A 144,179-nucleotide genomic window follows, 5' to 3' on the forward strand; every position below is an offset into this window, starting at 1 on the left:
TCTGAGCATGTAACACACTTGGGTGTCTTGTATCCTATTCCTAGAGCAACTAGAAGTCATCATATTTCAAGTGCCTGACAAATACATTTTTAACTTTTGGTCTTGTACTTCATCCTATCATCCAAGCTTGTACAGTAAATGAGTTAATGTTAAATTCATTACACATTTTTCATACTAAAATGAGTTCTAAAACTTGTATTTAAATATGGATGGTGAGTATCCAATGGGAGGTGAAATGTTTCTGGTTGCATGTCTTATATCTCAGCATTTTCCACACATTTTTGTTTTGTTGCATTCATTCAATGTTTCATATGCTGATGTAGACAGTTTCTGAATAGGGAATGAGCTCTCTCCTGCTGGATTTTAGCCCATAGTCTGCTCTGCACCAAACAGAACTTTAAATTACATATAGTATTAAATTACATATAGTATTAAATATTAAAAATACTAAATTTGGATGAAAGTGCTAAATGTGTTTTGCTTTTCTCTTCATCAAACTACACAAACACTCAAAACAAGTAATTTTTATCTTGTTCTTAAAATATCAACTGTTGTCTAAACTCCAGTTGAGTTACCCTTTGCTTACATCATGATTCATTGAAAAGACTGCTAAAAACATGTGCGAACATCTGTGGCAAAAATCTTGGCCTACTTTTCCAAGTATGCCTAACAAAAGAGAACTGTTCATATCGATATACCTTCCTCCCAGATACTAACATCCAGTGTAAATGTCACTGAATCATAGAAAGGTTTTGGTTGGAATGGACCTTAGAGATTATCTAGTTCCAACCCTGTGCCATGGGCAGGGACACCTTCAACTAGCCCAGGTTGCTTAAAGCTCTGTCCAACCTGGCCTTGAACACTGCCAGTGATGGGGCAGCCACAGGTTCTCTGTGCAACCTCTTCCAGTGCTCCAGCACCCTCAGAGAGGAGTATTTTCCTAATGGCTAATCTAAATCTCCCCTCTGTCATCTTAAGCAGTTCACCCTTGTCCTGTCACTACACACCCTTGTAAAAACTTCATTGTAATCTCCTATAGCATTTTTCCAGAACAGACAGGTTCTGCTAGGCCTAACTAGTTTCAGAAACTGTTTCTGTTAAGTATCAACCACTTTAATGCTCTCACTCTCTTCTGTGCTCCATATACTTCAGAAGATCCAGGTACAGTTGGGTTCAAAAGAACAAATATGGTTTACAACCAAAAAGTGCTGTGAATACTGTTTTGCAAAATTACAATTCTGACAATCTTTTTATGTCTTCTTCATAACAGATAGGGACTATGCTCATCATGGAATGGAATTACATAGTTTTATCAGTGTAGTTCAATTATTCCACACATAAGCAAAACAATGCGGTATCTGTAGAAGCACTGTTTTGCTGGTATAAACTTGGTGTCTATCAGAACCAGCTGGTATAGTTAGGCCATGCATGGCAGGAATCCCTTCACAAACAAAATTCACATTCCAGCAGGCTTGCAAATTAATTCGTTTAAGCAAATGCTTGCATGCTAATAATGTCTTGTTGACTTTGATGGAACTGCTTAAGTGCTTGTGACATGTAAACTAAAGTGTGTTACAAGAAAGCTCTTGATTTTAATTCAGTGTGAGGTTTGCCACTGATCTTAGTAAGCCAAGCACATCACCTCAGCTATCTGCTGAATCAAACTCTTGCTTTTCATGAAGTGGAAATGGCAGTATACCTTCTTTTATGAAACAATTAGAGATAAAAATCAAACCTGTTTCCCATTACTACTTTAAAGTAATTACCCCAATGACTATCACAGCTTTTCCTGTGGTTACTAAAATTGGTTAGTAACCAAGTAAAATTGGTTAGATGTGGTTATTGTCAACAGAAAGAAATAGAAGGACCTTGCATGAAGCAACACAAACAAAACTCATTAGGAGGACTGATGTTAAATTGACAATCTACTGCTACTTACTGTGTTTCTCTTTTGATACCCATGGTATATAATAGACTGCAAAGCCAGAAAATGCTTAAAATACCTGAGCAATGTGAATTGAAAGGTCATTTCAGATCATTAATACAGCCTTAAATGTATGTTGTCAAGGTGGCGTGGAGATGCTTTATTGACTCTTTGTTTTCATGTTGCTTCAGGTTCACCTCTCACCTTGTTTTCCTAGAAACCATTGCCCATCCTATTTTGTGATTATACATGTTGCCTTGGGATTTGTATATGACCTGTTTGTTCAAGCTTTCTTGGTATTACATACACCTGAATCACACAGCGTAAAGCATTGTGGAGCCCTGAGATGTTTTTGGTAGCATTTCCTGATTGAACAAATACTTTAGCTTCTAGCTACTACTTCAGCACACATCTGATATGGGTTCTAAATTACTATTTTGAAAGATATTTTAATAATGAAACCTGAAAGTGTGGGAACTTTGGCACTGTGGTCCTGGTGACTGTATATGGACGCATCAGACTTGGCTCCTTGGCAATACTGTGATGGGAACCTACAAGAACACTGCTGCTGTTAGGAACTGGAACTGGGGTTGACTACTCAAAGAGTTGGGCTTATGGCAAATGTGACAACAGCAGCTTCAGAGCTTCTGACAGCTTTTTAAAGATTAAACTCGTGCATTTTCTACTTTTTTTTGTTTTTGGTAATTTTTATAGTAAACGTTGCTTTCTTGTAATTTTATCAGCTACAAAAGTGGGTTATTTTTACAGCATATATATATATATGCCCATTAAATGCATTAAAAATGCCTTTAAAAAATCCATGCTCAAATGCAGGCTCTAGAAACACTTTCCAGTACCCTTTCTAATGATGCTTAAGCACGATTTCATGTATTTTTCTTCTGATTGCAAAATAACCTGTCCCGCATTGGAAACGGGATTTAAAAATCGAAAACGCCCAAAACGTGAATTCACTTATTTCCCAGTCGGCAGAACTCCATCCTATTTCTTCCAAAAAAAGGAGCGCGCCAGAACACTGCACGCTCGGTTCAGCGCTTTCCCCTTTTACGCTTGCAAACCGAAGCCATTCTTTCTGGCTGCGTGAAGATGCCCGCTTTCTGTCCTTCGATCTAACTGCGCTTTCTGACGTTCTCCCCCCCGTCCCCGCTACGCCTCCCAGTCGCGCTCGGCTCGGTCGAGGCTCGGGAGGACGTGGAACCCGGCTCCGTCCGCCGCCTCCGGCACAGCGGGACTGCCGCCAACACCTCGCCTCAGTCGGGTGCGCAGCTACATGGTTAATTACGGCGGCGGCAGCGCCGGGGACTCCCGCGGGCGGGGCGCGCTTGGGGGATTCCCAGCCTCCTGCGGAACGTTCGGGATCGTTCCGTGACGTCACGGCGGGGGGCTCCCGGCGGCGGGGCGGGGTCGCGGCCAGCAGGCCCCGCCCCAGGGTCGTGCGGAGGCTCTCGCGAGGGCTGCGCGCGCGGAGCACTGCGGCTCGGAGCGGCGCCATTTTAAGAGCGAGGCGAGCGGTGTGTGTGCGAGTGTGCAGGAGTGTGTATGGGTGTGCGCGCCCCTCTGTTCTCCCCCTCCCCCGGTTCTCCGGGTGCGACCGCCGCTAGGCCCGGGGCACCTCCGCCCTCCCCGGGGGGACCCTGGTGGCGCCGAGCAGAGGGCGGCTGGGCGGGCACTGGCAGTGCCGTGCGGCGCGCCCGTCCCATCCCGTCCCTTGCCCTGCCGCGCGGACAGGCCCGCCCCCGGGGCCCTGGTGGGGCAGGGTCAGCGGCAGCTCGGCCCGGGGAGCCCTGCTCACCCCTGCCCCATGCCCGTCGCGGCCCCGCCGCGGGGAGGCCGGGGTAGCGGCGGAGCAGAGGGTCTGCCCGCGCACTGAGGAGGCGGGCCCTCCCGGGGCTTCCCCAACGGCTCCCGCCGCTCCCCGGGCGAGTTGGGTGCTTCTGCTCAGTGTCCCTGGCCCAGGTCAGCGCCTCGCTCTCGGCTGCGATGTGTGGAGATGTTCATCCTTCCAATAAAATGAGAAATGCCCTTTCCCCCGCGTCCCCTCTTGTCGTTCCTGTTTCCTCCCCTTCTCTAGGGAGTTGGAGGCGGCGTTCCCCATAATCATGATTGTTCCGTTCTCCGGGATGAATGAAGGTTTTAACCGAGGCAGCTGTACCCTCGTTCGGCCCCCTGGTTGCGTGTGTTTGCTTTGCTAGACTCGGGAGTCTGCGTGTGTAACACCAGGTTTCAGAAGGAAAAGCTGATTGTTCTGGTTCTTTTTACCGTAGGCAGTTCGGATTACAGCTAGAGTCCTGGATTTTCGCAGCCTTTTGCTTCAGCTGCTAGGGAGGAAAAGCGGTGGAAACTGATTTGCTGCAGTTGCGTCCTGTGAAAGGGGAGGAATACCGAACACTGCCCTGGGATAATTTGTCCAAGTGCTTCGTCCTGCAAAGGCTTCTGAAACAATCACCAGGCATCTGGGAAGCGAATTGGAAGTTGTCTTTGAGGTTTTTCTTTCTGGCAGTGCTGAGCACTTCACCCATGGACACTGTTGTCCACATGGCATGGATATATACCTAACCTCACTACGTTCTCAGTATTCCAGCTGCCAAAATAAAGTGCTTGCTTTCTTTTAAATACTTACTTCCTCTGGGCAGTATTCTGTCTGAGTCACAGGTATAACCAGTTTTGGTAACTCGTTCCATATTAAATGCAGCCTGAGCCACCGTGCTGAGAAGTTTCATGGCAGATACTTTTCTCCCTACCTTATTTTTCAGATTTTCTGACATAGCTTTCTGTCGTTTTATAATGAGACCTGTTTTCTAAATGAAGACTCTAATAGACGCTTGTTTATCATTTTTTCTTTTATATTTTATTTAGTATTTTTGTTGAAAAATGTTGTTGCCAATAAGCAATATGGAGGTATCCAGATAGCTCTTGCTTACAAATGCCTGTTATGTGAAGCTAGGGAGTGTTCCACAGTTCAGATGTGAAATCTGGATTTTCAGCTTCACAGGCTGTGATGTAAAAAGTGTATTTATTTCACCTGGAGCTGATGCTTCTTATAGTGATATGTACCTGGAATAGATGAGAGAAGAAGCTGCCAGAGGAGAAAAAAAAGCTTTTTAAAACAGAATTGGCAAATTTTGGAAATAGCCTTACAGAATCTGTAAACGAGAAGGATGGGTAGCTGATTTCTGTGAGGTCAAATATATGTCAAACAGCTACGAATGTAGTATCAACAAGAACTGGGGATATTATCTGAAGGAAAACAAACTGGAAAAATACAAATCACGCAGTGCTAACACCTTGTGTGGTCCTCTTGGATTAGGTAAGTGGTGTGGTGGTCATAAATGAGTTTACACTTGAATAAACATCAGTAGGATGGTTAAACCCGTAACTTTTACTGCCTCCAGCTTGTTGGATTTTTTTAGAATGTTGAAGTGAACTTCCAGAATCTAAGTTTTACTTGCTGGTTTTAATAATTGACAGAGTAATTATGTAATAATTTCATAAACACAGGTACAGGGAGAAATGTGTGGGTAGGAGTGTGACTTTTCTGGGAGATTGAAAAATCAGGTACATCAAGACTGTATCCATAGGTAACAACCTTCATGTTAATATTGTGATCTCAGAAATGAGCTATTACACTTATTGAACAAGTCTGCTGGATGCTTGTGCATCTCAGACTTTCCATTTGTATTAGACATTTTTACAGCATGACGGTAGTAATGTACGTTTCGTTTCTCCCCTTTTCTGTACTTTGTCACCTATGGAAGCCAGGTATTGTTTGCTAAAAATTAGTTTACTGCCTATGCAAACTATTTTTTTAATGTGTTGATACTTTAAGATTAGATCCAGAGTAATTTCGTATTCTGTAATGGGAGTAAATGAGTCTGGTCTGCAGGTATAATACTACGAAAAATCTCTACCTTTTTGGAAGGATTCAAAACAAAATCTAATGAAATAACTAATCTTGCATGCTATTTTTATATGTATTGCTGTTCCCTTCCTCCCATAGTGGTTAAATGTTTCTGAAGATAGATACAGTTTAAATGTTGAAATTAATATGTTCACTTTTTTTTTCCTTGTAGATTTGTATTCAGCTGAACTGCTGCCTCAAAGAAAATTAAGATGGACAGAACAACGTAATTCAAAAGTTAGTGTTGATTTCATGCAAGTTCTTTTCAGCTTACCCCACCTTGGTTATTCATAAAGCTTTAAATAATTTAAGCATTATTGGATAAACTTTTAAACTATCTGGTGAAGGTGACAGTTTTCTATAGTTTCCACCTCTTTAAATTTTTTTTCAAAGCTTCTGCAATACTGAAGTATTAGTAGTAGTGAGCTGACATAAACAAAAATGTTCTTCTCTAAGGACAGTGCAGAGGTACTTGGAAAGATGGCACATGTCCAGGCCTCATAGAAAAAGTAAAGTTTTAGGTGCTTGTGTGTAGCTGTATCTAAAGATTACTGAAATGTTTCATCCCCTGTAATTTGTTATTTTGACCACAGATGAAAGATTTTCATATAAGCTAGTTTTACAAATTTTGAGGCTCACTGGAGTATTGCTGTCTGTGTGATGTCTTGTCAGCATCAAAAAGTTGATGCAGCTTCAGTATTTTGCTTTCTTTGGGTGGCTTTACTGTTAGTTAACTTCTATTTCAGTTTTGTTGTTTTGAAAACATGGAAAGTGTGGAATGTGAAGAGGAGGTGGTTTCTGTACTCTCTTCTGTCTGTGGCTTGTGGCTCTTCTGTATTGAGTTCAGTGTGGCTGGGGGTTGACAGAATGAACTGAGCTACATGTGAAGGAAGGAAACCAACAGAGAAGAATGTTAGCTGGGTTAATCTGTGCTTTGTTTGGAAGCATTTGGTAAATGGAAAGAGTTCAGTAAGTGGCCCTTTCTCTTTTTTTTGTCTATTGTATAGTCACAAATGATAGTAATACAAGTACTTGCTTCTTAACTCGCAAAGTGATGTCTCATTTTTCAAGCTATTGACTTTCAGTGTGTGAGATTCTTTTACTTCTTCAGGAGAGGCTCTCACTAAAATTAAGGAGCTGCATCCTCCACTTTCAAGTTTGAGTGACATCTCTATCTGGACTCTTTCCTTTCTGGATATTGGGAAGAGTTTGCACTTTTAGCTTCATAAATTTGTCTTTACATCTGTGTTTGCTGGTAGGATAATTTTTTTCTTTTCACCATGTTTGCATCTTGGGAAGTCCAGTTGTTCTTGCGTGCCTATTCATTCATGTTTTTCAGCTGTGTCCTTGTACCCTAAGCAAAATTCATACTTGGGTGAGTCCCTCTGAGGAGAAGATGCCTTACATGCTGGGCCATTTTAATTCTTTCTTTAGGTTTTTATTTGTATAGTGATGACAGTTTGTTAAGTGGTTTGCAGACAACTATGAAGATAAGGTCCTTGTCCCCAAGAGCTTATGCTTTAAGCCTTGTTGTAAACATAGCTTTTGTACTGGAATAACTGTCAGCAGCTTCACTCTTTACTGATGAGTTTATTTTGATAGAAGCCTAAAAAGGGTACATTTGTATTGAGAAGTTCTTTTGAGTGCTGTAGGCTGCTCTGCTGCATGAAAAATCTGTTGGTGGAAGCTTTTAAGAGTAAGCAGAGTTTACACTTACAGCAAAGCTAAAGTGGAATTACATGGGTAAAATGATACATGGAGATCATGTAGATATTTAGGTTTGTTAGTGCTTCACAAGTTAATATATTTTAGGCTCCTTTTTTTTTTCTCTGTTCTAGTGAGATTCTTCTGATTAAAATATGTGGATAAAGCAATGTGACAGTGGGAGTTCATCAGTAAGTTTTGAGGAAGTAGCTTTTATTTATTTTTTAGTAGTAGGAGTAGCTTGTCACTTGCAAGGAGAACTACTCGCAGACCTTGTTATAAATGAGCTTGAACGAGACTTTGCATGCTTTTTTGTTTGGGTTTTTGTTACTGTGTATATTTCAGCAGTGGTATTACACAGAAACTGATGATGATGTCCTGTGTGGTGCTAACAGCTCTTCCACAATTACCTCCTTTCCTGTTTTACATAAACATAGTCAGGGAAACAGCTGAAATAGAGTTTTTCTGGTTTCTGCATTCAGGATATGTCAAACCTGCTACTTTTTTCCACTACTTTTTCTTCAGATCCTTGTGAAGACTCCAAAGTGCAGAAGAAGAATTCCTGGTGAATTTGTTATGTGATGTATGCTGAATGGGGTGGTGGTGGTATTGCACCAACACATCAGGTTTTTTGGACTTTGAACCTTGTGAGCAGTAAGCTATTAGCCTTTACCTAGTTTTCTGCTAAATGGTGCTGCAAGTGTGTAGGATTTCAAGCAGAAGGAACCTGGTTGTAGTTTACCTTCAGTATGAAGTCTCTGTGTTACGAAATACATTTTATATTTAAATTTGCATTTTGGTATAGTGCAAGAAGAGGGGAAAAAAAAGCAACTTGTAGAAGTGATGATTAAGTTATTTGAAGCACTCTCATTTTTGGCTGTTTCTAAAACATTTCATAAAAGGTGTTTTGATTGTTGTTGTCATTGTCCTGAACTTGGTATACATCACTGTGATATTAATACATGCTTCACAAAGTGATGTAAACCCTGTTGCTTGTGAACCATATCTGTATACAGAAAGGAGATTATATGGTAAAGAACAGTGCTTGGGATTTTTAGAACAGTGTCTCCCTAGGTCCATTGGCATTCTAGATTCTTATGCAAAACAAAGCATGGTTCTGTTTATTTGTCTTGCATAAGGAGCTTGATCACTAAGTAGAAAGGACGGTGTGTTTTTTTTTGTTTGTTTTTTGCTAAGGCACTGTAAAGCTAGGTTTTAGGGCTGTGGCTGTACTGGATGTCCTGGGCTCAGCAGTAGCAATCATTTTTTCTCCTTCTTGGTAGCTGGTGCAGTGCTGTGTTTTGACTTTCGGGCTGAGAACGGTTGCTGGTAGCAAGTATGTTTTGAGTTACTGCCCAAATGTTTGGTTTGTTCAAGGCCTTTTCTGAGCCTCATGCTCTGCCAGGGAGGAGGGGAGGCCGGGAGGAAGGAGAGACAGGACACCTGACCCAGGCTAGCCAAAGAGGTATTCCGTACCATAGCACGTCATGCCCAGGATGTAACCGGGAGAGACCCGGAAGGGCTGGAGCTCTGGAGGGATGGAAGAGGTATGAGTTGGTCCTCGGTCAGGCAGGGTGGGGTGAGTTATGGGTTGGTGGCTGGTGGGATGTTGTATTCTCTTCACTTGTTATTTGCTTTATCATCATTATTTGTAGTAGTAGTAGCAGAAGTGATTGATGTTATGCCTTAGTTATTAAGCCGTTCTTATCTCAACCCGTGGGGGCTACATTCTTAGGATTCTCCTTCCTAACTCTCCGGGAGTTAGGGGAGCAAGGGGGGGAGTGAGTGAATGAGCTCTGCGGACTTGGTTTAAACCACGACACTGGAGAACGTGTTTGCTTTAAGTGGTTAAAAAATGGACTGTTACAGTCTGACTCCATACAGTCCTCATACCTGGATGTTTCATAAGACTGTTGGAAGTGTTCAGGTTTGGGAGAGGACTTTGCTCCTTCCTCAGTGTTCTGCAGGAAGCCCTGGCTCTCATATTTCATTTTAAAAGATGGGGCAAGAGGGTAAATTAAACAAAAAAAAATCTGTGGATATTTTATTTTGTTTTTCCGTATTGTCCAGTGCTAGAATACTTATGAGAACAGTTCTGTATTGGATGGTGAGGACAGTGAGATTAAAACTGGAGATTTTACTTCCTCTGCAGTAGCAGTGTTGAAAAAGAAGAGGCTTTGCTGAATTGTCAAGAACTGTTTAGTATTTGTTGAATCAGTGGGAGAAAAGACCTTTAAAGGTTCAGCTCCCTTTCTTTCTATTGGAGATGTAAGTCTGACAATAAATTTCAGAGAATCAAGGAACTTGAGAGAGTTACTGTAACTGGACTTTGTGTATAAATTATGTGTCTATAAACAGTCTTCTGCACTGAAATGTTGTGGTGAGTGTGGCATGCACACTTTCCCTTCGAAGTGTTAAAAGATTGGTTGTAAATATTGATGCTTATTCTGTTGTTGTGGCTATACATTTACATAGAAAAGAAAGGAAATAATCAGTTGAAGTAGTTGTCATTCTTTTGCATTGATACATGATCAGTGGCAATGCTTCCATTTTTACAAGCTTAGTAAAGCTTGTGTTAGGTTTTGAATATTAATTCCTGTTTTATCAACATGAAAAGTTTGGATAGCAGGAAAACTTGGACTTAGCTTATTTTGCTTTGTTCAAATTCAATGAATCTCAGTTAAGGGTTAGGGTTAGTTAAGGAAAATCTCTAATCTTTAAAAGGGTAATGAAAATTGAGATTTATAGGGTTTAAACAGAAATAGTTTAAAGCTTACATTTAACAACTTCAGATTAGTGCTGCTCTTGACTATGGGTAACAGAGAAGGATCTGTTATCACAACTTTTTTTCTTTTTTTTTTCTCTTGAAGTGATTAGTGGCAGAAAGAAAAATTTTTGATGGACTGGATTATTTTAAAGGCCTGTTAAGTTTGAGAAAAGCCCTCAACATTTCTGTTTATGAAGAAGAGAGACTGTGAAGTCTAGTGGTTTTAGTTCTGGTGACTTGCAATCTTCTTTTATAGAATCATAGAACGGTTTGGGTTAGAAAGCACTTTAAATTAATGTAGTTCCAACCTCCTGCCATAGGTGGCGACACCTCACACTAAGCCATGTGCCCAAGGCTCTGTCCAGCCTGGCCTTGAACACTGCCAGGGATGGAGTATTTACCATTTCTTTGGACAACCTGTTGCAGTGTCTCACCACCCATAGTAAAGAACTTCCTTATACCTAACATGAACTTCCCGTTTAAGTTTAAACTCATTACCGCTTGTCCTATCACTACAATCCCTGATGAAGAGTCCCTCTCCAGTGTCCTTGTAGGCCCCCTTTCTGATGTTGGAAGGCAGCTCTGAGGACTCCACTCAGCCTTTGCCCCATTTATAAATATTACACTAAAACTTACGTGACAAGGAGAAGGTAGGTTGTCAAATAAGTGTGTAACTGGAGTCAAGGTTCCCACGAGTATTTTGTGGTGTGCTGCACTTATGACAGTAATAATCTGTGAGACATTAGGTAAAAGATCGTGGGTATGTGCCGCTTAGATACGCACACATGCTAATAGACTTTCCTGAAAATTATGAATGTGCATATATCCATGTGCTTTTAACATCCGGTTTGTGGGTTTCTCTATGCAAATCAATAGACTGAATTTCTAAACTGGTCTTCAGGGAGCATCAAGAAGTTTGAATCTGTATCTTACTTCTAACTTTAGGAATTTGTGGCTTGAAGCTTTTTTTCCCTGTTAATAATTCTGCAGTTCCACTCTCAAGCTTCAGGTATTCCTAGCTGTTGCATATTACCTTTTATTTTAATCGCTTTCTGACAACCTCTTAATTACCCAGAGGCACAGAAACTACTTCCTGAAAAATAATGTAGGCTATCGGGAGAGCATGAGAAGTACAGACATTGAAAATGCAGAGCTATTTTTCCTTGTCTGGTGTAATGGGTTCAGCTGTTCTTGTTCCTCCCCGTCTTCCCCCAGTTTTAGCATTTATTTTTTTTCTCCCCCCCTCTATAAAATTTTGGTCAGCTCCACTTAAATTTGATATATTTCTTAGTTTGTTAAATTCATAAGGTAGCCAAAAGCATATAATCTGTTAATAAATTAAGTTTTTAGATTGTAGGTGTTTTGCCTATTTTACTGTTATACTGACCAGCTTTTTTCTTACTGTAGTGATGTCACCATTTTTATCTGTTTCTTCATGCTAGGACGTTATGAAAAAGCAAAATTATTTTTATTATTCTGGTACTTCAGACAAATAGTGCTACCGAAGGTATCTTGCCAACAGTAGTGAAACCTGTCTTCAATATTGAAGACATCTTTCTAGGCTAGGGAAGTACTTTAATTTTGTACACTTGGAAGAAACCTCGGAAGTTGGATCTCTTCAATACCAGTGGGACTGTCTTTCCCCTGGCAGCTAAATACTGGTTAGACGAGTTAAGCAACATGCCCTTAAAATTGGGTGGGGATGATCTCTGATCTCACGTCCTTGTCATCTTAAAGTTCTGCTGTGCTTTTTTCTCCACCCTCAGTGCAGAAAGGATCAGGTTAGGGAACACTTAAATAAGGTATACATAAATCAGGGGGCTTGACAGGGTGTTCCCATGAGTGCAAAGGGAGCCAGCTGGTGTCATTGCAAGGCTATTCCATATGATCTCTGAGAGGTCTTACGGTCACCCCACTGTGAGAGGTACTAGAAGACAGTAGATGTCAATCCTATCATCAGGAAGGGTAAGAAGGAAGATCCAGGGAACTACAAAGCTGATCAGCCTCACTTCAGTTCGTGGGAAGGTGGTACAGCAATTTATCCTGGAAACACAAACACATGAAGGACAGGAAGGTGAGTGGAAGAGAAAATCATGCTAAACCAAGCTGGCAGTCCTCTACAATGAGGTGTCTAATTTGGGAGAGCAATGGATGGTGGTTGTCTTGACTTCAGTAAGGCTTTTGACATTGTCTCACATGACATTGTCATGGAAAAGCTGACAAAGTATGTGAAGAAAAGTGAATGATGAGATTTAGCAAAAACTGTCTTAATGGCTAGGCCCAGGTGTGCAGGGTTGTGATCAGTGCCACAAAAGTCATTTGGAGGAGGCCATTATTGTATCCTGGGCTTCAATACTAGAGGCTGAACTATGTAACATCTTCATAAAAGTCCTGAACAGTGACAGAATTTACCCTCAGCAAGTTTACAAATGATACAAAGTGGGGAGGAGTGGCTAATAGACTTGATGTTTGTGCTGCTATAAAGAGGAACCTGGAAAGGCTTTAAGAACTTGAGAGAGGATCCTCACGAAGCTCGGCAAAGGGAAAACGAAATCCTACCTCTGAGTAGTAGTAGCTGCATGTGCAAGTACATGCTGGGGGCTGACTAGCTGCTAAGCAGCTCTGCAGAGAAGGACCTGGCAGTCCAGTTGGACAGCAAGCCAACCGTGAGCCAGCAGTGCATCTTCATAATAAATACGCCTATCATAATAAATATGTATCCCTGGTCTACATGAGGAAGACTGTTGCCAGGAGGTCAACGGGAGTTAATCTTTTGCCTATCCTCAGCCCTGTTGAGCTCACATTTGGAGTCCTGTCTCCCATTATAGGCTCCTGGTACAGGAAAGTTGTGGACTTGGTGGAGTGAGTTCTGCACAGGACCACAGAGACGATTAAGGGACTAGAGCATCTTTCCCATGGGGAGAAGCTGATACTTTATGCGATCCTTAAAGGAAGTGGTCCTCGGTCTTTTAGAACATGCTTTGGACATTATATTTTATTTTTTCAGAAGATCGTTTCCAGATTTTAAGTTAGTAATCTGTTAAACCAGTTTTTCTCATGTAAGGTTATGTGAAGATGAAAATGGTGAGGGAGACTGTCTTTGTTAATGCTGTTGATGGGACTACAAACAGTTGGGACAGGAGCAGACAGTATGCCCTCAGAAGAATGTTGCAAGTGTCGTGGTTCAACCCGAGATGGCATCTAAGTGCCATGCAGCTTCTTGCTCTTTTCCCCCCTTAGTGGGATGGGGGGGAAGAGTCAGAAAAAATACAGACCCCCAGGGGTTAAGATAACGGTTTAATAATGAAATAAAAATAATAATGGAAAATGGAGAGGGGAAGGAATAAACCCTGCTCCCACCCCCCAAAAAAAAACCCCACAAGTGATGCACAATACAACTACTCGCCAACCTATGTCTAGCTTGTCCCAGAGCAGTGAGCTGGCCCTCCCAGACAGCTCATCCCAGTTTATATACTGAGCATGATGTTCCATGGTATGGAATATCCTTTTGGGTAGCTGGGCTCAGCTCTCCTGGCTGTGATCTCTCTGGGCTTCATGTGTGGCAGAACTTCCTCTCTGGCAGAACACGAGAGACTTAAAAGTGCTCACCAGAGTTAGCACATTTGAGCAGCTTTTGAGCAAGCTTTTTGTGAGCAGCCACTAATATATCAGTGTATATCAACATTATTCTCGGACGAAAGCCAAAACACAGTACTGCACCAGACGAAACAAACACAAGGTAATGCTGCCAATGTTGCAGTATCATACAAAGTTCATAAATTCTGTCATAAATTGAAGAGTTGAATTGAGACATTCCTGCTATAATCTGCAATGGGTACAGACCTGTGAAAAGATAGGTTACATGTTTTTACACTTAGTTCTTATGAGTAGCAGAATTGTTCCAGAATTTATAGTTAAATACATTAAAAATGTGATACTGAGCGCATTTGCTCTTATTGGAACTACCTAAACCAAGTAATGAAAATAGCCTTCCAATATCACAGCAGTTAAATGTGAATGCATATTACCTTGTATGCCATAGTCCTTTCAGGATTCTGTACTTTAATAATAAGGCTATTTTTTTTTCTTATTTGACCTGTTTATGGAAAGCAAAACATGGGACTGATACTCAGAATGCTTTGATTATATCTGCTTTCTCTGTTGTTTGTGCTTGCAATATCCCAGGAGATACTTTGTCCCCCTGTCTGTGGGCTGTTTTGTCCACCTTTGTACCCAGTGCAGAGATACTCTTGAGATGCGCTTTCATGGGAGTCACTTTCCCAGCTCTAAGAATATTTGCAGTTCCAGAGATGCTATATTTTCTTATTGCATAAATAGACAAGTAGAGAGAGGGTTTCTGTTGCTGGAAAGATTTGATGAATGGAAGTGAAGCTAGAATAATTCTTGATAAAGGATCAATCATCTTTATAAAGGAGTAGGAATGACCACTTACATTATATTTTTTGTGTAACCAGTTTATTCCAGTGCTCAGTAGCCTTTGCTTTCTTGATACATTTAAGGCTAGACTGAAGACATTTGTAAAAGAAATGACTGTTGTTCCATTGTGTTAGCAGGAGTAGTGCAGAAAATATGATTTTCTAGTATATGAAGTAAGTCAGGTTAGATTATAAGTGTTTGAGGTGGAGACTTTTGAAGTTTATTTTAAAGCTTTGTCAGGTGTAATTGTTTCCAGCATTTTACATATGCCTGGCATGGGGAAGGAAAAAAAATGTGTAAATCTGTTTCCTTGCTGTACACTTTTGCTCCATAACTTTTGACAGCACAACTGCTTCCTGGCTTACCACTGCAGCCAAGTTGAGTTAATAAATCCACCCTATTCTGTCTGTAGTAACTCTACAATTACTCTGTAATGAGTCTGCTATGTGACTGCACTGTATTACTGTATTCCCATTTTTTGATGTGCTGGACTAGCAGATGGTAGGGATCTGCGCTATGCTTAGCTTGTAATGCTCTCACACGTCACTACCTGTTAGAAGCTGCTGTCATGTATTGCCAGTCTGCCTGTCTTTGAGCAGTGAAGGAGGGTGAAATCTGTAACTCCTGGTAGTGGTGGCAGAAGTCCCTCGTTTAGGTTAGACAGCTTAAGAATGAGAGCTACCTGGTAAATAGAGGGGGGGAAAGAGTTTGGTGTTTGTGTTTTCTTAATTAGTTTCACTGGAAGAAATTACACAAATTTTATTAAAATTTGAGAAAAAAATGCTACTTGCCTTTCTAGAATTGTGCAGCCTTGTTTTGGTAATAGGTAAGCTGATAGTTAGCTTTTATAACACTTTTGTTAAATAATGGTGGGTCTGTTTTGCATTTGTGCTGCTAGGGAATGATGACTTAAACATTCAGTGTTAAATTTTGGGTCTACTCTTTTGTTACCAAGAGTTTCTGAAAGCAGCGGAATCCTGTTTGGATCTGTGGTGTTTATCTTAATAAGCTTACTTCTGATAACATTATTAATGCAGGGAGTATATAGCTAGTTTGTCAGTGTTAGTGAACAGCAGTTGATCCTTTGTGTGGTGTGTACCTAAGAGAAGATTTGCTAGCAGACAAATGGGTTCTTCACATCTGTTATAATTAAAGCAGCTCCTTGTAAATGCTTGTGTGTGTACTGACTGCAGTTCTATTAAAATACTTCAAATGTTTTTGCTTTTAATTTAGAAGTAGTTCTATGTTTCTGAAAGGCAGAAATGTTCTTCCAAAGTAAATTGCTGATCAGTGTTACCTCTTTGCCTTAGTAGGTCCTCAGTCTCTGTAAAGGCAGCTCTTGTTTGATCTAGCTCTTGTCAAGCTAGAAGGATGTATCAGTAAATTCCTAGAGAAGTCTCTCCAGTATTTTTATTGAAAACTTCAGTTATGAAATAGAATGGTTGCTTATTATATTTGTAGATAGTGCAAATCTGTATAGGTTGCAAGTGCTTTGGTGGACACAGAATGCAGAAAGTCTCTTACCTCTGCTGAGAACAGCTTAGGTAATGGACCTAAATAGCAGAAAAAAAGACCTGGTAGAAGGAACTTCCTAGTGGGGTGACGTGTTGCAGAATAATGTGGTAGTTTCAGTTGTTGGTCTAACTTAGGTTGGAAAGCAAGCAAGGAAAGAAGGAAGAAACTGGTATTTGGCAACCAAGCTGATAATGAAGTGTTCAAGCATAGTAAATTCTGCCTGTGGCAGTGGAGCAGTCTTGCTGACATCCTGTTCTCACTTTCTGTGATCTGTTTTCAATTTACCAAAAATATCTTCCAGAGAATGAAGAGTATCTTAGAGCTGTCAATCTTCAAAACAGAGCTCATGCTTGTAATGAAAATGTTTTTATGTTAAAATACATTCTAGGACAAACCAGTTGGCAACATGAGAAAGCTAGCATCTGTAAGCATTCGTATAAAGCGTGGTAAAACATCGAATTGGCAACTTAAAGCTGGGTAGGCTATGTACTCTAAGATAAGAGTTAAAAAAAAGATTATATTATTTGTCCTTTCCTGATTTGCTGTTTGTTTTCCAATTTAATTATGGCTAGGGTGTTTCTCCCTATTATTAAGGTTGAATAGTGAAAATAGTTAATTTTCCCATGTCTAATTGCCAGACCAATAATATGTATAATCAGACGAGAGGAGATGTTTTTTTTTTACTTCTGTGGTGTGGAGATCAGTATCCTCAATGGTTGTTTTTTTGCTAGTCTTTAACTGTAAACCTGTGAAATTGGTCAGATAGATTTCTAAAAATACATCTGTGCTTTTATTACCATTGCTCTTTTATCATAATCTGTTGGAAGAATTAGGCCTAAAAGACTTTTTGTTTTATGCCCTTACTGAAATTTACAGATATTTGGCTACTGACTTTATGCTCTTGAGTATTGTGCAGTTTTTGCCTAGACTTCTGTCTTTACCACTTCATTATATGGCATTTTAGGAAACGGATTGACTCATCTGATAGAACAGCACCATCAAAAACCTTTTCTAGAGTTTTTAACTGAAGAATTGAGAACATGACAAAGACTTGATTCTGCTTCTAGAATAATTTTTGTAGGAGTAAATAAACACCCAGTATCAGTGAGCTGTGGACAAAGCTCAGTTGAAAACAACTTTCCAGTCCTCAGATGTTTGGTGATCACCAAATCTTGCCCTGAGCCCATGATTTGTGAGGAAAAGGTAAAAGGTAGGAGTGTTAATGAGTAAGAATAAACTCTTTTCAGGGCAGTTGGATATATAGTGGAAGCTTGAATAGTTTTCTAAAAACAGTAATAACTGTAATGACTAGTGGATATATTTGGAAGCTTGACTAGTTTTCTAAAAATAGTAAGTTGAGTTTATCAAGAAATCACATTGTTGGTGCCTTTTTTGTCTTGTATATAATAGCCAATTCACCAATAACTTGGTGAACTTATATCCTTTGTTTTCTTATTTGGTATAAACCAAATCTCTCCCCTTGTTTTTCAGACTGTAAGTGCTTTGGAATGAAGATTTTGTTCTTGTTATGCTTATCTTCCAGTGTTGATACCTGTCTTGATCCTTTCTAAAAATTCCATGATTCTCCTGCTTAGATAGGAGAACTGTATCTGAAGGAAGGAGAAAAAAATTATGAACTGCATCTGCTCACATTTAATTTGCTGTTTCTTAATGCAGCATCTCTTGTGTTCGTTCATCTGTAAACACACACCCATTTCTGCTTATGTACTACTGTTGAAGATGAAAGTGAACTGGGCTTCCCTTAGAAAGAGAAGCCATTTTATATGTTGGTTCTGTGACTCTAGAACTTTTCTTCATTTGTGTTTTAGTAGTCTTGACATAGTTGCACTCTTTAGAAAATATCTCTGAAATTTTTGTTGAGGTTGATTTAGAAGAGAGTGTTGGATGATTTCAGAAGAGTAATTGGAAATGTTATTTGGGTGAGATATCTTTACACTTGAGTCTGTTTTGTACATCTCACCTTACAGTTTAACTCTGATATTGGAGATACCTAAAAACCTATGTGTGAGCTCACAGCATAAAAAAGAACCGGCAGCTCAACTAAGTGCAGTTTAATGCTTACAAATCTGTTAGGCTTCTGTTTAGGAGGTGGAACATTCTCATCTGTCACTGGAAATCTGCATTAGCCTGATTCAGGCCAGAATACAGCAGTAATTATGAGTTATCAAGTTCAGATTACACAGCTCATACTAATACATTACAGCAGCCTTAAAGTGAACTATGTTGATTCTCCCTTAACAGATACATACTCTGTTGAGCAAAGATGTGGAATACGTGTTTATTTGGGTTTCTCTAAGAAATGCATGTGGGTGTTCATTATGTTTTCATTAGCTGTATTTCAAATAGTATGTGTATCATACTTAAAATATTTTTGCATCATTGGCAATATTTCAGTGTCCAGCAGGCAGTGTTTCATCCATTTCTTTCCTTTCTGTGCTATAGCTCAACTTCAGGTAATATAGTTCATATTATCTTGCATTCTCTTGTTTAGTGAGAGATGTTTTCTTACCTGTAGGGAAAGCGTGGGATAGAAAAAGTATTTGTATGTTTTAATCTTAAGCCATTGCTTTCTCTTGCCCATTTTCAAAGTAGAGAATTTTATTGGATTTGACAGTGGTTTTGGACACATAGACTCTGTTTCTGTTGATTCCAGAGATAATATGGGATTTGTGGTGGGCCTGAGCATCTTTTTTTTCTCATAAGGAAACTTAATATAGCCTTTAAGACTAACCTTTAGGGGCTAATTAAATCAGCTTCTTCTAGTAAACTAATGAAAATACCTCCTGAAATCCATTCTAGATAGTATCAGAAAGACAAGGTAGTTTTGTCACAGGTTTCTGGATCAGACCTTACACAACGTGTTTCATTCCATTTATAAGAAGAAATAAAGGATTAAATATTACAGTTGTATTTTCATGATACCTATGATATATTTCATTAGTGTGACACTTTGGTAATAAAAGCACAAACGTGATGCTGTAAATGAGATGAGGATACTTAGATTCTAAACCAGATCTGTGTGAGAAAATCGTAACTGAAAGCAGAAGGGAAATAATAATTGAAACACCACAAGTGTAATCCTTTTGTAACATAACCATCTGAAGAGTATTTATTTCCTGTTTTTCCAACTACAGGAACTTGCCATGAGGTGTTGAAGCCTTGTTTCATTGATTCGGAGAGATTGGACCTAAATGGCGCAGCATGACTTTGCTCCAGCCTGGCTTAATTTTCCTACTCCACCATCATCAACAAAGGTATGTTCTTCGTTGCTCTTTTCAAGAGGTACTCTCATTATTAGAGAGATCTAAATGTCATAACCTGGATCATAGTAAAAAATGCAAATTTCCTTGTGAATAGGGTGATAACAGATGTTACTTAGCAAGTCTTGTTGGGTGCTAAGTAGTTGTGCTGTGATTGTAAAGCTCACACTCAGTAGAGTTTTTTGCTTGAGCAGGTGAACGGCATTCATGGAAAGAAGCGTGTGCCTGACCATATTATCAGAACTGTTACTGAATTAAGATTGTCTTCATTAGGACTTTAAAATGAATGATTTTGTACTAGAAGTACCAAGGCAGAGACATGTGTTTGATGTTCTTGCTTCTCATTTTGCTCTGTGTCCTACAAGTTTTACAGACATGTTATTCTATCATCCAAGTGACTAAAAAACAGCTTTTGAAATAGACCGTGATCTTCTGAAATGGCTTCTCATTTGCTGGTGGGATGCTTCTTACTACTGGTAGAGTGTAGTGCTTAAAACTAGTTGTGCATCTTCACTCTGATTGTTTCATGTAGAATACTGTTACTTTATGCAATGGGACAGTTAGTTTGGAAACAGGAAATAGCAACCTCTGAATCTTAAGGATTTGTAAATATTCTAGGATGTCATCAGTATGTCTTATCTTATAAATGGTTTGGTTTTTTTTTCCTGGCCTATCCTAATCTTAAACTGTGTGAATGCAGAAGGAGAAGGCAGCACTGGATATTCAAACTTCTGCCATCTATTTCCCTGTTTGTAGACTTTTTTTCTTTGTAATCTTTTGAATCCAATATCCATACCTGCAGGTATGAAGGTGGCGTTGCCTTACTTTAATATATTTATACAAGTTTCTTCCTGTCTTTCATGTCCATGGGAAAAGTTCAGTCTTTATACATTTACAGAAATAGGCTTGTTGTGCAGTTAGCTGTGTTACTTCAGTTAGTTATCAGTATTAGTTATGATTCCATTGCTTTGCTTACATATGTCTACACGCATGTGCATACGTGCGTGCATTTTCTTTAGTCAGCTCGTTGAATGTCCTTATTCATATTGCTCTACTTACGTTTCTTCTACACTGACTGAGTTAGCTTCTTTCAGCTTTCCTGTAGTTTATCAGCAACTCAGGTGGAGTTCTGGGAACATCGAGCCCATCTCATTACAAATTGGCTCCTGTGATCTGTTTCTGTTGTACTTGATTTCTGATATATTCAGCTCTTGTGGTTGGCTTTTTACAACTTAATACATTTTCAACTGGAAAAGTAATCAGAGCTTAGTTAAAGATGGTGTCACAGTTACAAAGCAATCTTCACCATATATCTCAAGAGTATGCTGGAAAAGCTTTACCTGAATACTTGAAGTGTAAATACAGCAGGATAAAAGTTCCAGAGCTGCTCCAGTACCTCTCAACTGTATCTGAGTTACGAGTTGTATTTGTCACCTCATTCCTGAATTCTGTGAAATACCATTGAAAGCATATGTTGTGCATCCTTTTCTCTTCTATGACACCTCTCCTCAAGAAGTTCAAATAGTTTTTCTTTTAACCTCTTCCAAAGTCTCGACAGTTGTATGCTTTCTCCATTATAGTCTTTGTATTTCACCTGTTGGAAATGCAGCTTATTTGCCTGTGTTATTGCCTTACTCAGTGACCAGCATTCTATGATACGCAGCATGTCTGGATATTAAACACTTGCAGTCTTTTGGTCCTACCCACTGTGTAGCCATTCTTAGTTTACAGAATAAAGCATTTCCTGTTATTCCTCCACGAGAAAGGTCTTAAATATTGTGGCCTCCTCTCCATTTCCTAAAACAGATGTTTATTTCTGTTTCCCATATATATCAAAAAAGCATCTGAAGAGCAGATAATAGGGATGGAGATGAAGAGGAAAGATGGGGTGAGGAAGGCAAGATGTTTCATGTTTCATGCAGAATGAAGCTGGGATGAGGCTGTGGTATCAGTGACATTCAGACTTGAGGAGAAATGAAACTGCCCTGTCAGTTTTTATTTCTCTGAAGAGGCACTTAGAGAAACTGCATCTTCAGGAGTTTGGTTTCCCCCTCGATCCTGGATAGCTGGGGCTTTTCCTTACATAGGTAAAAGCTAGCATTAGAAAAATGTGATGCCAGGAAGCTGGGATTGTGAATGAGCTTTCTTTATGTGACAGGTACAGATTACAGTTTGACTGAAATCCATCTCACCTATTGCTTTTAAGGATAAGCTTTTATAATATCATCTCTCTGACACTTAGCAAAGTCCACTTACAGCTGGGTATCCGTTGCTAAGTAGCTTTTGTTAGGTCTGGAACTACTATGTTTGTGTCAGTGCAGTATTGCAGTTGGGCAGATGTAAATGGGAAGGCGCTGTGAATAGTGAAGCCATCTTGGGAAATGGACAAAACTTCAGAGAGGATTGCCGTAAGATATGTATGGGAAGATTGCAGACGGACTGGTAAACTCAGTTTTTGCAAACTTTTACTGTATGTTCATAATAAAACTGCTTCTTAAATTTCAGAAATGTGTGTTGCTTGCTTGCTTCCTTGGCTGACTGAAATTAGATACTTTCTCAACTTCTAGAAACTGCCAATAGATTTCCTGTCGATGACAAAGTGTATGGTCATCTCTGCCACAAGAGGCTTGATAGGCTAATACCTCCACCATGTGGGGAAAGTGCAAACTGCACTGTTTTTGCGCAAAATGCAGACTTCTGATTTGTTATGTTTTGTACAACACAAATACTATGTGTAAAATGCTGTCAGTTATACTTCGGGAAAATTTGATCGTTCTTCAGAGTTCAGACAAAAAAAAAACAGCCGGCTGAACTACAGAGGCAGTGTTAGAAGATTGTTGCATGTAAACAAACACGTGAAGTTATCTTCAAAAATGCCATCATGATCAACAGATATGGAGCTTTCTGAAACTTTGGGAAAGCTTATTAAAAACATATTATAAGGATTTTCTTTTTCTTTTTTTTTTGCATAAATATGTGAGATTCGTTGTCCTAATTTTTGAACTACTTAGATCTTTTGATAGTTTCTTGCGGTTTTCTGGTTTTTGTCTCTCTCAAAGTTTGTCAAGGAAATAATCTGCTTCCCAGGTCTCAAATTGAGAGGGCATCCCCTCATTTGAGCAGTGAATTTTGAATAGTACCTTGAGCTCTGCTAGGGCATTGTCAATAGAACCTGGGTGCCTTTTTTAATTCAACTAAACATGTTTTCCAAAGTAGTTAAGCTTGCTACTGTGATTTCCTTCCCCGCTCCCCTCTTCCCGTCACTGTGATCAGTGCAGTACTTCAACTATTAATAAAGTTCAGTTAGGTGTTAATGGCTAATAACTGTTGGAATAAAGTTGGGGCTTTCATTCTCAAACATATACCATTACTGCTATACTTTTTGTCCTGAATGTTACTTAGTCTGGAAAGGGAGTGAGCTTCAGACAGTGAAGTTGATACTTTGGGTGCAGTGAAGTTCATACTTCTTCATTAAGCTTAATTTGCTGATACAGTAGATTTCCACATACCTGTGTGTTTATGCATTTGTAGCTCTTATGGCCCTGGATTGTGTTGATCCCGTGTGCATGTTGACATACGTGTGCACGGTAAGTCTGCTTGGAAGGAAGGGGGCTTGGCTTCATGTGCACCGAAGGCTGGCTGCGTGGCAGGGAGATGCTGGGTAACACAGCCCTCCGCTGTCACTCACTGGGAGATGTGTGGTGTGAACAGCAGTAAGACTAAGCACTGCTTTTACAGAATGAAAATATTTTCTTGAATTTTTAAGATGGAACAGGGAAAGACATGTTATGGTATTAAAGTAATAAAGCCAGCTAGAAGTATCAGGGAAGACAGCTGCCATAAGACATGATCTTTTTTGGTTTAATCCTCTCAGATATGAGTTTGAATCAGGATGTATTTTCATCTCAATGCTATTCTCAGTATAAGATTTTTTAAGTTTCCAAAGTACTTCCTACTGATACATTAAATATTTTCTCTTTAAATTTATACCATGCCTACTTATAAGCTGATAATTTGAAGTATACTTGTATACTATAATTTGATCAGCATGCTTCTGACTCTAGGTTTTATTTGTATTTCATAGCTAGTTGCATGTGCCTTATTAAGTTACAATGACAAAATAAATAAATTGGGCCATTTTGGGTGGAAGTAACTTCTTGCTTTCTATGGAACACATATGTGTAGCCTCTGATGACCCAAATTAAGATCTCAGACTTCTTTTCTGCTTTCCAAGCTGTGATGTGCTCTCCTTTCTAACCTTTATTTTTCATTTTTTTTTTCTCTGCTGCAACACATGTCAGTAGTGCTCTGTCCTGCTACCAAAACAAAACAGATACTTAGATTTTTTACCTTGTGTCAGAAGTGGGATCCTTGGCACTGTGTCAGTGTTCTGGGGCAGAAGATACCGCTTCCACTTTCTGGTGTTAATGTAGCTCTGAACATAGGTATCCCTTATGGCTGCTGCATTGCATGTCATTAGAGGTCGTTTTAAAAATTAATTGCATGTATACCATGCGTAATGTGCATGTTATGGTTCTGATAGTTCAGTTTTGTTATTAATCAGATGTCTCAGGTCTACTGCTTGTGCTCCTTTACAGTCATCACTGAATTTTGAGAAACATTCTGAAAATTTTTCGTGTACAGAGAATCGTTATGAAGCAAATCGCAGAAGACACAACTCTTCAGATGGATTCGATCCTAACATTGGACGGACTAGTGGAGGTACAATTTAGTTTTCATGGAGCATTTTGAATACTTAATATTATTGCTTTGTAGCAATTTTAGCCAGAAAAAAAATCTGATGATGAAGTTGTGGAAGGACAAATCTAAGATCTTGCACCTCTGTAAACACAATCCAGGGGTGCAGCACAGGCTGGCATCTACCTGTCTGGAGAGCAGCTCTGTGGAGAGGGACCTGGGGTTCTTCATGGACAGTTAAGGGCAATGTAAGTGAACAGTGTGCTGCCATGGCAAAGAAAACTAACCGGATGCTGGTTTATATCAACAAGGTGATCACCAGCAGAGGTAGATATCACTATCCTACTCCACTCTGCACTTGTCAGGTCACACCTGGAATGCTGTGTTCAGTTTTGGTCCCTGCTATACAAAATAGATGTGGACAGGCTGGAGAGGATACAGAGAAGGGCCACAGAGATGATCCAAGGACTGAGAAGCCTGCCCTATGAGGACAGGCTGAGAGAAGTGGGTTTGTTCAGCCTTGAGAAAAGAAACCTCAGGGGAGACCTTATCACCATGATCCAGTATTTAAAGGGTGTTGGCAAAAAAGATGGGGACTCCCTTTTTACAAGGAGTCACATGGCAAAGACAAGGGATAATGGGTACAAGATACTCTTGGGAAGATTCTGACTGGGCACAAGGAAACTTCTTCATGGTGAGGACAATCAGCCACTGGAATAATCTTCTTAGGGAGGTGGTGGGTTCCCCAGCATTGGACACTGTTAAGATTCAACTGGACAGGGTGCTGGGCTGTCTTATCTAGACAGTGCTTTTGCCAAGAAAGGTTGGACCAGATGATCCTTGGGATGGATTCCAACCTGGTATTTTGTGAATTGGTGATCCTATGCTAAATTATTATTCTGTAGTATAATAGAGGTAATGGAAAGACTGATCTTCTGGTGGAGGGTGTGGGGACTAGGGCTGGTTAAAAGTAGTGTGCTTCCAGGTGTATTTCTCTCTTAAGAAGAAAAGTATCAAGTTAATATTCTAGCCACCAGTACAGGAACAAGCAGCTATCAGTCATCAAGGAGATTGACTTGTTTTATGATTGGATTACTGTTTTCTTTCTCTGACACTATTTTGGAAGATTTTTCCCTGCTGCTCATACGAATATCTCATCCCAGAGTACAGAGGTGCTGACTTAGCTTCTTTAATAATTTCGGAAGAGTAGAATATTATTCTAAATTGTTTGTAATTACATTTCTTTAAAATCTAAGGTTATTTTGGAAGAAAAGAGAAGACTGGTTGGCGTTCACAAGGCAGAAATTTTACAGAAAATTTAAACCATCATGGGGGGTACTATGGTGGAAGTTCCCGTGCTTATACCAATGCTTTCCACTGTGGAAAAGTCCAAGGACTGCATGAAAACAATGTACCTGATAAAAAAACTGGAAAAAAGGCAGACAGAGGAGTACCCAAGCAGTTTGAGGCTGAGGATTTTGTAAGTTAATTGTAATTTTAATTTTAATAAACAAGGTTTTATTGTTCCTGCAAGTGCCATTTTGTCCATTACAAGCTGTTTCTTGAGATGTAACCAGTTTCAGATCGTGATACAAAGGATCACTCTAACCTTAGGTAGGAGGGTGCTAGTCATTTTCCCATTAACGTGTTCGTCCTTTTATATCCAGCTTTTATTGTATGCTTTTTACTGTCACTTAAGTGTTCAAGTGAAACTACAGTAGGGTTCCGCTTTAGCGTGGTATGTGTATGTATTAAATGCTACACAGTTACCTTACGGAAGTCCGAAGTACTAAAAAAGTGATCTTTCTGCCAGGGGCTATTTGAGATGCCATGCTTCAATGTAGAGTTGTAAAATGTAAGAGGAATGTGAACCTCCTCTTTGAAGTACACCACTGTTTTATGCTTTCTCTGGGCAGTTCATGTAATGGTATTGACGGCTGCCTGAGATGTTTTGTTGGGGAAGAGAAATAAATGAGCACTGACCTGTTTGGGTCACAGAGAGAAGTGCCTAGTCTGTCTCCATTTAAAAATCTTTGACAGCAGAGGTCATACTGCCATTATCATTGTGATTCTTTATTTCATTGGTCCCAGAATTCAGTACTTATTTAATAATGATGAAACTTTCTTTCAGCCATCTTTGAACCCTGAATATGAGAGGGAACTAAACCAGAATAAATCCTTTGCAGGAGGTGTGTGGGGTGAGTGTTTTTGTTGTTTTTAAATGTAAAAATGTAGTGGAAATGTGAAGTAGTTTTATTTGCAACAGGATTTTTTTTTCTTAAAATTATAAAGTTGCAGTTTTAAATTACAAAGCTGGAGGTTAAAATTGAGGAAACTTCAATATTACTACAGTGTAAGTATCTTTTAGTATGTTAGAGGTAACAGTTCTCTTTGGATGTCAATCTGTTGGTCTGTAGATGCAGCCACAGCTAGGATTCTTTCCCAGGACAAGTGTACATCTTATTTTGTAAAGCTGTCAAGAGTTTTATCTTCACTTTGTTTTCAAGAGGAAATGCAGTGAAGGTGGGTTACCTGAACTAGTGATGTGATTGTAGCTGAAGACTGTGAAAGAATGCTTCATGAGTGATTAGAGCTGTTGAAAGAGTTTGGAAAGGAGCCTAGGAGGGTTGGGAAAGGCATGTTAGCTTGCAGAGATTTAAAGTCACTTCCTGGAAGTAGACATCTTAAGCTGTTGGTTGTGCTTATGAATTACTTGTGCAAATCTAGTCCTGAGGACTGAAGTGTAGTCTGGATTTGTCTTCTCATTTCACTTGGTTAAGTTTGCTACCACTTTACAGTTCTGTGGGCTCTATGTAGTTAAGTGTTCATTCTTAAGAAGGTGGCAGCTTAAACTGCACAGGTTTTAAAGTAATAAACCTATGGAAAATAAGAAGCTTTTTCTCTATGAAGAAATAACTTTAATTAAACCAAAAAAGCTACTACGTAAGCTGTTGCCAATGCTAAGATCTTAAATGATACTTTAGTTTGCTGATTCTTTTTCTCATACTTCTCCAATATGTTTTGCACTCTTAGATAATACTAGGTGTAGATCAGCCTCTCAATATAAATACCTAATTGTTAAGAACTTTTGCAGAAGGCTGAAAATTGGACTGATTTACAGTTTTGTGTGTTTAGCAGTTTTGTTGTGAAAATTGGGGAAGACAGTTATCTCTTTAAAAAAGAGCAACAATGACTGAATTGTTTCCTAACCAAGTTGGGAATAATTACAGACCAATTTAAGTGGTTTGCAACCTTTGCAGCTCTCTGGCTGTGCTGCTGCATAATGTGACATAACTTGACCTGCAGGAGGGCAAGCTTTCCAAGCTTTTTGGATCTCGCTCTTCACAAGCAGAGGAAGGAACATTTCTGTTAGCTACATCAAATCAAGAGGATGGTGTACTTCGGAAGGCACCTCTAAGAACCGTGTAGTTGAACCTGTAAGCTACAGTGCAGTACTTTGTTATGTCTTAGAGCTTGGTATCTTGCTATATTACGGCTCTGTGATTGCAAATCTTGTTTTGTAGTTGAAAAACTTAAGGGTATTATTTGCTTTTAAAGGCAACAGTATTGAGGACAGAAGAAATGTTAACGTCCCCTTCTAATGCCTGTTAAAAATGTGTGCTTCTATTAGAGTTTATTTTACCTTGTATATGTGTGATGGCAGCATGCAAATATGGAAAGTATTTTCATAAAGTTTAATGAGACCTAACTATACAATTATCATGAATGTTTTATAAATAAAGCTAAAGTAGGATATAGGACTCTGTGAAGCAGATGTGCTTGAAGGGAAAGGAGATAATCTTGGAAAGGGCTGTTAATGCTCTTTTTAAAAATTTTAGAATGGTTTTTAATAGGTATTCTATAGCTCTTAATTAGTGCTCCATTGAACATGGAAGTGTAAGCTTCACATGTTCTGTTTATCTGAGGTGTGGAGATAGAGAAACTGGTCATTACCATAGCTTACCATATTTATCTCTCATGTATGGAGCCTCAGAGGGGAGCATTTGGCTCTAAACTGACCTGTTAATAAATATATAAGTAATTATTCTTGTAGTAACCTTAAAGAGTAATATGAAAACCATAATCTCTTTTAAATATAACTATCAACAAATAGTAGTATTTGGATTTTAGATTTGCAAACAAAAATTGTGTAGCTGGCTACTGTGAAGAATATCTTTACTTTCCAAAAGTCAAATTGCAGCCTTGCCAAGTGAAATATTTTACAAATGTTGGTTGTAGAAAATAGAACAGAACCTGTGTCTATCCTGGTTTGTACAGGGTGTCATTTGTGGAACCAATACTGGACTATGTTCTTGATATAAGTCTGTTTCCTTTGGACCATATGGCTACAGTCCCTTATGAAGTAGAAATTTAAAACCATATACAGAAGTGCACACACACATATATATAAATATATATATATATATATATATTTTTTTTCCCAGAATACCCTTTGAATCCTAAATCTAGATGTCAGAGAATGCTGGTCATTAAAAAGGGCAGTACAAAAGAAGTGCAGATATCTGGATTCCCAGTAGTAGGAAATCTTCATTCACAACCAGTAAAGAACGGAACTGGCACAAGTGTATACAAAGGATTAGTCCCTAAGCCTGTCACTCCAACTGTAAAGGTGAGTCTTGGATATATGGATACATTCATGGATACATGAACAACATACTGAAAAAAAAAAAAAAGATTCTTTAGTTCTGAATGTGCTTATTTCACCCTGAGAGTACTGTTCCAGAGTACTATCGTTCTGGCTCTTGGTAAGTTCAGCACACCCTAAAAGTGAATGGAAACAACTTTTTGTCACTTTTTTTAAACTTTACTGTACTTTGCTCTTTCTTTGTTTTTCATTTACCTTTTTTGAGAAGAGCAACAGCTGTACAAATGAAAATGAAAAGGTTGTTTTTAACTTATGGAATAGCAATGTCTTTTGTATATACATTTTTTAACAGAATAGACACTTAGTGGAAAGAGACAGCATAAAAATATCTTCAGAATTCATCCCAATTATTGATAGATATGATATTGCAACCTGTTAGTATCATTCTGGTCCCTAGCCAAATGCAACTTTCCATGTTCATCTCTAGATTGTTTCAGGAATTCTTCTGTGCTCCTGAGAGCATATGACGGAGTAGTTCCTAGCTCTCTAACATTCTACATTAAAAACAGGTCTTTCTTCTGTTGAAGACATACGTTCATTCTTAATAGCTCAGATATGAGGGTCTTAATTGTTTTTAAATTTTAATCTTTATATAAGAAATTTAAACAGTATTTGTGCATGTGAAGTTGCTCATAAAGAGTCTCTTTTGCACAAGAAGACTGTTGTTTGCACTAAATTACAGTTGTAGTTAACGATTTGCTTTTGTGTAATCATTTCCCTGAAGATTTCAGAAAGTAATCTTATTGTAGTTAATGAATCTCTAAATTCTTGTTTAAATTTTTGTTTAGCCTACACAGTGGAAAAGCCAAGCAAAAGAAAATAAACTTGGGAATCTATTTCCTCATGAATCTGCATACGGTGTTTGCAGTTCCAGTCCTATCAAATCGACTGCCAAGGTGTTTACTGTATCACAAAATTCAGTGAAAGAGGTAAAGCAATGCCTGTAGTTTTTATGAAATCTATAAAATGTTTAATTTGGTTAGATAAGGAGATCAATAAGTTTTTTACGCAGAATTATATTTCATAACTTTTTTTCATAACTGGCCTTTAAGTACTGCACAATTTGTTTTGTAAGTTTGATTTGGAGTAAAAATGGTGCATTAGGAAGTATGTCCTGGGTTCAGCAGTAGCAGTCATTTTTCTCCTGCTTAGTAGCTGGTGCAGTGCTGCGTTTTTGCCTTTCAGTGTGGGAACAGCACTGATAACACTGATGTTTTTAGTTGTTGGTCAGTTATGCTTACTCCAACTAAGGACTTTCTGAGTCTCATGCTCTGCCAGGGAGGAGGGGAAGCCAGAAGGAAGCAGACAGGACATCTGACCCAAACTAGCCAGAGGGGTATTCCATACCACAGCACATCATGCCCAGCACATAAACTGGGGGCAGTTACCCAGAAGTGCTGGATCCCTGCTCGGGTGGGGCTTCGTGTTGGTCCACTGGTGGTGAGCGGCTGTATTCTCTTCCCATGTTATTTCCCTTATTGTTATATTATTGGTGGTAACAGTAGTGGTTTTGTGTTATACCTTAGTTACTGGACTGTTCTTATCTCCACCCGTGGGAGTTACATTCTTCTGGTTCTCCTCCCCATCCCTTCGTGAGCTGGGGGAGGAAGAAGGGGGGTGTGAGTGGGCAGCTGTGTTGTTCTGAATTACCAGCTGGGATTAAACTGTGACAAACCTGACGATTTTAAACTTCAAAACTGCTAGTAGTATGAAACACTTCAGTTTGTTATCAGCGCTCCATAAATCCGCATTTCTAGGTTTACATGTAAGAATTACGTATCCTGAAATATAAGTATCTTCCCTCTGCTTTTGGCTATGGATATATGTAAAATCTGAAACTACAGGGACCAGGGAGTCTTTTTGTCTTTCATTCAAAATTTTCTAACTGAACCTAAATTTTCTAATATTCTTTCTTTTTCTGACTCCCTACATTAGTCCAATCGGTCAAATTCTTCATCTCCTGTTGACAAAGTGGGTCAGCCTCGTTTAACAAAATTGACAAGAATGCAGACCGATAAGAAGAGTGAATTTTTGAAAACATTGAAACATGATAGAGTGGAAGAGGAACATGAAAACACAAATGATGCTGCACAAAATAAGGTAGTTTTGTTTTCATACCTGTTGTATGTATATATCTTACTACAGCAGTAGTTTTCATATGGACCATAAACTAGTTTTTATTTCACTGTAAACAGCTGTTCAGTCATGTTCTAGGATCTCTAAACGAAGGAAAAGAGTTACATTTTGATGAATTTGAAGTTGTTTGAAGTACTGTTCTTCCTCCAGTGCCTGTTCATAGTTTCTTTTTTTTTATCTTCTGCAGTATTTGTTTATACATATTAATAGCTCAGGTACATCTGCATCTATAGCAACAATAAAAAAATAGATTAAGCTTATTACACTAACATAAAATCATTTAGGTTGTTAAGATTGAGTCCAACCATTAACCTGGAACTGCCAAGTCCATCAGCAAAACATGTCTCTAAATGCCACATCTGCACATCTTTTAAATACCTCCAGGAATGGTGACTCTACCGCTTCCCTGGGCAGTGTGGTCCAATGACTTCTCATTTCAGAGAAGAAGTTTTTCCTAATATCCAATTTAAACCTCCACTAGCACAACTTGAGGCCGTTTCCTCTCCTATCACTTGTTACTTGGGGAAGAGACTGACCTGCACCTCACTACAGTCTCTTTTCAGGTAGTTGTAGAAAGTGATCAGGTCCCCCCTGAGCCTTCTCCTCTCCAGACGAAACAACCCCAGGTTCCTCAGATGTTCCTTGTGCTCCACACCCTTCATCAGCTCCGTTGCCCTTCTCTGGAGCTGCTCCAGCACCTCAATGTTTCTCTTGTAGTGAGGGGCCCAGAACTGAACACAGAATTTGAGGTGCATCCTCAAGTGCCCAGTACAGGGTATGGTTACTTCCTTGGTCCTGCTGGCTGCCCTGTTTCTCGTACAGGCCAGGTTGCTGCTGGTTGCCTTGGGTAGTGGATCCCATCTGCGCCCCTCACAAAGGGCAGTATCCTTGTATATTGGCTATTAGTTGTCCTACAAAACATTCAATTGAAAAACGTGGTTCTACTTCTTGAACCGTTTCCATTTTAGTTAAGAGTGTTTAGGTAGCCAGAAATTCTCCTATCTTGGTCTAATCATAGGAGCAATTGTTCAATTTCTGCATGTATAAATAACCTGGTTTTACTTCCTATTTGAGAACTCGGGAGGCCTGTTCTGTCAGTATGTAATATTTGTCAGGTTTCTTTCAATCTGGATCTGTTTATTGGGTACTCAGCTATCAGCAGAGAATATTTGTATCAGTGCTACCAGCCACTAACAAGCCATAAGCGTAGTTATCAGACTAGCAGGTGTGAAAAGATGTTAAATCAGTAATCTGACAGTTGTCCTGCTTTCATCATGATCGTCAGTAGAAGACATGGTGTGCAACTGAGTAGATGGGGAGATAACTGCATAGCAGTTTTACATCATCTTGTTGATAGAATTTTAAGGCCTGCAGTAACAGATTTCACCTCTGAAATAAGGCAAATCATAATCAGTAGCTGAATCATGATTGGAAGAAGCTATTTTGCCCTATGTGTATTGAAATAGTTTAATATTTTTTGTCAGTTTTGTTTAATAATCTGAGATCCATTCTTCAGGCCTGTGATTTAACAGCTGAATATATGTCTGTCATGATACTTAAGAAGTTCTTACTGAGAATTCGAAATTTTCTGGAGTGGGAAAGAAATGATAGTGATGGTGTTGATCCTGAACTCTGAAGTATGCTTTCTTGCAAGTGTGGAACTGGCTGACTGATTGCCATCTGCTGTGGATAGTGCTGTCATATGCCCACTTTAGGGATTTTGTTGTCAAAAGGGTGTTATGTAGGTAATCATTGTACTGTTCTCTCTGTTTTTGTAGTTGGTAAGACTTAAGAGGCTGGCTCATTACATTAAAAAAGAATTACAGGTTGCTGAATGAGTAGAATAAGAAGAATCGTCACTGGTTTGTAGGATTAAAGAGCTTTTAGTATTTGAGTGAACCTGAACAATCTGTTTTCTAAATAAACCTTCTTAATAATTCTTATTTTGTGGCTACTAAGTTACAGTTGCTGTAACTGAAAAGCTGTGGTGAATACATGTGTGTAGGGGAAGTTACCTGAATTTAAGGAGCAGTACCCTGTCTTTCTGAATGTGTGGCAGGTGAATTTACTGGTTGAGGTGGCTGTCACCTGTTCTATACACTAAGTAAATTTCAGAACTTTAATGCACCACATGAGGTAGTACAGAGTGTCTTCATTTAAACTGAATTTAAATTGAGTGACTGAATTGCAGCACTTGCAGATGTTTACTTGTGAACAGAATTTTCTTTAAAATTTTGCAATATATAAATATTTTTTGACAGAATGAAGAGTCCTTTGACTTGCATAACAGCAACAGTCCTTCTCATGAGAGAGATATAAACAGAAACTTCGAAAATGAAATTCCACAGGAGAATGCCAGCACTTCAGTTACATCTCAACAGATCATTCAGTCGTCAGCTTTCCCTCAGGCAGATGTTCTTTCAAGCTCACTTGAGGCAGAGCATAGGTATGTACCTTATATAATATGGAGAGCATAGGTATGTACTTTATATAAGCTGGAGAGTTCCTTCATGGTAAGTGAGCATGTCATAAATTGTTACTTATTAAGAAGTCAGAATCTGAAAACTGAGAACACATAAAATATTTAATGACCACTGCCAAAGTTAATTTTTAGGCATGTACTAATGTAATGTGGAATATACTTCATTCAATATACTCGTTAGACTTGAGTGCAGATTTAAACTTGCTTTACTAAAAATTTTATATATTTCCTTATAAGAGAAATAAACTGCATAGTGAGTTCATCCCTCTGATTTTGGTCTGCATGTCTATGAGGAGCAATGCATGTAGCTGCTATTTGTATTAATAACCTTTTAATGGCTGCATCTGATATAAAAAAAACTTCAGTGAGTTTTTCCTTATTAATTATTTCTGTAGCTGACTAGTTGGCAGGGATACACAAGAAAATGTACTGGAAAAGGAGAAAGTAACTTCAAAAAGGGATCAAAATAGTTCTAGTAGCAACTGGTGGAGATGAGCATCTTGGAAATCACAGCTCAGTCTGGAGATAATGCTTGTCATGAGCTTTGTCAGATTCTTACTCTTTCTGGAAACTATGGAATTGCAGGTATTTTGTATGTTTATAGTGGTAGATTATAGGTCTACATTGGACTAGAGAACTTTCATATTTGTAGTGCCTGCAGAGGAACTTTTCATGACCCCTCATGAGTCTGGAAAATGAAGCACACCTTGCTTTGTGCCTGTTTTGGCTGTGGGAACAGAAATCTTTGACCACTAGAGGCTGCTGCTGCTGACTTTTTTACTAGAAGATAGGAATCCAGTCTTAACTCTCATTTTTTCAATCAAGTTATTTGAATGGCCTTAATAGGGTTTCTGTGCATGTCTGTCTTTTGTGGCATTCCAGAAAGGCTGAAGGCTGTGTCTCTATAGTGTCCCAGCCCTTTGGCTGTGACTTCTGCATGCATGTAGACAGATGTTATGTGGTAAACCTTTTTGTAGTAAATTTAACTTGAAGTGACCAGGTTAACTCAACAGGATACTTGTGCATACCTAGTAATAGTATTGGCATATCTTGCACAAAATATGTCTTGGGCTTTCCTTCTGCAGGGGAAGTTGCCAAAATGCAGCCATCCTGTTGGTGTCAAGTTTGCTAATCTGAAGTTTAATTTTTTCATGTAGTTCACCCTTTTAACCATTCTAGAAGTCTTGTCTTGGTTTAAAAGAACAGTGGTCCTGCTAACTTCAGACAGCATTGCTTAAATGTTAATTAGCCATTGCCTTAAATTTTTTTTACATTAACAGCAGCTCTGTGGCTGTTCACTTTATTGCGCATAATATTTTTAACATTTTACCTTGCTCCAGTAAGATTTTCTAACTCAAATTGCTATTTCCAAAAAGTAAGTATTATTGAGCTGAATTTGGCATTTTGAGTATTTCTTTGTATGTCTATACGAATGCATGCATTCTCTTGAAAGAGAGTTTTGTATGACTTGCATTTTATTTCTGCTGCTTCTTGAGGATTTAGTTGTTCATGGCTGTCATATTGTCCAATTTGGCCCAAATACTACAGAGAATATAATTTCTATTTCTGTACTTTTTTGTTTGTGGTTTTTTTTTTGTTTGTTTTGTTTTTTTTTTAACAGAGTGATGGTTTTTCTTTCTGTTTCTCCCTTCTACAGTTCCAGACTTTTGCAATGAAACATCTTTATTTTCTATGAAATAGCTTTAATTTCCCTTACGATATAAGGTCAAGGTGCATGGTTTGCCTGAAAAATGTGCTGATACTTCTTCCAAAAATTTTGCAGGAAGAGAACTTACTGTCTTTGTTGTTAAATGTCATGGTCTCTTCATTCTCAGATAACCCTCATTTTTACAGCAGCTTCACATGTAAAACCACTGTCTTCCTGCTCAGATACTACTGTTGCACTTTGGCACTAGCTAAACCATGTTGATTATTGTATCTTTGGATATCTTAAAACTTAGTCATAAGAAGAATCTGCCTCTTCTTTCTTTTCATCCTGTCATGGTTTAAACCCATCTGGTAACTATCATGTAGTCACTTGCTCCACCAGAGCAGTTATGCAAAGCGAATGCATTCTTAATTTTCCACCTGACACAGGTCTCTGCTTGGGAATAAAGGTACAGTTTTTACCACTTGTAGTGGTAAAGCAGGGTGATCTGTGAAAGACCTGAGAATTTCTCAACTTCTATGCTTTATTTATCTTTTGTAAACTTTTTAACCTATCTTTAAGTATGTGTTTGTTCAAAAAATGCTATGGACTGATTAATCCATTTATTACAGATCTTCACACAAATACATAGGCACAGCTTGAAATGTCCAAGTGTGTATAGCAGATTCTTTAATCTCGTCCTTTTTAATTTAAAGGTTATTAAAGGAGATGGGCTGGCAGGAAGACAGTGAAAATGATGAAGCATATGCTCCGCTAACAGAGGATGAGATGAGGGAGTTCCATGTCATTAGTGAACAGGTAACTAATGCTCCCTTATAAACTTGTAATTGGCTACCCTAAATTCCTGTCTTTGGGGAGGATCTGCAGTAATTTTGATGATTGGGGATGTTGCTGTTTCAGTATCATTTTAGTATTGTGCTTTTGGAAGAGTAATTGCTTTAAAAAGGTAGGGGACCAGTGCTTATTGTTGGTAAGGCCTATTCTCTGAGTGTCAGGGAAAGGGTAAAGGAGCATTGCTTCTGAGTAGTTTCAGCATTGCTGCTACTAGAATAGCACAGGCTTTCTAGCTCCTCGGCTTAGCCTGAGGAAAGGGAATTTTCTTTCAAGGTTTTTATGCCATTTCCTTGGGTCTCCAAATCTGAATTGTCTCTGGAAATCAAGAGACATTTAATTCACTAGTAACAAAGTCTGAAAAGGCAGTCTAGACTTGATTTTTGTTTCATTTTAGTTAGGAGTGTTGTATATACCTGAATGAGTAAGTCAGGAGGAGCTGGAAGAGGGAACCTTACCTGGTATTAAATATGAATAGTTGATATTTCTGTAAGTCTATCCACAGACTTGTTAATTAGAGCATTTGGAATGTTGAAATGCAACAGGTTGTTGTGTTTAGCTTTTTCTTTATACGCAACTTGTTTTCTCATTTCAGTTACGAAAAAGTGGTCTTCGGAAAACTGGCATTTTGAAAAATAGTCTCATCCATGATTTTAAATTTGGCCCCTGGAAAACCAGCACTTTCAAGCCTGCTCTGGAGAATGAGGATTCTGAGACGAGCAGCAGTGATACATCAGATGATGATGATATGTGAAGACTTCTGTAACATCTGCAGAAGCTGGTTTTTTGTTCTCATGAAAGTTTGGGGATATGTTGTCCACAAAAATTTTTTAATTTATATAGTAATGTACACACTAGAGAAAAATTGTAACTTTTCTCTGAAGAAAGCAGGAAATGTTGGGTTGGGAGTCTTGAACATTACTGTAATTTCTTTGTAAGCAAATGCTGTAGAATGAGGGCTGGGATTGACCCAGTATTGACCTTCATCACTGAAGCATTTCTGACTAGCTGTGTGACAGTGTAACAATGCAGACTTTTAATAATAAAACTGAAGAGCTGTGCAATGTCTTGCAAAGCTTTTTTATTCAGATATCCAAGTCTGTAAGAAAAAAAGGGCAGCTTGATGCAGCGTTTTGCTTGCCAGGTCATTTCTTTGTTACAGTGGAAATCCTTCCGTCCACTTTGTATGCAAAAAAGCAATGTAGTGTGTTGACTAAAGATGAGCAAAGTGCACTAAATCTCTTTTTCTTAATTGAGCTGTTGTACTGTACTTCTTCTTCCACCCACTCTTCCACCCATAACTGCTCTTTAGCCGTTTGTAGTGTAGTAGTTATTAATGGCAAAACCCTATGTTGCAGTTCAAAGTTTCTAGAACAAACCTTTAAACTGAAGGCTTTATGGGGGTATTGTAAGACCCAGCATTCTCACACCAAACACACTTCTTAATGGGAAAATAAACCCTTTGATTCTACTATGCACATACAGGAAAATAATTGCACTGGCTGGATTTGTCCACTACATGGAAAACAAACTGTTTTATGGAGTATTGCCTCAGTGCATAGCAACAGGGGTATTGTTTTTAAATCTGGTAAGTTTTGTTTGCATTTATATTAAATGTACTCTGGCAGCATTGACTGCATTTCAGAATGAGGTAAAAATATTTTCATCTCCAGATCTTGCTTTTATAGCAGCAGAAGTGTATCTATGCAATAAGCACCTGTTTTGCTTATTTGGTGTCAGATTTTTTCTTCGTAATCACACATTTGAAAAACAATATTGTATAATTCATAGGTTTATTTGGTTCGTTTTAGTTCTTTAAATATTTTCCACAAGGTTGAACAGACTGTTGCATTAATTCATAAGAACAGCTGCTCATGGGGATGTCACATACACTTACAGCGAATGCATACATATAGACATTCCCCCTTCAAGATATTTTTGAATTGTAGTATTTCTTATAGTAAGTAAAACTCTAAAGCAAAAATATTTGAAGCTTTTGGTTTTGTCCATATTTGACTTTTTTAGGAAAAGAAAATTTTATAAGGTAGTACCTATCAATTTTTTGGCCAGAGGTGGTATGGTTCTTTTGTAAATTATTAGTTTAAATAGAGATTTCTATTCAAGAGGTCAGTTTTTGTCCTGGAACAGGCATGCAAATGTTGATACAGGTAATTGTGGCACAATGTGTTGAAATCACCATTTTCTTGTCCAAATAAGATTTTTTTTTTTTAAGAGAATGCTGCTATATCGGTAATGAAGTCTTTCCTACTGGTTTGCTTCACCTTTTTCTTCTCTCCTGCATTTTTTTTGTTTGTTTATTTAACCAACATAGACACCTTGCTGTGGTCTGTTCACATCCTAACAACAGGATCTTTTGCCTATCCAAATGGCTTAGTGGTATGTGAATTGCTATTTTTATTACAAAGTGAAAACTTTTTTGTTTTGGTATTTCTCAAAGTGACATGTATACATTTTCCCCTCTTTATTTGGTTTAGTAACAAATGTCACCTCTATAATTAACCCTTTAGGAAGTACTATAATTGTAGAAGAATTGTGTTACAGTAAGTGTATAAACTCAGGTAATTTATGAGTTGTAATTCAAAAAATTCTCTTCAGAGAAAGTATAAAAAATAGTTAAATGTGGTACATCTGTTTCACTACTTTATAGCCTGAAACTGGTAATGGAAGCAGTGGTTACAATGAACTGTGAGCAAAAGAGGTAACAGGAATTGAGCTTTGTAGAGTGAAACACCTTTATGGCCTTTGTGAGTTCTTTTCTGTAAGCGTGCAGCTTTTCTTGTGTCTGCTGTGTTGTCCATCCTGACTCTCTGCACATGACAGAATTGCTCTATACTCCTTCTACACCATATTTGTGTTTCTGAAATCTGACATGTTTGGCTCATGATTCTACGATATGTGATTTGGTGTTGTCCAGAACTTACTGATTGTGGATTCAGTTGTAGTCCTATAAAGTGGTTCATTCTGCCAGGTCAGAGACATGCCAGAACTCTGCATTGCCTTTGTCATAAATGTTATCTGCGTCCTTTTACTTCTTGCCCTTCACCACAGTATGAAAGTGGGGAAACTTTGATGTTTCAAGTGAGGAACTGGATTGCGTTATGTTATACTTACTTATGGCAAAGAAAGTAGGAAATTAATCCTCCTTTTTGCCACCTTAAGAAACACATCTTTTAGTTACTTACTGAAGAACTCTGTTTTTCACTTCTGCTTTCCTGGGAAATGTCACTTGAAAAAAAGTTTAGTTCTTACATTTTGCTTCTGTCAAATGAAAACTTTCTTTTATGCTGTCCCCCTCCCTTTTGTTCAGTGCATGAGGATGTAAAGCAGAAGGAAATCTTATCTGTAGTATGTAACAATGGAGCTTTTTACATCTTTGACTTCGTTCTTAACCCAGGACAATTTTGGTTGTTCATTGGCCTTTCTCTTCTATTGCTTGTAATCCATGCCCAGGACACATCTGTTGTTTTTCTGCTTGAGCAGGTTAAGTATGAGCAAGGAAATCTACCTTAAAGGCTCAAGAAGTTGCTGGACTAAACTTGCACATTCCCTTAGTAGATTCTTGTGAGCTTTGGATATTAAAGAATGTCTGTCGAAGGTAGTTTGTGAATGCTGAATGATGAAAGACCCACCACAGTAGGAGAGACACTAGAGGTAAGTATGGCAGCCAAGCCTGCACCAAAGATAGCAGCAGTGAAACTAGGAAAAAGGGTAGTAGTGGTAGGTGACTAAGAGAACTGTGGTCAGTGGATCAATATCCAAGTGAAGACTGGTGATGACTGCACCCCCACCAAGTTTGCTGATAACTCCAAGCTCTGTTGTGCCGTTGACAAGATGGAGGGAAGGGATAGGTTCCAGAGGGACCTGGAGAAATGGGCCAATGCCAATCTTACGAAATGCAACAAGGCCAAATGTAAGGTCCTACACTGGGTTGGGGCAATCCCAGGCATAAACAGAGGCTGGGCAGAGACTGGATTGAGAGCAGCCTTGAGGAGATGAGTCAGCTGTGTGGGTTGATGAGAAGCTCAATGTGATGCGGCAGTGTATGCCTTCAGCCCAGAAACCAACCATATCCTGTGCTGCATCAAAAGGAACATGACCAGCAGGTTGAAGGAGGTGATTCTTCCCCTCTACTCTTTGTTCAGCTTTGGGGTCCCCAACATAAGGACATGGACCTGTTCGAGTAAGTCCATATGAGGCCACAAAGATGATCAGAGGGCTGGAGCATCTCTCCTATGGAGACAGGCTGAGAGAGCTAGGCTTGTTCAGCTTGGAGAAGAGAAGGCTTAGGGGACATCTTAGAGCATCTTCCAGTACCTAAAGGGGTGAACCAGAAATCTTGAGAGGGACCTTACAAGGGCAGTTAGGGATACGACAAGAGGGAATGGCTTTAAACTGGGAGAGGGGAGATATAGCTGAGGTATTAGGAGAAAACTGTGAGGGTGGTGGTGCCCTGGCATGGGTTTCCCAGAGAAGCTGTGTCTGCTCCATCCCTGGCATTGTTCAAGGCCAGGCTGGATGGGGCTTGGAGAAACCTGGTATAAGTGAAGGTTTCCCTGCCCATGGCAGGGGAGTTGGAACTGGATGACATTTAAGGTTCCTTCCAACTCAAACCATTTTTTTATGATATCATTCTATGGCCTCAAGTTATGCAGTTGCACTGTAAAAAAAGCAAAAATTCTAGATGTTTCATGTAGAGGTTTGATGTGGTTGTCTTATTTCTTGTCTCCCTTTTTTACATTTTTTTTCCTTTGTGTTGTGAGAACATAAAGCTTGTCAGGACATACCAGATTTAACAATAAGCCAGCAAGATGTTGATTTTAGTGGGGATTTCTGAAAAATTTTATCTTGGTAATTTATTTACTTGGAGAAAATGAATACTGTGGGCTAACCACAAGGATACAAAAGCAAGTTAACATTAGTGAAGGGCTTATTGTGAAAGTACCAGAGGCATGCTTATGAGGAGGGGAGTAGTTCTCTATTTCATGCACAAAATGTGTGTGTGGATGATGTGTGAAGCAGGTAAAAACAAAATATTAAGTAAGGCAGGTGTCCTGCCAGGTGAATGGTGTGTGTTTGTGCAATTAAAAGCTAACGAGTAATGTATGCCTGCAAGGGCTGACAGGTTGCACAGGCAGGCTTGTGCTTCCTGGCCTTCAGTCAGGTTCTGTATTTCTCACCTCCCAAGTGCCTGACCTTGATTTTCTTTAAATATCTGTCTTTTGCTGCTTAACGGAGGGGATCTTGATGTTGGAACAGTTTTTGATTTTAAGAATGGAAAAATTAAGATTGAAAAAGGGATTAGGAAAAAAGTAGAGCTTCTGTAAAATCCTGGAGGGCTTTTTAGAAGCAGGCACAGTCCTGTGGGTAAGAATGAGAGCATCCTCTGACTAACCTGGAGTGTAGAATTGCCCTTACATAAAGAGTGCATTGCTGCTTGAGTAGGGCAGGAACGGGGAAAGGCCAGAGCTCTGCAAGGAGATGAGGCTGGTACTAGACTGAAATGAAATCAAAAGAAGTATGTGCAACCTGGCTTAACTCATGCATTTATCAAAAGTGACAGATACAACTTAGGTTAAATCTGCAATTTTCTTCAGCTGATTTTCTTTTGCCTGGATGCTATTAAGCCGTCAGAACGGCAGATGGCATCACCTTTGCATTTTTAACAGGCAGCAATTACAGCTGGAGTGGGTTTCAAGAAGCAAGGTGGAAAGATAAGGCTGGAGCAGAAACTGCTCTAATGAAGAGTGGAAAGTGATTTGTAAAGAAATAGTAAGAGCAAAGAGTGAAGAGGACTATACAGAGGCATGGCTTGTGGGGATGGGTGGTGGAAGAGCAGCAGAAAGCGTATGAGCAGCACTGTACAGCAGAGACATCTGAGTACAATGAAAGATGGGCACCTTGGCTCTGCTGAATACGGGGGCTTTAGCAGTGCTGCAGCTGTGGAGCAGGAGCTGCTTGTTACCTAGCTGGTGGGTTCTGGTGACTGCAGAGAGAAAAGACCTTGGTGTGGCCAGACAGAACAGAGAGGAGCTGCTGCTGATTGGTTTTGAAATATCTGATCCCCAAGAGAAAGAAACTGCTCAATGTTGTGTGGTGCAGACCTCAGAGCTATTGACACCAGCAACCTAAAATACCGGTGTGAGAGGAAGTGAATGGCTCCATGTGGTGCAGAAGCAGTATGACTTAGCCAAGAGAACAAATCAGTAACTTGTTTTATATTTTCTTACTTTTAAATGGTATTTTCTGACCATTCTATTCTTCACTTCCATTCCTAATTATTAATTTGTTAGCTTGTGTCTCTTTCCATCTTTGACAATTTGTGAGTTCTCATATCCACCTCTGGCTGTTGCAGATTTTCACTGTATAACATCTCTAAGGTATAACTTAACTCTGCCTCTGTACCACAAGATTCTTCACTGGGGCTCTTCTTATCTGCCCAGCTCTTGAGTCAGCAGTGTCATCTCTTGCCTCAGCACCATCTTGCCCCCCCACCTGCCGCAGGGTAATGCTGCACAGGTTGTTCTTCCATCTTTGATCCTCTCTGGCTCCTTACACATATCTCCTGCTCCTGATTACATTAAACATACTTTTTAGCCCTCTGTGATGTAGGCACTCCCATTAAATGGGTCACTTTTCACTTGACTTCAAGAGGATGGCATCTGCCCTTGGCAGTGGTGCTGGATTGTGTCATCCATGTGGTCAGGTTTGAAAACGGAATCCTTATACTTTCTTCCATGCTGTCTTTGGAAGTGAGAGAAATGTCGTTATCTTTTCCTAGATGGTATTTGAAATGTGCCTCTAATCCACAAAGTGAAATAAAGCAAAATGAGAAACCTTGACTCCTCAGGATACTCTGATCTTTGCCTGGCTCTTGGACCATGCCACATGTGAGGTGTTTCTGCTCTCCATCCATTTCTTGTAAGCCATTTTCCATAGTGTCTCTACATTGTCCAGTACACTAAGATTTTGGCCCTTGCTCTATGACTTCCAGAAAGTGCAGTAACACTACTAATGGGTGCTGAGACACATAGGAACAATATAGCAAGAGCTGAAACTTCCTGAAATTTTTAAAACAATAGAATATCATCTATTGTTCCCTGTAGTGCTGCTGAGGGCACTGCATTGCCGATAGCTGACATCTGGGTGCCTGTTAACTGCATCTGTCAATGTCCCTTGAGCAGGATGGTTTCTAGCTGCAATCGTACCTGTGGGCCCCAGGAGCCAGAAGAGGGTGCTGGAGATCTACGGCTGGCTTTGGTCTCTGTTCCAGCTCTACTTGCGGACTTTGTACAACTGTTAACTAGCTAATCTGGTTTCGTTTTTCTGAACTAGTGGAACTAAGTATTCTGGGTTTTGTGGATCCTTTACCAGCACCTAAATGCGGAGATAATTGTTACTAGAACTGCTCTACTTTGGTATAATTTATGACTATGCTTGTGAAATGACTGAAATAACTGCCTGTTGCAGGTCAGAGTTTGGCTAGAGATGTTTTTAGGCAGAGCAGCCTGCATGTACAGGTACATTGTAAATCAAGGAGGGAAACACAGTTCCGTTATGCTTTTAGCTACACAAACTCTCTGCATTCAAAAACCTTTTTTTTTTTTTTTTTTTAAAGAAAAGCTGGGAGCAAAATCAGTTGTGTTCTCTGTTGTGATTCATCCCTGAAGGAAATTCCCTGTTCGAAGATTGCTGGTTACATTGATGTGCTCCACTTATGCTGTCTGAAACTTTGCAGTTGGGTTTGGGGAAGGCTGATGTTTTTCAGTCAAAAATTGGCCTCTTGTCAGAGGTGTTCCTACTAGTGCTCACAATAGGAGAGATATTTATTTGCTTAAGAAATCCCCAACCAAAACCAATTAAAACAGACCACAGAAAAGAGCTGATTGTGATTTTGTTCATTACAGAAAGCTGACACTAGAGAATGGAAAAGGTATAGTTGAGATGTGCTCTCATTTATGAGAGCTAGACTGCTTCTCAGAGTTGGAATGTGAAGGCTTTTTGCAGTCTGAGTTTTATTTTCCACTGGATTTTTGTAAGAAGATTTTGTCTCTCTCCTGCATTGCAATTCTGATGCGGATACGTGCTTGCTGGAGATGAGCCACGAGCACTTCTAACATATTTTTGTGGCTTTTGGTCAAAACCTTCAAATCCGGGTAGCTAGTGGGAAGCACTTTTATTTTGACATGTGATTGCTTCATTTTTCAAAGATGGAGAGCAACCCCCTTTCCTCCTCACCAGCAGGATTAACAGATTCTCACTGACTGAAAACAAGACTTCACAACTGGGTTTTAGACTTTTAATTAAAACCAATTTTAGTTTTTAAATATGCTGACCTAAGGGAGTTAGGGAATGAGATGTATTAACATGCCAGCCTGTCTCTAGGATGTGAGGTGATGCTCTGCCTCTTGCTCTGGGAGGAAGACAACAGTTCTTACTAGTTTCTTGTCACACTAATTGGGTAAGAGATGCAGCAGGTGTTTGCATACTGGGTTAAATGCTCTCTAGTTCCTTGGTCACAGCTGCTGAAGTATTTTTATAAATAAAAATCAAAGGCCACTTGTGTATGCACATATTACAAAGTTCCTTTATAGTCAGACTGGGGATTTATGGAGTCCACCACTGAAGGAGAAGCTAGCTTTTATCCTGGGAGTGGTCCAAGAAAAATAAAGCTCCCTGCTGCTGTCTCCATCTCCTTGGAAAGCAGCAGGGTACGTTCATTCAAGAAAGGGGAAATAAATCTACAGGTCTTGTTGTTGCTGGTTCTGTAGCAGGGGCATTGTTCAGCCGTCTGCCTATGCCTCAACTTGAGTTAAGGTGATACTCAAGAATTTTTGCTATACCTCTCATACAAACCTTCAAATTGCCACCCTTTGAATCAGGGCCTAGTTTTTCACTCCTTTAAAAAAACTAAAACAAATCAATCCCTCCCTTCCCCCCCAAAAAACCCCCACCCCCAAATCTGTACCTACAAAAAGTCACCATAAGAAGCCTTCTTCCCCCATCTTTTTGAAACATTTTTCTATTGCTTTTTTTTTTGCCTTGTAAGAAGATCTTGGGCATTTCTGCTCTCCCTCCACTCGGCAGGACTATCGCACAGTGTTTCAAATCTAAGGATTTCTCCTCATCATGCCAGAGGCAGAGCAGATTCCATCTTTCATACACTGATGATTACAGCAGTGCTGCACAAGCTGGGATGTTCATGGTGCATCATGCTACTGCAAGCAGTGGCACCACTGTGTGGCAGTGCTCGAGTCAAGAGATGTGCAGCAGAAGAAAGCCTAGGAGAAAGTCCTATGAGATTATTTCTATTGCCTATAACACAGGCCCAAATCATTCATTTTTGTAGGTAAGAACATTTTGTACCCTATCTTGCTCTACAGGTAAAAGCAGAATATGTAAATCAGACTGATATGTGGGGGATCAGGCTGCCAGGGCAGTAGGAGTTTGAGTGAAGACTCTGGTCGTACTCACTACTCTTTCTTTTCTAGAGGAACTGAACAACAGAGCAAGGCTGAATATAGGAGAACTGAGCAACCATTTCTTGTCACTGTATGATGTGATGTAGGATGCAGTACATTCTGGAGATGAGACTTCTAAGTAGGAAATGTACTTCAGCTGAAGACTTGAGGTTGTTTTTTTTGTTGTTGCATCTTCTGTAACTTTCTGCTGGATATGGAAATCTATTAAAGAATTAAAAACATACATTGTGGATTTGCTGATTTTTAATTCTTACCCCACAGAAAATTCTTTAAAGCCATGCATATACATATAATTTTAAAGCTCTGTGAGGACTCCAAGAAAAGATTCTGTTTCAGTCCTTAGTTTTTTTTTTAAAACCATGTCATTTTCTGTGGGGTGTTTCATTGCTTCAGCCTTCCCTGTTGAAGGACACACTGCTCAGAAGTTTAAAACTGCTGTTGCAGGCACTAAGGCACAGCTATCCAGTGGCACATTGATTGCTGCAGTGATCAAAATGCAACTTTTGCTAAAGGTGCCTGGTTTGAAGATACATAAGGGTGCTCAGAAGAGCATACACTGCTTTGGTTAAGTAGAATATGCCCTGAACCTCCCTCCAGGCTGGGGCTACCTCCCAGGAGTCACAAATTAGTGTCTGTTGCTGATTAAAACCCTGCCTCAGGGAAGCAGAATCTAAACTCTTTGCTGAGGCTTGAGTGCTCACAGGTTATTTTCAAGTATGGTAGGTATGGACTGAGTAAGTCTGAGCGAGTATCTGAAAGAATGATTAAGAGTAATGGTGCTGTCTCCTTCTTTGTACTGCTTATTTAATAACCCACAGGTGGCATCTATGCCAGCCTAATACCTACAGGTCTTCCTAAAAACATCTTCTCAGTGATCCTTCCTGTACTGGGCATGATGATTTTTTAGGATGCACTAAGCCCTGTGATAGCTTCTGAACATGGCAAGTGTTTCTATGCAAAGTGAGGACCTGGTCTGTCCCTCTGCCATGCTCTGCCCAGTTGTGAGGAGCACTGCAGAGCACAAGGCTGTCACTGGGCATCACTTCTGGGGTTGCCACTGCCCCCCGAGGGCAGGAAAAATGGTTCCACTTTTCAGGACTTTTTAAGAAAGTTGCATTTTTTTTTCCCCCTTGAGATTTGTGATTTACGCTCATGTTTGAGCACTAAACAGGCTTTACTTCACAGGAAAATTGGAGGCAGAATTCCAAAGGTTATTTACCGTATGCTTAAAAACCACAGTGTGTAACTGAGAAACAGAAAGCTCTTCTCATGCAGTGTTTGTACATACGGATTAATATATTCTGGGGTTAAAGCAAACACTTGGTTCAATGAACTCATCATGTCTGTTTGTTGGTTTTTATAGACCTTACAACGTGAATGGGTTTACATTTGGGAAACAAAAGCAGCAATCAGCAGCTCTTGGGTTTTATCTATCAGATATTCCCTGAATGCACTGTAAATATGCTTTTGTAATATTTAGCCTTGTGTTGACATTATTTATTAAACTCTTTCTGTCACTGCTGGTCACATCAATAAAACGAAAATGGGGAAAGTAACATTTTTTTGTTTTTAACTGTGTTGCTGTAACTCATTACCTGCAGGTTTTGAAGCTGTGTTTTCTTCCCTGTTTATTGAGCAATGGGAGTGACTCACTTCATATCTTACTGAGTTTTAGAGTTTTCACGTCCATACTGATTTGAGCAATTTTCACTTTTCTTCCTGGATGTCTCTAGGCAAGTTACACAAACTGAAGAACTCACATGCTCTGGAATGGTGTTTGATTTGCAGCCATGCAGAGACAGATCGATTAAGCCATTTTTCTACTCCTCAAGAAAACATTTCAATTCTAACTGGTCTCTTTCTAAAACCATGCTGATATTGAAAATCAAACACCAGCTGGCAGTGTTCATCCGAGTATGCTGGTTTGCCTTGTATGGGTTTTCAAATCTCTTGTTGTTTTCTGGTTCTACAATCCTCAACAAGCCACCATGGACAGTGCAAGACGCTGGATCCTGCTGCTGCTCTGACAGAGCTGCAGCAGTGCTGAGAAAGGGTTTGTCCCTAATTCTGGGTTGTATGGATGTGCCCAACCCTGACGAGCCTTTTGTGCTTGCAGGTGTTAAATAGCTACTGACAGCAGAGAGCTGCCTGTGCTCACTGCTATCAGTTCTCTGTGTTTATCACCAGCATAAAAGCACAAAGAACAAAGCAAGGCAAGCAAACTGGAAGCAAAATGGATAGAAAAACAGAGAAACAGGCTTGTCTTTGTCCAAGTTTTATGGGCAAAGCTTTAAAATAACTGAATAACTGGCATTTGTCCACCTCAGAGGTGGTCCTTTTGCAGATAAAATTGCTCTCCAGGGTCTAGATATCAGATTGTACTCTGTTGTCAAGAGTGCAAGAATGAGTCCTTAGGGAGGGGGGGAGAGAGGGAGAAGTGGTCTTTGGAAAGAGCTGCTTAACCTATGGTATTTATAACTCAGAAGAGTGGTACCAGCTCCCAGTGTGATCAGTTTGAGATTATGAAGAAAAAGGTGGATGTCTCTTGGGTTCCTTCAGGCTCTTGAAAATTTAACTGTGAACACAGGAATGTTTTTTTGCCAAGACAAGCAAGTGGATATTTAGGTAAGCAAAATGAAAGAACTTTTGGAGTTTTGGAGAAAAAACTTACAAATGGTTGGAACCAGCAGCAGGTGAAAAGCTTGTGTGTTACAGGTAGTGCCAAATGATCTGGTAACGTCAAACATTCTTCAAAGAGGGCAGAGCTAATTGGCCCCAGACATCTTGCAAACATTTATTCAGGGCATGGTTGCCTAGAATTAAGAACATGAAGAGTTTTGTGTGCAAGATGTTCCACTCACTTGAAAGCAGCACCAGTGTAGGACCCAAAAGTCTGTGTATTACACAAATGGAAGAAGTGCAAAAGTATCTGGCAGGACAAAAGTGTTAGCTGTTCATTTCTGCTGAACCAGGGCAGGAAGCAAATGAAAGTTCTTGACATCCCTGCACAACTTCTTCCCATTGTTACAGAATGCTTCCTCAAAACAGAGTCAGCTTTATCGTATTCACAGTGAGGCAGTAGGTACTTCCCACCAGCTATATGCAGACATGGGAAACTGAAGCCAAAGTGACTGCACATGCATGCACTGCTGGTGGTTCTGGAGATGGAGGCTTTTCTCCTGGCATTCTCTGCAGACAGGGCTCCATCTGTGCTGTGGGTTTGTGGTACTATTAGCTGATGCTGAGGAGTATTTCCAGGTAAATGGGCCTGGGTACTCCTGTGTATTAATCATTCCCATTGTTCCTGTTCCATTGGCCTTTGTCTTGCTTAAGTAATGCTGTAATTTTAGTTAGCTGCCCCATGGTTTCCAGCATAACTGGCCAACTCTCCTGTCATAATTCTGTTGCATACAGCAGGCTTGCAAAGCTTATGATCCTCCCTTTGCACAGTGCAGATAAAATCATGATTAAATCTTTCTGCTTATTAAAATGTACTTATAAAATTTTTCTGAGTCTTTAATATTATGTTAAGCATTGTACAGTGTTACTTTTCATGTTGTTAGAAGATGGCTCCATTTTATATAGCAGTGGAACAGAGTGGAACACTGGCAGAGAGTTATTTCCCCAGCCATACTGGCCTCCCTGCCCCATGTTGTGCACTCTTTGGAAGCAGATCAGACTGGATAGACTTGCACAGAACTGTTGGTACTATTTAGGGTAGCAAGAAAAGGAGAGATCTGAGTTTTAGGAGTTCAGGTATAGAAGAGAAAGAAAACAAACAGGTGGCAATTCTTCTGATAGACATGTGTTTTGTGCTCTGAGCACTGTGTAGGGGGACCAGTGCCCTGCATAACTCTCTGCCGGCTTGCTTCCATCACGTTCAATCAGATGTGCATGCAAATTAATGAGCCCTTTTTCAAACAAGTCCTTAATCAGGAGCTGGTGCTGTAATAATTACATCCTAGTTCCTTGAGGGCTTGTTGAAGTAGTTACTGATTTAAGGACATCTTTGGCTTGTAAGTGTGTGTGTGAGGGAGTATTTGGAATGTAGTAAGTAGCTCTAACCTTCTCAGAGGCCACGTTTATTTTAATGTAATATAAATCATGTCACACTGTAAGGTCAGACTCTTCCAACAGCTGGGGAAGGTTGTTTCTTGTATGTATTCTGGTAGAGGTGAGCTAAGTTTGGAGTTTGAAGAGGATACACCTTGGAAGGGTTTGCTATATTTAAGAGTTGGTGTCAACTTCTAGATCAGTAGCTTATGTGGGGGTTTGTGCACAGATTTCCTCAAGTGTACTCCTGCAGAGACTGCCTGCACATGTAGTTTTACCTTCACAGGGAAGCCACACAATAAGAAACTGTACAAAATACATGCAAAAGGTAAAGCTCAGTGTTTGGGTGGAAGATGAGATGTCAGACAAATGCTGAGCATGAAGAAATTATAGCTCACCAGAAACTGATGAGCTTCTACTGTTCTGGATGTTGTGTTCCATACCATTTTTGCTGAAGTTAAATGGCTGATCCTGCAGGTCATCAGCTGTATAATAGAAGGGTAAGTGCTTTAGATTATTTGTTCATCTGTAATTAGTTAACCAAACAATGACAGAGCTTCCTCCAGCCTCACTGAACAGAGGCCAATAATGCTCAGGGCGATTTCTTGTTCCTTCACCTTGCAAGTCTGGCAGTTCTGGTTTGGGGATCTGTGAGAGATGGTGTATTGCCAGTGTCCACCAGAAGGTACAGTTTGTCAGGCAGATTACATTTGCTGTACAGAAAGACAATGAACTTTCTTTTGAAACATGGGGAGTGTTTTCCATACCTTAAATTAAAGAAGTTCCATTTACGTCAAACTCTTGATTTCCAGGAAAGATGAAGATGTTCAACAGGATTATATCAACACTGGATTTTTTTAACCTAAACACTATCTGACTAAATTCAAAAGCCTTAGCAGAAACTGCTGACCTTTTGCATGATTACAGCTTCTGCCCTGCTGAAGAACTGTAAATGAATCATCCTACAGTGAAATGTAAACAGGATGCTGCCCTTCCATTGCAGCTCTGTTTACCAACATGTGCTCATCTGAACTGCAATGATACTAAATTGGGTGACAACAGCAGTTTGTGGCAGCACAGGGATCCAGGGTCAGAACTGGGGGAGTGGGTATTGCTCCCCTTCTCCACCCCACTCTTCTAAACAGAGACAGAAGTGGAGTTCTCATCCTCTTCTGCAAGGTCTGAATAGTCTTATTTTGAGATTGGTTAGGATAAAAGTTAGCAGTGATGTCTGAAGTGCAAGACCTGGGGCTCTTTCCCTGTTGTTCAGGTTTCACTTGGAACCACAAAACCCAACCAAGTCTCACAGCAAAATGGGAGTTGTTGTCTCTCTCTTCTCTTGCCAGGTTTCTTGCCCACATGAAAGCAAAGCAGCAAGATGCCAAAGTAAGTTCTTAAAGTTCAAAGAACATGAAACAGGGTAGCCAGTGTAACTATGTTGGTTTGGTTCTCATCCATGCAGGTTGACTGTGTCTTCACTGTGCTTTCCCCATGCTGCTTTTTTTTTCTGCTCAGTGTGGGTTAAGCCATGAAAGTCCAGCTTTGCCCTCTGTCCTCTGTAGTAGCAATAGGAAGCAACTTGATGGTGGATTAAAGCAAAGTAAGTAACAGCTGAGCCAAAAGATCTCAAGTACACCTTGGGTAATTTAATGAGAATAGATTGAATACCCAAAATCTGATTCAGGAAGACCTGTAGGTACAGAAGTTTGGAAGCTGACGTAATGTTGTAAGGAGTGATCACTGTGGTGCTGTTCTGCTTGCACCCATACTTCTGTTGCTGGCTACTAGGGGAGACAGAGTACTCAGTGGATGTAGTCCAAATGTGAAATTACTCTCATGGGTTGATTTGGGGAGGTTTGGATTCATAGCAACTTCAGTTCTCTGTGCCTAGTTGACCTCATGATATTTTTGGAAGCTATCATGTTGTGATTAGAGTTACTAGTCTTTAGATGGGGGCACTGATTTTTATGCTAGGCACATCCTGCCACTATTTCAAGGTCTGAGGTTCTTAAAACAGTTTGCTTGGTATGAAAGCCAGCACCAACACATAGCAAAATGGTAGTACAGTCTGAAAACAAATCAAGAGAGACCAGTGAAGTCTATGGATGAAACTTACTTGAAGATGCTTTAGGGACTGAAGAGTAAAAAGGTGCAAGGATATGTTGGTTTTTGTAAAAACTGACTTCTCAAATTCAGTTATAGTAACTCCTGGGAGCTACTCTGTGCCTTTTGCTCCCAGTTTACTGCTTTTTGGACAGTCCTGTGTTATATTACATCTCTTTTCATAAGAGAAGATGACTGAAAGGAAATTGAAATCTGGCTGTGGGTCCCAACCCATAGGACAACAAAAGAATTCAAAGGTTATTAATGAATCAAAATAGCTCATGATTTTTATTTTTTTTTAATATTAATTGGGTAATTCTGGAGATAGTGTTTTAGGATGTTCTAGTTTGTTTCTGCCTTAATACTTTCTTCCTTGAAACAAATTTGGCTACAAGGGGAAGTGCCTCTGATCACCAAACTAAGCATAGAATTGAAAGGGATGGCAGGAACTGGACGCAGGAGTCTGAAATGAGTCTGAAGCACAGTGTTAGACCAGCTCATGTGAGCCAGTGACACGTGCTGATGAGTCCTTCCCTAGTCCTGCCTGGTCATGTGTATTTGTTTAGTTTGGTTGGACTTCAGTTTGGTTGTTACAGCAGGCACACTAACATCTGTCTGGTCTCTAATCACATAAACAGCCAGAAATTCTGGCTGTAGAGTTGTTGCTTGCTCAGGAGACAGAAAACATGAGAGCAGAGCACAGAAATTTATCTTTTCTGCACTAGATTTATAAAAATAAGCAAATCTCCACAGAAAATTCAAGGTTATATTTTTTTGTTTGTCACCCTCTTTGGGATGGTGGGTGGGAGAAGTTCTATTTATTTATTTATTTATTTATCTGACATGTAGGTGGAGTCTAAGAACCACATTGGGTTCTTTGCAAAACATGATCTATGATGAAGCCTGTTTACTATCGGCATGATGACAGGAATGAATCTGAAATGTTTTCGCTCAAATTAGGGGGTTTTTTTCTATATTAATTTTCAAAGTTCTCATGTTCATATGAGCATGTATATGATGTACACTCTTGCTAGCAAGTGGTGCTCTTGCCGTTCATGAGAAGGAAAATAATGTTCCAAAATAGCTCTTTATGTGACTTACAATGTTTGGTCGTAATGCACACTTCAACCATGGAGAAATAAGGTCAAGTCTCATGTGTCTATAAAAAGATAATTTTCACATTTTGGATTTTAAAGGTTTAATATCCTGTCATAGGCTTACCAGTGAGTCCCAATTTCTGCATCTGGGGTAGGAGAGTTCCACCTTATGCAACTACAAAGACAAATTCAATTGCAGTTATAAAGTGACCTTGTTTCTGTTATGTCAGGTTGAGAATTCATAGTGTAATTTTTCCCCAGACAGATGCTGTTGTGTGCATCCAGTGCCAGTTTCTGCTACTGTGATTCCTGATGTTTTTACTCTAGGCCTTTTATACCAGAAAACAGTAAAATGGCACCGATTTAAACCATGTGTTACAAAGCGCTGTAAAGATTTGCAATCTGATGCTGGTGATCATAGAATCGCAGAATTATTTCGATTGGAAGCAACCCTAAAGCTCATCCAGTTCCAACCCCCTGCCATGGGCAGGGACACCTTCCACTAGAGCAGCTTACTCCAAGCCCTGTCCAGCCTGGCCTTGAACACTGCCAAGGATGGGGCAGTCACACCTCCTCTGGGCAACCTGTGCCAGGGCCTCACCACCCTCATAGCGTAGAACTTCTTCCTAATGTTTAATCTCAGTCTCCCCTCTCCCAGTTTAAAGCAATTCCCCCTTGTTCTTTCACTACATGTCCTTGTAAAAATCTCCATGTTTCTTGTCAGCCCCTTTAGGCACCGGAAGCTGCTATGAGGTCTCCACGCAGCCTTCTCCAGGCTGAACAGCCCCAACTTTCTCAGCCTGTCTTCATACGGGAGGTGCTCCAGTCCCCTGATCATCCTTGTGGCCCTCCTCTGGGCTTGTTCCAACAGTTCCATGTCCATTTTATGGTGAAGACACCAGAACTGAATTTTTCCCTTCTTGAAAATAGGAGTTACATTTCCCTTTTTCCAGTCACCAGGAACTTCACGTGACTGCCATGAACTGTGTCTTCTGCTGACTGTGAGCTGTTTGCTTGGCCCATCTTGTAAAATATCTCCCTGGCTTTTAGACAATCTGTTTACATGCAACTAATGCCCGCTCCTGCAGCTGAAACTCTTCCAAGTGCTTTCACGTTATCATGACATGTAAGTGCATCATCTCATAAATCACCAACATGATCTGAAACAGACTGAGGCAGAAGGAATCATACCAAGTCCATACAAATAGTAAGTTATTTGGAAATTGCATGGTTGATGGAAATAAAATGGTCTTTAATGCGCATCTGATGCTGGCAAAGCTTGTTTCTTCTTTATTTTTTGCTAGCTTGAGCTAATGGGCTTAAATCCAGACTTTTTCATGTTATGCAATGAAGTAGTTAAAAAAACATTAAACAAAATGAAGATAGTTTAACTGTTTTGATATACTTTCCTTTTCCTCTAAATCAGTCAGAGTCCCTTGCTATTTGTGCAAACAGGGTTATTAGGAAAAGTATGTGGTGTGAAAGCAGAAGACAGCAGGACAGCACAGGGCAACTTTTTAAATGCAACAACTGTGTTTGTGGAAAGGGAGCAAATGCAACTGAGAGCTTGCTGTTAGCCAGGGGAATGGATTAAGGCTACTTCTATTTTGCTAGATATTATTCAACTCTGATTTCCCATAGCTTCCTTATCAGTTGCCTACCTCAATCTGTTTCTGTGGTGTGTCAAGGTATGGTTTGATCCTCTTTGGCTCTGCTCAAATTTCACAGCACCCATGACTGATCTAATGCTGTGCTGAGCAGGACTGGGAACTGGTTGGGGACATGCAGAAATCAGTGCTAGAAATGGGCTCTTTTCTGGATGCGAGACCTGAGCCCTTCTCTCCTGGAGACTGGTCCTCCATTAAGAAGAACATTGACCTGCAAGCCCTTGGGCTCAGGAGTGAAAATGGAGCATTGGATACAGTGTTACAATTACCTTCTTTTGTAAATACTGCTTTGTGTTCATCTCTTATTTTGTCCTGGTTCTCATGTAGAGTGCTTATCCTGCTTTAAAGCTTGCACACTGATGTATCTCTAGTCTCATAGTTTTTTTTTCTCTTTTAAAACACTTCTCACCATGTCTTTGCTACATTTGAATTTCAATATTCTGTATCTGAGGCCTTAAATTGTCAACAGCATCCTCTGCCACTATTAGATGGCTGTTACTGCACAACTGTGCACTGGAAGTGACCTTCAAGCCTAATTCCAGGTGAATTGACTATGAGTTTCAGGTTTTTGGTAGATATATCAGGGTGTCAGAATTTGTTGGCACGCTTTTATTTGCCGACAGTTGCTGATCTTGTTCATGGAGAAAAGATGAAGTTCATCATTTGGAGATGATGAACTGCTTGGTTCATCACATGTGCTTCTAATACCCTCCTAAGGTGGAAAGAAAGGTGTGGGAATGCACTCTTCTGTGGATGCTTAGCATTTTCTGTGTATTTATCAGCACACAATTACGCAGCTCTTTAATTAAATCAGATAACAACTAATAGCCCACAGTAGTTATTTTTCTTATCTATCACCCCATAGGACACCCTTTAATGAGTATAACTGCAAGTTTAGAAGCTGCTGGAGCAGTTTTGTCTCTTAGCTAGCACCAGGTCACCAGCCATGCTGCACTGCATGGCTGCTGTATTCCCAGACAAGGGTGGCTGATACCAGTTTAGCCCTCGCCAGATTGCAGAGCTTCCTCCTAATCCTTTTGTGTTGCCATAATGTTTTGGCAGGTGCCTGCAAGCTGCTACCTGAATCTCTGCAGACTGCCAGGGATGCCCTCTGGCTCTGGGCTTTTTTGGTGCCCAGCAGGAAGGGACCCTCAGAGCTGCCTCAGGCATTGCTGTAGCTTTAGTGACATCAGCCATAGGAAAATGAGCACTTTCAATGTGAGCAGCTCTTATTCACCTTCACTACTGTGTGCTACTTCTGGGATGCTTGTGTCATTAACTATTATGCTAAAAACCATCTAACCCCTGTGACAGTATGTTAGGTGACTTGGCAGCAAATGTACAAAGTTATTTATATGCTCCCCTCACTTTTGGTTTCCCATTTGAAAATGTGTGAGTCCTCCATGTAGGAGGACTGTCTCGCCTGTGTCACACACCAGGAGAGGTGTCAATTCAGAATATGACAGTGCTGGTGGACAGGAGTGCAGGAGGCCCCTCTGGTTCTGCCTGACATGTGTCCACTTCCTAAAGTAATTCCCGTTTCTACAACACAGCATGATTTCCAGCTGCTGAACCTGTAAGCAGGTTTTGAAGTATGCAGTCTTTGACCTACCAAGGGCCATTGCTTTAAATAGTGCATCTCTGGAGTCCATCTTACCAATAATCTCTGCCTACGATGCTTATTTGCTTTATAGACTCACTTTTTAAATCAGAAGAAAATCTCGCTGGAGTAAAATCTAAGTTGTAGTTATAAAATCCATGAACTAATAATAAATAGAATTGTTGACATCACTTGCTGTGGCTTCTTGGATAACCGAGCTTGCCTTGCAAGAGCACAATGAGTTTCTCCTCCATAGAAAAGGGCAGTCAGTCAGGCCTTGACCTGTTTTAATGAGACCTGGCATTTGCCTAAAATGTGGGAAGGAACAGAAGAGACTAAGGGAGTGAGCAAAGGCACAGGAGGCAGGAAGGGGGAGAGAGGTAAAAGCTGGAAAAATACCCTCTAAGAAGGGGAGTCAGGATTATGTTGTACGAAGCCTGTCTCCTCCTTCAGTGGCAAAAAGTACATTATTCATTAAGGTTGCTTAATGCTTTCCTTCAGAAGATGTTTTAGTTTCTTGTTACTTTGACAGACTAGAAGTGCATTGGCTGAAATTATGGGTGCCAGGAGTCTGTCTCAAGCTGACTTCTGTATGTGTTTATTTTTGGGGAACGGTTGGTGGAGCATGGAGAAGTTTTTGTCCGTGGCTGTCTGTGAGCTGCAGGCAGCGAATGTCAGATGGAAAGAGAGACGGGTGGCTGAGGACAGCAAACCCAGATAGTGAGAGCCTGGGATGGGAAATAAAAATACCCTGGTGATCAGCAGAGAGAAGTAAAACAGTGGCTATAAAATGGTGCTAGAGGGGAAGATTTAGCTGGGGCAAGAATATGTTGTGTGTGGTGGAGAAGACGGTGTCATAGCTGGACAATGTCAGGCAGAAGGGTCCAAGATATTCCTGGGGAGCCTGGGAAGGGACAGTGTGGATGAGGAAAGCTGCAGCAAAGCTTAGTGGGAGAGTAACAATTATGCTTTTTGAGAGCAGTTTGAATAGTGGGCAGTAAATAAGACATGAACCTATGTCCTCCACAGGGAGAATCAGAAATGCTGATCAAGTAAAAATATTTGTAGGGAAGGAGCTGGTTTAACAGCAGCATCCAGTAAGACAGTTCTGGGCAAAAACATCAAAATTGCCCAGAATGCTCCATTTCCTCCTTCCCCCCTTTCATTTAGAAAAAAAGCCTCATATTATTTATTTTTACTTGCCAAACAGTTTTTCACCATAAATATTTAGTTCATATGAAATAATTTATAAAATTAAAAGGGCGAAATCAGAACAAGTGTTCTGAAAACATTAAAATAACCCAATTGCTAAGGCAAGAGTAATATTCAGAATGTGATCTTTTTACCTAAAATCGAGAGGAGAAGCAATTCTAAAACATTAGAATTGTCTTGCAAAAAATGTTTGTGTCCTACCTACACTGCAAATGTGACTGTAATTCTGGTTTTTTTTACCGTGCACATACTGTTTTTTCAGCCTTAATAACAGTTTTGTGCCACAGTTTGAGCATGAGCTGGAAACATTCAGCTCAGGTGGTGGTCTGGGGGCCATAATTCTGGCTGTGCTGAAATTGCAGGCAGCTCCTTACAGGTTTTGCTCTCCTTTTCTCTGCTCATTGCTGTGCTTGGCTGCCCTGAGCTTTTTGCAGTAAAGGTCTGCTTACCTTTTTTGTCAATGGAAGAGAGAAGCAGAATGGAAATATAGAGTAATGGAAAACACTGTGTGTGAACCTCTCATCCAGGCAGATGGTAGATAAAAACGACTTGGCCCTGATGCTTGGCTAGCAAGTTCTTCCTTGGAAGGGGCAGAGGGACCTGTGAGACTTCTATGTGGTGCGTGCAGCCCGAGATGGATGTGCAGGAGACTATTCAGGTATATCTAAGGACTTTGGTGTTGCCACCATTGCTTTACAGTAATAACTGGTAGCAAAAGCAGTTTTGGCTGAGCAGAGGCCAATAACTGTATACAGCCCAGTGTTCAACTTGCATTGCATATTTACATGAAATGCCTTCCCAGGCCACCAAACTGTTCTCCTTTATTAATAAGGTCTAAAACAATAGGCCTGTGGCTTCTTATATAAGCCTATGTTTATATTTGTTCTCCTGAGAGGAACAACTTTTGACCTATTTCATTAAGTGACAAGAACCCAGAATAAAGGCTTGCAGGTCTGAAGGATACATCAGCTCTTCATGTGTAACTAGCAAATATTTGCTCTCAGAAACTGCGGTTGTTTCTGGTTTAGGTAATATTTTAGTGTATATGCTTTCGTCTGCTGGGCTGGAGTCTCAGGAAGTTCTGACTGGCCATACAATTTGTAAATCTTTATATATAATGATTGATTTTTGCTTACCTGTGGTGCACTCATTACTTGTTTGAAGTTTCACATGTCTTGGGCCAGTGTTGTATAGCTGCTTGTATAAAATATGCATAGAAATCACCACACTTTGTTGATAGTCATGCTTGTAGCTGTGCACAGCAGCTGCTTAAACTCGTACAGTAACACTAAATTTCAAATTAGCATGTGAAAGGAAGAAAAGTGATGGGATTTCAGGAATATTTCTATGGCAGGATATGATAAATTTGTATCTTGTGTTGTTCTAATGCCTCTTGGGAAGTAAGTTTTAGTTAACAAAAGGATTTTGTTTGCTTTGTGGTCTTTCTATTAAACGGCGCACATCTAGGCTAAAGTTGCTGAGATGCTATAAACCCAAACCATAAACAATCAACTTTTATGGAGTTGCTTTTCAAGCTAGGGCCACATCTTTGAGGAAAGTCTGTTGAAATTCATATTTACTCAATCCATCTGGCAGTGCTGCCATGTGTTGTGGTAACTTTCATTGGACTTTGTTGTGAAATGTTTCCTTTGTTCTTTTTTCTCCTTTTTTCCACACATTCCTTCCTAACTCCTGCTCCCCCACCCCAGCCTCAGAACAAAGAAATTAACCAGTCTTCACCCCAAGCACTCTGGAACAAATAGGAAAGACACATTTTCTTTGAGAGGAGACAAGATTGGTGATGATACTTGGCTCTGATTTTGAAAGCACAGATGAATGTGGTTGGTTTCCAGGGCTTTTAGTATGTATGAAGTTAAAAGAGCTACTCATGTGAGTAAAATTAAATGCATACCTCAGTTTACAGAGTTGAGGCTATGCTATCAGACATTAGGATGTTTGTTTGCTTTCAACAATTAATTAAGAATGATGGAAAACTGCTTTTAATGTGCTGTTAGGCAGAAAGTCATTAGAATTGGTAATCTATAAAAGGCATTTAGGTCACGGATAATTTCCAAACTGAAATTAATTCTGCAGCATTTTAATGACTGTGTTCCCAGTGTGCATTCTGGCAATTCCACTCGTTCTATCAGGCTGTTCTTGTTTCCTTGTCTTGCTGCTGCTGCTGTTTCTGAAAAAGACTTCCAGGGCAATTAGAAGTGATGCCAATGTGGACAGAGCTCTACTGACATGCACTGTAGGTCACTAAGGTAACAGATGGCAAATGTACTTAATTTCCAATAATGGAGTAATAAGCATGAGAACAAATAATTCCTACTCAGTAGCCTTGCATTTAACAGATACTCCATCATCCTTTTATGCTAAAGATTTCTCTTTAACTGGGGCAGCCGGCTGAAGCCAGGGGAGGCATGGTAAGATAAAAAGATCTTATTCCACTGGGCTACTACAGAGGGGGGAAAACTCAGAGTGCTTCCAGACTGCACACAATAACAACTGAATGCACTGGGCTGTAAACTGGAGAAGGTACCATTGTAGCATATGGCACAGATGAGAGCTCAGCTACAGCACTTTCTTATGTATTGTTGCCTAGCTTCCGTATCAGCCTGTAATACAGTGACAAGAACAGATGCACACACACTGCTGAATAATATCTCTTACATATATGTCTTGCCCACAAGAAACAAGAATGTACAGCTGCCTTTTTATCTTTACCCCATTAAGCACTCCTTTTACAGCAGGAAACATTTTTCCTGTTTGTAGTTAAATGGTTAAATAGTCAAAAAAATGTTAAATAGTTTTTGGTGTTTTTTTAATTTAAAAACTCTCTCAGTGATGAGCTGAGGCTCAATAAGAAGTGACTGGTTTTTTGCACTTACCAATGTTCATACTAGTGTAGATGCTGCAGAGGTACAAAATGCTGAGCCACAGGCTCCAGTTGCTTATGCAGTTAGCTGCAGGAGCATCTTTCTGTGTATGTTGTGCTTTAGGAAAAAATAACAGATTCAGTTAAGAGTGAAGCGAGTCTTAATTTGAAGGACCAGCACATTTGCAGCTTGTATATATCCAGAGCTGTATTTTTGGATGAGGTCCCAGAACTCATGGAAGTGGGTAGCTTTTGTGTTTCCAAGAAGTATATAAAAAGTGGCTTAGAAGAGGGCTTCATGCTTCTTTTGAGAGCAGATGAAAGGATAAACTGTGCTACAAAGGTGCATTTATGTTCTTTGGTTTTGTCTGTAGTAATTGCAGTGATTTTCTTTCTGTGATTCCATGTGTTGTGGTGTACAGAGTGACTTCCCAATGCACCGGAAAGACAGAAATTGTTGTGGGGATGTAATAGGAATCGGTCCTAAAGAACTGAAGCTCTATAGGCAAAGACATCTTTGTCAGTGCTTCCATTCCCATCTCAACTAAATCTTCTGGGCTTTAGCCAGTACATGGATACTGTAAGGACTGTACAACAACTGACATGAGTTGTGCTGTGTGAACAAAAAAGCAATCAAGTCATTAGGAAGAATGGAAAGGTTTAAGACACTTCAATACTGGCCTTGAAAGAGATATTTTCTTGCCTGATATATAGTCTTGAGGATGCCAAATAACCTGAAGAAGGGTGGACACAACCAGAAATTTGTCATCTGTTCCCCAACTAGTGCTAGATTTAATGAGACATTATCTCTCCCTGGAGATATTAGTTGGTCAAATTACTCCTTCAATGATTGATGCTACCTACAATGGGCTTCCTGGACAGTCAGCCCCCATTGCCTTTCCTAAGTTGCCTGCCAGATGCTGTGCCTCTGTCCCTGTAGGGTGTTGTGCTTTTTTCTTCCTCAGTTGTTTCTCTTTCAGGCTGAGGAGTCTAAAACAACAACAAATACAATTTTTGTTTCTTAGTGGGAAACAACCTACACCTTTGAGCATCTTTGCTGTTGCTTCTCTGAACCCTTCCCAATTCTGTTATGTCCTGCTGAAGACGAGAGTAGTGGAAATGCAGACAGTATTCAATTTGTGGATAAACCCTGAATTGGTACAGGGACATAACAATGTTCTTGGTTTTATTCTCTGTTCCTCTTCCAATAGTTCTTAATACCCAGTTTGCTTTTTTGACTGCTACCAAGCAGTAAGCTGGTATATTTATGGAACTATTTCTCAAAACCTCAACATTTTCTCTTGAGCAGTAATGGTCAGCTTGGAGACCACCATCTGCCATCTGAAATCAGGAACTTTTTTTTCCTTTGGGGCTCACTTTATGATTCTCTGCCTGGGTTTCACCTCTGTGTTGTTATCCAGTTATTCAGTCTCATGAAATTCTTGAAGATTGCCCTTTTCAACTACCCTGAATAAATAAACATCAGCAAACTTTGTCAGCACTTTGCTGTTTCCACATCATTCTCAATTTGCTGAACATGATAAGTCCCTGTGCAGACCCTTAGAGAAGACTGCTTGTCACCTCTCTCCATGGCATTGACTGCCTTATGGCTGCTATGTTTCCTTAGGAGTCTTTGGTGGATGACTTGCCACTTGGAAGTGTTAGAAATGCAGAGATATTACCTGTCAATCATACATCCTCCTCCACACACTTGCTGATCCCTCCAGAGAACTAAAAAGAGGTCTGCAGAGGAGGAATTGCCTTTCTGAAACTCTGCCACCAGTTTCCAAGTCTACCTCTCTTTGCCATGTTTGTACCCCCATCCTGCTTGATTCTGGCTGTTTAGCTGGGCACCCTCTTTGGGATGCTTTCCTGATTCACAAAAGAAGAAGGCTGTGAGGCCAAAGAAATGCTGAGCTGAAAGGGTCAGCTTTGGTGTGGGAGGCTCAGGGGTTTGGTTAATCAGGCTCTGAGACTTCCTGCTTCTTGAAGCATATTGTGCTGCTTCTCTCTTCCTACTCCTCAGGTTCATATTGATAGATTTAACCAGTGGACTCCTATATCCTGTACTACAAGGCCATTAATAAGAAAATGAAATAACACGGATGCTCTAAGACAAATGTCAGGGCACTGTCCCTCCAGAGTGACAGTTCACAGAATCATAGAATCATAGAATAGTTAGAGTTGGAAAGGATCTTAAGATAATCTGGTTCTAACCTCCCTGCCGTGAGCAGGGACACCTCACACTAAACCATGTCACCCAAGGCTCTGCCCAACCCGGTCTTGAACATCGTCAGGGATGGAGCATTCACAACTTCCTTGGGCAACCTATTCCAGTGCCTCACCACTCTCACAGTAAAGAGCTTCCTCCTTATATCCAAACTGTTATTACAGCACAGCTTGCGTCAGCTCTCCTGTAGCTCTTGCATTCCGCCTTAGCAGTTCCTGTAATAATTCCTTCTCTGATTGAGCAGTAACCTTCCACAAGATGCTAGCTGGTGTTTATCACAGGTTGTTTCTTCACTTGCTTTTTAAGAAGCCTGTTTTTCTTCCTATGGGAAAACAGTACATTGGCCTGGCTTTGCCTTTGATACACTTCCATTCTCCAGGTTCTGTTTCACTCTGTCTTTCATTAGGCTGTGCTTCCTTATTTGCTTTAAATCTTTAAATGTCATTGAGGTTTGGCTAACATAGATAGTTTTGCCCAGTTCACTTGGTCTCCCTAATTCATTACGTATGGATGTTAATTTCTTATTATCCACTCTATTGTGTCTTCAATAATTAGAGAATTTTATGGAAAGTATTTGCTACCAAAGGTGAGATTTCACAGAAGACATGGAATTTTTGAGATGGAATTTGTCTGGTTGCTTTTATAAAAAATGCACAAAATCTTTCAGTTCTGCTTCCACTTTGTTTGAGGTAATTTTCATTTTCATACCCTATTCCCATCTTCCCTTTGCCCCCTGTATTAGCATTTTCCTCAATCGGTATTATACTTCTGATTTCAACTAGCTTTAGGTCCTATCTATTCTTGTGGTATTAGAGCTGTTCTGACTTACGTAGCTGGATGTAGGCAATTGTTTAGTTTCTGATACACAGTTGCACTTATCGTAATTCTCAAAAGTTTTTGCATCATCTCTGTGCTTCTTTACTCCTAAAATATTGCTTCCTCTTCAATCTTTCTTGCCAGCTTCTTTGACTAAGTGTGAAATTGTTGATACATAACTCATTATTTTGTACATGCAAGTGCATGTTTGGGTGTACGCTGACTCCTGCCCAGTGCAATACTTTACTATGTGTTAACATGGTCCAGTAATAGGTATGCAGAATTCAGTATTTGGTACATGCCTCATGTTAATTTGTAGAAGTTCAGCCTTGAGTAATACACTTACTCAGCCTTTGGAGTATGTAAACATTTCCCTTCAGTGTAACTCTGTGAGTCTCTGGTGGATGGTGAAATTACACAGAAAATGCGTGGTTTTGCTCTTCCCTCTTAGGCTTAGACTCTACTTAGGTCTTACAGGATGTGAACTGAAATTTCTTCTTGTTTCTTTCATCTGGGTATGATTGAACTTGCAGGAAGGTCAGTGTGCTCTTGACTGAAAGATTTACCTGGAGTTGCAGTAGCAGAAAATGACTTGTCAGTAAAGCTGTCTGCGGTTTCTACTGGGTGTAATAGATGAAGACAACACAGGATTGCTATGGGAGTGCTCCTTCTGCTTCTTGGATAATGCACAGCCAAGCCTGGAGACTCAGCGTGCTGCTTGCTAGGAGTGCAGAGGCTCATGCACAGCTTTCACTTTGAGCTTAAAACACCATCTTTCTGTGGTGGCACGAGCCAGGGAAGGTCACAGCTGATACACAAGCAAAGCACTGTTGTCAGTGACTGCTGCAGAAAGCACTAGACAGGCGTCAAAACATTACAGGGTGGCCTCTGAGATAAGGGCTGCCAGGGACCTGGATAAGATTGCTCTATTTCCTCTTATTCAGGGCTAAAGATATATTATTGTTGTTTTATCCACAATATAAAATCTACTTAGCTGTGTGCAGTCCTTTGTTTCTGTAAGAAAGTAAACAGGGCTTTGTGCCCATGTAGACATATGGTGGGGGAGTGCATTGCATACCTCCCTGGCATGCATGTCCTCCACCTGTCTTGAGTGGTACCTGGACCTTTTACCTGCAAAGACAAAGGTCCCATTGACATTGGCAGAATCCACACTTCATCCCCAAGGACCACATTTGGAAAGGTTCTCTGGGTTTCTGGACCTTTTCCGCACACCTTCTTCATCCTTTTTAAGACTTTTTTTTGCTATTTGCTTTTTTAAAAAATTATTTTATTTTGCTCTAAATCATGGGTGGGTATAGAATTGCTAGAAATATAGAATTGATAGCATAACAATCATTTGCCCTCTGTGCGTGTATGTGTGTATATGTATGTGTACAGTAAGTTACCAGTCCTGACAGTCTAGCAAGCATTGTTACAGCATACTGATCCAGACAGGATCATTTTTGAGCACTGTATAAAACATATTTCCTTCTAGATCTAACACATATGTTGCATTTATTACTATTAAAATAACGAGTTATTAAGACAGTCCAAGAATTTAGGTTAGTTGCTCTCCACCTCTAACTCGGAAAAAAAGACTTTAATTTTTTCCCATCAGATTATGCAAATCAACTGCATGACATCAAACAAGGTGCTGGTTTGACGTCTTTTACCTCAGACTGATTTAATGTACAAAGCAAAATTATTTCATGTAAGCAGTACCCTAGCTGGTACAATGTTTAGACTCAGGCATGAAAAGAACAAGTAGAGAGCAGAACACAGAAAAGTGTCTGACAGTTGGTATCACTTTAATGAATTCAGGGGATTATACAGAATTAAGCCAGGCAGAGGAAATCTTTTCCCACTGCTGCCATAGTGGGTGTGCTCAGTTCTGCTCAGGGGTGATCTGACTGAGTGACACACTAATAATTTTCAAACAAAAAGGTCTAATCTCTTCTGCTGATTTTGCCTAATAATGAAAACCTCTGTGCTTTCTTAGCAGTAACCTTAGGAGCAGAACCTGTTCTCTTCTGTCCATGCTTTACAGATTACAGCCAACCCCCTACTGTTAAACTTAAGAGTTCCTGGCATCCCTGCTAGGGAAATGACAACCTCATATTTCTTAGGTAATTAATGCTTTACTAATAGTTTCCAGCTTCTCCTTGGGTCACTGACTCTTACTCAGTCACCCGTTCTCCTGGGAATGCCATTGACCTCTGTTATTATTGCTTAAATATTCGCAGATTGACTGATTTTCTGTTTTATTTATACGTAATAGTGCACTGACACAAAAACTGTGTAGAGAGGAGATACTAGGGTTGTAAGGTTAAGTATCTGTAGCATAAGGAATGCCAAAATGGCAGTCTTGAGAAGCCTTATTTTGCATATGCATTACAACATTATCTCTAATTACAAGATGATGCATTCTGCTTCTGGCACAGGCCCTCTGCCTTATCAAGTACTGAGAGCAAAGCTGCTTTGTAGCCTCACTGTAGCCGAAGAGCAGATGAGGCTCCTTTATCTTGGAACAGCCTTATTTACATTGTTTTTGGAGGTGTCTAACAAGCATGCCAGGGAAGAGTCCCTTTCCCAGTCAGGTCTCCTGCCTCCCATCTGATGGGGCTCTTACCAGCTTGTCCAAACCCTGCTTCTTCCAGGCCATGCAAGGATCAGCAACGAAGTTCCTTGATGACCCCTGTGTGTGGTGCTTAGCAGCTCTCCCCACCTGCCCAATGCTTGAGTGCCCAGTTCACTGGACGGCAAAGGCAATGCCACATCTCTGAAGGCTGCAGAGAGGCTCTGCTGCATTTGGGACACCCTCTGAAGCTCTGAGCAGCAGAAACACATGCAGCAAGCCTCTGGAGTGTAAGGTGACCCAGCCTGGACAGATTCTGTGGGAATTGCAATGACATTTTAACTGGCTAAGGTTGGTTATCCCTTCCTTGTCCCTGTCTCATACTTGGCTCTGATCCCAAGTGTTTTTTAAGAATGATTCACAAACTTCAAGGGTTTTTCCCCTGACTTCCTTCTTGAACAAATGTAACTGGTTTTGCTGAAAAAATATCAGAAGAATTGTGTGAAACAGATATCCAGAATTGGAGGGCTTCAGCCAGAGCAGTCTGCCTAGGAAAGCTGAAATAGGGAGTGAAACGCTTTAGTTGCATAAGCATGTATGGTTTTTCAGAGGGGGGTTAGTAAGCTAATTAAGCACGCTGGTGTGCTAGTAGTCTTCTATGATGTCTTCTAAGAAGAGGAATGGCAGCTGATAGAATATTGGGATTGCTTTATAAACAGTGGTGATGCATTGTTTCCATTCATATAAGGATTTTTCTAACACCTCATTAATTTATTAAAACCAGATATCAAATCTTGAATAAAATAATGGCAATGATCCCAGAATAATTAACCACAGATGGTGAAGTCTGCTTAATTTAAAAACACACACAGAAATCAGGGTACCATTTATTGTGACTCTTGCTGTCATGTTTGAATGTGCATATTTACTTATTAATGATTTTGGGGCACACTGAAGGGTTGTATCTTCCTGTTATAATTACTATTTGTTTTCAGCAGCTGTTGAAACTTGTTGTTTTGTGATACTGAATACATTATTTTAGATACAGGAAACATTAACTGTGAACCATCTGTTTTGGGATACATTAAGATCTCATTTAAGATAATGTTTGAATAATCACTTTCTCATTTTGAACTCTCCAAAAAGAATTTAGTTTTTAAACCAGTGATGGCTTATGTTAATGTTTTGTGATTTTTTTTCCTTACAGAATCAATAGTGTTTCTTTGTAAAAGAAAAATATTCTGCCACTTTGATGTTTTGCAGACTTTCAACCTTCCCTAAATCATATTTATTCCTCCGGTCCCTCTAACATGAAGCAATACCTTTAGAAGGATTGTGATGTGCAGGTGAATAAGTTTTTTTTAAGTACCCTTATAATCCTAATACTTTAAAGGAAATTTGATAAAGTAGTTATAAAAATGTAATGCATGCTTTTACAGGCCAGATGTTCCCCTTGTTTAAGAGGTATGATAACTCCCAAACTTTTCTTCTCATCCAGGCTTGCTCTTCAACAGATGAAGCCAATGGGAGTTTCTCCATTACTGCAGGGGTAGCACAAATCCAAAGCCCCTGAAAGTCATTTTGTGCAGATATTAGAGCTGGGAGATCTTTATATAGTATGCATGTCCTGTGCAACAGCATGCCTGAACGTACTGATAATATGTAAACTGATGCCTGGTAGGCTTTAAGTACTTCAGAAGGATGTGTGTGTCCTGCAATTCTAAAGGAACCAAGTGGCAAGGAAATTGCAGAGATTACGGCACAACGCACAGGATTAAACTGAAAGTTAACTTTTTAGCCTGTGCAGATCATCTCAGGTTCACTTTGTTGCTAGTAAACAAAACCACAATATGCATTTTTCTTACTCTGAAGTAACACGGAAGCCCTGGCTATGACCAGATTTTAATGGGCCCACTGTCTTGGGCAGATGGGGATAACATCATCGGCTTTGTCCTATGATACTCCTCAGTGGTCAGTACTGGGACTGGCTCTGTTTAACATCTTTGCTGGTGACATGGCCAGTGGGATTGACGAGCCCTCAGCAAGTTTGTAGATGACACCAAGCTGCGTGGTTCGGTTGATACGCTGAAGGGAAGGGGCTATTCAGAAGCACCTTGACATGCTTGAGAGGTGGCCAGTGCCAACCTCATGAAGTTCAACAAAGCCAAGGGCAAGGTCCTACACTTGGGTTGGAGAAATAGCACAAATACCTGGTGGGTGAAGAATGGATTTGTCCTCCTGGCCACAAGGGCGCACTGCTGGCTCACAGTCAACTTATCATCTACTGATGCTCCCAGGTCCTTCTTGTCTGAACTGCTTTCTAGTAGGTCAGCCACCAGCCTGTACTGGTACTTGGGGTTCTTCCTCCCAGGTGCAGTACCCTACACTTGCTCTTGTTGAACCTCATTGGGTTTTTCTCCACCCAATTCTCCAGCCCATCAAGGTCCTGCTGAATGGCAGCAGCTCCTTCAGGTGCGTCAGTCACTTCTGCCAGCTCTGTATCATCAGCAAACTTGCTGAGGGTACATTCTAGCCCTTCATCCAGGTCATTGATGAATAAGTTGAATAAAACCAGACCCAGTATTGATCCCTGGGGAACACCACTGACTACAAGCCTTCAACTGGAATCTCCTTTGCTGATCACAACCCTCTGAAATCTGCCATTCAGCCAGTTCTCAATCCACTGTCCCGTGTCCACTGTCAGAGGGGAGAGCTGAAGCTGCACCACAACTTTTCTTTAAAATGTCAACAAACTCTTCATTAAAACAGTACATTTTCAAGCTGAAAAGATTAAGTAAATTCTCACTGGACTTTTTTATAATGAAATACTATTGAATACATTGTGAATAAACACATTTATTTACATTAGACTTCTGTGAATGAATGTTATGGGAAAAAAAGTTGTCTGTACTTTCCCCTCCGACATCTTTTGATAAATGTAGTTTTGGAATTTAAAACCATATATTCTTCCAGTCAGAAAAACAATGGGGTTTTAGTAAATGAAAGACATAGAACTTTTAGAAGACCCATAGTATACATATTTTAACAAACTGATGCTGGAAATTATGTAGGTGCAAGTTCAAAACATGGAAGATTTACTTAACTCAGAATATAAAGATGAAAGTTTGGCCAACGAATGCAGATATGAAGAAACCTGTGCTACTGCATAGTGATCTAATAGGTATGGGAGACCGTGGCATAGACCCCAGTGTTCCATGACAGGCTGCCTTTAGAAATAAAATTATCAGTCTTTCAGTTACAGATTGTTCAACATTTTGTTCAAAAGTGATCCACAAAATCGTAAGATGTTTTTAAGCTTTGTACATGCAAGCCAAAACTGGAAAGTAGTTATTAACAGGTGCCTTCATATCAGAACACATACAATGCCAAAGAAGTCTCATAGGCCTTTCCATGTCTGTTCAGTCTTCATTGTCTTATTTTTTTCCACTTTTTCTTCCCGCAGGTTTTCTGTGAGATTTTTGAAAAGAGTAATTTTCTTAAGACTGTTATTTAGTTATTCAGTTCAATTGTTACACCTGAACATTTTCTGTAAGTGGAAAAAGATTTTGTCTTTGCAGTGAGGGTTAATTGTATGCAATTTTCTCTGTCTTGCCCTTATAATGTATACTGCTTAGGAAAGTCTCTTTTTGGAGAATGAAGAGACTTTTTAACCATCAGACAAGACAACCCCTCTCCAACTGAACATAATCTTGGAACAAACAAAAATAAAAGGGTAGTATTTTCCAGATAAAACAAGTTGCCAAAGCTTGGAAAAGCTGTCAGTTTGTCTGTTTTCTTTTCTTTTTAATGAGCTCACTCTTAACTGGTGCCTTTTCTGTACCCCTCATCCTTCTGCAAGCATGGACCTGAGCTGCATTGGCTCTTACTATGCTGCTATGTCTGTGCTTCTCGGTTTAGTACCCTCATTAAGGATAGCTAGAAAATGCATCCTGCAAAGGCTACCCAAAGCCTCTCTGATTTTTAGAATCAGTTCAGTTATTCATAAAGCAGATTCAGGTTTGTAAAAGTGTTTCAGGCAGTTAGGAGTCCCGAAAGAGATCTCCCTGTGTCTAGAGACCCCAGGCTACTCAAAAGCAAGTGAGAACATCACTCTGTAATTTCTGGGTTTTAAGCATCTATCACTAACATTACTCAAAATAGGTTACTAAGCAAGATGAATTTTTACTTTAACCTCATGCTCATGCCAACATTTGGTGCAGTTCAATGTTATGCAGTGGGAGCAGCATTTTAGCTTTTCTTCCTCTGCTGTGCTGATCCTGTTTTGCTTTTGATTCTTAGCATAATTTGGTGAAAACTAAACCTTTGTTGTTCTGGCTATCTGTGACACACAAGCTTTGAAGTCACTTCTAAAGCTCTAATTAGTCTTTCACATTGCTTTTGAACTTCCAGTGTGATGTCAGAATTTTCCAATTGTGTATAAGACCTATTTTGGAAACACTGGGCTGGGGTCAGGAGGAGTTGCAAATGTTCAGCACCATGAAAAAACTGCACATTTTGTAAGCAGTAAATAAGGATTAATGAGGTAGGCACCCAGCAAAATGGTGGGATTCCCACTGCATGCATCTTGATGCTATTGAAATAAGTTTGTGGAAAAGGTACTCAAATACCTTTAAAGGATTTATCAGAAGTTACGCTGAGAAATCAGGTGACCTGCTCAAGCCTATAAGGAAAGTCTGAGGAAATCTCAGAAATAGATCCTATGCCATCTGACAGTTGGATGCTGTTCCTTGAAAATGGGAGTATCCCTCTCCCTTCCCATTATGTGAAATCTCAGGGAAGCTCACCTTACAGTCTGGATGAGTAAAGCCTCAAAAAAAATGCTTTTGAAACCATAAGATGATAGGAATCCACACTTCACCAGCTGATGTGGTTCTTCTTAATCCTCAAGGTAGTTGATACAGGTAGTTGATACTTCATATACAAGTGCCCTCTCTTCCAAAGAATACTTCACTTTCAAGGAATGCTGTAAGCAAAATGATTTCTGTTTGTTTTTTTTTTTGTTTTAGATAAGTCTTGGAAGTTTTGAACTTGTGTATTTTATGTCTAAGCCCTGATCTTCCCTTCGGGTTAATGCTTCTCATCTGTGTTTCAGAAATCAAGGGACAGCTTAGTCTAACCATAGAGGAGTGCAGTTTTTTTTGCTTAAAAAGTGATAGACAAATCTACACATATATACATGCACTTGGGTGTATGCTAAGTCCTTATGTTGTGTCATTAATGGCCTGCTGTCTGAGATGTAGAGCTTTGCAGTCTCTTAAACCCATAATTTGGTGCTCTGTAAGACTGTCCTAATGACCAGCCTTTCACAGTTAGGTGTTACCTTTTGACAGGTTTCCACTGAGGTGCTAAATCACACTGAAGGAAGCCCCTTTTGCACGGAAAAGGTTTACTACAGCCAGTAAAATGTGCAAGACTCTGCTTAGACAAAAACTCTCTAACAGATAAAGAGGCACCAGAAACAACATAGATGTTTTCAAGACTTACTTACATTTTAATGGGTATGTAAGGAAGTAATGGCTGTTATGTAGTGTTTTACAACAGCTTTTGTGTGATGATAACGAGATCATCTTAAGACTTCACATGCAATATTTTCAATTCTTCACGAACTAGACCAGAAGATGGACCTGAACACTATTTTACACTTCTGCTGCTAAATTCTGAACTTCGAAGTGTATGTGCTTATTTGCCTTTCGTTTCAGATTTGTTTTAAATAATAAAAAAAAAATTGATCTCTATTCCCCTCATATGTTAGGGAAACTTTAGATGAACTATTTTTTTTCTTCACAAAGGATCTGTGTGATGCTGTATTTCTGGCAAAAGTCTCAGAAGTAATGGTCCTTTTTTTAACCAGTAGTCATAAAGGCATTAAAACTGATCTGGTTTATAGTCCATGTTTTCTAAAAGGTAAAGCAAAGATAAAGATAGGAGTATGGTTCTAAAAGTTGAACCAGAAAGATGAGTTTTGTTAGAAAAAAAAAACTAAAAAAAGGCTAAGCTTATTTTTTTATCTGAGATACCAAAATTTATGGCTGAGTAAAGTCTGAATTTCTCACTTTGGTTCTCTCATCCCTATAATAAAGAAACATGAATGATGGCAATCTGTAAAAATCTTTGATGAAAGTGTGTGTCTTCTGAAAACTGAATGAAGGATAATTGGTTCTAAGTTGTTAAGGTAGCACTTTGGATCAGGCGTTCCACTTTTGGACAACTCTAAAACCATATGAAGAACATCTTTCTTTCCAGCATGGAGGCAATCACTGGAAGTGTTTGGCTGAAGGAAAGTCATGGTCATTGGTTCAATGCACAAGCAGGGTGAAAAGCAGGGCTGCAAGAGACTTGTGTGTGCAAAGAGGAGTGAAAGGCAGGAGTGTGAGTGGGAAGATGCTGGAGGGGACCATGAGAGTGGGAGTGAGAAGCTGAGCAAGATAAGAGAGAGATGGTGGGGAGAACTGGAAATCAAAAGACCTGTCTGGGGGAAGACTGGAAGGTGAGGACCACAGGGACATTGTGCCATAATGGCATTTCTGGGACATCTCTGTCCAGCTGCATTATGCTGCTTTCCAGGGTGGCTGGCATGTCTGCCATAGAAGCTTTTGTCAGTGAAAGTTAGAACTGTGAAAAGCCATGCAGAGAGAGATGATGCCTGCCCTGCTTGCCACCAAAGCCATCTGCAGAGTGGTCTGTCCCACCCTATTTGTTTGGTAGCTGAGTGGGACAAGCAGAATGAAAACACCAGCCTGCAGAAGTGACAAAGCCTAGAGTATGGAGACAACCATGAAACAGTTGAGATTTTGAAACTAAGGGCTTTTGGAGAACAGTATCTGCTCCAACTTGGAATGTTAAAATAAATATTTATAAATTAATTTCCATTACGACAGAGAAGAGGCAGTAGGCTGAATGCTTTGGATATAAAGCTTGCAAACAGCCTGTTAACCGGCAGTTAGTTCTTGCCATGTGATTTTTTCCTAATATAATATGTTTTCTTGAAAAATATTTAATCGTTTTCACTTGGCAGTAGTATTTGAAGATAGCAGAGAAAATGCAGAGGTGCCAAGTTACTCACTGCTCTGATCTTGCAGTACAGAGGTTGTATTATTAATTACAAAACAACTGATTCATTCAGAGATGCTTGTTGTTTGGAATATGATGCACCATATGTTCAGTGATTCAGTTTCTATCATATCCACTGCCCTGCGTCAGATGCTGTATTTAGTTTGTTAAAATCTTGCATCCTGCTTCCACTTCATCAGATATTTTTTTTGTTGCTTGTCTGATAAAATATTCAAAGTAGTGTTTTGGAGGCAGCTGTAAGCCAAATTGCTAAGAGCAAGAATAAGACCTGACCTCCCATAGAGACACCATCCCCAGGATTTTCATTCAGCATGAACGATCTGGCTTTTGTGTGGTTAAAAACTTTACTGATCCAGCTGCCACTGGAGTCAGCAGGAGACTTTTCCAAAGAGGGTTGCAGAGGGCCCTTCACTCTTTTATGTATTGGTCTTCATAATGGAGGATTTCACCCTTCAAGCCAGAAATGAGCACAGCACTTTGATTTTGACTAAGCAAACCCATAACGTGAAGGGCTGTTGATTTCAAGACTGTTCTGCTTGATCCATCTTTTGTCTGGAACTATCAATCTGTAAAAGTAGTCTTTTAAAAAAACTTAATTTGAAATAACTTCTCTTCATAGCCTGAGCTTGGCTGTTGTACCTGTGTGATTGTGTGAGGGCTGTGCTGGGCTGGCACAAGGCTGACCATGCATTCCAGGTCTCCAGATGCCAGGAGAGAACTTCTGCTGCTTCTCTCCTGCTAAAATATATGTGGTAAAATACATCAGCCATTTGGTACTTGGGGCAACAAATTCATTACTCCCCCCCCATTAAAATAATATTTCCAATCAATGATTATTAATTACAGCTCATTTTTTAAAGATCCATTACACATGATCGCAGTTTGCAGCATTTTGCTCAAGTAGGAGGTGTTATAACTTATTGCTGGCCAGGACATTCACAACACAAAGTGCTGCCTTTTTATTAAATGTGCCACCCATGTACTTATGGCCAATATCTTTCTGGTTTTTAGTTAGTCATCCCTAACTTTAGTGATGGTATTTAAATGTCAGTACTGTTTGTTTTTACTGGAAAATGCTGGCTGTTTATCCTCTTTGGTTGGACTCACAGGTATCAGAGTCAGAAACACATTACTGATTTGTTTTTTTCCCTGTTGCCCAAGGCAACTGCAGGAAGAGATAACATCCCATAACAGCACTAACTTTTATGCTGTGACATTCTGCTCCTAGCTGACATGAGAGAGTTTATTACGATGAACAGACAGATGGATGTACAAGGAGGCAAGTGTGCTTGGTCAAAGCCAGACATCAAATGGTATTGGAAAGGATTTTTGCATGGGGTTTGGAAGTTATACACCCTATTTCTACTGCTGGCCCATCAAAAGCAAACCCCTAAGAGGGTTCAGAAAATACCCTGTGGCCTGTGTGCAGGTGTCTACTGTTGAACTGGCTTGACAGTGTACTGTCCTTAGCTGTCTTCCCTGCCCCATGCAAGATGCTGGGACATGCATGCTGTGCTGCTGCCAGCAGTCAGAGAGAAGTTCAAGCTGTTGCACTCTGGTAACACGGGGTGGGGATAGTTTGGAGCTGCCTGATAGCATCTCTCTCCCTGCCCCTACCACAAATGTAATAAACTCAGGAAAGCCTGCAGACATCATAGAGGTGGATGGTATCTAAAATGGCGTGTGAAGAAATATGGCACATCGCATGTCCTGAAGGACTTGAAGAGTAAGCAGTAGGTTAGAGTTGGCCCATGCAATGTTATTTTGTGCCAGCAGCCATGAATCAACAACTAGCAAGACCAAAGGCTCGTCTGTGCCATCCATGTGGCTCTCTGGTGAATTGTGTCCCAACAGACCACAGAGTGGTTAAGTAAAACATTTGTTAAAATAGTGTTTTCTTAAGTGTGGTTATACAGAATGTTGTATTTTCAGAACTGCACTTTGTTTAATAGTGGTTTTGAGCACAGCAATTTGGCATATGGCTTTGAGCTAGGAATGCCGTCACATGAAACATTAGGCTCTCAAGTTCACTGCAGCCCACTACACTCAGAGCTATGAAGCTGTTTCATTATAATCCTTCTTACAGCAGCTCCATTCAGCTGTTTGAAGTCTGGGATTAAATTCTGCTATATAAACTTTTTAGCCTAAGGGCAGGGTTTTCTTTCTTCAAAAGGAAGAATAAGGGTAGTAGTATTTTAATGAGCCACGTTTGTTCCTGATGTAATTTGATGTCAGTGGGATTGGACTAAGCTTGTCTATAGCATAAAGATGCAAGAAAAGTGATACTTGAGGCAGCTTTCATACTTGATTTCTATAAAAAAAAGTGAGCCTGTATTTGGACTGATCCTGGGTGGTGTTATTTACTGCTTAAATGCAAGTTTAACTGCCAGGGAGTTGGGCTGGTGTCTGGATGTAGTTGTGGAGGAGTGGAAGGTGCCAGCAGCATGTGTGAATTAGAGTGGAAACAGAGCAGATAAATGCATGTGTAGGTGCATATAGTCCATACAGGAAGTAAAGTTGAACCCTAGAGATCTCAGACGAGGAGATGACAATACTGGAAGTTTCAATTTACCTTTGTTTCTTTGCGTAGGACATAACTCATCAGCACTTTGTTCCTGTTGCAGTGTGACTTTCTAGTATACCATGGCTCCTTGGGACTTAAGGGTGATGGTGGTGTCCTGTCTTTGCATGCTCCTACACAAAGAGCTGAAAGCATCAGGTTTGTGCAACTTGATTCCTTTCCCCCCACATCTGTCCTAGGTTAACCCTGGCAGGAGAAAGGACTTGCTGTTTTATGGGGTTGCTGCACAGGCTGGTCCTGAAGAAGAGGGACTGATGGCCCCTCTTAGTGTTATCCCATAGCTCATGTCAGTTCTTCTGCAGAGCCAAGCGCATAGCTCCCTCTGCAAGACTGTGGCTTGTGTATGCGCCCCAGGCAGGGCATTTAGATTTGCTTCTAAAACCTGGCTCAAAACTCAGCTTCAACTCACTCAGCACCTCCACTATCAGGTGGAGGTTAAATACTTGGTAGCACCATGAGCTCAGGCTGTACCCATACTGGATCTTAAGGATCTTAAGCTTCCCACAAGACCAGGGTTATTGTCCTCAATGGAGCTGAAAAGGAAGTGCACTGTGTTGACTGCTTTGGCTCTGATTTAATTTTACTGAGCCCTTTCCTACCATCCAAATATGAGGCCATCTCTGTGAAAACAAATATGCACAACACTAATGAAAAATGTATTTTTCCTGGACAGCTTGACAGAAATTCTTAGGGTGTTTTTGATCTTCTGTTTTTTCTTATAATTGAAGCCAAAATTATCATTAAAAAAACCCCCCAAAAAACCCCAACAAATCCAAAGGGAATAAAACCCCCCTAGAACACACAGGGAACTCAGTTAAGACTTAATTAATGGGCTAGCACAAGCAATAAATTTCATTCAGTATCTTCAGATCTCAGGCCCGCAAGTGTTTCACTCTTTGAGAGGTGGTGGGTGCCTGCAGCCGCATCCCTTTGGTTCACATTTCTTCAGCTGGCCACTGGCAGAAGACCCTGTCCACGAGCCAGACTGGCAACACAGCCTGCACTGAGGTGCGGTGCTGTTCCACTTCCCACAGCTTGGAGGGCACGGTGTGGATTTCACATGTTTCATTTTCTGTTCAGTTACTCAAATTCATGGCTAGTCAGAAGTTCAAGGTATTATTATTTCATGACGCTAATCATCATACTTACATATTAGATCTAAGGAGCTAACACTGGAAGGGTGGTAAAAAAGGTCACCTTCTTTCTTATCTGTTTTTGCTTCCTTTTGAAGTTACTAGGAACTTTGTCACTGTGTCACAGAGGGAATAGGAATAGTTTAAGATCAGATAAAACTGTCTTTCATATAATCAAGGTCTGAGATCTGAAAATATTGGGCAAAGAATGAATATATATGCCAAAGCTGTTTAAATGCACATATACCGCTTACAAGGAAACCCCATGTGTACTTCTTAGAAGGAAAGCACTTATTACACTTATCATTTTCCTTTTTTATCTAATGTCTGTAACTGTAGTTAAAATTATCTTCCTGATAGACTCACTTTGCTGGCTGCAATGGATGTCTTGGGAAAAGAATTTTTCTTCTGTAATACAAACTACTGAAAGGTGGGATTCACATCTTCCCAGCTCTTTGGCACAATTGTCTGCACAGAATTAGTGCCATCAGTTGCAGTGTTTCAACACTTTAAGGGGACAGAAAGATAAGAACAGGCTTTTTAATAGTGTCTTTAGCAGTATGACAAGGAATAATGGTTTTAAATTAAAAGAGGTGGATTCAGACTAGACATAAGGAAAAAACTTGTTAAGAAGAAGGTAGTGAAACACTGGAACAGCCTGCCCAGAGAGGTTGTAGATGCTTCTTATAGATGTTTCCCTGGAAAACAGTCAGGGTGAGGTTGGACAGAGCTCTGAGCAACCTGATCTAGCTGAAGATACCCCTGCTCATCACAGAGAGGGCTAGACTAGATGAGCTTGAAAGGTCCATTCCAACCCAAACTACTCTTTGATTTGATGATAAATCTACAGTGCAGACTTGAACTCTTAAGACTTGCACTTGTATCAGCTGTAAGGAAGTTACAACCCCTTTAATCCTGATGTAGCTGCAGTGATGCATCTCTGTGACAGCAGAGAGCAGTCAGACAGGCTCCTGCTCTTCAATGATATGATATATCCACATCTCAGCTCCTGTAGCTGTAATTTTGTGTGTAAAACCTCTTGCTTGCAATTACATTATTAGACTGCTGCAATTTCTCACTGTAGACCAAGGTGGTACCTGTGACATGAAGTATGTTAAAGACCAGTCACTCTTCTGGAATGAATAAACGTTAACTGCTTCCAGAGAGAGGTTCTGTACAATAGAGGCTGTAGCTGGCTCCTTATGAAGGGAGGGTGTGGAAATAAAATAAAACATGGAAATGAATGAGTTTACGTTTACTTACAATTGAAAACCCCCAAACCCGACATTTACATTTTAATTAAGTTTCTCAGAGTATCTAATCTGTACATATTGAACAATACAAAAGGTGGTTACAGAGGAATGAAAGTCTCTCTGTGGTAGGAAGGGAATAAACCCGTTTTTCACCCTTGGCTTTCCAGACAATACCTGCACAGTTTCCTGTTTTGTATTCTGTTGGCAAACAGTCAGCCTATTCATCTGTCAAAAAAAAGAGAAAGGGAATGTAACACTAGAACCAGCTTTAGCACTAGCTGGTAAATACAGACCACCCCGAAAGATATAACACCCCCAGACTTTGGGAAAGACAGTAATCAGGTTCAGCTTAGACTCATTTTTGCTTAGTACTGTTCTTAACTGCCACATCATAGAATTCTGCATATTTGTTTCCTGTATTTCTGGTTTCAGTTCTTTCTATTATCAGGCCCTTTTAAATTTGAATTTTATTACAATGTATCACAGCAGCACCATTTGCTTGATGACAGATTTTTTTAAAATCACTTAAGGGTTTTTTTTTTTTTTTTTTCTGATCAAAGAGCTACACAGGAAACCAGATAAACTGTCAGAGGCTCCTTCCCCCGGAGCCAGTAGCATATTCATATTTTTCCTATTCGCATTTGCTGTCATCAGCCACAATTCTGTTTCAGATCAAGGGAAAGGGAGCCTTATTTTTATGTGGGAGGGTAGGATTGAACACAGCAAACTTAAAACGGGTACCATTTGTCTAGCTTTAAGTCATTCCGGTTTTAAAAATCCTTTAAAGCTTTTAGGTTTTTTTTGCATGACCAGAAAATGTTCAGTTCATCTCCATGTTCAAAGTGATGAACCTTGGAAGAAGCAAATTATCATGTGTTGTTAATTCTCTACAAACAATCTTATTTCTAGCAGTCAGCTGGCTTGAATTAAGGCATTATTAAGCTTTCATGTCTAGAGAATGTTATATACACTTCTTTGAAAGTGTAGAATAAATCCAGCATTTTTTTTTCTTGAATATAAATGCCTTTTCTGTATGTCTGCATGTGATTGCTCTTTTAGATATAAAATGATTAAAAAAGGGAAAAGTCTGGGGGAGCCTGGTCAGTCATACCAGTCTTTACTCACCCTTCACAACCTTGTGATAGGCACACAAAGCAGCTTCTGGGGCAGGTATTTGCACTGCTCTGTGTGTGTATTACCAGACCACCACCAGTCTGAAGCCTCTTGCAGCAGGGTGACTGCTGGGGTGGGATTTACAGGCCCCTTGTCTCCCAGCTCTGGCTTCAAAGGATCACCTTTATTTCAGGGAATAAATGTTCGTAGCAGTGGGTGTTGACTCTGGTGACTGGTTTGGGTAAGGGATTTTGCAAATGTAGAACTGAAACGAAACCCTGCCTGTTTTCCTTACGCTTGGTAAAAATGCCCCAGGAATCATGCACTGCATTCTAATGCCAAATGTTAAAATACATCCAAGATGTGAAAGGTAAAGAAGGAGGACTTTATTGTTTATTAGATGTACATTTGTTAGACCAATGCATATGCACATGAAGCTGTTGTTATACGGTGATTGAGAGAGGCCTCATTCTTCATCACTGCTCTAGAGCAAGCAGAATGGGATTATCTGTGACAAAATGAAATGTTTTGTCTGTGCCAAAACAACTTACAAAAAGTTGGAGCTGCCTTTGGTGTGTTGGCACAGACCATAAAACACAAATGGTTCTCACAACCTGGTCCTCTGGGTTAATGGTGTTGTGGAAGCAAAGCTATATCAGGTACCTCTGCTAAGCCAACATTTTCTTCTGTTGTCATTAATACAGTACCACAACATCTGTTATTGCCTTTGGGGAAAACAGAGATGGAAAAAGACTGTGCTGTCACAGCAAATACACTCTTGGTTACTGCTCTGGCTGCAAGGGGGATTGTAGTGCTTCCATTGACTCTGCTTGCCTCAGATTTGGGCTCAAGTGGCAGTGCAGCAGGTACTTGGACCTCTACATGGCAGTGCACCCCTAGTGCTGTGTCTGCAAAAGAGCCTTGCCTGGCTTTTCCACACATCTCTGCTCTGCATGAACACCTCATCATTGGTTCATTACAGGCAGGCAGAGCAAGAAGGTGAATGTGCCCCCTGAGGTATTCCTCCTCAAAATTGTTGTGGTCCCTAGTGCCTGAATAGAAGATCATAGGACCACAGGAACACAGAATCGCTAGGGCTGGAAGTGACCTCTGGGGATTATCTGGTCCTCTCTGCCATGGCACAGCAACCTTGAGCTAGTTACACAGGAGCGTGTCCAGGTGGGTTTTGAACGTTCTCCAGAGAGAGGGACTCCACAACCCCCCTGGGCAGCCTGTTCCAGTGCTCTGGCACCCTCATCATAGAGGAGTTCTTCTTCATGTTGAGGTGAAATTTCTTGTGTTGTATTTTATGGTCAATGCTCCTCTCAACTAACACAAATAGAGTTCACTATTTCACTTTTCTGTCTGTCTTAAAACCCTGGAAATATTTTTGGAGCTTTATAGTAAGTGACAGCAATTTCTATAAGCAGCTCCCATAGGAAGCCTCATTTCAAACCCTGGAAGGCATAGGCCAGGTTTTCCCCCAGAGGTCTAAAACTGAAAACCCCAGAAGCTGTGTGCAACCTTGTTAAAATTAATCCTAGTTATTTTCAAGCTGACTTTAGCTTAACCTCCATCATGATGATCCTGTTATGAGTCAGTCAAGGGATTTAAAATTAAAGGAAAAAAGTAAAACTTGTATTTTTTTTTTTTAATTAATAATGAACTGGTATCCAAGTACTCCTGTAAGTACCTCCAAGTACTCCTATTGTGCAACACCTAAGGAGGCAGAGGAGGAGGCTGGATAGCAGGAGACAAAAGCAGAACTTAGAGACACTGAGGTACATCAGCGTTGTTTCATATCTAATAAGCCATGCTGTATACAAGGTGGTTTTGAAAGTCCCTGGGAACATGGTGTAGGCTTTGTGAATTGGGCTTGCAGGGCACCACGAGAAGTTGTGTGAAGAGTAATGGCCACATTTCTGCCAAGACTCCTCTTCTGCTTCCAGGATTGGGCTGGTCCTGGAAACAGATAGTCATGTTTGTGCAGGGCTGAGCTTGAGCCTGGCCGAGTACATGCGGCCTCTGAAGAGATCTAGATCATTCCAGACACTAATGTCCTTCTTCATGTGCCAATATGAGGTACTGGAAAACTAATTCAACATTTTTGGGTGCTATGCATATAATGAGGTAAAAGAGGAGCAAGAAGAACCCTCTGATCTCTGGATTGTTCCACCATATATTTAGCTTCACAAGATACTTGTAAATTTAAACAGAATAAAGCAGAGCTTGTGCCCCATTGCTCTGAAGGGCTGGGGGAACAATCCTTCGGGAGATAAGGGTTATTTCCCAACTCAGCTGACATAAATGAGCTCAAAAAAGCTGTCCTGCTTTGGTTAAATTCTTTACTCTCATCTCTGTTTTGGGGGAAAATCCTAATTTATAAAGCTTCAGACTGCAGTAGAATGAAATTTGATTTCAGCTCCTCTTTTATTCCAAGCCATCTGCATCACTCTACTCGTTTGTCTTTCAATGTTCTTAATGTGAAAAGTAGCTGAACAACAAACATGTTCTTACTGCTCTTAGTAGCAGTTACACTAGGGGGTTTAGACTAACCATTGTCCTAACCTCATGCCATAACTAGCAAGGGCTATTTTGCTATAGCAAAAATAATTTGTTGGCTTCCCTCTCTTCCTCTATGCTGAACGGATTCTGACTGTTTATTCCTACAAGTGGATTTCCTGGTTAGGTTTCAGGAGTCTAATGATTCCTAATCAGAAAGGTCAATTTTACATCAGTGGTAGGATTTGCTCATGGTGAATCTATTCAATGGTGGTTAATATTTTTGTCATTGTTTTGTTACTTGAGGCTCAAGTCATAGGCTTGAGATGAATCACAAAACTGCTATAGCCTGGGGACTGTTAGGCAGTTAGGAAAGAAAACTGGAGTAGTATGACATGAATGAGCACACAGGGTGATGGTGAGACATTCCAAGGTATTCATCTGGGCTCTACCACTGAGGTGCCTCTGTGGCTTGACAGCAAACTAAATTAATATTTCACTATATAACTGTTATCAGATTAAAGTAGTATTTCACTGAATACAGAAATTTAGGAGTCTTAAAACAGAATTTTACTATGTAGAGAGGTTATAGAGATAGAGGCTTGTGCGGAGGATATAGAGATAAAGAAAGCATGCAACAGGAGAACCAGATATCTTCCCTCAAACCAATATATGCCTTCCTCCTGCTGATAAGGCCTGAGAAATAGGTAAATGGCTGTGAAAGAAACCACCTAAAGGAGCCTCTCAGGGTCGTAAATTAGCCCAGACAAGAACATGTAGTTAATTGGAAAGGCTAAACACATTCCAATGTCCTTCACTAATGGATTTCCATAAAAGGCTAAAATGAGTGGGGGTATTTCTCCCAAAACGACCACCACAAGCCCAAGACAGCACTCCTCAAAAGTCACAGCACCTGTGTTGCTGCCTTATCTGCCCAAATTACCTATGCATGAGTAATGAGAATTGGTTGCACATTTCATGGCATTACAGTGGGTTTGTGTATAATGAAGATATATAAGCTGCAAACTGTCTCTTCTCAGTGTGTGTGCCAGGCTGAGCAATCCCCCATGCACCTCAGTACCATAATAAAGTTAACGGTGGTTTCTAACCTGTCATTCTGGTTAGAGAGTTTGTTTTCAGGATTTCAGTGGCAGTTTTTGGTAACCCAGATGGGACCCTGTTTCTGGAGATTGGCAGACTGGTGGAATCACCAGAGTTTCAGCATGTACTGAAGTGTTTTTGGGGAGATTTTTCCATTCCCTGGTCTTGTGAGTACTCTGTGCATTTCCCTCTGGGATAGAGGTAAAGACATTACTTTAGCTTTTAAGGTCTGTATGTAAGTCACACTGGGTGGTAGTATGCAGTGCTGGGCTGAAAGGATTTGTACAGGCTTGCTGCTGGCATTGGGTAAAGCTGTATGCTACTATGGGGATGCCCAGAGTACAGCTCAGGATTTTAGTGACAGGCTGACAGCAACCTGTTTCAGCTCTTTGACTTTCTTTGCCATTTGTAAAACAAAAATTTGAATAACAATAGTTGTTCTACCAGCTCTTATCAATACCTTGAAGTCACTGAGACCAGTCAAGAATGCTTAATACATACCTGAACTACAGAATTAGGTCTTTACTACCTTAGCATTCTCAACTGGTTCTGCCAGGCTTCTGGCTTCCTAATACTTCTCCAAATAAAAATTGTTAGCAATGATTTACTGTGTGTACATGACAGTAAGTCAGGTGAACAAGAAGGCTTTATTGGTAGGTGATTGGTTTTCAGAGCAAGCCTGCACTTATTTGTTATTCAAGGGCTATTTGTGTCTGCTTGTAATTTTCTGGAAACACACTGATATCTCTTAAAACAGCAGTATTTGTTTCGTTGTCTCCTAAGGGGAGTTCTACGCTCCTTTGCTTTCATTCAACTCTATTTAAAGCTGCTACCTCTGCCCAGGTAGAAGAAAGCCTCAGGCTTTCATCAGAGTATGCTACCTCTCTTCATAAATTGCTGCTGGGAGCTTCAATTCATTCATTCATGGAACACTAACATAGCAATTGCCATCACAACTATTTTTCTTCAGGAGCTTGCAAGGTGTTGAAAGACAGCTGCAGTGATTACATTTCCTAATTCAGTTACTTGTCTTCCTGCTGGTTATGGAAATGCATTTTTATTAGGCCCCCTATACAGCAAAGCTCAAGACTGTTTCTGTGTTGAATCAAACCCTGATTTATAACTCGTTCTGTTATTATCACTCAGGAGATAATAGGATTAGCAATGTGTCTTCCTTTCAGCTGTGTTTTTTTAGGGCACTTCCTGAAGAGAGGACATAATGACAGTCCATAACAAGTTAATTTGATTATTATATAGACCATTAATTAGGCTTTAGGTTGATACAGCAATGAAGAGTATGAAGCTTTGCTAAGCATCACTTGGAACTCTCATGTGTTGCAACTCCCTCACACACTGGTAACTGACTAACTGCTATTCATTATTACTACCAAAATAAGGATGCATTAGCTATGATTTAGTAATGTGAAAGATCTTCCTTTGCTGATTTTAGGTGATAGATGGTACCCAAACCCATGTGATGAAAGTACTTGAACATTATTTCTATTTCCCAACTCTGAATGATTTAATGGCTAAACTTGAGGACTTGGGAATGAAAGGATTTAAGTTTCTTTCTGGAGCAGAACATATGCAATACATGATGTTACTGAGTGTGTCTGAAACCTAAAGAGAGATTTTCAGCAGCTGATATTTTCCTCTTTCTGCCCATGTTGCTATCAGCTGAGTGCTGAAAGATGTCATACAGCTGCCTCTTCTCTTCGCTGCAGTGGGGGATGCATGATGACGAGATCTGCTAGCCACAGTTTATTTATGACAGCTAATTGTGTGCTCGTGTTAATTGTGCCCTCTTGCTAGGTGTTACAGATCCTGGTCATGAACTTGGGACACTACAGTCTTGTGAATAAATATGTAAAATAAATATGTAAATAAATAAATAAACATTCTGGCATGTGTGTTTGACGTGTGGGACATGGTCACTGGGTTTAATTCAAGTCAGTCTTGCAAAACCTTTGAGTCTGAAAACACTTGCAAACGAGTTAAATATTTTGAATTTTCCTTCTGCTGTCTGCCCAATGACTTCTGGTGAAGTGCTTGTGCAGCAGGATCTAACCTTGTTGCATTGCTACCTCGCATTATTGCCTTTAATGTAGAATGCCATGTTTTTTTGCCTGCAGCCTGGACCAAATGGTTGGGGTGAGGTTGCTCCCCTTGGTGACATGAGGTGAGCCACGTGGTGGACTGCATCTGCAGTTTCCAGCCCCATGACTCTCCAGCTTTTGCCATGCTTCTGTCATGTGGCTGGAAGTGAAACTGTATGGCAGGGCATGTGCCAGTTGGTGTTTTCCTGAGGGCAGGTGTTTGGGAAAGGTGTGCTGTGGGTGAGTGACTTTCCCTGGCAGTCTGAGCTCAAGTCCCCATCTGTATCATCACAGCTGCTGAATCAGATGAAGAGGCCAAGAGAAATGGAGCTGCAACACCAAGCTTAATATGATGTAGGTGTGCTGTATGGTGGCTTGAGCCTTTTCTGCAGACGTGGGTCTGTGGGCTCAGGCAGGAGTACAGTTCCTCTGCAGTATGGGAGCCTGAAGCATTATCACTTTTAAAAATTCTACTGTCTCCCCTCCTCATAAAGCTGCTGTGCACCCTTTTCTCTGGTTGCATGAGTTTAAATGAAGATCCAGCTCTCTAGCCTAGGGTCCAGGCTCATGTTTGGTGTGTGCTCTGTTAAATAAGAAGTGGGTCATGGACTGAGTACTGAGGCTCTCCACCCTACTGAGGGTCTCTGCATTCATGAGGAACACAAAAGAGTTTGCACAGATGTTGGTTGCCAGCTGTCAATCGTTGTAGTTGTTATATAGATTGGTTTCATTCAAACAGCAAAGAAAATTACTAGAAGTCACACCTCTGCTGGCTAATTTAGCTTCTCAGTTTTTATCTCAGCCTCTGTGTTGCCAAGTTAAGAGACATTCTTTTCAGTAGATTCCCAGTGGGTATCAGTCAGCAGAGCTCTGTGGGATCAGTTTTGCCAGATGAGCATCTGTCTCTGGCAATTAAAAATGAGGTGGACCTCCAAGGCCTGCATGAGCTCTGGAAAGGAATTTCTCCAGTGCTGAGTGACATGTCAGATTGCTTAGCTGGACTTCATAGACACCACTACAAGCAAAATAATCAACTTAATCTTATTAGGCCCAGTACTGTGCTGTCTGTGCTCACTGATTATCAGAGTGGAGCAGATGAAGTGAGTAGAGATAAGACACTGCTTCCACATGCTGCTGCCTGTGTCATTGCTGCAGAAGCTTGTAATCACCCCCTGAAGGCAGGGACCCTAAAAATTTGAATTGTACTTAGTTGCCATGAACATCCTTTATTTCCAACAGCCTTGGCTACTTGAACACTTTGGGCTTTGCTGTTCTTATACACACATTTGTAGTAGCTGCTTTGCCCTATCAGGTTTGCTCACGGGTTTTACTGGAGTGGTGAAGCAGATCCTCAGGTGACAGAAGTCCACATGTTTAGGACTTAGGCTGTGAAGCTGTACTGACTGCTTTAGTACTAGCCAGGGTGTTGTTTAGAAGGAGGAAAGGGGAGATGGCAGCTGTGGTGGTCTGAGAAGGTCAGAGGGCTCCTGGCAGGAAGCACCAAGAAAATGGTTTTTGTAGTTGGCTGCTTTGGGCTTTCTGCTTACTTTATCCTAGCAGCCTTACATACTGTCTGAAACAGGCTAATAACCTCAGTAAGTCCATTGTTTCCCATTCATGTCTCATCCTTTCTCACTACATCTCCACACAGAGTAACCTGGACTTGAAATGTACAAGACTTTCCAAATGTGACTGGAGGAAGACCTGAGAAACCTTATCTGACTCTGAGGTTGGTCCTTCTTTGAGCAGAGCATGGACATGACAGCCTCCAGGGGTACCCCTGAACCTACACTGCTCCATTTCAAGCAGCAGAGCAGGTTTCTTTCCACTAACTTCAATAAAATATAGAGAATATTTTTCTCTATACACAGCTGTGTTGTGAAGTTCTGAAAAATGGTAACTACCCTGCCTCCTCTGCATAGTCAGGAGCCCTGCAAAGTCTATTTTCCATTTCATTTTGATGTTGAGGCCCTAAAGGACGTAAGGGGTCTGTACACAGTTGCGGCATTGGGCCCCAGTGGCACCAAACTTGACTCCTGTTCGGAGGGGGTCAAGTTTAGGAGTGGTTCTGGGATGTTTCTGCTGAAGCATTTTGCTGTCTGCAGATGGTACAGCAACCACAGGGTTGGGAGTGTAGCAGGAGTCCTGCGGTACATGCTTCTACCAGGGACTGGCAGCTCATCTGAGCTTTAGAACAGCACTCGTCTGCTAGTCTGTATTTCCTTGCCCGGTCACATGCATGATTATAATGTCATTGACTGTTGTACTGAGACACTCCCAAATGGTTAGTTTCTGTGTCTCAGACCTGGCTTTAGAAACAATTGCTTTCAGTCTTGGAGTCGTACAAAACAAAACGCTTCAGAATTTCTATGAAAATAACAAGATAACATGTTTAGAGGTAGACAAGAATAATGAACTTCATCCTGTCATCCACCTATAATCTCCTAAACCCTGGGGACCATCTTGTATTACAGGCACTTCAGCTGATCAAACGGGGAGAATGTTTTCATATTATTTCTTTGAAGTTTTTACTTTCTCCTTATTTATCATTCTCTGAAATTACAAAAAGTGAAATTCTCCTACAATCAAAAAGTATCCCAGACCTGCCAACTTAATTTATGATGCACCACAGCCATTGCAGCTTTCTGGTAGTTCAGTTACTTCTGCTTATTTCAGAGCAATTCTGTTAATGTCTTGATTTCTTCAGTAATAGCCAGATATAATTTTGAGAGTGTAAAAGACATATTCTTCATCTTTATGTACCAAAGCAATGATGTTTCATTCATATCCTTCTACCTATCCCATATGTGGTGTATCCCATATGCGATATCCACACCAGACCTAAAAGAGATCTGCTTTTACAGCATAGTTTTTCTTTTAGTTTTTACTAAGCAAGCTGGTTTGCATGGTACTGCATGTTATCTCAGCTTTTTGAAATAGTGTCATGTTGAAACTTGGCGTACCAGTTGTCAACTTGGAATCACATTAAAAAAGAGTATTGCTTTGATCCCTTTGGCCAAACTTGATATATTGCCTGAGGGTGGATTAACACTCTCATGTTCAAATTTGAGATCCAACCCCTCTCCTCCAAACTCCAAAGAACTTTGTTGTCTTTTGATATTCTGGAAGACAGTTGTGATATGGAATAAGCAATGTAATATTTGAATGGCACAATCTCTTCCTATGTAGTGGTGACTAGTGTCTACTGGAAGCAGAACTTTGTTTTACTCTTTGTTTTACATCCAGCATTTTGGATTAGTCAAATTACCTCTGAACTTCCTAGGGCTGCAAAATTAATGTAGGTAATCTTGCAAGAATAAATAGTCTTTAATGTTTCCAGTAATTTCTTGTTAGGCTTAAATGACTTCGTGTTTTTTTCTGAGCACTGTCGTGAAACTCCTAAAGCGAAGGCATTTGAGAATGAGTAATAATTTATTGCAATAATAAAAGTGGGTCACTCTTAACTGCATCTGACAGTGTTGTGTGTCCACAAGCAGTTGTCATCCCAGGAGGTAGCTTAGGTTGTTGGAGGACATGTCTTCTGCCCTGGGAGGAGGTGGAAGCAGCACTATTAACTAGCAGAAGGTGGCCAACCCATTTCCTGCAGCAGCTGGTAGTAACTCACCCAAAGGGGCAGTGACACTGTATAACAGCTTTCTCATACTGATACTGACATTATTTTGGTATATCTGAATTTTTTACCTCTTCTTCTGTGAAGGCTTGGACAAATTGATATACATTGGCTTCTGTAAAAAGTGGGTTTCTACTTACTTACCAGGTTTCAGAAGGATTGACTATTTCAGAAAACACACACTCATGGTGGTTTGAAAGCAAGTAGAAGCAGAGTCAGATTTTGATCCTGCTTGCAAAATGGTAATAAAAGAACTATCAATGTGCAGCTGTCTCATTTGAGGATTGGTGCCTGAATCTGTGTTTGCAGTTCAGTAGTGAATCAAATGACCTTTGGCAGTAAGCAGCTTCAATATCATCAGTGGTTCCTTGCTACAGCTCCAAAGTGCCCTTGCTTGGGTTGCAGAGGAACCTGCCTGTGCCATGTCACCAGCATCATGCTGGTGGGTATCACTAGAATAATCTAGATTTTTCTCTTCTGTCAGAGTTGACACTGGCCTCTAGGTTTAGACTAATTGAGGCTGTCAAGCCAACTCTTCAAGAATATACAGATTGCAAAGATTTCCCAAGGTAACTGTGAGTTCTTCCCGGAAGTCCTCATGAGATTTTTCCAGATGAGGGAAATTATGCATCTCTACTTCTGCAAAACGTTGTCCTGCTGTTCGGTTGCACTTTGTCCTGATCTCAGAACCCAAATCTCTTCAGGCACTTGGTGAGGTGGTAGCAGGGACCATAGTGATCAAAATTCACATTCTGTTTGAGTTTTCTTATGCTTGGCAGCTGTTTCCAAACCTCATTATTTATTAACTTTTTGTTGAGGTCTCTGGAGTTGTTTTCAGCCAGATTTATTTTTGGATGAAGGCAAGATTTTCTTTTTAGAAGTATCTTTGGTGAAGTAAATGATGGAAAGGAACTAAAAATCTGTAATTCACTCAAGACGTTTACTTATGACATAGTTCATGATAGAAGCTTGGTGGAATTAAGGTTTTCTGTACAGTCAAGCAGCAGGTATTTTCATGACAAGCATAAAACAATAGTTTGTTTTCTTTTTTAGTAATGACAGGAAGATTTACATATTTTTTCAAATAATTATAGTTAAAAAATAATTTGTTTCTAAATACTGATGAAAAAATAGCATGCTCTTAATTCAGACATGGAATACATAGTTTCATTATTTATATTCTTCTGGTTTTATGTTAGTGGTTTTGGCAGCACATCTGAAAATGAAATGTTATGGAGTAAATTAAAATCAGAGATACTTTAAGACTTTATTTATAATGGCAGGATACAAACAGTTATTGTGATTGAAGAAATGAAGTTGCTATATTAGAGATGATTTGGCTGGAAACATGGGACCCATATTTGGTAAGGAGAGCAGAAATAAAGCTCTGGGCAACTGCTATTAACCATCACCAGAGCATTTTATGGTGGCTGTGCTCCTCCCCTGGTCCAGGGACACTTGTGATTTGCAAGGTCATTTCTACTCCCACAGGGATTGTCCCTTTCATTAAAGCTAAATAGTGCAGTAGTATTCAGCAGCTCAGGGAAAATTAGGCTTTGCTGTCCCACTGTGTATAGACTGGCTGGATTCACTGGAGGGGAAGCTCTGCAGACCTGGATGTGCTGCTGTAGTTGAGGTGTTGGGCTGGGAGTGTGGGAGCTGCTGCTCCTCAGTGGTGCCCATGCTCCCCTAAACTTGCTCTCTAGTTACTTCCCTGCGTGACCAGTGCTCTGGTGTGGCAAAATGCCTGTTTCCCTCACCCTAGCAAGTTGCTGCCCACAGGAGTTTTCTTTTTGCATACACTGTCAATCCTGTTATAAAACCATATCTGGCATGATTTCTCTTTTACAGTAGATACCCACTGGCTTGGATCTTCTTACAAGCACTTAGTTGCTCCTTCTTGTAATCTTAGATGATCAGGCATTGGGTTTGGCTTGCAAGCACCAGATAAATGCTTCAAGACACAGTGAAATGAAATCACAGAGGCCCACCCTATAATCAAAAATGTATGGAAGATGATATCCAGTTCAGTTTCCCTTACACCAGCTTTATACTTAATAAAGATCCACCATAGTACCACAGATACTGAATTCCTGAGGTAGAGGTTTGTACGGGCCAGTATGTTGGTAAACTAGAATAAATCAACAAATGGAAAAGTAGAATATGGGTTCCATTCCATTTTTGCTGCTGGAATGCTTAATTTCTTCAGTTAATCATTTGGTTTGACTTTCCATGTCAGCCACTTTCTGCATTTATTCTATTGTCTCTGTGTTTTGTATTTCGTGTAATAGATAATCCTGACATATGGCTAATAGCTTTCTAATTTTGACAGATTATAAATTATGTCAATCTGTTTCATATGGAAACAACAGGTTTCTTTTACCTCCCATGCTGTGTGACCCAAATAGATTTTGTAATGAGTGGGCAGCTAGCTTATATCCAGGAGGACTACACAACTGGTGCTGCCAGGGTATGGTGTCCATTAAGGAATTGTTACACTCACTGTTGTTCATCATAATGCTGTAACTGAACTGAAATCCCTTCCTTTTGTTACATCTGGGCAGAGAAACAGATAAGAGAATTGCTACTGGAAACTTCCTGAATTAGTGGTTAAATGTATTTTGCCAAGAACACATTCACTCTTGTCTGAATCCAACCCACAGATAGCTAGTCAGTCTGTGTGGATTTGGCAGGGAAGCCCCACTGTTGTGCCCATTTCTTAGACCAGCCTCTGAAATGGAAGGTCAGAGTGCCAAACCTTAGATTGCATTGGCTCTTCAGTTGGCCTGGTGGTAAAACAAAGCAGCTTTTGAAATGGAGCTACTGACCTGTCAGCCTCACCTCTGTGCCTGGGAAGATCATGGAATAGATCCTCCTAGAAGCTATGCTAAGGCACATGGAGGACAGGGATGTGATTTGAGACAGCCAATGGTTTCAGCAAGGGCAGGTCTTGACTGAACAACATAGTGGCTTTCTATGATGGAGTAACTATACCAGTGGGAAAGGGAGAGCTACAGATGTCATCTGTCTGACTTCTGCAAGGTCTTTGACATGGTCCTCTACAACATCCTGCTCTCTAAATTGAAGAGACGTGGATTTGATGGATTGACTCTTCAGTGGATAGAGAATTGGTTGGATGGTTGCATCCAGAGAGTAGTGGTCGATGGCTCAGTGTCTGGATAGAAATCAGTGATGAGTGCTGTACCTCAGGGGCCCATATTAGGACCACTACTGTTTAATATCTTTATCAATGATACAGATAAAATGCACTCTCAGTGCAACAATTCTAACAGTCTTTGTACCCATAAACCAGTTATATGTTGTTGTGAATATTTTATATTTTTAAACTCACCTTAAAGACTATTTTATGCAAGACGAGACATACAAACTATGTTCTTGATGGATGAGTGACAATTTTTGGTGCTTGTTCAAAGACAAATTATGTCTTCTCCAAAGAGTTTAAATTTATTTTACTTAAGAAAAAAAAAAAAGAAAAAAGATAAAAAGTGAGGTTTTTTCATTTCCAAATATCTGAATACTATGCTGGGTATTATTTATTTAAGTAGTTACTTCTACCAAATGCCCATTAATATGTAGGTGAAAAAAAATCCATCATCTGCAGGGTGATTTGTAATTAATACCTTACACAGCATAACAGAGTCAAAAGGCAAGATGAGTTATATTGGATATATTTCAGAATCATAGAATAGTTAGGGTTGGAAAGGACCCTAAAATCATCTAGTTCCAACCGCCCTGCCATGGGCAGGGACACCTCACACTAAACCATATCACCCAAGGCTTCATCCAACCTGGCCTTGAGTACTGCCATGGATGGCACCTTTTGCTTAAGTAAATTCATATTGATAGGCTCCACTCACTTTCCATTTGCATAAATATGAGGGTTTTTTCTTCTTATTCAGGCAAGCTTAAGGCAAACAGTGTCAGACAAACATTTTCCTCCTCCTTTTGAACCATCTATATCTCGTATTTTATGCTTTTTGAAATTGCTTGGTTCCCTTCCAGCTCAGATGTGCTCAAAGCACCTCGGCTTTCCACACCCTGCTTTGCTATTGCTCAAGTACATTATCCTCATGGCATTCTAATTACTGTGGATATCACTGGCAGAGGGACAGAGAGCAGAACTGGAGATAAAGTAGCCTTTTGCATCAAATTCTGAGTGTTGATAGATGTAAATAGGTTTATGAATGTTCTTAAAACTGTTGTGTTGGTGAAAGGTTTGTTGCCTCTCTCCTGGTGAGTTGTTATGTGTCTATCAAATTGGTCTAGATAGTTGATGTGATCTGAAGTCCGTTGGCAGACACAAAGCAAGATAGGGAGTATTACACAAACCTTGTTTATACAGCAGAAACAGAAGAGGAGGAACCTTTGCCAAAGGGCTAATCTGGGGGTTACCACTCCTCACCACCTCTGACAGGGCACTGAGGTGCTCTGGGGTGGGATTAGGAAAATGAAGGCCTGAGTTCACAACCTTCGATCCACTGTGAGGTGCAAAGTCTTGGCTGTGCTTTTTCAGCCATCTGTGCTGATTTATTAACCCCTGGATTTATTAACCCTTTATTTTGCTATTAATCATGAAAAAAGTTCCAACTATTAGGAGCTATGGTGGAAGACAGAATTTATATTGCTGTTAGTTTAAGATAATTTTCTAATATCTTTTAGTGCAGGTTACAGGAAAGATATGTTTTCTTTTTTTAAAAGGTTATGGAATTGGAGAAAGTCAAACCATTAATTTAAAACAGGGCTAGGGATAGCAGGTATGGAGTATTCTGAAGAGGCTGAAGAATGCCAGAATAATTAACCGTAAGAGGCTGATAGTGTTGTTTTTTTTTTTCCTTAACCCATTCATACATTTGTTTTCCCTGTTTCAAAAGCTTTGCATTTTCCCTTTTTCTCCCTTCCTGAGTCTCCTAGAGCCAGATATTCTTTCAGATAGTTTGCTTACAAACCGTTGCCATTAACACACTAGAACAAAACCACAGGCTTTGAATGAAGTCTGTCTGGCTTCTGCAGTAAAGAGCAGGTTGAAAGTAGGCTTTCTGGTGGTGTTTCTTGTCCCGACAGAACCCTATTTAAACTGTCATATTTTCTCTGTCAGGATGTTGCTCCATTTCTCTTCTTCTCCCTGCAAGGGATTTGGTACCTTTCTTTTTTTGCTTCTTCACAGCTGTCTGAGTTTCACTGGCTTGACACAGCATTAACAGTGTTTGCACTTTGTCTATAGCAATAAAAGCAATAAACATCAGCAAAATTGCCACAAATGCTTCTGTGATACATTGCCATTAAATACAGCTGCACCTTTCTGTATGTGGGAGGGGGGACGGCTACAGCTCTCACCCGAGCTGAGGATAAACCCATTTGCTTGTGCAGAAGCAAGTTGGGGGACCAGATATGCTCAGCTGTGTTTATCCTGCCTCCCACAGATGTGCCCATACAAGCATCCCACCAGCCCAACGTCAAGCTAATCAAAACAACATGAAGCCGGCTGAATCCCAAACCAGCTGCGATGAAGCTTGTCACGCCTATACCATTATTGTTGTTCTTTCAATTTGTAAAATTAGCCTCTGCTGATGGCCCTGCCTGCAGCTGCCTCTCCTCCAGCCTCTGCAGCTCCTGCATCCTGGGGCTGCCCTGGTGTTCCACAATTCTGAACTCCTGCATGGTGTTCCCTTCAGCCCCTTTGGGATCCAGGGCTCTGAAGGCAATCTGTTCCCACCCTGCCTCCTGCCGCCAGGGTCTGCTCTTTGAGCTGCAAATGAATTCAAACCTCCCATGGAACAGAAAGCTTTTCAGATGATCAAACGGCTGCAAACCTCACCATGTGCTGCTGCATGAGCTTGCTGCGGCTGTGCGGGTCCCTTTGTTAAAATTTCTGTACTCTGCTTAACATAACCTTTGCCTGGCTCCAGCTGAGGAGACGCAGGGCTTTTCACCAGCTGATTCCTCATAGTCTTGCATGGCTTTGCAGTGACTGCTGTGGGGCCCTCAGCCTAACCCGTGGTCATCTGTCATGCAGTGTTATCCTGATGGACTCCTAATGTATTCCTCCAGTACTAGAAAAAAATAATGTTGATTTTTTTTGTGCACTCATTGGGCCTACAGAGTTCAGAGGTGGTGTTACACTCGTCCTTTCACTATGAGAAACAGATTTTGGGTTTCGAGTACAGAGACCAATTAGGTCTGTTGCGGCAGGCACACTTCAGAATTCATACCAGCCTTTTGAAATGTGTTGACTAGCTCACAGAGGAAAAAGAAAGAGGCAAATGTGTAAGGTAAGACATGCTGAAATGGGAAACAGGTGGTGCCCTAAGCAGCTTAATGAGAACCTGGGGCATCCCTCCCTCTGACAGGGCTGCTGCATGCAGTATGTGGTCCGTCTGCTGGTTTCTGAGTGGTAACGAAGGTGTCAGTCCTGCTCTCAGGATCACTGCATGCAGCAGTGCCTACTCCTACTTTTGGCAGAAGGGAGAGAAATGTAGACAAGGAGAAATCTCACTCTCCTGGTGCTTCCAGGATAGGAGGCGCTGCTTGGTCATGCTGGATCTGCTGCACAAGCAGGTTGGGTTACCCACCATGGCCAGGCATTCGGGTTCTGGTGCTTAGATCTGCCATGCAAAAGGCATTGGTCTCATATGGTCAGTCTTCATAGGCTGGGTGGTGGGCAGGGAAATACTGTAACATGCTGTGAGCTCAGGTCAGGAGAGAAGGAAGGTGGAAGGGGAAGTTATCTGGCGGGGGCAGTAGTAGGGTCTGTGCTGGCTCACCCTCTGTGCCTGACAGCAGTTTGGTCACATCCTAATGAGCCTGTGACATCCTGGCTCACCGAAGAGCAAGATGTGCATGACTTAGTAGCTTTTCAATGGGGGGATCCTACCAGAACTCGATGTCCAAGTCTAATCCAGTGATGAGTGGCATCCTCAGGGGCTGCTGGTGAGACCAGTGCTGTTTAGCATCTCTGTCAGTGACATGGACAGTGGGATTGAGTGCGCCCTCAGCAAGTTTGCCAATGACACCAAGCTGTGTGGTTCAGTTGATACACTGGAGGGAAGGAATGCCATCCAGAGGGACCTTGACACACTTGTGAGGTGGGCTGATGCCAACCTCATGAAGTTTAACCATGCCAAGTGCAAGGTCCTACACCTGGGTCAGAGCAATCCCAGGCACTGCTACAGGTTGGGCAAAAAGGAAATTCATGGTAGTCCTGCGGAGAAGGACTTGGGGGTGTTGGTTGATGAGAAAATGAACATGAGCCAGCTTCAGTGTGTGCTCACAGCCCAGAAAACCAACCGTATCCTGGGTTGCATCAAAAGGAACGTGACCAGCAGGTCAAAGGAGGTGATTCCGCCCCTCTACTCTGCTCTTGTGAGACCTCATTTGGAGTATTGTGTGCAATTCTAAGGCACCCATCAAAATGATGTGGACATTTTGGAGTGAGCAAGGCATAAAGATGCTCACAGAGCTGGAGCACCTTTCCTATGAAGACAGGCTGAGAAAGTTGGTATTGTTCAGCCTGGAGAAGAGAAGGCTCTGGGGAGACCTTAGAGCAAGCAGCTTCCAATGCCTAAAGGGTTGAACAAGAAATCTGGAGAGGAATTTTTACAAGGGCCTGTAGTGACAAGTCAATGGGACAATGTCTTTAAACTGACAGAGGGAAGATTTAGATTAAATATTAGGAAGAAATTCTTCCCTGTGAGGGTGGTGAGGCACTGGAAGAGGTTGCCAGAGAAGCTGTGTCTGCCCCATCCCTGGGAGTGTTCAAGGCCAGATTGGACAGGGCTCTGAGCAGCCTGAACTAGTGGAATGTGTCCCTGTCCATGGCAGGGGCATTGGACTAGATAATCTTTAATGTCCCCTCACCATTCTGTGACTCTTAGAGGAAAGGAGTCAATGAGACAATGTAGTAAGAATAGAAATTAATGCCATAAACACAAGTACTGAAATAACAGGTTAATCTAAAAGATTGCCTGACTTCTGGTTCCTGTGTTCCAATCTGCTGGTGAGCACTACAGCCTCTTCGCCCTTCTCCAAATCATTTCACATTGCTCTTCCTCCCTTTTCCCACTGATGAACTACCAGCTGGTGGTGTGAACAGACTTCAACCGTTATCCTATGGAGGTGGCATGAAATTATGCCCCATGCTTCCCTCTCTCCAAAGCCTCAGCCATTGAATCTCACAGAAAGAAAGCTCTTTGTACTCTCTTTCTGACCCTCTGTACACACCAGAATGGCTTCAGCATCTCATGATCAAAGGTCTGGACTTGCCACCTGTATAACCTGTATAAGAAGTGTGAGGCTACTGTAAGAAATTTCTTCCCCCCAGTTAGATGTCATGCTGGTTTTACATTAGCATTACTGTGCTTCCTTAGTGCAAGGTTAATTGGTGCATATAGAGCAAACATGATGATCCTTCACTTAAAAGCACAATTGGGAATTTGCTAATCTCCCTAGAGGTTTGGCCAGGTTTAGTCTGTGTGCTCCTGGTTTGCTTCTGATTTCTGTTTCAGACACATGTCACTGAATCATCTGGATACTGCTTAGAAACCTGGCTTTAATAAAGCCATCTATCTAATATACACCTCATTCTGGAAAGATCTGATGAAAATTTTTCTTCTCTTACCATTTTTTTAAAATCCTTTTTAATCTTATTTTTTGACTTTCTAATTATCATGTGAACTGGTTCTGTTGAAACTTTTTGCTTTTCCCTCTTGTTTTTCTAGTCCTGTTATACTTGGGTGGTATTAGTGCTGCATGGTGCTGCTGATAGCTCTGCCAGCATGTCCCACCATCTGGGAGTGCCTTGGTCACGCACTGCTTCTTGTGGCTCTCTCGAAGTCGGTGATGGTCTTTCCCCTGAGCAGCCTTTTAAAAGAAGGTTTAAATTGGCAGGTAGGGCAGGACCTCCTTGGTGGTGGTCTCAAAACTCCTTCTGTGACCTGCCTCTGACAAACACATGAAGATAAGCCCTTACCTGTGGCTGTACCAGGACTTATTTAAGTCACCATATAATAAACCTACTACTAAAAATCCCACTTCTGTTGATGGGACTAGAGTACTCTTTCATTTGTAGTTCTGGGGCCAGAGATGCGATTATGTCTACATCCTTCCACTGGTTCTGAGGTGGGGTTGGAGGGCCTCAGTTTCCACTTTGACCTATGATGTCCTCATCTTATCTGGTCAGATGTTGTGGAGACCAAGGCCGAGGCTCACTTATGCCTTTCTTCTGGCTAAGCAATCTGTCGCCTGCAGCTCGTTCACTGGAGGCTTATTCCTCAGCAGGGAATTTCTCTATAGCCAGAAGTATCTCCTGTTGTCCATGGATTCAGTAAGTGCTTAAATCCAAACCTGCGTATCCGAAATATGTTTGGATGTGCTTAGCTTATTTTCATTCTTCCTCTGATGTTTAAAAATACTCATTCTTTAGCTATATAAAGCAAATAGTAGTCTTCATAGTCAGACCAGCTACACTTTGCTGGGAAAGCTTGCTTTTGGGTTTATTTGGATAATTAAAGTTGTCTTTTGCTGTCATTGTACAAAGCTAGGGCACACTGAGATGATAACATGTCCTTATCCTTTGAGTATGCAGACTGGTTATTCAGAACTCCTTTTTTTTTAACACTAGCTTGTGTTCCAAGAGGACAAATTGTAGTTTGCAGCTCCAGATTTCTCTGTTCCTTGTGCCTGGTTGGGTTGGTGTGATAAATGCTTGCAGAGTTCAAGGGGGGTTTGTTAAATCTTGTGGTATTTTCATACATCCTCCCATCAATATTATTATACTTCTGCATTGTGATCTCCTCTGAGCCACAGAGTTTTGAGGGTTCTCAAACAACCTGGCTTTGTAGCCATTTGAGTTTTGAAAGCAACATGACCTATCAATATGCAATACAGTTATGAAACAATGGCTACAGTTAGTTTGACCATGCATCTAAAAAACGTATTTCCATTAAAACTTCATACTAACATAGATGCCATGTTATTGCTTAAAACCAATAGTTATTTTTGTTAAAATGTCCACCTACTATGAATACTCTGAATACTGCAATCCCACCATGGCTCTTGCCGTATGTCAGAAACTTGAGACATATCCTACCTGTCTGCTGGCCTTAATCTCCTACTAAGTCCCAATTTCTATAACACCAGTCTTCAGGATTTACCATTAAAAATCTTTTGGCCCTTTAAAATAATGAAGACCATTGGGCATAGCACAAAATTTTTTTTTATATCAAATGAAAAGACCTTAGGAACACTGAATCTCAGTCTGACATTTACATGATACTTTATTCTAAAAGAAATGTTCAAATTTTCACTTAAATTAGAAGGCCACCAACATCTGTAAGAAAAAAAGTTACAGGCAAATCTGGTTGTTCCAGGTTATAGGTCAGTCTTGGTACATTGTACACAAGCCCTCTATTAAAAGGGTTTAATGATCTATTGTGAAATGGAGCTTAGGTGTATTACTTACACAGACTTGATACATCTTTTTTTTCTGAACTCTGGCTCAACAGTGATAGCATGTATCGTTAGAAGTGTGGTGCACCATGGACTGACATGCTTTTCTATGAAAATTTAAAATTAATGTTAAATACAGTCAGCAGGTAGAGTAAATAAGACCATTAGACAAAAACAGCTTCCAAAGGTTTTGTTTCACATGGAACTAAATATTCTTATGACAAGATGTTGCAGAGCTCCCTACAACTGGTATGTACACTAGGGTCTGAAGCAGCCATCAACACTTTTCGTAATTGCACGACACACCTACTTGCACATGAAATGCTTTCTGCAAAATGAATAGTCCACATTAATTCCTGATGTGACTCCAGCTGAAATCAATGATGTTACACTATTGACGAACATAGACAAATTGTTTTACCAAATATCTGCTAAGTAGTAGATTAGTGAAAATCACTTTTCACAGCAGGCAAATCCATTCAGTGGAACATGGCTAGAAATTTTGCTGAAGGATAGGGGTTCTGGGGAAATGTGGAAAGAGTGGAGATGAGAAAGAGCAAAAAGCATCTAACTTCACACTGGGAGAGAGAAGTTTTCTAGGTTTTTTTGTATGGTTAAAGGATCAGGTGGAAAGCTATAGAAATTAAGAACTGATGCAAAGATATGGGAAAGCTTTATTTTTCCAAAGTGGCTGGATAAAAGCAAGTAAGTCCTATAGGTCCCAAATCAGCAATGGACAAATTTTGTTACCTACCCTTGGGGTTAGCTTCCTTTGGGAAGAGTGAGAGGAGGAAAGTGGAAAATGTGTAAAGGGGAAAGCACAGAGCAACTAAATCAAAATCTTTGAACCTGAATACAATGGCTACAGGTCTTGAGTTCTCAGGCAAACTTGTTTGTTAGTAGACTTGTAGCAGAGTGGAGTTTTACTCCATTGAACACACCAATGTCTCTTGAAGCTCTGCAGATATGAACTGGAAACTGCCCTCAAATACAACACAGTGAAGTTAAAAAAGAAGATCAAACCAAACCCACCCAAAGTACTGTATTCCAGTCCATTGTATGCAATGATGAAACCTGAGAACAACGTTTATCACCCTCCCTATCCATGGAAGCCAATTTTCTATTTCTTTAATGGTGTATCCTGGTGATGCTCCACTCAGCTTTCTCCTGTTTGGCAGTGTCTCTCTGTGCTGAACACTATGGACAATCTGACTGATGGCTGCACTGTGACCACATGTGCTCTCATATGCTTTTAGGGCAAGTGATGGGATAATAATTGAGATGACATTCTGTAGACATCAGGAGAAACAGGTCTTCTGGGATAACAGTCAGCCCCTACCAAAATACAGAGCTACACATCTGTTAGTTTACTTTTACTAGATTACAGTGATTAATGTAATTGTTTCTATGTAGTCAAAAGAAAACATGAGTACATACTTCTTGAGCTGGGAGATCTCCTGGCCCATCTCCTCTCAAAGTCAGTGGCCTACTTATTTCTGCTTGTAGAGTTATGGTACCTCTCCAAACTCCAGCACACACCAGAGGCTCCAGGTTCCTGGAAGGAGAAGGCCAGTTGACTCCTGTATCTCTGAAAGCCACTCTGGCAGATAGAACAGGACTATCAGATTTGCATTTTGATGTTACAGGTTCAGTTTAAATTTCTGGTGCTAAATCATATAAGGTAACCTTGAATATCTGCAGATCTGAACTCATTTCCTGTGGCTGCTTCTTGGGAGAGAAATTGTGTTGTATATTAGATCTGAGCCATAAAAGAAAGCCTGTTTCATATAGAATTATCAATATTTTTTGACAGATTAGCCAAGAAGTACTGATCTGATTTTGTCCATGCCTCAAATTTATTTTCTGTGAAACAGAATCTAAGCAGGGTTTACTGTCTTTTTTTTTTTTTGCTTTATTACTCCCTCCCATCTCCATTGCACAGCACTGGAAGAGGTTTTGGACTTACACCCCAGGAGAACAGGCAAGCAATAGAAATAATTCTCTTTGCTTTAGGTTGGAGTCCCCTGTAAGAGGCGATTACCTGAGTGGAGTAAGCACATGATCCCGTTGACTTCATATAGGGCTTATGGTGCAGAGGGTTACCTCTGATAGTCAAGCATGCTCCCTTTCTTTTAGGGTATCCTAAAACACCCTGCCTTGCTTTAACCCAGGTTTCCCTTCATGACTGCCAGCTGTTAGATTTCTCCCCTTAAAACCTGGTACTGGAGAGAGAAGTGTGTCTGTGAGAGAAATGCATGGACTTAGTTTTCCCTAATACATGTTTTGAGCTAAGTCCACTCCTGATTTTCTTGCAACACCTGAAAGGCGCTTGAGAGTAAAAAAGCAAAAGTTGTCAGTGAAATCTGAAGTCAAGCTTTATTTACAGGTAAAATAAAATGTAAACTGCAATTTTTATGTAACCCTAGATATTAAAACACCTTCTCACTTCCTCAGCCTCTCCTCAGAGACCCCTTAGTGGTGTCCTAGCTCCTGCAGTCAGATTCCAGATGTGCCCACCCTGTTGCAGCATTTCTGCCTTCAGGGCAGATATGGAAAACAATCACCAGGGATGGAGGAGGAGAGCCTGTAGCTCCTCCTTTCTTCCCCTTGGCTTCCACTTGCTGCTGAAGTGCACCGGAGGAGCAGGTGGGCTGTTTGTGTGGTCATCGTCACTGTGATTATCAGTCAAAAGGCTTCCTGGTTTCTTCTGCACTGCTCATCTGGTCCTTGTTTCCTCCCACGAATTCTCTGTGTGCATCCCCAGCTGCTCCTCCCTGCCCAGGCTGGGCATCTGATGAAGCTCATCGGTGCTGGGGTGGCTGTGTCCCTGGGAAGCCCACATATGTCATCTCAATGACACAGGAGATGGGCTACACACTAGTGTATCTAATCTACTCTCATCCCTACCCACCTCTGCCCTTCCAAGGATTTCTCTGTCACGGAAACATACAAGCTTTAAAATAAGTAAATGTGATCTTTCAGGAAGATGTTCAGTTATTACATTTTAGGCTTTTAGACATGGTCACATTATGTTTGAATCACACTAGTAACTACAGATGAGGGAACCAAGCAATTTTTCACTTGCCAGCAGTGGCTTTTCTTACAACACACCAACAGCTTCTGACTTTATAGAAGATTAAAGTAACTACTTGTACATTTTTTGTGGTTAGGAAACCCCTTCCTATTCACTTGAAGTCATTGCCAAATCTTGGAATAGTTGTATTTGTGAAGGCTTGAAATGTCTAATTTCAGTCCAATAAGCAGATCCAGACTTTCCACCAATGTGCCAAAAAGAGAATGCTTTGTTTTAGGGAGTGTAACAAAAGTAAACAGCTTTAGAAAATTAAATTACTCCTTTGCTGAAAGCTTTCTGTTAAAAGGAGTATGTCAGGAGGTAATGGGGTGCGTAATGAATAACATATTGCTCTTTAATAGGACCTTTAGCAAATTTTATAGGAAAGGATCAGATTTGCAGTGGGTCAGAGGAAAACTGTGACCAGGATGCCTATTTTCTTCTCTCCCTCTGAGAGTTTCTCTTGCTTGCTTTCCCTAACATCAGTGTTGTACCTTTAATTATGAAAGTTTCTTCGAAACAGTTTTGTAAATGTAAGCATCTAACATATATTGTATTTGGGCCTTCCAGGTTAAACATGGCACAGAGAGATTAAGGAGTAAGAACAGATCTAATTGTCTTTAATTGGTTTAACATCAATTTGAAACCAGTAGAAAACCTAGTCACTCTCATTTAGCTTTGCTCCACTTTGTGCCTTTATTGACTAGATAAGGGTGACATGCGACAAAAGGGAATTGTGCTCCATGTTAATATTAAGAGAATAGACAAAAATATCCCTCACTGATTCACATAGCTTAGGCCCCCAAAACTGGACTAGAGCTCTTAAAAGGGCAAGCTTTTTTCAAAATCTAAATACATTTTTGTTTTAGCAATGCTTGAAATGTTGTGAGAGTAATTTTTCTCATGGCATTTTGGCCTTTCTTCTCCTAACAGCAACAAAACCAGAAGGGCAGAGACAGGAAAAGTGATAGCTCAAGTAAATTGAGCAGCATGTGGAAAATATACTGCTCTATAGCTGTTCTGCTGAAATAAAAAGAGCAGAGGAGATAAAATGCGATTAGAGAAAAAAAGATCTTTGTAGGAGAAGGTCGTGTCTTGCAGATCAGCTTCACCCGCTGCCCCATCGTGCAGACAGTGAAATCCAGTCTCTTGGGGACTGGCATGTCTGAGGGCACTGATACTGCTGCACTGCACTCTAGATGGATTGTCTTATCCTGCATGAAAATAAACCAAAAGTGCTCAAAAATAGCACTGTATTGCTTGGATGAGAGGCAAAGATCAGGCATGCTGGATGGTCTGGATGGCCAGAGCTCCCTGCTCTTTAGAGAATGCAGAGATAAACAGTAGAGGCGCTAGCATCCTCAATTTAACCTTTACTCGCAGCTACTTGAAAAAATAGAAATATACAAAGCAATGCCTACAATACACACTTAAGCTGTAAGGAAAAGAGACTGTTTTCATTCTATATACTTGCCTAGCACAGTATCATATGCTTTTGCTACTGGAGCTCCTAGCTGTTGCCAAAAAATCTAACAGGATTTATGTGACTAGCTTCTTGAAACATTAGCTGTTTTATCTGGGCTGTGTACAGGAGTTACTCTTTTCCAAAGTGTAAATGCACTCTTCAAAAGGAACACCTTTAAAAATCTTTTTACAGCAATTAGGACTTGGAAATGAAGCAAACACAGTGATTTTTCCTGCAAGAAGATTGATATTGATGCGAGTGAAGTCCATTATACAACTTCTGAAAGGGATTTAAAAATTTGTATTCAAAATTCACCCTCTTCCCCCCCCTTCCCCCCCGTGTTCTTTTGTCACATACTTTTTTTTTATTTTAATTAATTTGATGTTACAGAAACAAGATGAAGGCTGAATTTAAAGTCAAAGAAGAGGTGACTTTTTAACACAACAGATTTCTCAGAAACAAATCAATGGCTTGAGGTGTCCTTGCTAGGATCTTTCCTGTTACCCTTATTCTTTTTGCAGACAGGCTCCAGAATTCCTAAATGACTCTCATGGTTTCATGATTTTGTTTTAACCTTCCTGTTCTTTGGACTTTCTGATCATTTATTCTCCTGGCTGTCCTTAAGCCTGTATGCTTGTATAACCAAAATGGTCCCTTGCTTGTTTTGTTCTGATTTTTATTTCCTCTGCTTGTGTCAGCAGTATATAGTGTTTTTTCCTTCTTTAACTGAAATCTTCAAGTCAGTCAGTCATGAAATGTAGAGCTGCACAGATTCAGTTTATCTCCAGGACAGAGTTGCCAGCATGACCTGTTGGGAGGAGGGTAGAAGGACAGACAAAAATCCTCCAGCAGCGTTTCTTCTTAACAGTAACTGCATCTTATATGTGGGACATGACTGAAGAAGGAAATGATGAAACAAAATAGCTGGGAATGGGGCTGAGAAAACTGTTTAAGTACAGGGTCATCATACTGGATCACCTGCTCCAATGTCTGCTTGCCAGTGTTGTCTCAGTAAGAAAGGAGTCTCACATGAGTCCATCCTGGAGCCAAGGAGTCTCTCAGTAAATGAGCCCTGCTGTCGTTTTACATGACTCCTTTTCATCCAGCAGCAGAATTGCCAGCATCCCCCAGCAATGCAGTTACCCCTTGGCGTGCTGGCTGCTGGAAGAGCCTCAGGTTACCTGATACTGCTCTTGCAGAGTCTGACTGCCACTTTTGGGGTTGTAACCTCACTAAGCCCCTTTTATTCTTTCTTGTTGGCTCCACTCCGAACATCTAGGTAATTGGTTTTGGACATAGGCAATTGATTTTGGACTCCCTCCCATTTAATTTTGCAATAGCAGTTCTTTGGAAGTATTTTAAAAATATTTTCTTTTAATTACTCCCACACTTCTTTCTCTTGAAACCCTTCATCCGTGAGGTCCAAGTTCCCAGGGAATGAAATGGATCAAGTCCTGTGTACAACTATTTTTCTCAGTGGTTTGCAAACAAAGTTTTTTTTGTGGGTGGGTTTCTCCCTTTGCACTTCCCCGTCCACCCCCAATTTAGTTTTAGTAATTGTTTTTGTGAATTCTTATTAGTTTGAATTTTAGAAAGACCCCAATACCAAAACAGCTGTGAGTACCAGCAGTCTTATATTCTAGACTCTCATGAGGTCCATCTATTATGTACATGAGCAATAGCTAGTCCAGACATTTGATTTATAGTCCAATATTGCTACCATTACATCAATTAAGAATAGTTCTATTGGCAGCAAATTATCTTCAGATTGCATATATTTAAAGTAGTTAAAGAGTTTAAAGCAAAGTAATACTTGTTATGCCAGTGCTTTCCACAGTCCTGCAGGGACATGAATTATGTGAAAGAGAGGATAGATCTCTTTCTTATTGCTTACACTGACTTTGTCTAAGCTTCTATTAGCCTCCACTACAGTAGTATTTGAGTGCTCACCTGACTTGTATTTGTGTGCTTGCAAAAGGGTGGAGAGTGAGCAGTCATCAGTGTATTCAGGTAAATGGCAAAATCCAAGTTTGTAGAAAAGGAGCTACAGGAAAGGAAGGTTTAAGAAAGTCACATGGGATGATGCCAAAAATCCCTAGCAAAAAGTGGTGAACCAAACTACTGTCTCAATCATCCTAAATTATCACCAAAATCATCAGTGTTGAGTCCTCTTCTTGGCTGGGGATAACACAGTAGGGGTAGAGAAAAAGCAAACCATACTGCATTTGACACAGATGTCTTTTGAGTAGCTTTTAAAGGAATGTAACTTTCCCTTTGTAAAAGAAGGGTGCTTCTTTATCACAGTGTTGCACGACCTAGCAGGGCCAGTGCAACACCTGAACCAGGATGTCCTGTTGCAAGGCAGTGGTGCTGGGTTTTAGTGAAAATGTCTTTACCCTGTTTCTATAAATGTGCAGTGCCCCTGTTCAGTATCTGTACTCTGTGCATCCTCTTTGTGTCCAAACCAAAGGATTTGGGAGCTGAATGTAGAAGCCTAATATTTAGCAAAAGATTACTCTCTTAGCGCAGTATTAGATTTTCCTTAATTAATAAGTGTTAAATTTTCTGCCAGTGTGCTGACTTAGAAAGACATGGCCCCCCCTAAAGTATCTGCTTACCAGAAGAAGATAAGGTACAGGTGCAGGAATCCGATACTCACTTTTTGCATGCCCATGGCACCAAGACCCTGAGCTTCCAGCTAGCATCTGTGTATATAAAATCAGTGTAGCCACAAACACAGCTAAAGATATGTTGGTCTTTTGCTAGGTATGCACTCAAACTGGGTACAGACATCCTGCGTTCAAATTCTTGTTCCTCTTGATTTGAAATAAGAATGTGATTCAGGTTTATATTCACTAGAGTTCATCATCTACTAGATCTATCATCTTGACTAACAAACCAGGGTAGGTTTACCTGAACCAGGGTTAGGTGTCCAACCCCATGTTTATGATTAAAAATTCCAAGCAGAGATGAAAGTTTAGAACCCAAATTTGGTACATTGATGTTTGCTGATGTGCATGAATTTCTTCTGCAGATCTATTCTTGAGTCCAGCTTTAATGCAGTTTGTAGATGCCTGGGTTCTTGGCTGAAAACTCCAAAAGTTTAATCCTAGGAAATGACTAAAGTGTTATGAAGACAGGAAAGATCAGACCCCAACTTGTGATCATCTGGATGCAATTATGAACCTCCAGAATGACTTCTCAGATGTGGATTTCTTCTGCACAATGAGGAAAGACACAAAGCAGCCACATCCTCCGGAATACAGAGACAACGTTGCATGTCATTCCATCTTCATCTGTGCTTCATTTAGAAGAGTAAAGGAAATAGACCCTTATAATAGCAACTACTATCAGTTTTCTGCATAATGACTATCCAGCTAGCAACAGGGTTAACACAGGGACTTTACAGTGCAGTGATCAGTCTTCAAACAATGTATGCATTCTGTTATTTTTTCGATATTTGGGGTGCTTCGTTCTTTATTTATTGTCTTTCATTCTGCACCTCAACATGCATCACTTGTGAGCTGTGTTTTATCTGAGGAGACATGGGTACCAACGTAGCCTTTACAATTTTGGGAAATAAGATTCTCTCCACTCTCCTCTTTCCACTCCCAGTAATTTTGTAACACATCCTGCCTAAACGCTTTGCTGAGAGCATAAAGCCAGACTACTTATATGCAGTTGGTTGTATATAGCTGGGATTAAAAAGGTCGAGGGCAGTTTTCATGCAGCACAGTCAAACTTTGTAACTACCACATGTTTTTGTTATGCTGCCATTCAGTTTGAGCAATGTGTGGTTCCACATCTAAAAGTAAACAGAATAATTCTTGGTGATTTCCTGTTCACTCTAGGTTGTGAAATGTCAGCATGCCAGAAACAAGCAAATCGTGAGATGACATAGTGAGTAGTATCTGAAGTATCAAAGCCACAAGAAACACACATTTCTGTCTCCTTCCTCTTTAATATTCCAGATACACAAATGAAAATAACACTTCACGGCAGATTGTGTTGAATCAGAACAGAGCTGTCTGGTTTTTCATTGCCTCTGTTGAGCAGGATCATTCCGTGAGTTTTGTGCAGAGCAGAGATGAATACCCTCCTAGATGCAACAGAACAAAGAGTAACCAAGTTTTGGACATTCTTGGCATAAAAGTGTGTATCTTTGGCACCTGAGACAAACAACTTGTGCCAAAATTTAATGCTATGTACATGTGTTACTAAGCATCTAACCAAAGTATTCTGGTTTCTGAACAAAGAGGAGGAAAAAAATAACCATTTAAAAAGAACGTCAGGTAGTATCCTCAACAGAAGGAAAAGCAAGCACATGCATGAGGAATCATTCCTCTCAATGCCATCAGCTAGGTGTGTGTGTATTTTCTTTAGCAGTTTCACTACCATTCTTGCACTCCTGCAGTTAGTTTTGGCACAGCTGAGTGTACAATGCTGTAAGTGCACAGAGCCCCTCAGATGGCCTCAAGGCAGTCTTCAAAGGAGCTTTGGTGTTCATTTTCAGTGACACATTTAGGAATTATTGTGCAACTGTAATAATCACTTTCTCTTTGCAACTTGCTTATCACAAGAAGTAAAGATTTGTTCACACACAGGTTGTATTTTCATATTTATAAGAGCATGGTTAGTGTGTTGTATAAGTTTCTTGTTCCAGTATATTGCATGGATTCAGCTATAGTGCTGTGAAGATACTGAGTGTTGGCAGACATGTTCCTACAGATAATGAGAGAAATAAGTTATTGCAGTGTATAACACAAAGCTACTTACGTCTGTATCCACATGGGGACAGTGAAGTTCTACCATACAGACAGCCTATGCAACTGCTTTATTCTAAAAATGACGGAAGATCACAGAATCACAGAATCATGGAATAGTTTGGTTTGGAAAGTATCTTAGAATCATAGAATCATAGAATAGTTAGTGTTGGAAAGCACCTTAAGATCATACAGTTCCAACCCCCCTGCCATGGGCAGGGACACCTCACACTAAACTGTCACACAAGGTTTTTCATCCAACCTGGTCTTGAACACTGCCAGGGATGGAGCATTCACAACCTCCCTGGGCAACCCATTCCAGTACCTCACCACCCTAACAAGAAAGAATTTCTTCCTCAGATTCAATCTAAACCTCCCCTGTTAAAGTTTTAATCCATTATCCCTTGTGCAGTCACTACAGTCCCTAATGAAGAGTCCTTCCCCAGCATCTCTATAGGCCACCTTCAGATACTGGAAGGCTGCTATGAGGTCTCCACGCAGCCTTCTCTTCTCCAGGCTGAACAGCCCCAACTTTCTCAGCCTGTCTTCATATGGGAGGTGCTCCAGTCCCCTGATCATCCTCGTGGCCCTCCTCTGGACTTGTTCCAACAGTTCCATGTCCTTTTGATGTTGAGGACACCAGAACTGCACACAATACTGCAAGTGAGGTCTGACGAGAGCAGAGTAGAGGGGCAGGATCACCTCCTTCGACCTGCTGGTCACGTTCCTTTTGATGCAGCCCAGGATACATTTGGTTTCTGGCCTGCGAGCACACACTGAAGCCGGCTCATGTTCAGCTTCTCATCAACCAACACCCCCAAGTCCTTCTCCGCAGGACTACCATAAATTTCCTTTTTGCCCAACCTGTAGCTGTGCCTGGGATTGCTCTGACCCAGGTGCAGGACCTTGCACTTGTCATGGTTAAACTTCATGAGGTTGACATCAGCCACCTCACAAGTGTGTCAAGGTCCCTCTGGATGGCATAAAAGGTTAAATCTTAAAGGTTATCTATTTCAAAGCCCCCTCCACAAGCAGGGACACCTTCCATTAGACCAGATTGCTTAAAGCCCCATCTAACTTGGCCTTGAACACTCCCAGGGATGTGGCAGCCACAAGTTCTCTGGGAAGCCTATGCCAGAGCCTCACCAGCCTCACAGGGAAAAATTTTTTCCTAATGTCTAATCTGAATCTACCCTCTCTTGGTTTAAAGCCATTTTCCATTGTCCTGCCACTACCCACCTTTGTAAAAAGTCCCTCTCCTGATTTCTTGTAGTCACCTTTAGGCACTGGGAGCTTCTTTAAGGTCTTCCCAGAGCCTTCTCTTCTCTAGGCTGAACAAGCCCAGCTCTCTCAGCCTGTCTCCGTAGGAAAGGTGCTCCAACCCTCTGATCATCATTACCATGGCTTTCACTGAACTCACTTCCTCAGGTCCATGTCTTATGATGGGGGCCCCAGAGCTGAATGCAGAACTCCAGATCTTCCCTGTCTTGGCCTTACAAGACTCACTGTAACATGTACAGGCCTAGCTCATTCTGAACACCCTCCCATGCATCAATTCAACACATGGAGCAAAAAGCTTTTGGCTAGTCTTGGTAGATTATATTTCTGCCAGGATATTAAATTTTGCTTTGTTATTGAGTGGTGTAACAAGACCCCAGACTGGACGAAAGTGCAGCAGCTTGTACAATTAGTTGTGTTAGGCCAGCTCATCCCACCACGTCTGGCTTTGCCTTTGAAGAAATGTACTCTTTATTCATTTGGGAGTTGTGTTTATTCATGTATGGAGGAAGTCAGAATTTCAATTCACAAGCTAAACCAGTGTCAACTGGAAAGAAGCTGTAGAAAAGCAAGGGGACTGTGAAAGGGAAATCCCTACAATTATTTTGGAGGTTAAATGGGCAATGTTGAGAATTTTGTGAGACGAATTGGGTACTTGTCTATCCCTTGCTCTCACATGTAACATTTTATTTTGCATTGAGCATACTATGCCCCCTGAAACCTTTATACCTCCCAGCAGGGAGTTTTTGATAGAAGAAAAAAATCCATGAAAAAGCTTTTTGTTAAACTTTTAAAGAGCTCTGTTGTCCTGAATAGCATCTAGTGTTCTACAGGAAGGCATGTTCAATTGGACTGTAAGACTAGATTTATGTTAAATAAAGAGAAGTGTTTGCCTCTATTCAAGCAAATATAAGAGACCTCTGCTTTTCTTGATGTTTTTGGAAGATAATGTGTTCTTGTTCTCTTCTCTTTGGGCTGATAGGCTTGCTCATGGATTAGTGTAATAGATATTAAGGGTAAGCATCTGCAAAAAGTGGAAGAACAACCATGTAAAATAGTTATTTCTGTTTCCCAGGAATGTAACTAAATTGAGTTACTTTTTCCCCTACTGTTTGTTATGAGAATACCAATCCAAACAAGCTCCAGAAACTTCCCCCTTTTTCTTCTTTTCTTTGGGGCCTTAAGGCTTAAATGACCTGTATCATGTGAAGAGTCAGAGAAGGAAGCAATTGATATGAAAGCTGTAAGGAGCCTTTAAGATCACCTCTGTGCCTGATGCACCCAGTAAACGTTTGTCCATGTACCCTGTTTCAGAATAGAAGATTGTGTCAGGGGAAACTTCTCCTCATCCCAGATCTGCTGTTAATGCAACCTTGGCAAAACTTCCCCAGTCAGTGTTCAAGAGCATTTTTCATGCTGCCTTCTAAGTATAGCTGCAGGGCATCTAGAGACAGGTTATGTTCTATGCTCATCCCACAAGAGATGAAGGGAATGGGGTCTTGTTACACACCAGAGATATCATTTCCTTCTTCACCACCACTGAACTGAAAGGGAGTAGAAAGATTGGAAAGATGAGCATAACCATAGTCCTCATCGAAGAGCTGTGAGACTTCAGAAAATAAATAAGAAGGTAAGAAATGCTGTACAAGGAATTAGTCAATAGAAGCCCATAGGAAACTATCCTCAGGAGCAAGGGAGCACAACTGAACTTACTGATCTTTAAGGATGCTTTCCATAGAGTGCAAGAGCTCTCGATCCTTGGGTGTAAGAAATCAGGAAAGGAAGGCAAGAGACAGGCATGGATGAGTCAAGACCTGGTGGTCAAACCTAAGGGCAAGCAGGAAATGCACAGGCCTTGTAAACAGGGACAGGTATCCTGGGAAGAGAGTAGGAACACTGCCTGGATGTGTAAGGATGGGTTCAGGAAGGACAAGGTGCAGCTGGATCTGAACTTGACAAGTGAAACAAAGAATAATACAAGGGCTTCCAGAGGCATGTCAACCAGGAAAGGCACATCAGAGAAAGTGTACCTTTAGTCCTAAGGGCGTTAGCTGATACAGTTGATAAACCACTCTCCATGATATCTGCAGCCATTTGAAGTCCCCATGACTGGAAAAAAGAAACATTGTAACCACATTTAAGGAGGTTAGAAAGGAAGATACTGGGAGCTACAGACCTGTCAACCTCACCTCTGTGCCTGGGGAGACCATGGAACAGATCCTCCTAGAGGTAATGCTAAGGCACATGGAGGACAAGGAAGTGAACCAGGATAGCCAGCAGGGAATCAAGGGCATGTCTTGCCTTAACAACCGAGTGGCCTTCTATGATGGAGTAACTACACAAGTGGAAAAGGGAAGAGCTACATGTATTGTCTATATGGACTTCTGTAAGGGCTTTGATACAGTCCTGTACAATATCCTGCTCTCTAAATTGAAGAGACATGGACATGAAGGATGGACTAGTTGGTGGATAGAGAATTGGTTGGATGTTTGCATCCAGAGAGTAGTGGTCAATGGCTCAGTGTCTGGATGGAAATCAGTGATGAGTGGCATCTCTCAGGGGTCCATATGGGACAACTACTGTTTAATATTCTCATCAATGATACAGACAGTGGGATTGAGTGCAGCAAGTTTGCTGATGATGCCAAGCTGAGTGGTGCACTTGACATGCCTGAGGGACAGAATGCCACTCAGAAGGACCTGAACAAGCTTGAAAAGTGAACATCAGGAGGTTCAACAAACAGTGGTGCAAGGTCCTGCACATTTGTCAGGGCAACCCCTGGTATCAACACAGGCTGGAGGATGAAGAGATTGAGAGCAGACCTATTAAGACGAACTTGAGGGTGTTAGTTGATAAAATAGCTGGACAGAAGCCAGTAGCATTCACTGTCAGCCTAGAAGGCCAACTGTGTCCCGAGTGTGGCCAGCAGGTTAAGGGAACTAATTCTACCCCTCTGCTCCACCCAGGTTAGACCCCACCTGGGATACTGCATTCAGTTCTGGAGTACAGAAAAGACACGGACCTGTTGGATTGGGCCCAGAGGAGGGACACAGAATGATCAAAGGGCTAGAGCACCTCTCCTATAAAAAAATGGTTGAGAGAATTGGGGTTGTTCAGCCTGGAGAAAAGAAGGCTGTGGGGAGACCTTATTGCAGCCTTTGAATACCTAAAGGGGACTTATAAGGAAGATAGGGTCTGTTTTGGCAGAACAAGAGGTAATGGTTTTAAACTAAAAAGAGGGTAGATTCAGACTAGATATAAGGAAAATATTTTTTAGAATGAGGGTGGTGAGGCACTGGCACAGGTTGTGGATGCCCCATCGCTGGCAGGTTCATGGTGTTCAAGGCCATGTTGGTCGGAGCTCTAAGCAACGTGGTCTAGCTGAAGATGTCCCTGCTTATTGTAAGGGTGTGGGATGTGTAGAACTAGATGACCTTTAAGGTCGCTTTCAACCCAAAACATTCTATGTTTCTATGTTCCTGTTCTATGATTTTGTCACATTCAGCAGTTGGAAGAGATAAGACTGGGAAAAAACTTTGAGGGATGCTTTTAAATTTTATTTGTATTTCCCTCCTGTGTGAGCAGGACTTTGTCCTGAGTGAAACATGTGGTCTCTGTAACCAGTACAGTCCGTACAAATGCCCAATATTATGAGAGCCATTGGCCAAATTGACATAAAATACAAATTACTATGATGGGCAGCTGATGCATTAGCTATGCTGGTGGCTTTGGGTAGTGATGCTGCAGGAAGCCTCACTTGGGCAGTCGCGTTGCACTCAACTATGTCCCAAAGGAAGCATCGAGACACCATGATACCATGCAATGTTGCGAATGGGACCTGTAAAGTCAGATCTGAATTTGTTTTTGTGATTTGGGTCTCAGTGAACCTTGCCCTAACAAAAAGCCCTAGGTTTTATGCTTTCCTGGAAACAGTAATGTACTCTTGACCCTTCAATGCCCACAAAGACTCTCCCTTGTGGAACTGTAATGTCTAGGACAATTTTTTGCATAAGTGGATTATGATCAGTAAAGTTAATTATGCAAATATCTAATCACAGCTGAAGTCATCATAGTCACCTGCTTGCAGATTTTCAAGTGCTTGTTGAAGTGTTTTCCTATAAACTGCAAAAGTAAGTTTCTTTTCAGATGTGCTGCATCAGATCTGCCTGTAGAAAATGTCTGTTTCTGAATGTGAAAGTTCCAGTACTATCTGGCATGGATGTGACAGGAATTTGCTTTTAATAGCAGTGGAATATTTTGTGCTTATTTGCAGTTTCATTTCAGCCCAAGTAGGGTTTTATATAGTGGAGAGCTAGGCCAGAATATTTTATGTTCCCATAAAGCAGGACTCTGATGGACTGTTTTCCACCACCACTGCAAACGAGAAGCTGATTAAATTTGAGTCTTTGATTGCTTTAAAATGAGCTTTGATTTAAAAGAATGCTACTCCTGTAAGAAGGAGCATGCTACTCTTTAAGTAGATCAAAACTTTATGATTGTAGAGCTGCCTGCTTTTCTTAAATAAATCTGAGAGCTATTTTCATCTCTCATCTGAAGCTTACAGTTACACATTTATGCAGTGAGTGGTTAATGAGTACTATATGATAACAGATACTAACATTAGAACAAAATGATTTAATTGACTGTCTTTTTGCTTCATGGAAAACATGGACTCAAATAAACTTTAGGTTGCTAATTTACAATAAATTGCAATTTACCAGCCAAAGGATACTTACAACATCAACAGATACAGTCTCCAAATTACACAGGTAGCTAAAAAGTATAATCTTTATATTTTCAACTATTATACTGATATAGTCAAATTTGGCCTGTTCATATTGTAAGTGAACTGAGTTTCATAAGAAACAAAGTTACACTGGTGTTTTACCCCTGACCTCCCCAGACATTCAGACTACAGTGAAGTTTAGAGCGCTTTTCCTTTCCTCCAACATGACAAGTTTTGTTTCAGTTGTTGGAGTCAAATTTCAGATTTCATTATAAAGTAAATGGAACTGTGGGAAAGAAAGGCCCTATTGCATCTGCACGAAGCCAGAGGAGTTCCTGAAGAGACCCCACGTATTCTGGAACCCCAGAACCACACTCTAAGAAGCTGTTCAGTGAATGTGCCTGGAGAAGGCAATAATTTAAAGGAGGTATCTTTAGACCATATGCACAGGACATAGACACTACCCTACTTTTTCAAGAAGAGATTTTACATATCATTGCTCAGGGGATTGCATAAGGAGGAAAGTAAAGAAAGCAAATCTGTGAGTAGCTACTATTTTTCTACCAGGAGGAATACTGCTCTTGACAAGGTGGCTGTAGTTTGATATGCTAGAAACTTTAATCATATAGTAGTTAGCATGAAGTCCTTTTAGAGCTGGTTTGTTTTTTATATGCAGTATAAATGCCAGCTTTATCATACACAGTTTAATTTGCTAAATGAGTCCACTGGGATGTAGAAGAGATACTAGAATGGAGATATCAGTCTTTATCAAATATTTGTGCAAAGGTTGGAAAAGTATATGGATACTTATGGGGCCTGGTGTCAAAACCGGAATCTGTGAAGTCTGCAGGCATGGCTGAATCAGAGCTGCTCCAGACAACACCTGGATTCTAGGTAAGTCCTTGAAGATACCCATGTTACACTTTAAGGTGCTGTCTCATAGATGCTATAGGGCTTGGTGGTGACAGGAAGCCTCTGGGCAGCAGACTCCCCTCAATTCTGTGGGGAAGTCTGTACTTCCCTGCATGAGGGCTGCGGCAGCAGCAGCATTTTCTTGCTCAGAGTCTGGCACAACACAGCAGTTTATTGTGTCACAGACCATTCTCTACCAAATATGTTGTGGTGCAGCGGTAACAACTTTTAATCAAGATATAACATAATGAGAGAATAACATGTGGAAGCTCAGAGGACTGTGAAGTTGATCCGACTGCCAAAGATCATCACTGCCAAGGCGATTACTATGTCCAAAATGATACTTCAGGCTCAGGACACCTTTCCATCTGGATCTTGACAAGTTATTTGTTTTGAGCTACTTCAGCTGCACCCTCCCTGTGCCTGTTGTGCTTCACAACAGAGGGAAAACCAGCAGCTGGGTCTGCGTCTTGGAGTTGCCAAAGCTACAGTATGCAACCAGAGATTTGATTTTTTTCCTTAGCCTTTGATATTAGGAGAAGATAGTAACCACTAAGTCATGTATTCCCAGAATGCTGCTGCTGGAAGAAATAACAACATGGCCTTGATGAACACCAGTCACTGAAGAATAACATGGGCTTCCAACCTCTGTTATTTGCACTGAGTGGCTTTTTTGAGAAACCATCGCTTTGGGTTTTTTGCCTGTAAGTAACCTCCCTGCCCATGCTGCCTCTCCACTGTCACCTGCAGCCATGGTAAAGGCATGTGCCTTAGCAGGGTGATTTAATCTATTCCTCCAAACCGCAGCCAGGTAATGCCAATGTCTCATTAAACAGTTTTGGAGATGAAATAGAAAAGAGGCAAAAGTACTTGTTTGGAATAAGAAAGAATAGCAAGCACATCTAAATATCATATTCTCAGAGACAACATGAACCTTGACCACTAAATTCACCAGCTACTCAAAGCTCTGATAGGTGCCAGTAAGGGCAACCAAACACCTACATCCACCCACTTCTCTCCCTACGTGTAGCACAGTTTATTGCCCCAAAGTATCTGTGCATGGTGATTAACTAAGGAAAGGCTGATAGTCCTGCACCTGCTGAACTTGTGACCCTGAAAATGTTTTATTCACTCCCTTGAAAGCCTGATTGCTTGGAGATGTGTGAAGGGGGAAGACTGGGACTAGTTTTGTTGTGTTGACTTAGAAAATAACAGATTGCAAGACGAGAAACAGTAAGCTTAAGTCATTTATTTACTCTTGCCTTCTGAGAGAGTGTAATGATAACTTCAGTGATGTCTATTTTATGATACAGCTGGTATATGCATTTGGATGTAGGCTTTTTTATTTCCCAGTGCTCAAGCAATTACTGTGTTTATAAACAGCTGGTGGCTAGGGGGTCCTTCTTGTTTCTGTGTTTTCTCACTGCTAGGGCATACTCTAGTGGCAGTTGTGCTTTTGAAAGGTGCTTGGAAATTAAACCTACATGTAATTTCCTTCTTAAGGGATACTTAAGAATGTATTTGTGTTGGACTGCACTGACATGGACAAAATGTACTCTGACACAAAAAGAGAAAATAATGCATTCTTCTCTAAATTCAGATCAAGCGAAAAACACGTGTCCAACTAATCAACAGTCTTACACTTGGCTTTTCTGCTGTTATTTGGGTATGCAAGTGTGACTAAAATACCAGATGAGTAGATAGATGGTGTATTTATTTCCTTATTAAATAAAATGTGTTCCAAGAAGTTTTCAAATTAATTATAATCTAGGCTGTAAAAAATTTTACACTTTGCAAAAAAATATCTGTTTTGTTTTTGGGGAAAAATATTTTTGTTTTTCCTGTGAACACCAAAGCTTGCTGCTTTATCATGTGGTTGGCAGCACAGCTATTATTCAGGGACTGATATGCCACTTTACTGGCAATTGTCATGACCGTTTGAGTTTTAATTCTGTGCTAAAATACAATGCACTGGATGTCTGCCTCAGTCTGGCTTTATGGCCAGGAATGACAAGGGGAGACTTTGGAAATGAAAAAATTAAGCTGTTTCAAGGTATGCATCAGAGGAAAATCCTGTCCTTAATACTGCAGCAATTTTTACTTTAAAACAACTTTAAAGCTTCCATGCTTCAGGGAAGAAGCTTTTGAATCTGGTAAGAGATATATTTTTTACACAGGATTTGTGCATTCAGGACAATTTGTCTTAGTTGGGTCAAGTTTATTATATTCACTTTATACTAAAATTCTATACCCAGGATGGGGAATAGCAAACCCCATGAACCCTCTTCTAATGAGCACACTTAAATCTGATGGAAAGAGGAGAACTGTGAATAAACACAGAACTGTGAGGCATGCTCTTGGTATAAGTTAATGTTGACATGCTTGACATCTGTTCCTATTATACAAGGGTTACACTTTGGCAGCTTTTCAATGTATATATGTATGTATTTATTTATTTAATTTTTAAAAGATAAATAAATAAACAAATAAGTGAAACATTCCTGGTAGAAAAATCATCTACCATTATGTTTCAAGACATTTATCCACCTACCCTCTCATCTCTAAAGTAGCGTATAAAGAAATGTGAGAGCAGAAATAAAAGGAGAGATATAAATGACTTGCTGAAGGCTATACAATAATTAAATGGCAAACTGGAATGAGAGTCATGATGATATAGCTGCAACTCAGTTATTTGCGTTGCAGACCATACCACTTCTCACTGAAGTCTGCTGCACTGCGATGCATTGCCCCATTTGGTGAGTAGTTTTGAAATGCTCAGAACAGGTCACATAAGCAGATGCAGTATTCACAAGATTGCATTTGATGTATACTTTAGTAAAACGTAAGTTCTAGAGCAGATAGTTGATCAAATATTACTTTCTACTAGATGGAAGATTTATTTTCCTTTTAATAGTGTAGGAAGCTGGAAAAAAAAATGCTTGCATTCTAAAGGATTTTTGTCTCCTTTCTCCAATAAGACAGAATGGAATAAGGATATCTGATGTCATATGGAACAGTTAATTTATAGAAACAATATTTTCCTCTCAAATAAATACTAACATATGTTACCTTGCAGTACCTACTTAACTTCTGACACATGAGGAAAATATATTGGTGCCTTTCCTGTCATGAAGTTAAATTATTTGTGTTATGGACATTTTAACATGAATTTTTTCTCATTTTGTTAGTGGTTGCACATGAAATAGGAAAGCACTATACACATTCAGTTAGCATTCAAATTAACATAGCTTAATATTGGGAATTCTTACTTACTTTCAAATTAAATTGGAAATACAAATGGAAATACAATTCAGTATAGTCCAGACAAAAGATGAAATTATACTGGATATAAATGTAAATACAAAGTTGGGTTTTTTTGTTTTTAGTAAACAGAAGCCTCCTGATTATCACCACATATAAGCTTTGCTTTAAAATTGTTGATTTTGAAAGGGTTAGAGAGTGATACAAGTTTTTCAGGTGAGAGAGAGGCTGGGGAAAAATGGTTTGAGATCTGACAGTAAGCCAGGTTATCTTTATGTGACCTCTCCCAAGCACTTAGCTTTAGCTTCAGGTTTAACACTTGCCAAAAACGCATCTCACTTATTTTTCTGGTCTTTTGTTTGTTTTGACATGCATTTCAAAATCGTTTTATGAAAATACAGCAAACTGGGGCAATGTTAGCAGTATCTGTTCACTGCTTTCCCTTGTAGAGTTTGTCTAACTCTGTACCAGCTTTAATCAGCTCTTGTGATGTCTCACTGGTGTGTCTTCTGAGTTTCATTTCATGTGGTGAAATTTCACCCAGGCCACAGGCAGCTTTGGGCAGTGGAAGCTGTTTCTGGGAGGTGTGTTATTGCTGAAAACTGGCACAGCTTCACAACCTGTAAAGATCTCCTGTCTTGCTGCTTGAGGGCTTTCTTTGACTGGTGCCTGACCAATGGTCTTCATAGGGAATGCTGGTCCAGCAGTTTATAAACTATAATTCCTTGACAAGACCTGCATATTAAGTATATTTTAAACAGCTTTTTTTTTAAACGAGAACAGTGAGCATAGTCTCAGCTTAGTTTGGCAGGACTTTGTTACATGGGAGCTCAGACAAATCTGACTTCCTCACTGAGAGCTTCATCTGCAGTGCAGAACCTATTCCACTCTTTAACATACTTACATTCCTATACATGTGATGCAAGGGTGGCCCAGGTTACCCGCTGTCTGGTGGTGTACTCAGTGCAATTAACCATGCTATGCCACTGCATTTGGGAGTAATGAGGAGCAGTGGCCAACATCCCTAGCTGGAGAGCCCCAAAATGCTTCTGGGGATTCACGTACAAACCCACTGGGCATGCTTTGCATCAACAAAATGAAGATTACAAAGGCAAGTCTCTTTTTGAAGTGTTTGCTGCTGTTCTTGCATCTAGCCACTTGGAGATTGGCAAGCTCAGGCAGTGACTGTGCCTATTGGTGTGACACCAGTATTTTGTCTCCTTCTGCTGATCAGCAGGTGGAGAAAATGACAGAATGCCTGAAACCAACAATTATATGGTAGTGTGCCTGCACAAAGGTTTAAAGCTAATGTGCAGCATGATGTATCTTACTACTGTGTTCATTTGGTGTCTTCTGCACAAGCAGGAATGTTTGACTGATTGACTCATACAGCTCCTTGATATTGGGCTTCATTTCAGACTATTCATTTCAGATATTGGGCTTCCATTCAGAGTGAGGCAGCTCTGAATGGAGGTATGCTGGGTCTGGTGGTGGCAGGGAGGCATGTCAACATATGGACCTACCCATACAACACAGTTGCATTGAAGGGTCTCATTAAAATTAGAACTGAAAAAAAGTATTAAATTCACAGACAGATCTGTACGCAGTCAATGAGTCGTTTGCCATTGTGTTTCCCGAGTGGGCTTCTCCAATGTAAGTCAGGGTGTAGCTCCACATTTCCATATCACTGGTGCCAAGCTGATCCCCCAGCTACTCCACTATGTTTATGAAGACACTCATTAAGCCAGGCTGTCAAGCTGATCTGATGAATCTTTCTTACTTCTTTCCTTTTTGAGAAAGGAAGAGGTGTGCATGTGTGTTTTTTTTTTTTTTTTAATCACAGAATGATTTGGGTTGGAAATGACCTTAAAGATCATCCAGTTCCAGCCCCCTGCCACGGGCAGGGACACCTTCCACTGGAGCAGGTTGCTCCAAGCACCATCCAACCTGTCCTTGACCACTGCCAGAAATGTGGCATTCTCACCTTCTCTGGGCAACCTGTGCCAGGGACTCATCATCCTCACAGCGAAGAACTTCTTCCTGATATCTCATCTGGATCTTCCTTTTGTCAGTGTAAAGCCATTTCCCCTGGTCCTATTCCTAAATGCCTTTGTAAAAAGTCCCTCTCCAGATTTCTTGAAGACCCTCTCTCCTCTAAGGTCTCTCCTGAGCCTTCTTTTCTCCAGGCAGAGCAATCACAACTCTTTCAGCCTTTATTCACAGGAAAGGTGCTCCAGGCTCTGAAAATCTTAGTGGACTTGCTCAAGCAGGTCCACATCCCTTTTGTGTTGAAGGACCCAGAGCTGGGCAGGGTACTGCAGGTGGGGTTTCATGAGAGTGTAGAAGGGGACAATCATCTCCCTCAGCCTGCTGGTCACACTCCTTCTGGTGCAGCTCAGAAATGAGGAGCACTGGGGGCTGTGTCTGTCCTGGTGGGGGTGATCTCCTCCATTGCGATGTGCTGTGCAGGGGGGCTCTGGGAGGAGCTGCAGTACAGCACTCATGTCCTCACATAGTGTGTGGCCAGTGCTTGGCTCTCCCCCAGGTAGATGCTGAAGCAAGTTGTGTTTTCTTATGCAGCAGGTGTGTCTCTAGGCATGTAAAACTTTTGGGATTTGTTGCTAAGTCTGCTTTTAGCTATTAATGGTATTTTCTGTGATGTGATTGAAAGCGTGATTGCAGCATGTGCACTTGTACATGAGCTGCTTTAATTTATCTATCCTGATATTAATAGCTACAGAATTGTACTCTAAGCTATAGACATCCTTCAGGGAATCTGGCAAATTACACAGTATTGAAATTTAAGTAGGTGTGTGTCTTTGCTGCTAACTTCACTGATGACAGCTTGAATACAGCTACAAGTGCTGCAGCTATACTTCTGGTTGGAGAATACACATTGCCTTAGCCTGAGCAGGGTTTTTTAGCTTTGGCAGTAGCACATGGGTTATCCTTATTTCTGAAGTGAAGTATAGTACATTTGGTCTGTATAGTGCTTTATACAGCAGTAAGGAGCACAAAATTTTGAGTGTCTTTTGGTGTGTCTACAGTAATTGGCTCATGAAGGGTAAAATGTGCCATGGAGAGCTGCTGAAATGTGTTCAGTGCTGTGGTGAACCTGAAAAAAGGGAAGTCAAAGAGATGTGCCTTCACTCTGGAGCAGAGACCACAAGGCTGTGATGATCATTAAGTACTTGGAAAGTCCATGTCACTGGCTTGGAATAATTAATGGAAAAGTTCATCCTTGTCCTGTGTTTCATGTTTGTGCAAGAAAATCTATGTGTCCTTGGGAGAAAAAGCTGACAGATACAAGCTTTTATATATTGCCTAGACATTTTGCATCTTGATAATTAAGACTTTGAGTGGGATAGACAATTCTTCCTCTTCATAGAAGAGAGTGGAAGACAGGCTTATGTGTTAATGATGGCCAGTGATACCAAGGGGCACTGATATAACAAGTTTTTTCTTGCTAACATTTTCAAGCCCTGGGCGTGTGACATTCCTGCTTTTGAGAGGTGCCTGGAGGTACAAATAACCAATGCTTGTGACTTGTCAGGATGGAAAGGATGATGCTTTTCTCAGGCAAGCAGGTGAAAGTTAATAAGGGAACATAGTATCCCAAGTATCCCAAGATGTGCAAAAGTTCTCTTAAATTATAAACTTCATTGACCTTTGTTGGACATGTGTTTCTAGTAAAACGAAACTGATCCTTTGGTTTAAAAAATTGGTTGTAATCCTTTTCTATGTCTTCAAATTTGAACTTTACTTTGCTCATCTGACTTTTCTTGACTGTGAAGGTAGTGAGGCACTGGAAAAGATTGCTCACAGAAGTGGTAAATTCTCCACTGCTGGTAGTGCTCAAGGCCAGGTTGAACAGAGCCTTGGGTGGCATGGTTTAGTGTGAGGTGTCCCTGCCCATGGCAGGGGGGTTGGAACTGGATGATCTTAAGGTCCTTTCCAACCCTAACTATTCTATGATTCTATAATGCAGTTTCCTAACACAACATTTCTAGCATGTAGAAAGGAAGAAAAAATAAAGATAAAATTTGAAGCTGTAGGTGTCAAAGACCACCCCTATACAAGCCTTTCTGGGCCCATATGAATGTCCTTCGCTCCTATTTTTTTAAGCTAAATGAATTGATAAAAACAATAAAAATTTTGGAGTAAAATTAATATGCTTAAGGTATTTGTGTGGTGAACTGTGGCAGATTTTACTCAAAGAGGAAAGTGTGGACTTCTGTGGTAAATAGGACAGACACCTTTCTCCAGAGGCAGTGAACAGAAACATGGTTACAACCATGTTCCCTATACTAAGGGTGTTCCTCCCCTCCTAAGAATGGAATTACCTTGCTTTATTCTCCTTGCTTTATTTTCTGGATGTCTAAGGAGAATGGAAGTGGATACCTCTGGGTGATCATCTCTACTCTGTGCTGTGCATGGTGCTATGCTTCCCACTGGGTGGAACAGGAGGAGGGGAGCCAGTGACAGAGCCATGGTCAGAGCCATGAAGGGATGGACTCAGAATACAGATTATAGGAGCTAGGCCTGGGATAGAGTCTGATGAATCTCAGAGCTAAGTGATGATCAAGATTTCTGTTCAGGGCACATGAATGAGGAAATAGGGAAGCAGACTCTTTGCAAGGTCTATAAAACACTGTGGAAAAACTGCCTCTTTTTATTAGTGTTGAATAACTCTAGTGGTAGAATTTAAGGCAAGAAATTCAATATGAGAGACTAAGATGGTTTTCCTTGATTAGAACATATGATACTACTAATTAGATAACTAAACACTTATGACAATATATGTAGACATAAAAATGACTTTTTAAAAATACTTTTTGGAATCAGTAGCTTCTTTAAAGTACTTTCCCCTGCCATCTCCATCTGATGCTGTCTGTTGCCTGTTTTTTATGTGTGAGGTTGATTTTTGGATCATTCAGGCAATTATATGTATACATATGCAGACTAGCAGAACAAATTAAAGTTATTGCCTTTTGATGTTGGTAAAATTGTATTCCATCAGTATTATTCTCAATGAAATCTAGTCCTTCTAGTGAAGTGAAGAGGGTTGTGGGAGAAAAAGCTTCACTACAATTTTCCTCTTATTAAGCAGTGTGTGGAACCCTGGTAAAGGTTCCCACTTAGTGCTACCCTATGTCTCCTTTTATGCTGCATCAGTAACACTTTCTAGCTCAATGTTTTAGAAAGAGAGGCCCATGGGCTGGAATAAACTTAGCATTTAGAATACATATGTTATTGGTGAGTTAAAGCTAAAAGGAGAAGAGATTTTAGTTTAGGCTAATGGAAAATAACGGCAGCACTAGTACTCCCACTTTCATATGCCTGAGATGCCTTTTTCATGTAGTCTCATGTTGTCATGAAAAACATTATTAACAGGAATGGGTGAGTAAGCCATTTTGAGGGTAAGTGATGCTGGGCCCAAAGAATTGTCTGTAAGGGTGCCAAAAATTAATTGAATTTTCTCATGATGCTTGTCTTCTTAGCCTGATTTGTTTTCTTAATGTTGAGGATTACGGACCAAACCAGCAGTAAGGTAACACTAAGAAGTCACTAGTCAGCTTGATGTCAGGCAGGTCAAGATCTTACTGCAGCTGATAGATACAGACCTTGCCAAATCTACTTTAAAAAGTCTCCCTAACAGTTTAAATGTTCCCTTTCTCCATTTTTTTTTTTCCTTTATTGCCTGACAGAGTGAAATATTTGGTTTGTATCCTCACAGTCCAACTTTGGATGCTGTTTCCTTATGTAACATTATGGGCATCCTAAATTAATAAATTAAGTTTTACATGATCGTTCTAATAAGAAAAATGTTCTTTGGAAGAAAACCACTTTTACCAGTGCATTAACATTACTTTTGGATGTACCTTACATCCAAACATTACCTTAAATATGAACAATTATTTTTAAGTTTATTGCCAATATTTATCATTTTCCTTGCATAACACTAGTTTCTGTTTGTCTATGGCCTTTCTAAAATGGCCTGAGATGACTCTTATACTCCTCAGTTTTAGGCCTTCACTTATTACTGCCTGTTCCTTTTTTCAGGTCATCTCCTCTTTTTTAAACAATGTCACTAATTACTTCAATTTTATGTGTATTGCTCATTGGAGTCTTACTCTTCACTACAAATATTAGTGTCTCACTGAAACTGGCAGCCTGTGAGCATCCTTAATGAACAGCAAATCCTATTGGAGGCCTTTCTGTTTCCTTCAGATTGGAGCTGATATTAACCTGCACCTCTCATCTTCCTCAGCTGGTACAAGTTCTCAGTTGATCTCTTAGGGGATATGTGTTCTAATTAAAAACTCACAAATCTTTAACCACTGTCTCTCACAGCCTCTGTATGTGCTTGTCACCATTAGTCTTCTTCATGCTCATGCTTCTGCCTTGAGGGCAATCCTGCAGAAGGTTTAGGTAGCCAAATGAAAAACCCAACAGACAGCTTGCAGCCTTAGGTTAGGGTTTAACAACTGTGTCTGGAAAACACAGTCATGCTCAGGAGTGTTTATTGTGTGTAACCTCACATTTGGATGCCCGGTGGGTTGTATCCTTGTCACAGCCCAGTAAAATATGGGGTTGGTGCTGCTGTATTACTGATGTGAAGCTGAGTCTGAAGTTAGGCAAAACCATCTTTCCCAAAGTCTTAAGCTGTGGTCACTTGGATTTCAGTGTGTTATATCTTGAAAGAAAATTAATGGAAGGAATAATAATAAAAAAAAAAGAAAAAAGAGAAAAAAAAGATTTCTCAAATTATTTAGTGAGGGTGAAGTAACTCTGAAACCAGACAAGCCAACTGAGATGTACGTCCTTGTCAGACTCACTGGAGAGCCCAGCTGCCGTCTTCACCCCAAAGGTTCTGTAGGTGTCACTGTGACTGAATGTAACTGAGCGGGTTGGTCTTAAAATATTGCTTCCTTTAATTGCTTGGGCTTTCCAGTTCAGAAAAAAACCCTGTTATTTTTTGTGTTCATTTGCATATATGTTTCCAGGCTTTTCTCCTAAATGCGAGCTGCCTTCTGTTGAGTTGTCCCATGTCACCACTGTGAGCTGTTTGGAAAACCAGAGACTGGTTTAAGCCTTTTGCGTTTGTCAGCTGCCTGTTTAGGGCTTCCCACAGTCTCAAAGGCACTGGCAATGTCACTAATGTATTTAAAGAAGTTAACATTTGTGTTGTGTAATGCCTGGCAATATGAAATATCAGTGTTTACCCCACAGTGCTGATGCCAGAACTGTGCAGGCGGTCTGTGCAGAGAAGCCACTGCATCGTGTAAGGGGGGTTAGCTAGAAAGCATGAACAGATGCGTAAAGCTGGACAAGGAGACTGGAAAAGTGTTCCTTCCTAAGGAAACCTTGCTCTGAGGTCACTGATGAAGAACTGTCATTAACAGGTGCAGTTGCTTCCATTTTAAGTACGGCAAATAATTTTTCTTGTTTGCAAGATTTCAATTATTTTGAAATACATGACATTTTCAAGTCCCTTTCTTTTTCAGATTAGTCTTTGTGAAGGAGTTTCTATTAAATGCAACTGAAGCAAACACTGCCTGGTACAAACTGTTCGTTCAAGAACTCTAGAGACACATGATGACTACTGCTAAAGGTAGTTCATTTGAATTGAAGAGGAGGTGAAGAGGGAGGCAGAAAAATTACTATCTATTCCAGTTTTTGTTATTTTCCTTCAATCTTAGGGAAAGTGGAAAACACAGCAGGAACCTTTTCTCTTTGTGTTCTTGCTCATGCTACAGATTCTTTGTTTCAAACCATAACAGCAAAAAAGGAATAAACGGTTATTGCATCAAAGATCTGGCTAGTTTACAATTATTTATTAATAAGAAGTATGTATTTTAATTATGACCAAATCCTAACTCTCTATGCACACTACTAATTACCATTTTGGTTTATAGCTGTGGTAAATTTCACAAAAAAATTTTAATTAAAAAAATATTTGAACAGTGAGTAGGTTTGTTTGCTTGTTATTTCAGTTCACTAACACAGCAGTGTGGTCTGATGATGTTTAGTAGTCTATTATTGGAGAAAGATGGTCCCAATGGAAGTTCAATGCATAGTCCAGATAACTGCAGCTCTTCACATTCAGGACCATAAGATGACAGTGCTGGCAGCATGAATGTTTGTGTTCTAGTGAATGATTATATCTTCTTAACCATTCAAGACCTGGCACACTTGAGAATTACAAGTTTCAGATTTTACTTAATAAATAATTTCTTAGTAAGTGATAGGATTAGATCGAATTATGTTGTATGAAAAACTTACAAGAATCCCCTTTCAAAGAGAAAATAAAACAGGAATAATGTAGAGAAAATTATTTACTGAGCAACAGATTATGACAGGAATGTACAAATTACCCCAGCCAAGGTGAGATGAGTTTTCTAGAAAAGGCATGGAACAAAGACCAAAGTCTGGGGAATTTTGCTTTTTCTGATTTTCTCCATATTATAATATTGCACATAGAAATAATTAATGCAATGAAGAGAATGGAACAGTATAGAGCTGATAATTACCCTACATTTACTAATGATTTATCTTTCCCTCTCTCCCTCTCTGCTCTCTGCAGGAGGGCTGCTCCTGCTCTCTGTTTTTCATGGGGAACACCCCAACCTCTTTCAGGACAGCCCAAGGCCAGTTCACTCAGGCTGGGCCAGGGGTCATCACTGCCTGTGGCTGTGATCCCTCCCATTTGAAGGATAGTTGTCCATGTCTGTATCCACCTGTGAGTGAAGTGGGAAGTGACAGCCAACTCAATGCTATGGAGACAAGGAAACACCTCCGAGACACTCTGGATAGTCCTGGTCTTGGTTCTGTGGTTAGAAACCACAGTCTTGCAGCACTTTAATGGGTTTGACCTGATCCTAGCATCTATGGTTGCTCAGCTACTCCACCTGCCCTGGCACTGGAGGTAGTCCCATTATTGAAACAGGTATCCTAGCACACTGCTTTGTTCAGCTAAGCTGCACATGTGGAGGCTGCTTTGGACTCGTTGCAGTAGTTAGGTGGTTCCAAGAGCCTGCACACAGATGTCTGAGTGATGAGTGGGGTGTATTGTTTGCACAGCTTCTGGAGAGGGTGAGTGGAGTGAGTGGCCCTGTGGTGTGAAGGGATGACTCCTGGCACATCTGGGGCAGGGTAGCTACAAGGAAAGGCACCACAGCTGCCCATGCCTCCAGCCCTGCTGCCTGCGGGGCACTGCCCATAAGGCTGGCCATGGTCATGGGGCACCACACTGTGCTCTGCACCCAGGGCTGTACCTGTCCTGTGTGGCAGTGCGGGCAGAGGCTGGTGTTGGTTCCTGCATTTTCATGTTGTACATCAGTCTTGATGAAATCTGTTCTCCTGTGGGGCCTCAGGGGGTTGCTGCCATCCTTTAGTGCTTTTGTCAACAGTTTGGGCTTCAGGCTCAGGCAAAATCTCTCAGATAGGTATTTTGGAGTTTAGAAAGCAAACTTTCTCCTTTGAATGCCTTCCCTCTTCCTCCTTTAAAGCTAGAGGAAACCAGGTTCACTTGACCAGAGCTAGTCTTAGAAGAAAATACTTACATTAATAAAGCAATTATATTACATATACATGTAATTATACATTCAGATGATGGCATGTTTGCAAGTTTGAGGCATCTTGGAGGTCACTGGCTTTCTTCATAAAAAAGGACAGACCAAAACTGTTTGTTTCCCACACATGGTTAAAGCTGTAGACATGTTTGAAGTCCTTCTAAATTGTAGGTACTGGCCTCCCTGAAATAACAGGTGATAAAAAATGATCCCTGAATTTTACTGTACTGCAAAATGGGGAAGATAGAATGGAGCAAAACTTGCAGTTTGTCTTTGATCATATTTATTAATCTTTTTTGTGGGGAAAATGAGGTATTTACTAAGTAGGGACAATCTGATAGTGCTCCAAAATTAGACTTGTTCTAATAGATCCTTTTTTTGGGTTGGAAGAAGAGTTGGACTCTACTAGAAAACTACATAGCTCTATCTGCTGAGGTAAAAGAGGTAGTACGTTGAAAATTAGGGGAAAGTCTCAAAGATGACAGGAGATGTTTTATATAGATTATCTGCAGGAAAAAAAGATGGTTTCAAAGAAACACAGTGAGTAAATTTACTCCTTATTTTTCTTCTCACTGGAAATGGAAATCTTCAGATTTCTTGAGGGACTTCTCATGCCAGTTTACCCTTAGGGCAATCCAAGACACTTTTATAGAAACAGTTCATAAAATGCTGTAAGAAAGTGCTGTATTGGCCCATTCCACTTTTCCTTTGTGATCTCTCCTGCAAGCTGTTTATTTTTTTAAATTTCCTTTGAGGCTGTCTTCCTAGATTACTTTATTGGAGTAAGTTTTTATGGTTTCCTTGTCTGGAGGCAGACTGCACACCGTTTCACAACAAATAATGAGCTTTACCAGCTGCAAAGCAGATCCCTTGAGGACATATTTTAGCCCAGTTTGAAGGAGACATTTTTCCTCTGAGCTGATTTTAGAAAGTACTGGCCTGCTCTGAAGCCCCAGTCCATTATTAAAACATGTGAATTTGATGTTAGGTGGAGAGGAAAATCATATTGTATGGCCTTCTGGACTGGAGATAGTATGAAAGAAATCCATTAAAACTGATACATTCATAGGGGAGAGGGCAGATATGAGGAATAAGAAAATGTGGGGAGCATCCTTCCTCCACAAGAAGCCTCCCAACTCATCTGAAAGAGCAAATGTGTGGTCACTCTTGTCTGTTTTCTAAGGGCCTGAATGGGTATAACCTCTGTGGCAAGATATAGGCATTTGTCTTGGTTGTAATATTGACTGTGTTTACACTAGTTAGGAAAGTCTGTTAGCAGCTGACACAGAACCCTCTCCTCTGTGGAGAGGTAGTCTGCGTAAAATGCTCTCCCCACCCCACTTCTTGCTTCAGTGCAGTTAGTTCACCAATAGCACCACTAGGAAAAAAGCATTGTCGCAGATGAAATTGACTAGCCTTTGTGTTGCCTCTCTCCTGGGATGCCTGTAAGCCATGCTGCCTTCACATGACTAAGGGCAGAGTCCCAGAGTCACACTTACCCTGCTGGTAAACAGATGACTTAATTTCCCAGACACATTGGCCTCAGCTGTAACTGCAGTTGCCCATTCCGAGCATTTGTCACATCTCTGCTTGGGAAGAGGGCTTTTGCCAGCTTTGACAAAGTTATTAATCATATCAGTAGGGCAACTCAGTATAGTTTGTGCAACTAGCCTTTTGTCCCAAGTTAACTCTGAATTTCCTAATCCTATTTTTCTGTTATGTATGTTCAAAGATGCAGTTTTGCTGTTTTCAGCAACCGCATAAAGATATTAGTGGAATTAAATTGTCTTTGGGAGAAGAGACAACTCAGAGAGCATTGTATTGGTTTTTGCTGCCTGTTTTGGTCATACCATTTCAGCTTTCACTAAATCCTTCTACCACTTGGACAGAATCATTATTAGCTGTATTCCTTAGAACCCAGCATCCTAGGAAATTAACAGATTCAGTGTCTTTGCATAACACTTTAGAGGTTATCTCACACAGTAGTGGATCTTTGTCTGTAGAGTATATTTGAATTTTGTTGATAAATCCATTTGATCAGCTGCTGAAACTTTGCTGTTGGTTGCAATACAGGAATTATACAATTTCTCTGTATCAGTCATGTTCTCTCCCAGTGAGGTGCACTGAAATTAATCATCTCATGTTAAGAGGCAGCACGATTCAGATGACAGCTCAGAATAACTACAAGACCATGCATATACTGTACCACAGGTGCCCTGCAAAGCAACCTTGATGCCTTATGGTGATGCATACAGCAGCCTACAGATGCAGCTGTGCATCACTTCAGATCTCTGAATCAGTTGGGCTGACGTTGGCATCTGCCCTGATGTTCGTTCTCTCAGAATAATGAAAAGGATGACTGAGTCAGAAATTTTCTAGGTAGACAGATAGGTTTTATTCTATCCCAAAGCTGGCCTGGATGACAGTCCATTCCCATTCAACTAAATTCTGTTAAAGAACTAAATGAGCACTTATTATAACTGAGAATATGTGACAGCATTGTCTGTTTGCTTCACTGATGACTGCAGTTAGAATCATTCTGGATAATGCTTTTACATTAGTCATTGCTATATTTTAGAAAAAGCTGATATTTAATGCTCCTTATTTCCAAGTTCCTTAATCCTTTTAGTGAGCCTTGGGGAATTACAGAAGCAAATCTGTAGACCAGAGTTTCCATACCCAGTGAAAATATAGAGTGGGCTTGGAAATACTGATACAGGAAAATATCAACTTTCCTAAGAAAACCAGACCACATGGAAAATGAAACCTCTCATCCTAAAGATTTCCTGTACATATGCAGGAGGCAGATGTCTTTCTTCTAGATAAACGGTTAAAGAGTTCATGGTTTCTGGTCTTCTTTTTTGGTATTATTTTTGTGGGTTTTTTAAATTTTTTTAAGCAGGTATCTTGTCAGTGATTTGCGATGTACTTTGTCATTTAACAAAGCTGTACCTTCCTTGGCTGTACAGTGCTGATCATTATGTCTCTGATCACCAACGACATTGAACAATACAGGACATGCTACTCTCTGTTGATCATTACCGTATGTAGGTCAAAGCTCTCGTTCTGTCTTTTTTTTATCTTATGCTTTCTGAGTTCATTCATGCTTGATTACTCCTCTTGGTTTTGACCTATGGCCTTGAAAATAACAAAAGAAAAAACCCTCAAGCAAAACACCAATAAAAAGCAAATCATCAATAAAATGCAATCTCTTTCTTTTTTAAAAAAAAAAAATGAAAATCCATGTGAAGCCAAGTGTACCTGCATCACCTTGGGCAGCTATCAGTGCATCTTGCCTGAGTAGCTGTCAGCTATATTGTTTTCAGTCCAGACAGCCATTAGACTGGAAGCTGAAAGGGTTCAGAGGTGCTTTCCATCACGTGTGGCCTTATCCCTCATTTGTGCAATGTTCCACCTTCTTGTTGATACACAGGGGTAAGGGCAGAGGTGGCCTCTTGCCTGGCAGGTAGGCAGAGGCTCTGGGGCTGCCTGGGGCTGCCTTTTGCAGCTGCCTGAACCCTGCTGCTCTGAATCAGGGCTGCAGAGGCTGATGGGTGGGCATGACCCCGGGGTACAGTTTTCACCTAGGATTCAAAGTCCTGTCTACCAAAACATAAAACTTTGCACAATAACTGCAATGTGAGCAGCCAGCCCTCTGCATCAACAGGGGCTGCTGCTGCAGGCACCTCTCTACCTGAAGAGCCCTGGGAGAAACATGAAGGGAAATGATCTTGGCAGTGTGTGTGTGTGCACGTGTGAGACTGTGTACCCTCCGCCTGGGGCCCTTACTTCTCAGCATTATCAGCTGTCTGTGCTTTCTTCATCCTCTTGAGCTGCATATTCAGGTCAATTCTCCCTGCATTCATGGAAGTCACATCATCTTTGACACCCCACTTGGAGCACTGTGTACAGTTCTGGTGTCTTCACCATAAAATGGACATGCAACTGCTGGAACAAGTCCAGAGGAGGGCCACGAGGATGATCAGGGGACCGGAGCACCACCCGTATGAAGACAAGGGGAGGGACTCTTCATTAGGGACTGTAGTGACAGGACAAGGGGTAATGGGTACAAACTTAAACAGGGCAGATTTAGGTTGGATATAAGGAAGAAATTCTTTACTGTGAGGTTTAGTGAGGCACTGGCACAGGTTACCTAAGGAAACTGTGGATGCCCTATCCCTGCCAGTGCTCAAGGCCAGGTTGGGTGATGCTTTGAGCAACCTGGTCTAGTGTGAGGTGTCCCTGCCCTTGGCAGGGGGTTTGGAACTGGATGAGCTTTAAGATCCTTTCCAACCCAAACCATTCTATGATTCTATGATACGGCTCTGTGCATAGGGGAGAGCCCAGTTTTGAAAGAGACAGTTAGGTGGTTGAATCGAGTCAGATATGTCAGCACAATACTTTTGAGCTGATTTAGCCTGCTTTTAGTACCTGATTGCTATCAAAGCTTGCCTGGATATTTCTGCACAGTGATGCTTTTTGCAGTGTGGACTTATTTTGCATTGACAAGTTGAAGGTTATTTTGTCAGAGAGCAGTAAGAAATGTCTCTTCCCACAGGACTGTGACTCTGTGAAGGCAATAAATATGAACTAAATCTTGACACTAGAGAGCGAGCATGCTTCAGCTCCACATATGGTATGGAGCCATGTGGCATGAGGGCAGAAGGTACTGTGGTCCCTGGGTTGCTCTTGAGAATACCAGCTCTGCAGAACGACCCTCAGGTGAAGCAGTGCAAATCACCATGCCATATGTAACACAGTCATGCTTGAGGGGGTGCAAAAGGCCACCTGATGGTTTTCACGGTCTCCATCTCTGTTTGTAAGCACTTGTGCCATCTCTACCTATCCTGGGAAGCAGGCTGTAGTCCTGCTTGCACGTTCAGGGACAACCTTTTGCTGAAAAAAATTGCTTGTGAACATGTACCAGCTTTTTAGTTTTCCACAGGAGTGCTGAGGGAAGTAAGATGGTCACTGTGATGGAAGCGTGTCCTCTGTGAGCTAGCTGTAGGAAAAGTGAGAGTTCTGTGTGCATGTGTATGAACTTGAAAATATTGGAAAGAACCCAGAGGTTCACCTACAAATCAAATTCTGGGAGTATTAGGCTGACTTCATGACTGAACACACCTGAAGGGGTTCACCCCTAGTGCTAGCAGGAGAACCTTTGGGACTGCAAGTTTAAATGGACCAGGCTTCTGATGGAGCCTGGACCAGTCCTTGGTCAACTCAGCCAACAAAGGAACAAGAGCTTAGAGGAAGGGGGAGGAGGCATCACTCTCTTAGGAGCCCTGGAATAGAATAGCACTGCTGCCTTTCCTTTTTAGTCTCTATTTGCTAGAGCAGTAATGAAATCTCATCTTGCCTGGTGTTATGTGGGGCAGCAAGAAACCTACCATCTGTTCAATGCTTCTGTAGTTCTGCTTCACCATTCCAAAGGGTCCAATATTGTATAGATACAGCATTAGTAACCTGTACCTCTTAGCTTGTCTTCACCCCTCCCTGACTAGAACTGAGGAACTCACAGGAAGAGCCATAAGCAACCATCATTGCATCGCACCAACATCCAGCTGAGTCATGCAGTCAGGAAACAGATCTGCTTCCGTATGTTGGAGGGTCATTCTCAGTGAAAGAATGTAATACCTAGGATGATACGTTTTCTGGTGGAGAAAGATGGCATTTTAACTTAGCATTGCTGTTACACTGCCTAAGAAACAGTCCTCTTGTTTATAGGGTTAAGTAAAAGCATGCTTGGGGCTGACTGTGAACTTGAAAATATTGGAAAAAATACTTGTGGTGCACCTAGATTTCAAAGTAAATTCTAATAGCTGTTGAAGGACTGTGGTTGTGCTGTGTGCTGCTCAGGGCCAAGCATGGTCCTGCTTTAAACAGAGAGCAGTACAAATTCAGGTGGCAATGAGTCCAGAGGATAAAACTTGCTGAAACAAGGCTCTGCTGTCTGAACATTAGCCAGCGTTTTATCCTCTGGAAAATGCTGTCTTTTCCACGAGTCTTTTTGTAAGGTTTTGTCACTGAGATAACTGCCTTATCACCTGCCTCCCTCCCTCTGTTCCAGTAATGTAAAGTTACCTTTACTTTCAAAGATGATAAAATCTATAAAAATCTAATAAAACAGTCATAGTTTGCTCTCAGCTGGATCTTGCATTTGCAGTCTTCTACTTCAGAAATTTCAGAAGTAGAAGATACCAAAAGATTCTTGCTTCACTTAGTCTGAGGCTACGTCAATGCTTTACTGAAAGCATCATTCATCTGAATTCCACAGGAGCTGAGCATTGTTCTTTCTTCTTTTTGGCCACAGCTAAAGTAAGGCCTTTGTTTGAATAATGTACATTGAACTGGAAAGAAATGACTCAAGCATAACCTGCTGCAAACCATCTAACTCTATTGGCAGTTTGAAATGACAGCGCTTGTTCTCAGTTCTTGTGCTCAGCGCTTGGTAACCATGTGTTGACAGCCTGAATAATCAGTATGAGCCTTGAACTTTTGTTTTTGAGAAATCCATTGCAACTGTGGTGACGTTGTGTCAAACTTCTTGCTACCCTGCTGTGATTTACAGGCTCCTAGTAGGGATTTCTGAGAACTCAATGGTAAAATCTAGAGTAGATGTGAAGAGAGTTTTGTGTAAGTGTAGGAGTGTGTGTATACAAATACATTTAATGACAAAGAGGGAAGAAAACAGTGACAGAGAAAATAGTTTTTCATTCTCCTCTCTGTGGCCATAATGTTTATTGCATGTCACACATGCTGTCGATCCTTGGGAACAGCAAAGATGACAGTTGTTTTAGGACTTGGCTGCAAAATAGAGCACATCAGTCTGTTTGGACCTCTGGTCCAGCCTGTGGGCTCACGTGTGCTTGGATCTCAGGAAACTGCAGCCAGTAGCTAAAAGGTCACAGATAATAGGACCAACCTACAGGATGCTCTTTCCTGAGTTGTGTAAGATTTTATCTGCACGAACAGTGAGGCATTATCCTGCTCAGGTTTGGAAGCTGTCTACCATGCTGTCATAATCTACTATCTGAGCCAGAAAGTTGCTCCATGGGGCTGTTTTTTAATGGGCTGTGCTGCTTGGTCACTTAGGCTGGCTACGTTTGTCTTTCCAGCAAACAGTACATAGGCAATCAGATCTGCCTACATTTGGAGTAGGAGGACATGCCCTACGGCTTTGACTGAGGAGGATGCTGCCTTTTCCCCATAAGCCTTGCTCTGTCAGATCAAAGAAAAATTGCTGTCTTATGTAGAGCCTTGTTCATTCTTCTTTTAACTTCAGATAAAATCTGTTTTAGAGTAAGATATCTGGGTATCCCTCCAGCTGTAGAGCCAGTTCCTCTGCTTGATCCCTTCTTCATCTCCTGTGCTAGTCTGAAAATGAAATTACAGTGTACTGAATACTACAAAAACATAAGGCTTCCTAAGTAAAGCTGGAGTAATGCTTACCTCTGTCCTAATGGTACATAGTTTGTGAGGATGCTCTTGTAAAAGCCTTGTTTCTGGGTTTGGTTTCCATGAACCCGCAAAGCTCTTTTTAATTCCTTTTTCATGACCTTTCTCCTTCCCCAGTGTCTCAACAGGGCAGGCCCAGGAGGGCTGACTGGGCGTGATCTGCTGCATAGGCTGCCTGCAACAGTGGGAGCTACTAGATAACCTACCTAAGACTTTTGAAAGGTTGTTTATGTTAGACTTCAGGGATATGTTAAAATAGGGATCAATGGCTTTAAAGCTGTAGGGATTTGTGGTGTGTGGCTGTGGTGTTGGTATTGGAAGTTACACACTGGTTGAATCCTCTGCTGCAAATAAAGACAGGAGGCCATTGAGAGCAACTCCTTCATGTCCTTAGGTGAAACTTTCCCAGGGAGCTTCTGAAATATCTGCTCCAATACTGAGCTGCTGAATGAGATCCTTGAACTTAGCTGCCCTGAATGCAAACCCAAACAGAAACCAATGTCTCCTCTCCATTTTCTCAGTTTCTTGGAGCACAGCAAACTCCTAGGCTGCAGTTTACAATTTATGACATTTCCTTTGCCACTGAAATACAGCTGCCTCTGAAAAGTTAATTTCATATGCACACTGGAAGTGAGGAGGTGGAGTTGGAATGCTGCTTTCTTTCAATTTTGTATTTGTAAACTTCTGTTGTATTTGCGGATGTATGTCAGGGGTAGCCAGAACTCTGAATGGTACTAGTTCAGGGAGAAACCTTGTGGGCCGGTGTGTAGTTAAAGCAGTGATGAAAGATAAATTTACATTGAAATTGCAAAGGAAAAGTCCAACAGGAAAGTAAGAATGTGAATACTTAAGGAGAAGCTTTTCTGGGATAGAGTTGCCTCCACGCACTCGCAGATAAGGCAGTTGAAGTCCTGAAAGAAGTCACTTCTTCAGTTTCACACTCTTGTTTTAAAATCTCCAGCTTTGTATTTTCTTTTCCTCTTTTCAGTGTACTATTGTAGGGACCAGTTTTGCCCACTCAGTTCACATGACTATAAAGGATGCTTATTTTGACTGCTTTTTACCCAGATGGAGAAAACTACACATTGCTTTAATTCATAGCACGCTTTCCCTCTTTTAGCAAATTGTCTTAGCTGTGACAGGATCTTTTGTGAATGGGTGTGTGTGGAAGGATAGTTCAGGACCAGGAAGAGACTCTTCAAGGTCTAAATAAGAAGTCATGTCAAAGCTGCTTGTTGTGACATGTGTGACACAGAATGGTTTTGTATACTAAACAGTGATCCTCCCTCCATGACAAAATACCCTTCCCTGAGAAGAAATTTCCTGCAGTTTTGTATTCTAGAAGGTTAAATATGATTCATTCAGCAGTTTGTCTAAGTGCCCTCTGGGAAGGCAGAATAGCACTGTAGCCTCATAGATTTAAAACCTACCAGCAGTATTCTTATCTTCTTTGACTGCTATAAAGAAGGTGTTATGTTTTTCCAGTGGTTCCTGATTTGGGTCCTTTGCTTCTAGTTGGACTGAGCAGTGTCACCAAATGCCATTGCAGCATGGTGAGAGGTCTTGAAATGGCAGCAGAAAGGACAGCTTGCCAAGGTATCGCTTTCTGCTTGTTGCTGTCATTTCTGTGCTGAATCTGCCCAATGCTTTGACATGACTACTGCTGAGCTGTACGTGGTGTTTGGTTTCCCAGCTTTGCCCAGAAGCCAAGCTGATGGAGAGGCGCCAAGCTGATGGAGAGGCACCAAGATGAAGCCTTGGTGCATTGTTAGACTTGAGACTGAAAGGCCAGGTTTGTATGCCACTTCTGCCGCATGGTCAGCTCATGGGGTGAAGCCAGCTCCTCAAAGACAGGACAGTGCTTGCTAAGCATGCAGAAAACTTCACATCAGAAGTGATGAAAAAGGAGCTGAGCAACCTGTTCTCTCCACACTAGTGGGGCATACCTAGAAGAAAATGTCCTGCTCCAAAGCTCATCATATGCGGGGTAGATCTTCATCAGGATTTACAAGAACCCCTTTGGCAGCACATTTGTTCTGGCTTTTCCTTCTGTTATTGATTTTAAAGCTTTACCATTAATTGCTCCTAAAAGAGTCTGCATCCTTTTTGCAGTTATAATGAGACCCTTCAACTCCTCAAGTGGAGCAGACTGATACTGAGGGAGCGGATTTGCTAAGTGATAAAACAATGGCTCATTTCAGAACAAACAACAGCATACTTCCTGTTACCAACACTGGAGCATTTTTCCAGGCAAACCACATGAGATAGTGTCTGTGCAGTCGAGATGTACATCACCTTAACTTGACCTTGGGTGCTGGAGTATGTCTGCTATGTTTCTGAACATAAGCAAAACAGTGATCAATTAAAAGGGGAAATAATATATGTCTTTTATAGCAAGGACCCTTGGAGACTATTGCTGTTAGCTCATGGTATTAAGAAATGCCTAGACACCTTTTTAAGCACAGTCTGGACTGCAAAAAAGAAAAAAAGAAAAGAATTGGAGGACTGATATAAAAGGAACAGGCCAGCACTGTGAGGTTTGTGGCTGAGTGGTCTCCAGCTCGCAGACAGAAAAGCTGTGTGTGCTGATCAAAAGTCTGTCTTGTTCTGTCTTTACATTTGCCATTATTTCTGTCTGCAGCTTCCCCCTTCCTCTCCTCTTGTTGTAAGTGTGTTTCTTGGTAGGGAAATCAAATGGATTGTATTACTTTCTGAGTCTAGCTAACTCTTAATTGCTGAAATTGCTATTGGAGGACCAGGCACGGAAAGTTTGAAACTAACAGTGAAGAAAAGAAGCGAAAAAAGAGACACTCTTCTGAGGCTGAGGAGTCTTGTGGGGACAACCTTCTGGATAAAACAAATGGTATAACAATGCTGCTTGTGTATTTCACTTCTGCTAGTGTTGCTGTTTTCTTTTGATTGCTTATAAGACATGTTTACTCTGAGACTTTTCCTCTTAAATGACAGATATTAAAGTAGTCATTACATGTAGAGAAGAGAAACCTTGATCGTGAAAAGCTGGACTCACCCATGCACTGCAAGGGAGATCTGCATGCATCCTCAGAGCAATTTTTCCTCGTTCTAACAACAAAAAAATTCTTTGGCTGTTGTCTTGTCTTTCCTTGCAGGAGGTGCATTTGTGGCTTTCTTCCTGACTCAACACAGTTAATAAAACCTGTTTTTCAACATTTCTCTGGGCAATAGTGTCTTCTTGAAATAATGCAGCAGCTGAATTTCACATCTTTAAGGTTAGGTTTATTTGTATTCCTACCTGTAAAGAAAAAAAAAAAAACCAAACCATGTGACAGCTTCTACAGTACGCATTTCAACTCACTGAAAATGAGATTTTAGAACTGACTTGCCTTTGAAACTGGAGGCAGCAGAGTGGTAAAGTAAAGGTAGTGTTGGAAGAGACAAAGGACAAGTGAATCAGCCAGTACTGTTAGTGCAATGTTTGCAAGGTTGGAAGTGACTTAGAAGAAGAAAATCACTGTAAGAATTAACTAGGCTTAGGTATTAAATAGGCATATGTCCTGCTGGTGAGTGTAAAAATTATAACAAATACTAGATTTTTCTGAATACTCAGGACAAATATTTTCCAAAACCTTCACCTCATTCTTTCAAACATGATTGTAATAAAATCAGTACGAATACTCAGAGCATGCAAGAAGTGGAACAATTTTCTTACAGTTGTACACAGATATATATTTCAGGTTTTTCAGGACTAAAAAAAAAAGGAAATAAAAAAAAGGAAATAAAAAAAAAGGGGGGGGGGAGGACTGATTGAAAGTTGTGGGCATTTGAAGAATCCATAGCTGGTAATTTATTCCATTGCACTGTTGGCAGTATATATAAAGAAAAGGATAAAAACCAATCTGGATGCAATGATATCTCTCTGCAGCCATTATAAGGATGGAGACTATAAGTAATATTAGCAATTTTCTAGCAGACATGTGGTGAGCAAATTAAGCCTTAGCTCATCATTATAATCTTCAGCTTGTTGTCACTATATGGCTACTGCAATTGAGGGTTACTAGTGGAATATTAAGTTGCTTCAATCTATTAATTTTCTGTTTAAATAATACGGTCTTGATGCACTTCTGCAGAAGCTTCTAAGTAAACTGGCCAATGTTTTTTAAGTATGTAAGATATCAAAATAAAAACCTGCAATGTATTTTTTAACGTCCTGTTTGTATGGCTGAGTCCAGACAGGAAGATGATCATGAGGAAAAACTGCTTACTCCTATTAGAAAAAGTGAAGGTACTGGGTTTTGTTTAGTACACAGACCATTTTATGTTAAGAGTATCAGATGTCTGTGGAATAATCAGCTGTTCTTCTTCATGCAATACCTGTACAAGGACAAAACACTCAAGGTCTTAAGTTCCCCAAAGATGAAGTTTATATGAAGTTATTTAATATTTAATTAGGTTGGTATTTTTGTTGTTTAATCTTAACAAGACCAAAGCTCTGTTTTTGTAAGAATGTGCATTTTCTAAAGCTGTCTGGTTTTAATGGAGGTCTTGTAGGTAAGACTGTAATTGTTGCAGGAGAAACAATACTGTGCTCTTGAGGTTTGTCTGTCTGACAGATGTGGCTAGAAATAAGACTATAGCAGCCTGGGAACTGTAAGGCACAGGAGAAAGCTACAATGAGGCACTTATATGCTGGAGTGTCTAATTATTCTGTCTGAATGCAGCTAAAGGATTTGATCATTACCTAGGAGGCAGCAGAGCACTGGAGTCTGCCTGATGAGTATTGATTTTTAATAAACCCAGAATAATGAATTGTCTTCAGGAAAATATTATCATAAATTTATTTTCTGTGAAGAATTAAGGAATTAAGAGAGTGTGACCCTGGGGCTTTCATTTTAACTTGTTTCAACTCCCTGGAGCCAGAGTGCCTCTCTACTCTTGCTATTTATGGCTTTTTTTTCCTTTTTTTTAAGTTTCTTTGCTGTCATCAAGGCTACTCAATATTTTCACAGACACTTCTCAACTGGTCTTTTTCATGTCAGTTGTGCTTGTGGAGATTTTTTACAGTGGATGCAAATGTGCATATTCACATCTTGTGAAGTGCAAAGTGCTGCTTTTTCTGGAAAGTGCTGCCTCCTTTCTCAGTGGGAAAGTACAGTTTTGGGTTTGTATTGGTTCAGCCTCATCCTAGGGGTGTGTGGCTGCCGGAAGGAAAGAGAAGCTGGTCTGCATTGATTCTTCATGCTTGCAGCAGTGAGAACTGGTAGTCCTTTTGGACTGTTGCAGTTTGGATGTCATGAGAAGCCCTGGCTCCTCTGAAGGCAGTAAGAGTTTTGTTCCTGGAATCTGGTTTCAGTGACATTGCTATCATGCTTTGCCAGAGGAGCTCAGGGGAGGCTCTGGTGCTCTCTAGATTTGCTCTCAGCAAAAAGTAAAGGCTGTGTGAAGTCACTTGCACTAAGATAACCATAAAAACTAGGTACACAGTAGGAGTCTGATTTTTTTTTAGGGACAAAATCCCTGGTCATTTGGTTGTCAAAGCAATAGACACAGGGAAAAATCGTTGGGAAGCTAAAATGCCTTGAGATTGTTCTGAGTTTTTTGAAGGGGTGGGAAACGTAAGTCTTCATTCAAACACCAAGAGAAAAAGCAAACAGGTAATCTAGTCTCTAAGTTTGCAGAAGATATAGCTAGAAGTAGTGGGACAAAATACCTGGGGATGTGGTGGAGGATTTTAGGAACTGGTTGGACAAGCACCTGCCAGGAGTGTCATCAGCATCCTGCCCTGGGCAAGCATAAAGATGAGATGACCTCTTGCAATCCCTCCCAGCCAGAGGGGTAAGATGACCTCTTCTGATCTCTCTCAGCCAAAGAGATGAGATGGCCTCCTGTAGTCCCTCCCAGCCTGTCACTGTGTGTTCTTAGGATGGGTGGATGCAGGGTGAGAGGGAATGCTGCATGTTGTGGTGTTGGAGAGGTGGTGCAGGTGACTCAGAGTCACCTTCTTCCCCTGCGGGGTTTGTTGCTCCATCACGCTGTGCATGATCTGGCAGTCCCAGCTTTCAGTTATAGATCTCCTTGTGGGCTTCCTTAAAGCCTGTGGGACCACATGAGCTCCTTGAGGTGCGCGAAATGCAGCACAAGGTACATCCTTCATGTTGCTGGCAAGGAACATGGGCTTTGAGACTGTAAAGATGGAAATCCTGCAAATACAGCATGTCCAGCAACATCAGGAGGAAAGAGGGCTATGGTGGGAAGAACCAGCTTGTAGCTATTGTACTGTATTTGCTGCTGTTTCAAGCACTTTGGTTGAACTGGACTGGTGAAAAGGCTGTGCTGGTGAATAGGCTGTCAGTATGGCTGGGGCTGGGGCATGCATGTGTTCTTTTATTGCTCTTCAGAGACTTAAGTCTAGCTCCTCCATATCTCTGTATACGGTTTTGTCATTGTAATCCTTATGAAGATACAGGAAGGAACTTCCTTTGAAAAATATTTATATTTTCAGGCAAGCAAACTGAAATTATCTGTGCAAAAAAGACACTTTGTTGCTCCATGTGCTTGTTTTAAACTTTGCTGTTTGCTGCTGATTCACGGACTGTTATGCCAAAGAATGACACCTTTGAGGAAATAACTCACAGCCACCCTCACAGTAGAAAACTGTTCCTCTGAGCTATTCAGAGGCTGATATTCAGATAGACTTGTGGAACACAGGATCAATTTCTGAAATAATTCACTGAAATAATCCCCATGAAAGACATTGACTACCAAGTAATTCTTCATGGCTGTCGTGATGCACCTGTTTTAGTTTGTTAAGTGTCTGTTAACCAGAAAATCATTTTTGGCTGATACTTATGACAGAAGGGAAATTTGTTTAGTGTTACCCTGTCTGTGGCTGCTCTTTACACGTACCCAGCTCCTGCTGACAGTAGCGGCAGAGTGCCCATTGCCTATAAATGCAGAAAGTTGGAGTTCTTTTAAGCCTCAGTTTTTATTTCTCTCTTTAAACTACCCTGTTGCACTAGAGAGCTTGTTGTCCCTAAATGGATGGAGGAAGGATGACTGAAAGGCCTCTCAGGTCTTACAGGGTCTTTTGGTTCTCATAGGTGCAAGAGAGCTTGGAGGTAGTTGCTTTCTATCAGAGAACAAGTATAATTAGATTGTCTGACTCATCTTGAATAAAATGCTACATTAACTCTTGGTCCTGTATTTTCTCTGCTGCATCAGATATTTATTTAATATCCCTTTTAAGTAAATGAAGATGTTCCACGTATAAAATACCTGACATTCTTTTTTTTTTTTTTTTTCCATGGAGGAAAAGAACTGAATATGATGATAAAACGTGTCTTCCCTCATTAGTGTTGCTACTACTTACTGCATATGGAGTTCAAGTAGAAAACAGTGATGTTTATGAGTGGTGGTGAATTGGTTTAAATTTGCTGAATATACAGACATGTGAAATGGCATCTGACGGCATTTACTATTTTGGGTATGACCGTCAAAGTATGCACTTTTTTTCTGGTGAAGTTTCTCCTATTCTGTTAAAACTGTCTGGTCTTCTCAAAGAGATATTGCTTTTCTTGACCACTAAGTATTAGACACTAGCTAATTTGATTCAGTCTGTTATGAGTTCTGTTTTGGTACATGGACAGAAGTTGTTGCCAAATCACTTCTATAATGGACAAAACTGTAAAGATTAAAATCTTTGCTTCAGTTATTGCAAGGCATTTTCCCATCTCTGGTAAACCTGCACTGGACACAGCTGCTACCAGTGCTTTAGTGGGAACTTTAAAGCAATCACTGCATCTCACAGAACTGTCGGCAAGGACACCTCACAATCATTGTAAAGTGATTGTACAATTAAATGAGCATTATCGTTGAGATTTACTGAGATTTTAGTACTACTTTATGGGCTACCACTATTTATAGTTTACACTGCACAATTGCAGGTTTGTTTTCTTAAAAGACTTAAAATCTCTTTGCAAGTGTTTTATTTGTTGTGCTTTTAGGAGAAAACAAACAAAAGTTAGATGTTTTGCAGCTTTTTGAAGGTCCTTGCCTTGATTTCTTTCTGCAGCCAGGAAGCTGACTCCCAGATCTTTCTTCTGAATTAATCAGCTTCATTGCTGATCATTCAGGAGTTGACGTCATACATACTATTTCTGTCACCTGTCACGATGGGGCAGAATTTATCCTGCAGGGAATGTTTTCTGGTTTGGAAACAAGTGTGTGCAAATAAAGAAATCACACTTTTTTTTTTTTCAATCAGAAAACGGCTTCTGTTGCACTCTCACACCCACCCCCAGAAACCACAGAAAAGACGTTCTTTCCTTCTGTTTGAAGCTGAAATTTTTTATGGCATGGGGTGATGCAGTTAACACGTGGTCTAAGGTCAAATCTTCTTAAGGTCGGGCTCCTTCTGCCTGCTGAAGTTTTGCCTATCCTGTTTTGCAGCTGATGTTGCAGAATCTATAGTGCATTGAAAAACACGAGTTGTGTCTCCTCACCTCTCTCCAGGTTCTGATCCGATAGTCTCAAGGCAAGGAAAGATTTCCACTAACAGGGGTAAGTTTTTCCAGAGGTGAAAAGTATGTAACTTACCAGTTTCGTATCATTGGACCTACATCTTTTTGTATGGACAACTAAAATTAGTAGGCTGGTTTCTGGATACTACTGGATGTTACTGGTTTTGTGGCCAGTATCTAAAATATGTTTTTCTGGCCCAGTTCTATCCTCTACTTGTCAAAAGAAGGCATATTAGCGTTTCACACTGCAATGCATTTGTAAAAGTGTTTCGGGAATTCATCTGGAAGAGAAAAAGCAAACAGTGTATTAAGTGGCAGCTCTGAGTCAAATGAATTTCTAGGCCAGAGCAAGTGTGAAATGACATACCATATAATGCATTTTGGTGTGATACTTGTTTGCTAAATGAGGATCTTTTTGATATTGAAATATGTATGCATGTATCAAAC

At 40.7% G+C, this 144,179-nt stretch overlaps 1 protein-coding gene across 2 annotated transcripts; it reads left to right on the plus strand.

Moving 5' to 3' along the window:
• The first annotated feature begins 3,337 nt into the window (after positions 1-3,337).
• GPBP1 (GC-rich promoter binding protein 1) lies at positions 3,338-37,282 on the plus strand. 2 transcript variants are annotated; one of them, XM_034073170.1, is made up of 13 exons: positions 3,338-3,453; positions 4,207-5,249; positions 6,013-6,077; positions 19,419-19,538; positions 24,143-24,266; positions 25,499-25,722; positions 26,374-26,440; positions 28,688-28,872; positions 29,697-29,837; positions 30,844-31,008; positions 33,306-33,490; positions 35,891-35,993; positions 36,622-37,282. In XM_034073170.1, exons 4-13 carry the CDS (start codon positions 19,476-19,478, stop codon positions 36,778-36,780), a joined length of 1,416 nt encoding a protein of 471 aa, XP_033929061.1. In that variant the 5' UTR covers positions 3,338-3,453; positions 4,207-5,249; positions 6,013-6,077; positions 19,419-19,475; the 3' UTR covers positions 36,781-37,282. The 2 variants fall into 2 exon arrangements, with proteins under 2 accessions (XP_033929061.1, XP_005151996.1); XM_005151939.4 differs by lacking the exons at positions 3,338-3,453; positions 4,207-5,249; positions 6,013-6,077 and adding an exon at positions 12,155-12,385.
• The last annotated feature ends 106,897 nt before the right edge of the window (positions 37,283-144,179 follow it).

Source organism: Melopsittacus undulatus, chromosome Z, assembly GCF_012275295.1.
Source record: "Melopsittacus undulatus isolate bMelUnd1 chromosome Z, bMelUnd1.mat.Z, whole genome shotgun sequence".
NCBI classification, from domain to species: Eukaryota; Metazoa; Chordata; class Aves; order Psittaciformes; family Psittaculidae; genus Melopsittacus; species Melopsittacus undulatus.

What these genes read in the sequence shown, in the direction of transcription:
- GPBP1 (XM_034073170.1), top strand. Translation starts at nt 19,476, where the DNA reads ATGGCGCAGCATGACTTTGCTCCAGCCTGGCTTAATTTTCCTACTCCA. An exon ending in CTTTGCAGGAGGTGTGTGGG is followed by an intron (nt 26,441 to 28,687) that starts GTGAGTGTTTTT and finishes TTTTTTTCCCAG; the next exon opens with AATACCCTTTGAATCCTAAA. An exon ending in TCACTTGAGGCAGAGCATAG is followed by an intron (nt 33,491 to 35,890) that starts GTATGTACCTTA and finishes TTTAATTTAAAG; the next exon opens with GTTATTAAAGGAGATGGGCT.